Here is a 144179-nt window from a genome sequence, read left to right on the forward strand (position 1 = left end):
TCCACAAATTGTAAAGCGATAAATCACTGGAAAGTTAAATCTCAAAACACTCAACCACAACAGTTCATCAACGGAAAACCAAAATACCAATGGAGAGTTAAATCTCAGCAACCGTCATATTGATACCTACAGCTTAGGAAATCAGTGTGCCAAAGCATCCAGATGGTATAATCAGGTAAAGAGCACATAAATTACAAATTCTCCCATTTAGAAAACATCAACAAGAAACCCCGACCATGGAAACCCTTGAGTTAACTACTCAAGACCCAAATCTTGCACAGCATATACTGGTTTGAATTGCATTGACCTTCAAAGCATGATAGAGTCAAGCACTACTATGCAAAGACATAATTGTTCAACCCATGCACACAGTCATCCCGTCATCCCGGAGTACTCCATCTAGGAGGGGTGGAAGGAAACTTCATTAGATAAGGGCAATATTGAAAAGGGAGGAAAAAAGTTGGATGTTAACGTGTGGTTTTTTGCAAAATTACCTAATAATGCCCTTAAAAATCATCAACCAGGGAATTTCAGCTGATAAAATCTCCCCAATGAGTCTAGATAGTGCATAAGTACATCCAAAAATAGCCTTTTTTGCTTATTTTCATCAATTTTTTGTGATTTGGAGCTGAAAAATGGAGAAATCCACCAAAAAGTAATAAAATAGTATTTTTCAATGGATTTTCTTGATTATTTATTTTTCAATTTTCTTTTTTAGTGCATTTTATTATTTTATTTGATTTTTTCAATAAACAGGTCAAAAATTAATAATAAATAGCAAATGAGCTCAGATGGAGAAACTGAAGATATGATGATAATCAAAAGAACAAGATGGACAGTCACAAAAATTTTCAATCAAAACGAGAAACGAAAGCGGGAGGCCTAAATTAGGCCGTCAAGGCCTGTTTTTGCAAATTCTTGCAGAACGAGCTAACGGAGTCCGATTGAGGAAATTTTTGAGTCTAACGTAGATTTTATGACCTATTAGGACTAACAGGGGAATCTGAGAAAAATTGTTTCGGAAGTCCGAGTATAGATATCCAAGGTAACCCAAAATCACCTCATTTCCACTAGTCACTCATGGAGAAGAGAGCTCTCTACCTTCTTCCTCCGCGATTTTTGGAGTCCACAGTCGCCCATTTTCAGCGCCATTTCATATGCGATATGAGGGGTAAGTTCTGAACTCATCAAAGAATGTTTCTATACTACTAGGTCTAGGCTCAGGAAAAAACCCTAGAATCCCAGCTGTGTATGGATTCCTACGACACAAAAACGATCCTAGCGACCTATCAGCTCAACCAAAGTGGACAAGACTTGAATTGTAGCATGCCTTTAGATAATAGAACACTTCCATATCAGTAGATGACCATTTGGCATGGGTCGAGGGGGTCCCCAAGTAAATAATCTAGGTTTTTGCCACATGCGAGAATTGAATTTTGACTCCACGGGCAGCTTATAGACAAGGTCTATACACAATGTACCTAGATGGTTTCAAGGAAAAACTCAAGGCAAGCTCTCTAAGAGCAGGAAACATCTCAAAGACTACAAAGTGTCAGATTTGACATATGAAGTCGAACTGGCTCCGAATGAGCCCAAACTGGATGAGCAGCATCTTTTGATCCAAAACATCCCATATCTCACATAGAGGTTCTATAGCATGTCTAGAACTAGTTTGCAAGAAATATTATTCAAATTGATGAAAATGTGATTATTTACATTTTAGCCAGAATGAGTTTAAATTTCTACTCTGACCTTAGGGTACCAAAGTACATGATGTGACAAGCCCACCAGTCAAGTTTGATCAAGTTTGGATCTCAAAAACCCAAAATCCCTTCATATCTACTGTTTAAGAGACTAAATCTAGCACCATTTCCACTTTGTGCACTCAAATGAGCCCACACTTCACTCAGAGTATCTAAATCACATATTTTTCAAGCCTATGATGTCAAAAGTGTAAAAATATTAAAAAAATTCCTTGCTGTAAATATTCACGATTTTTTTCTTAGGTTGCAAATTTTGCCCGGATTGAATGGTTTTGATCTTTACATGTTTTTATGCATCTATGGATGCTCCAAAATTGATTTGCAGCAAAATGGACATCATTTGCCAACAATTTAGAAACATGGCATTTCAGAGTGGAATTCGTGGAATTTTCTAACTTTGAAACTGCATTCTCCTAGTAGGTGCAATGCAAGCTACTGAGAAAGCAAAGAAGAGGATGACCCAGAAAGAAAAGCTGCAACAATTGCCACCATATCAGTTGGAGCCGAGTTCAACAAAAACGGCCAAGGTAACCTACCTATTAGAGGAACAACTTGAAGAACACAACACCACAGTCTTCATCGGCAAATTCAAGAGTGAAGATGGAAATTAGGTAGAGTTGCAAATGCTACCTAGAGAAGTTTATGATGTAGCTGTGAAGCCAACAACAAAAGAAGCCAACAGAAGGTTAGGACTTCGAGAATTCTACAATCAAGAGCCATGTGGAGTAGACTTCCAGCGAGCTTTTGAGATATTGTCAATCATCAAAGAAGATAGATATGCCCAGATCACGGATCAGTAGGGATAGAAAGTTGAAGTGGTTATTAACAAAGACATAGTGGCTGAAGCACTAAAGCTACCAACTGAAGAAATGGCAATGAGGGCTAGAGATAGGAAGACAACTGGTACATTCACAAAGGATACAGCTGCCGCCACCTTCTCCGACCTTATTCTAAGCAAGTTGAGGATCCCGCCCGTATTTATCACCAATACTTCCACTTCCTCGCAAAGAGACCACCAAGATATACTACTCCAAATCATGTGGTTGAAACCACCTTCACGGAGATATTGAAGGAAGGACGAACAACTGACTGAAGTAACAAATGAACTTTTGAGCACTACTCAGTCAGTACAAAAGCTCCAAGTACAATAAAATGTAGCAAATGAATCTTTGCAATACTCAGAGCAAAGAATCAATGATCAAGTGGCATTCCTAAAGAAAATCAGGGAAAACCAGTTGTAGCTTCACTCAAGGGGACATATGAACTTTACAAGACCTTGGAAAAGAGGAACAAAGACTTGGAACTTGAGTTGAAACTCAAACGGGCACAAAGACGGGACCTCACCTTAATACGGGTACAAAGAGAAGAGTGGTTGCTGAAAGAGATAGATGATTTAAAGAGAGCCAACCAGCTGCCGAGAGAAGGGAATGTGGAAGCTCAGGAGGAGGCAGGTACCTTTGAACAGCCAAGTCTAGACATACCATCCGTCTCCTTTGCAGAAATGGAAACACAGCCAACAAAAAGGTAGACAGGGGGTTTCAAATTCCAAGCACCAATCATCGACGAGAAGAACAAGTGTCAATGGTCCAGCTCTCTAAAGCTGAAGAAGATGCACTTAAAGAGAAAATTGTTCATGAATTTGATGCTGAATGGAAAGCGGCAATGGGTAGGGAGTTGAGGGTTCTTCACTCTATCAATGTGACACAACTCACTCCCAACCAAATCAACTCTCAATGGCATCAACAGTCGATGCCCTACCCTTTGATAAAGGTGGAGCTATTGTAAGTAAACGAAATACTTTACAAGGATATGTAATAAGAGGGGTCGGATGCTATCCATACCAAATGGAGAAAGAATTGGCTCAACAAAAACTCAAGTTAGCTTATCTTGTTTACAAGGGCACCTACATCAATTTAAAGAAGAAAGTTCCGACTTGGCTCAACTAACCAAAATTGCTAGCTTCAAAGCAAGGACCAGCAACTGAGGAATACATAAAGAAAACCCTAACGGGCGCCATGAACTTCTTCAAGAGCCTGCTCGACCTCTCATGTGCAATGCTATATAAATCTGCAGAATGCTGCTCACATGCATCCAAGTTTTTCATGAGCCTGAGCAAGCAGGAGCCCCATGGATGACATTCTTAGAAGGTAACAAAGGCTTGTGCTATGCTTTGAGTGGACAACCTTCAGAAGAAGTCCTCTACGGCTTTTACACCAGATGTATGTTTTTGCCATCAAGCAATATGTTGGCATTTGAAGAAGCCTTTTACACAGGATTCTTCACATGGGTTTACAAATATTTTTGGGCCAGTGATCAGCAATTTGACAGCAAGGTTTGTTGGATATTCAGCCATAGAACTCAAAAATAAAGTCACTATTCAATTTTTACAAGTCCATGAGAAAGAACGACGTATCAGATATCAAAGAGCGCTACAAGCACTTAAAGACCGCCTCGCCAACTGTCAATCCGAAGACTATTTGAGTCCATGAAACTGTGTCAAGGGACGACACAGTCGAGGAGGGGGGGAATGTTAGTAGCAAGCTAACCCATGTAACATTTTTCGCGAGCTTTATTGTAAATACACTTATTCTTTTGATAAATAAAAAATATTGTAAGTCCTATTTGCCAAGTGGATATTGTTATCTATGTGCCGAGACTATAAGCTTCCAGATTGTATCAATTTATCCTTAGTTAGAGCTCCCAAAAGATTTATTTTTGACCAAAGAAACCTTGGCTAAGGTATAAAATCCAATTTTGTAAAGTTAATTTCAAGTTTTGGATAAGAAATACATAGCATGGGCTAACGGCGCTCACTTCTCTCCTTCTCATGCTTCTTACTCCCTTGTCGGTTGTCACATTGTAGTGTCGTCTGTTGTGTTGCAACCACAGGTAAGAGCTCTACGCATTGAAGTTTTTTTCTTCTTTTTTATCAAATTAGTACTAGTGGATAAGCTAGGGATATCTATAAGATGTCTAAGAAAGTAGAGATTTTCCACAAGATTGGCTTAAGCAATGACTTCATGCATTGGAATTGTTGAAAGAGACATCTTAAAGACCTTTTGTGTATGACTCAAAGAGAATTATCTAACCTTTGATAGTGCTTTTACCCCTTGAAGTAACAATTTTTGAATCTCTAGGACAAAATACTCTCTCAATGTTTGCCATATATCAGTAGATTCTTTAATTCCTATGGCTTATTTTACTAAAAATTTTCTTTTTATTTTTTTAATAAGATTGTGAGCCATCAAGAAATTTGACTTTTTTATTCGTTGCCCATCTTTTGTTCACTAGATGGGCCTTGTGTTTTTGGTTTGCTAAAAAAAATAGGCCTTAGAGACAAGATGACTCGCGTGTACTATCAGCACATCCTGAGGTGAATGATGATCAGCATACTATGTGCAAAGTGGAGAGAGAATGAATACAAGATCAATTCAATTCTAAGGTTTTACAAATCTCCAACAATATCTCTCTCTCTCTCTCTCTCTCTCTCTCTCTCACACACACACACACACACACACACACCGATGGAATTTGTAGTTATGGATTCCTTGTAGATTGCATAGCTCTATCATATAAATGAGACTTAGCTAATACTAAGTGCAACTTATCATCGTATCAATCATATGTATGGTAACTAGAGTGTACGATTGGTATTCATGCTATGCATTTGCAAAATATCAATGAACAGTAGGCCTATTGAAGTTTGTTGAAGAGTGGTTGGGATGAATAGAATTTGAGTTGATAAATTTCTAGTTGGTGCCTGACACCTGTCTTCTTCTTACAAAAGTGAAATTGCTTCGCATCACCCCATTGCCTCTTCTTTGTCTACAAAGTACCATTCCTCTTGGATCCAATCGACACAAAATTTTATTATTTTGATGACTTGTTCGATACTATGATTGTCGCTTCCCTCGTGGACTTGCATGCCACTTGTTGTTGTAGACCATTTCATAGTTTCTATCCTAGATAATCCAGCCACACTTTGAAGGATGAGATTGTTGCCAAGAAGGTTTTGTGTGTGTGTGTGTGTGTGTGACACACACACACACACACACAAAAGACAAAATTAAGCACAAGACCTTCACACACACACACACACAAGGTGAATGCTACATCATGCATCCTAAAGGGAAATGAAGATTTAAGTGCAGTCTCTCTCTTACAAAAAGCGTGTGATGCCTAACATATCTATGAGGAGATGAATGAAAAATGGGCAACCCAAGAATGTTGGCCATCTATTTATTTACCAAGCCCTTTCAATGTAAATGTGATTTCTTTTAACAATAGCTTTTAATAGTTCAGTAGACACTAAAGCATTGAACTAAAGGTTTTGATAGGTTAGGCTTCTGAAATTGGTTTGCAAGCAACACTTTAGCTTTCCTTACTTCACCAACCTTTTGAGATGCCTCCATTGTATGTAGCATGAAACTTCTTGATTTTGTGATATAAATTTTGTCAAATATCATAGAAGCATAGGGTTGATGTATATAAAGTCTTTGTTATTTTGACCTGCTTCATGAAACCCATGCTTGCAAAGAGAATTCCACCCATTTATCTCGAATCAAGTTGATACCTTTCCACACATATTGTGATCTATGGCATTTTTTATGAGAAATTTTATAGTAATGTTATACTTTATGCCATATGTATCACTCAAGTACGGTAGATTGCTTATCCCAATTCCCTCTTGAATAACAAGTCGAGTTCAAGAATCATTGCATGGATCTTTGAAATCTCTTGGGATAGTTTCTATGATGTAAAACCGCTCTTCTTCTGCTTCTTCTTCTTCTTCTTCTTTTCCTTGCTCGGTACTTATGAAGTAGCTTGCTGAGATTTGAGAATACCATTATCGACAAGGCAAGGTCAATTGAGTGTATATATTTTGACCATAACCAAAAAACAAACACCTTTCGCACCACTTTTTTACAAACCAATGACACCTTCCAACTATTTTGCCTTATGGTTCTTGCTTCTATTAGCTAAAACACTAAAACCGCTCCTTCAAAGACACGTTTCACTACATGAGGACTCATCTACCCTACCCTCTCCCCTCTTACTTCATAGCACTTCTTTAGAAGGCCATTGTGATCTTTCACTGTTTAATTCGTAAATAGGTCTCTTCATTGACCAACATCAATGACTTCCTTTTTCAACCTTTTGTTTTATAAAGATTTATAAATGGTTTTGGCCTCCTTAACCGGTCTTGGAGAACAAGGGATTAAGGAGTGTATTGATAGGAGTTTGATCCCATGATATGAACTTTTGATTCATTGAAATGTTCATTGATTTCTTAATTTGTGAAAGAATCCTTCCATTCAAGGACCTTATTATTATTTAAACTGCTTTATTATTTTGTATTCTTATTAAACTTATCTTTTCTTATGAAAGCATCAAAATATTCTTCTGTTTTTGTTTGTCAATACATCTCTTTATTATATTGTTTTTATTTTACTATTTTTTATATTATTTTGTTTTAAAACGCCCATGTGAGCCTTGGCATTTGCAATTATGTGTATAATAGGAAATACAATTTCATATCAAAACACAACAAAGTGACATGTGATTGTATACATGCATTAAGTTCTACTCTCCATAACTTTCATCCCCATTTAACGTAAGCAAGCCTTTGTGACTCTTTGCCTTGTTTCGTTTAAACTTTTGTTTTTAAAATACCACATGCATCACTACAAAGGTAGCAACCAAGAAAACAGCTCATGCTTTTATGTTTTCCAAAAATCTTGAAAGCAAGATCGTATTGTGAAGATTATATTAATATAAGGGTAGAGGATATAATCTATGGCACTTGTTATTTATCACAAGGATGGATAGTATGGTTTAGAAAAGATAGCTAAGTGTCACCAAAAAGAGTTTTTAAACCTAGTAAAAAGATTTTTATGGAAAAACAACACAAAATCCTCCAGGCCATGGCAATGGGCCAGTTGGGAGTCAGTTGCTCAGCCAGCGGATCAAGGAGGCCTCAAAATTCTCAACCTTGTGGCCCATTATACAGAAGCTCGTTATGCAAAATTTGTAGTCTCATTGGCTAAACATGATCAACTTAGGGCTATCATGATCAAAGATATGATAGAAGCAGTTAAACTTGGTTTGAAAGGTGGTAAGTCGAAAGGGGTAGAGGTTCATGACAAACTATTAGCCCCAATATGGTCTAGCCTAAGTCTCTGGGGGGCATCTCATGGGAATTGGTAAGGAAATGCAACAGAGCAACGGGAGTCTTAGAGTGGGGGGAAGAAACCAGATACTTCAAGAACTCCATTTTGCACTAGTCCCCCTGGCTCTCTAAAGTTGTAGATCCACCACAAAGTCCCTATTGGATAGAAACAACGAGGAAACTAAATAATAAGGGTCTGAACCAACTTGGGCACTTTTGGGATGGGAAAAAAATAATTAAGTGTTTTGATTGGGATTTTCCAACTACTTTAGGGGTGGTTGACTTGGGGATGCCACATGGAACCACTACTTAACCCACATGCAAGGATGGGCAATGCAAGCTCGTGGTATATATACAAAGCGTGGACATTGTTATATTCAACCAAGAGGAGGTAGAGAGAGGAGCTATGGAAGCTCTCCCCTCCCCCCCGCATGTGGGCGATACGTGAGCAACCTGACTATACTGATGGGTGAATTTTTGGCACAATGAGTGGCTCTTGGTCATGTGGCACCACTCGATGGCGATCCAATGGTGATGGTGGCATTTGTGTGGTCCATGTTCACACGGGGGGCTCAATTCCCTCCCCAGGCGCTACCATTGCTTGGAGAGTGGGGCTTCCCACATGGGGTGACATGCAAGGAAAGTCGGCGAAGGAATGGATTCTCATGCAAGTTATCTAAAGCAAGTGGACATTTGTTGGATGGGGAGTATATAAGGGGAGAGTTTTGGGAGAAGAAAGAGAGTGATTTTGGAGACAAGAGAGATGTTTGAGGAGCATTGTACCCCATTTGTTTAGACAAATCAAGCATGTACTTTCCCCTCTTGCTGTCAATCCCCGATCCTCCTTCTGATTTCTACTATTCTCTCTTTCATTGTCAGTGCTAGCATGTATGCATTGCCCTCATGCCGTTCTTTGTGTGGTGCAAAGAGAGAGCGAGAGAAAAGTGTTGTGTGGTGGTGGTGTGTGCAATTGAAGTAGTGTGGGTGTTGTGCAAGTTTGGATTCTTTGAAGTGCATGTCAGCTTGTTGGTAGGTGGAGTAAATGGTATGTTGTGAAAAGTGTGTCATTATGAAGGTGGTTCTGAGAGGAGTGGCATGTTGTGAGTACCCTAGGTTATATAGAGGCATTTAGGTTGTGCTTACGGGTGTGTTCTTATTCTCCCTCTCTATCTTTTGGTGTCCCCCACAAAGTAGAGACTGATTGCTCATTGGTTTGATCAATAAAGGTGGTTATTCCACAAAAAGCAATGGCAGCAGAACCTATGGGCCAATTTTCATTGGCAAGGAGGATCCAGAGGAGTGGATGGCCAATTTTGAGCTATACATGTTGTCATTGCATATGCCAAATGAAGATAGCTAGATGCGGACAATTCCGTAGCTGATGCGAGGAAAAGTGAAGGTATGGTTTTATGCTTTGGAAGAAGATCCAAGATTGAAATGGCCAGCCCATCGGGCTCTCTTCATGTAGGATTTTTGTAAAGTGGTGTGACTTGCTGATTTAGATGCAAAATTGAATGCTTTAAGGGAGGATGTGAATGAAGAATTTGGTGTTTTTCTTAATCATTTTGAAGATTATTGGGCAGATTTTTAAGTTGGATACAAATTTTTTTGGAGATATGGTAGACTCTCTTTGGTCCAAATGAAGGTATGCAAGCTCCAGTTTTCCGTCTAGATGTTGAAGAAGTAAAAGGTGCATGCTGGGTGAGGATCTATCCCAACAAGAAAAGGATGGCTATGTGGAGTTGTGTGCCTCATATCCCAATCTATTTGCCATTGAGTATAAAGATTTGTGAGGTGCTAAAGGGGTGGAGCATCGGAATTTACTCAAAGAGGGATACAAGCCAAGGGCACATAAGCTCCAGAGAATGGGGGAGATTCAAAGAGGGCTTTATGGTAGGAGATCAACAAGCTACTTGAAGGAGGTATTATTTTTTTATGAAGGAGTTTGAGTGGGTCTCCTCTAATGTCATTACACCAATAAAGAATGGAAAGTGGAGAATATGTGTAGATTATAATCCGTTGAATATTGCTACAAAGTGGAACCATACCTGCCGTCTCAGGATGAGATTTTGAACCAGGTAACAGGGCATGAGCGGTATTCCAGTATGAATGATTTTTTAGGGTATTTCTAGATTGGCATTGCTTTGGAGGATCAATTGAAGACTACTTTGATTTTGCCATGGGGGGTGCTTTGCCTACTGTAGGATGCCTTTTAATTTTGTGAATGCTTATGTGACATTTCAAGATTGGATGAATAAGGTGTTTGGGTCATACTTGGGTAAGTTCATCAAATAATTTATGGACCATATAAGATGTTACAGCTCCATGTTCGAGCATCTGTTGAAGTTAAAGCTATATCTTCAAAGGTTGGATGAAGAGGATGGGCAATTGAATCCCAACAAGTGCAAATCGGCTCAACCATGGGATCATTTATTGGGCCATGTGGTCTCGTAGAATGGGATAGAAGCTAATCCTAAAAATGTAAACCATTTGGTTTTGATGGAACCCCCCACTAGTGCGAGAGGTTTGGCTTCATTTGTGCACAAGCTCAAGTATTTTTCTGGATGCTTTTGCGGTACGTGTACCCTCTCCAAAGTCACGTCAGCAGGTTTATGGTTTCTAGTGGACTAAAGATGCACAGGTAGCCTTAGACAAGGTGAAGGAGATCCTTTGCCAATTGCCAATGGTTTTCCCTCCTAACAATGGGGATGACTTTTATATCGCCATGATGGTGGGTACGGTTGCCATTGGTGCGGTATTGATATAGAAAGTGGGTAAATACTATAAGCCAATCTACTTTGATAGCCGAGTTATTAGTCCACGAGAAAGTTCATACACGTAGGGTGAGCTGTGGGTGATGACCTTGGTTTTTTCTTGTTGCAAGTTCAAAGTGTATTTGATCATTTGAAAGCTTTATGTGCTCACCTCTAATAATTTGTTGCCTAAAGTGGTACTTTATCTTAAGCTAGGGAGGTGTATCAAAAAATGGATGCTTGAGCTGCAAGAGTTTGAATTTGAGTTTAAGATTGACCATACAAGAAGGTCACATTTGGTGGACATTCTAGTTAATAAGGAAGTAGATTTGCCAGTGTATTCAAGAGTGGTGAAAGCAGGGGTTGAAGAAGAACTTGATTTAAAAGAGGCTTTCTCTTTCTGGTTCAAGGAAGCTTACAAAAGGGTCGTGCAGAAGGCAGAAGGAGGTTTAATCATACTGGATCCACAAGGTAAAGTGATTTTTTCTACGTCTTATGATTTGGAAGGTGTTCACACAAACAATGAGACAGAGTATTTGATGCTCCATCTAGGATTGAAGCAATGTGTGGAGTTTGGCCTCTCCAAGCTGGTGGTTAAGGGTGATGCACTCTCAACCATCAAGGAGCTCTTGGGGCAATGGGAGGTAAATGGGATTCTCTCAAGAACTGATTTTTTTCCATAAAGAAGCTATTGAATTTTTTTGAAGCAGTGCACTTTAAGCATGCTAGAAGGGAGAAAAATCAAGAGGCCAATCAGTTATAGAAATCGTGTGCAAACTCAAGTAATAGGTTTATATGTGTAATGTATTAAGGCAGTTGGAGTTGATGGCATGTCAATCCTAGCTCCAAGAAAGAAGATATTGAAGGAGGAATTCGGTAGTGTGAAGGGGGAAGGTGATTGCAGATGGGTTTTCCCCTTTTTGGGACCTTTTATTCACGACCGACGGGTTATTGAAGTGCTGGGAGAGATTTGTGATTTGAGGTCCACAATGTGAGTTTCTACCCATGCTTTACAAGAAGGTCATTAGATTCCAGGATTGGGAGAAACCAAGAAAAAAAAGAATTTGAAGTATTTTGATGGAGATTTTCCAACTACTTGAGGGGTGGTCAACCTGAGGTTGTCATGTGGCATCACCACTAAACGCACATGCGAGGATGGGCAATGCGATCACGTGGTATATGCAAAGCGTGGACACTGTTATATTCAACCAAGAAGAGGAAGAAAAAGGAGCTATGGAAGCTCTCCCCTCTCCTGCGTGCAGGTGCTGTGTGAGCGGCCAGATGGCACTACTAGTTGAATTTTTGGCACGATGGGTGGCTCTTGACCATGCGGAACCACTCAGTGGCAATTCTCAATGGTGATGGTGGCACCCTTGTGGGCTTCATTCACATGGGGGGCTCAATGCCCTCCCCCTTTTTTTCTATTGAGGATAAGGTTCCCTTCCAACCAATAGCAACAGGTGCTATTGTTGCTTAGAGAGTGGGACTTCCCGTGTGGGGTAACATGCAAGGAAAGTTAGCTAAGGACTAGATTCTCATGGAAGTAAGCTAAAACGAGCGGACACTTGTTTGATGGGGAGTAAAAGTTGCTAAAAAAATGAAAATAGACCCCTATAAGGGCCTCCCTTTTGCTATTTGGAGGGGAGAGTTTTGGGAGAAGAAAGAGAGTGATTTTGGATAATAGGAAAGAGCTCTAAGGAGCATTGTAGTCCATTTTTTTTGAAAAATTAAGTGCGTACTTTCCTCGTTTTCTATCAATCCTTGATCCCCCTTTTACTCTATGCTATTTTCTCTTCTATTTTGTCGATGCCTACGTATGTGCATTGTTCCTGGGCCGTTTTTTGTGTGGTACAAAGAGAGAGTGAGAGAGAAGTGTTGTGTGATGGTGGTGTGTGCAATTGAAGCAGTGTGGGTGTTGTCTAGGTTTAGATTCTCCAAATTGCATGTCGGCTTGTTGGTAGGCAGAGTAAACGGTACATTGTGCAAAGTATGTCATTCTGAAGGTGGTTCTGAGAGGAGTGGGATGTTGTGAATATCCTAAGCTATAGAGAGAATTTTGGATTGTTCTACTAGGTGTGTTCCCATTCTCTCTCTCCAATGCTCTCTCAACTACTTCTATCTAGTGTTGTGGATTGTTCAAATGCATTGCAAATTCACTAGGAATCTTCTTAGAGTTTTTTTGGCTCGTCCAACATACATAGATATTGAGGCGGTCATGGGCAAGCGACAAGAGAAGCGTCCTCTAGACACCTCTCAAGGCTCTCTTGCTACTTATAGGATTTGAGGGCCTCACACACATCCCAAACACAACAACACACCCAAATACCACACACAAAATCTGGAAAATATGGGGGCACCACCTAGTTTTTGTATCACAAAAACTAGGACGTGAGCAAAGGTGGAGAGAGAGAGAGAGAGAGAGAGAGAGAGAGAGAGAGAGAGAGAGATACTACATTTTTATCCACCGCCATGAAAAATCCTCAAGCATGCATACTCAAGCCTTCAAGAAGATTGATAAGTGACATGAGCACCTCAATTAAAACAAAACCACAACACACATAGACTAAACAAAATTGACACTACAACGGTTAGAATTTCCGGTCCCATTTGTCATCAACACAAAACACACACTCAAATCTAGCCACCCTATGTGTTGTCTTAGGGCCAAGGGAGTCCTCTCCACCTTGCAACCCTTTTACAACGGCTTACTCGAGGCTAGAGCTACACACATGAAACGTCACCCAAACAACCAACAAACATAGGACACTTGGAAAAACTTACAATTGCATAGATTCCATGATGTTTAGCTAACACAAAATGAAAGAACACCATCAAGACATGGACCCAAAACCACCTCTTCTTTGATGAGACCACCAAAATGAGAATGTTAATAAGAGTTAGAGTTAGAGTTAGAAGTAGTGTTAGTATGGATTTAAACAATGGACAACATAATGAGAAATTTATAAATGGTGAAATTGGTGAGATGAGAAAGTAGCTGAATTTGAGAGAGAGAGAGAGAGAGAGAGAGAGAGTTTGCTTGTTCATATGCGTGTGAAAAGGTTCCAAAGCCGGGTCCACAAATAATGTTTTCCGAGCCCTTAGAGAGGCAGTTAGTGGTGGTTACTCATTGCACTATTATATGCTTATAGTATTCATAGGGGAATAATAATCATAGTGTTTCCCGAGCCCTTAGAGAGGCAGTTAGTGGTGTCTACCCATTGCACTATTAGATGCTTATAAATTTTATAGGGGAATAATAATCGTAGTGACAAATCATACATATTTTATTGCACGCCCCACTTTAAAAGTTAGTGGTGGACTAGTAGACGATTATAATATTCATAGGGGCATAATATTCATATTGACAAATCATGCATATATTATTGCACGCTCCAATTTAGCAGTTAGCATATGCTGCGTGGGACCCCTCATGTCACTAACACATGCCACTCTTCCATCACTATCAATGCTTTTTGAGAGCATGCTGCTTTAGCCTATATAAATGTTACAAGGCAAGCAGCATATGCTGCACAAGTGAATCGGAGGTGCTAATCAAGATAGATTTTTTCATTTTCCCTGTACTTATACAATGCCTATAGGATATGCAACTACTGGTAATGAGGTAGTTGCAAAAATCCATGAAGAGCTTCACAAACTCCCCCCCAACACACCCCTTGAAGAAAAGAAGACGTTTACACAGAGAGAGCGTGACACAAACAAGGCGATCCGAATGTTCAACCACCTTAATCTCGCTCGCAACACCGGAGACAAGGAACTCAATGATGGCTTTGAGACAATGCGAGAAGTTCTGGGCAAGTGGGAAACATGGGGGTACATAGACAGCTCTCGAAGGGCCACTTTACAAGCGGAGATTGACCATTTGCTTGTCTACAAACGCACAATCAACCTGGTCGACATCTCTGGCTCTAATGTGGTAGAAGATTGAGGCAAGATTTAAATAATTATGCACTAAATATATATAGTTAAATAAATATGCACTAGCACATGATAAATTGTACCAGTGTGATGCAAGTTGTACTGTGTGTGTGTGTGTGTGTGTGTGCAAGTTTGATTCCCTACCTAATCATGTAAACAACTTATTTTAACTATATGATGGTGTTCCACTCTTCAGTCCCTTGGCGAAAATAATTCATATGTCTCTGTCTGACTTATTATTATTGAAGTAGCTGTGATACTGTTAATCGGCCTAGTCTACTAACATAGCTTCAAGATCTGTCATAATTTAGGGTATTGTTGATATCTTGTAGCTAAACTGAAACGCTGTTTGAAAGCCAAACGTAAAGAAAATCTATGTGAGTTTTTTATATAATGCAAGAAAAAGATGAGCATGTCTTTAGTATTTACCCTACTTTTAGTAGAATGTTGTTTCCTGTCCATGTAGACGTTGTTGCAAACAAGGATGAATGCCTAATAAGCCAATTTGAAACTAGGAATGTAAAAAATATTGATGGTTGTACTTGTTTGAGCAGAGACCTCAAAGTAATGATATACGCATAGACTTTTGCATATGAAATAGTAATTAAGAACACTTTACTGAGTTGAAGAACTGCATACGTACATAAACACACACATATAAATAACTATATATATTGTATAAACAAGTACTTAGAAACACTTTACCGAGTTGAAGAACTGCTTACGTACATAAACACACACATATTTTAAAAAAAATATTATATATATATATATATAATATATAAATATTATATATAAAACTATATATATTCTAAGACCGACAGTGTAAAGAAATACTGACAAGCAATCAAAATTTTGACAGCATAACAACGTGAAAAATAAAAAAAAGCCATTCCATACTTGCTTCCGTGAAAGCTTGCCTAACTTTCGTTAAGCTTTCCCATTCTATACTTGCTTCCGTGAAGCTTGCCTAGCTTTTGTGTATACATGAAACCATGATTATGTTTCTAAACATGAACAAAAAGCATGATTATATTCACAAGCAATCAAAATTTCGGCAGCATAATGGTGCAAAAATTCAAACAAAAAAAATTCCCATTCCATACTTGCTTCCATGAAGCTTGAGTAACTTTTCTGTATACATGAACAAAAAGCATGATTATATTGACAAGCAATCAAAATTTCGGCAGCATAACGACATGAAAATTCAAACTAAAAAAATCCCCATACTTGCTTCCGTGCAGCAGCGAATGCTCACGGGAAGAAGAAATTACATACGCAAAAAAGCATGTGTTGGTATATTACTTTGGTAAATCCAAAGCTCTCAACTAACTTCTGTCTAGCATAATAAAGGACGATCAACACAAACAACATGTCTTCAGTAATACCAAAAAAGTGGCACCCAAACACCATGGTCACAGGTCATTCCATAAAAATCACAAACTAGAAAAACCGACAGATAATACCAATGTTGATGTCAATCAAGGGCAATGTGATCCGGGCTCATATTGTTGCCAATCAGTCTCCTCATCGCTATCTGCATCAACCGCTGAAATAACACGTACACATGGAGCCTTGAAGCGTGAAAGATGTTGATGGAAGACCTCTGGATCACTATCTATGCAGAGACAGTGTCTAGACAACTCAACGTAAACATTGCCCAAGCCACCGCATCCAGAAAACATATCAACAATGTAGGTGTGCTCCGCAGTAAATGTCCGCACAAGCCAGCTAAAAAAATCAAAAAATATGCGCATTTTTACTTTATGTAACATAGTCCAATAACGCATAGCAGGAAGCATATATTCTTCCCAAAAGAAGTCAAGGCTACGATCAGCGGCACCTCTAAGAGCATGTCCTCCAATGTACTCTCCGTCAGCGCGCTCCACCAGTATTCCGGACTCGGCATCGAAAGAGTTGTTGTCCCCGCTCTCTCCATCTCGTCGATCGTAGATATGACGTTGACCCTTATGATAAAACAATCCTAGGAATAGTGTTTCGACCTACAAATTACAATTAGAATGTGATCTAATTGAAGAAAACTATGAGCATGCTTTTCAATCAACAAATAAATTACTTACTCTCTCAATCTCAATGGTCTTTCGCACATAACCATCGGGGATCAAAATAAGGATGGTGTGCATCATTTTGAATCCCATCTCGATGGCATGGCTAGACACAATGCCAAAGTGATTAGTGGAGCTTAAGGTGATGTACCACCCATTGTCTGCCACATACTTTGAAGCTATTACGGCCACTTTCTTACTTAATTTTTGAGAGAATTGATTCCATGGAGGGACTGCATAATACGCATTGTTAATTTAATTAAAAATCCAAAACTATGAGAGACTGTCCATTGGGGTTTTGAAGGATGCATACCTCGTTCTCCGAAAAATTTTCAGCTTTAAAGTTTGTTGGAAAATCCGCAAACAAAAGAGAGGCCACTTCATTGCTCTTTTCCCCATCAACATGGGCTGAATGAATAAAATCCAAGATCTTGCATACGATCAAATACATGTATTTCAAACATTCACAACACACACCAGACATAGTTAGTCTTTCTTTTCACATGTGTTTACCATTTCTCAAAAGAGGTGGACTGGTTGATGGTGACGTTTGAGAGCATGTGTTGAATAGATTAAGCAACCGGTCTCCCCCTCATCTCCCAACATCTAGGGTCTATTCCGCTCTTTTTACTTGAGTGGTTTTACACACTATGGACTCATCTTCATTGTCTCCTAAGTACGAGGGTAGTGTTTTTAGAGTCATTGGTTAAGACATTCTTGATGCTTCAGAGCCACAATCCCCATATAAGGATTGTATATCATTATCCATATCAGGAGGTAAATTGTCTAACCAAACTTCTTCTATAGGAGCTGATTTCAAAGTTATGTTCCAATCATTAATCTCTCTCACTTTTTACCATAAATGTCCTGGCGAGTCTTCCTCGACGAACGAAATTCCATCTAAAGCATCTTCACTGTCAGGCACTATAAGTTTTGGCTCTTTAGTTTCAAGGTGGGGTTCTACTACCACTTTGGATTTCTCTCCACAAGCTTCTCGGGTTTTGCCATACTCTCAAGCTTGGGTTTTTGATTTTCCAGCATTTCTTAAGTAATTCTTACCAAATTTTGATAAGCTTCAAGCTTAGCTGCTTCCATATGTGGAGAAGGATAGTTTTTCCATTTGTTTTCCATGTTTTGGCCTGCTTTAAGCCCATCTTGGAAAGCTTCCAAGGCTGCATTGATTGGCTCAAAAACTTTGTCTCTCAAAATTGATCCTCTAGATTTTATTGTGGTTTCCTTGATTTCACTTTCTTTTTCTTTCATTTTTCCCCGGAATAGTTTCTCGGTTGTTTCCTCATTTTCATCCTTTTGTTTCTGTTTTCTCATCTCATACCTTTGAGTTCTTCTTTTCTTCGTCTTTTGAGAGGAATTTTTAGTATTCTCTGATTCATCAGAGGAGTTATGTTTCTTTTTCTTAGCTTGGACTCTAGTAATCACCTTGATTGGAACAATATGTTCACTTTTCAAAGAACTACTTGGTATCACTTGGACTACATTCATCGCTGTTTAACGGATCTTTTGGACAATCTTCAGGGAAGTGTCCACCCTTTTTTCAACATTGTGTACAAAAAGCTTCAACTGGCTTCATGTTCTTGTCAGGTTTTGGGTATTCGTTTTTCCAATGATCATTTGCACCACAATTATGGCAGTTTCCAGTCCTTATCTTACTTATGGGTCTTTCCATTGGAGGGTTAACACCTTGATTAGCTACAAAGTACATCGGTGTAAGCTTTGGTGTAGCATAAGCCACGCATTCTTCCATTGAAGGTGGATGTGAATTATACCACTCTCCTTCTACCATTACTGTAGATGGACTAGGCTCCACATAAAGTGTAACAGATACTAGTGCTTGTTCATCCATGACTCCTTCTGAATGCATGTATTTTATAGGCAATGTATTATGTCTGGGATATGGAGGTTTTTGACCCAACACTGGTTGTGATATTTCCATACCCATCGGTGGTCCTTGTGTTGGGGCCATATTAGGGTGATATCTGTAGATGGGTTGTCCTTGTGGCCTCATAGGCACATATTGAACTTTTCCATTGTACTTTGGTCGGTAATAGCACTCATTGGGCTCATGGTTGGTCCACTTATCCTCAATAGCACAACATGTTGTGGCCTAATCAGTTGTCCCTGTTGAGGTATCCCTTACCCTGGTCCTCTCATAAATTCTTTCTGCATATTATTTATAATTTCTTTCATCCTTTTAATCATGTCTTCTATGGTTGTAAGTGGTGCTGTAGCAGCCGTTCCCACTTGTGTTGGTTTTGAGGATGATGTTTTCTCACTCTGAGTATCCTTAGGGAAATATTATTCATTGAAAATATCACAATTGTCTCCCAAGTAAATAGCATTTGATACACACTCTTCTAGGGTCATATGCTTCTTGCCATAGTATAACATGAAGTTTTTTGTTGAGCAATCCTTCTAGAAACAATGACACTAATCTTTTTTCTGCAAATATTTCTAATTTTGGGCATCTTGCAATGTATTGCTTCATCTTAGTTGCACAATCCCTAATAAACTCACCTTGTTTCTATTTGAAGCTATATATTTGAGCTACCGTATTATGTTTGATCCCAGTTTTGGAACATGCAACTACAAATCCTTGAGCTAATGTATTTAAATCCATAATTGACCTTGGTGGAATGTTTTGGAACCATGTCAAATCTTTTCCTTCTAATGTCATTCCAAATCCCTCAAATTGAGGGTGGAAATCAAATATGCGTTCTGCTCTTAGCACTTGCTTGAAGCTAGCTAAGTGGTCATACGGATCCCCAGATCCATTGTATTTTTTGACCCAATTTTGAAAATCAAATGGTCTCACACGTTTGTTTGGCTCAGCCACAATTCTTATGGCAATTGGTCCTGTCTCGAGTCGTTCAAAGCAATCTGTTGGAAATAGTGACTCGTGTAGCCCTAGAATGGTTTTAATGTCACGCGGTTTTCTACGTAATAAGGTAGGTTTGGGTTTTTTAACATAACTCCAAAAAGATCTCTCATGGAGTTCTTCTCTTGGTATAGAATCAGGTCCTTGCCCCAATATCCAGTCTCTTATAGAGTATCCATGGTATCTGGTCTTTTCTACCTCCTCAAGACTCATCATAACAAAGCTATTGTTATAACAATCCCTAAATACATAAGATGGTAGATCTATTGAACTTGTCTTTGATTTTGAAGATATAGATGATCTTCATGGGTGTTAACTGAGTTTTAACCAAGTTAGTTGTTTTCTCTCAAAGACTGTACAATTTTTGCTAACTATTGTGATTGGTCTGTGTATATCACTTCAATCTGAGCTAAGTGAGTTAGCAAATAAGATTTCCAATTTCTACCCTTGCAAAGAGCTAAAGGACTAATCTGCAACCTACAAACTGAGTTAACATGTACCAATATGGATCCAATGGAACCCAAACTTGACTAGTGGCCTTGTATTATGTTGTTCTAACCTTGTACAAGCTCGAAAGTCCAAAAGTAAATAATATGATTATTTACTTTTCTCACTTTTTAGGCTTGTTTTGCCATATAGACACCTTGTTATTATCTCTGGACAAGTTTCACTGAATTTGAACAAGATTTGCCCAAGTTATCAAAATTGTTTAGTGTCCGCAAACTTAGTTTTCCAAAATCTGGTTTAAGTCTCACTTTTGTGATCCAAATTTCACCAAATTTGACATGTCGAGTCTACTTGATATGCTTGACCTTGTTGAATACTAAGTTGTGCAAAAATTCTTAATTCTGAAGCGGATATAAATAATCACGATTATTTACTTCTCGGAATTTTTAGCAACTTTTTTTACCAAAATGTTGTTACAAACAGGTAAAGAAACTAAACTTAAGCTCCCTAGCCAAGTTTCACCAAAGTTGACTAAGATTTACCAAGTCAAACTCAATTTCTCAACAATCAGTATAAATTTTACTTTTTATCTAGTTTTTGGTATGTTTTGTGATCCAAATTCCATGAGCCTTCACAAAAGATGTTTGTAATCATGCAAAGAGTCTCTAGTATCAATCTTGGTTAATTTTGAGCTAAAAGTAAATAATCGTGATTACTTACTTTTGGCATAAAATGAACACTTTTTGCAAATTTTTCAATGGTCAGTCTTTTTGCAACATGTTTGAAGCCTCTGAGTCAAGTTAAAACTTAATTTGGCCTAAATTCTCAAGAAAATGTAAACAGTTTGAGTTTTTGCAAACTCTTGAAAATTTATCTCAAATGTATCCTTAAGCTTACCCATTGGTTCATACAACTTTTACGAGCATAATCTCCAGTCGGTTTCAATGGTTGATAGTCTTTAGGTGTTGTTTCAAGCCGTAGACCTGAAATTCTACAACGTCACATAAACAACTCACAGATGATTCTTTTGGAGTGAGCAATGATTTGAGATCCCACCTCGGATTCTACTTACCCTACTCCTAGGTTCTACTGCAATTGGGTTGTGGAAGGTTGTTACAAACACTTGTTTTCTTATTTTTGATGGTTTTTTGAGCATTGATCTTAAGACTTGTCTTGTCCATCAATCATTCTCAAAATCCTAACCTAATTCTACAATCGTACAAGGTACTTAGCAAGTACAACCTACTCCCAGGCTACCTATACACAACAAAAGACGATACTCTTAAGCTATGCGGTTTTAAAGAGAAAGTTTTCCTCTAGGTGATCCTATAGGAAGATAAAGGACAACTACACTAGACGCTCTTGTTTTTCCTAGTTTAGGTCTATTCATCCCCGACAGAGGCGCCAAATGTGGATGGGTTTTCTAACCTCACTCTTATCTTATTGCAGACCTAGCGAGAACCACGAACATAATTGTCAATCCATGGGATGAGGCTGACTCGACTAGTGAATAGAGGCTACAAGAGGGTGTCAATCTCTTGGAAAATAACAGACAACTCACATCTAACACAAGCTACACTCAAATGACCTAAGTCATCAAAAGCTAGTCACTAATTGACAAACAAAACATGGTCGTTACAGCATCAAACGACATCTGAATGTTACGAAACTTTTAGGACAAGTATATAAGACCTAAGAGGACATGCTTATGGTCTCAAAACTCACTTTTGATGAAGTGCAAAAAAACACGATTATTAGTAGCAATGAGATTTTGACCTACTCGTTTCTGACCTCGAATGCATCTAAATGCTTAGCATTGATGCCCCAATACCCCGCCTATGCTTACTTTGTGATTTCATAGCTTAAATTCCTACTTATGGTAAACCGTAACTTTTGGAGTGACTTAGCAATGATGCCCCAATACCCCGCCTATGCTTACTTTGTGATTTCATAGCTTAAATTCCTACTTATGGTAAACCGTAACTTTTGGCGACGACGCCAAAAGTTACGGTTTACCATGATATGTTTACGTCAATGCGTAGAGCTCTTACATGTGGTTGCAATGCAACAAACAACATTGCAATGTGACAACCGAAAATGGAGTAGGAAGCATGAGAAGGAGAGAAGTGAACACCATTAGCTCACGCTGTGTATTTCTTATCCAAAACTTGAAATTAACTTTACAAAATTGGCTTTTATGCCTTAGACAAGGTTTCTTTGGTCAAAAAATAATCTTTTGGGAGCTCTAACTAAGGATAAATTGATACAATCTGTAAGCTTATAGCTCCGACTCATAGATTACAATATCCACTTGGCAAATAGGAGTTACAATATTCTCGATTTATCAAGAGAATAAGTGTTTTTACAATAAAGCTCCCGAAAAATGTTACATGGGTTAGCTTGCTGCTAACATGGACAACAATGATTTGTGAGCTCATGTTATTAGTTGTACTTGATATCCTTGCATGACTAAGATTGTATGTTGTATCCAAGGAAAACCCATCTGCTGCCAATGTTAGATTACATGACTTAATTTTGCTAATACTAACACCATTCTTGATGAAGAAACTAAGGAGAGAAGGAATGGGGAGAGCATTCTCCATCTATTATGCGTCAATTCATGGAACTTTATGGAAGGAAGATGAGAAATGACCCTTTGATGAGGAAAAGGAGAAGAAGCACGTTGCAAGGAGCCCCAAAGTTTCCCTTGTCCCCCTCTATGAACCCTACCGGTAGCCTATTTGACAAGTGCTTGATGCAGATGAAATAGAAGTCATAAAACAAGGATTCTCTTTCAACAGAGCCATTATGGAAAAGATAACTCCATCGAAATATATGCACATAGACCCCTTCATACATGACCGGCTTTGAGAAGTCATGCTTCAAGATACACATCAAAAGATATAAGATTTTCGCAATTTTGACTTATTGGCGCCTATAGATGAAGGCTTTCTGCTTACTTTGTTGAATGACAAGGAAAAAGCGACAACAAAGATTGGGTTAAACCAAATTTTAATGACCTACTCATGTAACATTTTGGAGCCTTTTTTTATAGGATGCCCTTTTACTATGTCCATGTTTGAGACACAAAGGTATTCACAAGACTTAGGGTGCATGCTTGGGGTTAAAGGTGTAATTTCTCTTATTGGATGAGATCAATGTTTTACTAAGCAACTATGGAGTACTCATAGGCCCTTCATCCAGTGTGGATGTGACTTCATGGGTGAATCCTTCAAGGATGGGAATGTCTTATGGTTTGACCATGCATTATGGCTTTTGATACATAAAGTTCAAACCTTTTTCCCTATGACTCCTTGAAGAAGTCAACTCTTAAATTTTAGAAATGGGTTTCTACCAAAGGGAAAAAGGCTATTAAAGCCCTCCTAATCCATGTGATGGATAGGGAAGACTAGAAGTGTATGTCAAGCATCCAGTCTCGCATGCATTTCTCGTTCACCAACCACTTTCAAACTCACCAAGTGGTGACCTATAACTTTTTTTGGCATAAGTTGTACTACCTATAGGCTAGGAAGGAAGAGGAGGGAAAAGAGCTCGGATGGACATAGAGTTTTACCAAACACCGAGCGAAGTTTTCCGAGCAACCTATAGTCCGAGCGAGTCTCTTAATAGGTGAGCCTCCTATATATTACCATTATGCTTTTACGCTTCCATCAGTGTATGTAAACATTTTGTTGGTAAGGTCACACAAGGCCTCCCTCTAAGTCCCAGCCTCTTGCAACATTTGTAGTTCATGATGGCTTACCTTTGGAAGATTGTGAGCTACAAATAGTTGTACACAACAAAAATTTGAGATGTAGTGTATTTCTAACAAGCTAAACTTGAGAAATCCAAAGGCTAGATTTGGGCTTTTGATTAAGAAAACATTAAAATTTTACAAGTGTTAGTGTAAAAGTCTTCAAATTTAACCTTAAATTGGGAGGATTTCAAACAATATTTTTAAAAGCTAGTGGTGTACTCTATTTTCAATGGCCTCAATTGAGAAATATTGGTTGGGAGCTTGCCCTTGACAAAAGTGTTAAAAATTACGAGTTTTAGTGTAAAAACGAGAAAATGCTTCAAATTTTGACTTAAAACTCGGAGCTTTTCAAGTGTGCCTTTTCTATATCAATGGGGAACGTGCTTTCTTTTGACCCTAGTTGATTTTTCTTTTGGGAAAATTATAGAACTGCCACGATATTTTTAATGAAAACTATATTTAGGAGCATGCATCACCACGCTCTGCTAGAGTGAGAGCACATGATAGAGAGAGAGAGGGAGAGGGAGGGAGAAAGAGTGTGTGTGTGTGTGTGTGATAATTTCAACATGACTAGAGAAAAGCTGGGTTCAGTTTATCCAAAGCCTCCTCAATCGTGCTTTGGGGGGGGGGGGGTCTCAAAAATAAGGGAGAAGGTTAGTGAAACCTTCTCAAATTTTTGCCCAAAAGGCTTTAAGCGTGTTCACTTCAGTTGCAACAGGAAAAGAATAAGCTCTATTGACCTTGAGCACCATTTTATATAAGGAGTGCAGGACTCAGTGAGACTCCATATTCATTTTTTCAAAGTGATTGTCCAATGCCAAGAGGCTGGAAAAATTAGAATGCGTTAGAATCGTTCAATGTAGATAACGTACACTCTGTGTGTGCATGTGTGTTTTCTCATGTGCCTCGAGAGGTGTTCAAAAGATGCAGTGACAACAAATCTGCACACACTAGCAACTTACGGTAGAACGTGAGGCGATGTCCCCCTCACAAAAAAAACAACTCTTCCAAGTTCCATCCTCTAGTTTGAATAAAATTTCTTGTGTCAACTTGTGTGGCTTTACTTCTATTGGTTTTCGTCCTTAAACCTTAATTATTCTTTTATGCTAAGCGTATTGAGTTACTACCGTCCTTGCGTGAACAGGAGCTCAAATCTTTATTCAAATAGGTTCTTTTATTCTTTTATGCTAAGAGTATTAAGTTACTACGGCCCTTGTACTCTGAACAGGAGGGTGGAATGTAGTGTTCAAGAAAAGTGTGCCTTAGCTTAGCCTTATAATAGAGAAGGAGAAAATCCACTTGAAAAGTTTAAGAAAATAGAGTTAAGTTGCAAAACATGTAGGTCAAATTTCCTCAATGAATTTACTCAAACAATGGTGGAATACAAGGATAAGGAACCTCGTCTAAAATTGGCTCTCCTTGCACTCAATGTTGGCGGCCTCCACATGCGTTGCCAACTTCCTAGCACACCCGTGTTGCAACTCATCTTCCCCAACGGTTTGTATTCGACAGCATTTTTGTCGTGACCCATGGCTGCCATCTAAATTGCCTTCAAGATGCCGGCGAGTGGAGAGAGAGAGAGAGAGAGAGAGAGAGAGAGAGAGGCTCTCGTGGCGGTTTGTATTCGGCAACATTTTTGCCGCGACACATGACTGCCATCTAAATTGCACCATCTAAAGTACCTTCAAGGGTGCACGTCGGTGCGCAGTGGTAGAGAGAGAGAGAAAGAACAGAGGAGGCGGCATTGGGGAAGCAGAAGCAGAAGAAATGGAGCAAGGAAAAGTGGAAGGAGAAGTTCCATAATATTATGGTTTTGTTTGATGAGGTTACTTATGATAAGCTTCTTTCTGAGGTTCCAAAGTACAACCTTATTACCCCATCCATCCTATCAGATCGATCAAGGATGAATGGGTCACTTTCTTGCAAAGCTATTATGGACTTGATGGCCATAGGCACCATATTTAGGCTTGTAGCTGCTCATCAGTGTTCATGAAAAGACATTTTTCCAAACATACAAAATTCCTTTCCTTGAATTTGCCAAGAGGAAATTCTAACAAATTAGGTTATCTTTTTGGGTTTTTGCACTATTTTCTCTATTTTGGTGCGAAATTTCTCCCTTTCCTCTTGCTCTCAACCAACATATTTAAAATTGAAACGGCACGATATTAAGCTGAGACAAAGGTTACTGGCAGCGTAAGAAACTATCCCAAGAGACCTTTAATATCTATTACTGGCGGCGTAAGAAACTATCCCAAGAGACCTTAAATATCTATCAACGTAAGAAACTATCCCAAGAGGTTATGAGATGAGGAGAGTTGAACTCAAGACCTGTCATTCAAGAGGGAAATGGCATAACCAATCTACCACACTTGTCATTCAAGAGGGCAATGGCATAACCAATCTACCACACTTGGGTGATTGAAAAGCTATACCATTTTACTCTTTCTATTATCGCACACACCCCCAGAAACTATCCCAAGAGACCGTAAAGATCCCGACAATCCTTGAATGTGTGTGTGTGTGTGTGAGAGAGAGAGAGAGAGAGAGAGAGAGAGAGAAATTCTGCGATATTGCAGGGAGCGACAAGTGAGAATAGAGAGATAGGTTTGTGCTTGAAGCGACCATGGCAGGCGGGGGCATGGGAATGTAGAAGAACAAGTTCATCAAGCAATTATGGGCTACCAATTGAGAGAATCTGGAGCTGTATTATAAATTCGATCGTCGCAACGCTGCCCTCCTATTCTGGTTCCCATCGTCGTCTATAAGAGCATTGTTGTAGAACAGCACAAACATGACTTGGACTACAACAGGAAACCCACAAAATTCAAAAGGCCACCTTTTTGAGCCTTGGAACACTTCTGGAAGGCCAAGGGAAGGTTGCCATAAGTTTATTTTTGAGTGCTACAACATTAGGTGAATGCTTTCAGTGCTATAACTGGAAAGCACACTACTACTACTACTCGTAAGTCTTTAAAAAAAAAATTAACCAAGGAGATTCCCTTCTCTAGGAATCATCTTGGTCTCCTTCACGAATCACCCCACTGCGCCTCGACACCTTCTGCGTCCCCCTCCTCAATAGGCCTTCTGCACCCTACCCTCGCTCCGAAATCGCTCCCTCTCGACACCGTTCTCTGACTGGCAATCTCAGCATGGATTGTGTCACCCTGTGAGCATCTTCGTAAAGCCACATGCCTTCAAGGCATCTGCAGAAATCCTATGTTGACTCTCGTAGCCTTTCGTTTAGTGCAAATCTTGTTGTTGCTCTCTTCGTTGCAGCTGGGCAAGGTCTCTCTCTCTCTCTCTCCGTGTCCAGAGTTTGGGCATCAATATAGGTCGATCTGCTACTGGAATCATCGTTGCCACCTCTATGCTTTTGTCCTCACGACACCACATTTGGCCAAAGCACACCAAGGTTGAAAACAGCCCTGCCTTGCCTCTTACTAATCCACAACCACCATGACACTAATTTTATCCTGCATGCTCTCACTCATGCAATGTTTGGCGCAGAGAGAGAGAGAGAGAGAGAGAGAGAGAGAGAGAGAGAGAGAGAGAGAGAGAGAGAGAGAGAGAGAGAGAGAGAGAGAGAGAGAGAGAGAGAGAGAGAGAGAGAGAGAGAGAGAACTCCCAGATAGACAGCTAGTTGTGTTCAGAGTGGAGATAGAAAGAGACCTGCTTTGCAGACTACTATTTATTCATACTATACCATATACTACTTAAATCAATGAAATCTTCGTTGATTCCAGTTTTTAACATTTTCTAAAGCAGTTTCTCTCAAAAAAAAAAGAACAAGCCTTGAACTGTCGTAACGTGCGCGCACCGGCGCGCGGTGCTAGAGAGAGAGAGAGAGAGAGAGAGAGAGAGAGAGAGAGAGAGAGAGAGAGAGAGAGAGAGAGAGAGAGAGAGAGAGAGAGAGAGAGAGAGAGAGAGAGAGAGAGAGAGAGAGAGACGACGTCTTGGCATCTTGCTGACAGCGGCTTGCGCCTCTAAACCTGCTACTACAGCTAGTCCAAAGGACTCTTCAACCGGCTCAAGGCTCCCGTTTTAGCACTTAAGCCTGATCAGTGTGCAGTTCATCCGTGAGCTGAATGATATCCGGCTGCCAGCTGCAAGCAAGTCGACAAGGTGCGGGCTTTTAAATTGGACTCATATTGGTGGTCGACATTGTGGCAACATACCGGCCGCAAATATTATACGGGTTCTGTGCTAACATTGGATGAATAATGGCTTCCATGTATTGTTCTTGAGGAAGCCGATTAACGTGATTATGTATTGGAACATGTATGTTTGCACGAGCAGTACTGGCGCGATATGTGTACGGTTGGTCGTCATTCTGATGCATGCAGCCATTCACGTAGCCGATCATGGGAAGACAGGGGCATGGTGGCTCGTGGGGTAAGCTGGGCCAGGTTGCGCTTTTCTGCCAAACGTAGCTTGCGAACGGCTCATTTGCGCAGAAGTCTCTTGATCTCGACTACGATGTTGATGACACAACAATGCCACCTTCCCTATCCCTCCTCAACCTAATGAGGGAAACCCACAATCCAAGAAGGCTTCACCCGCTGATGATGATCCTGCTTATTGAGCCTAGTGCAATAATTCAATGTTGTTCTTCATTCAAGGGGGGTCCACAATTCTTTGGCTGGCCCAAAACTTTTGAATTTTGTGGCCTTTGTTGCCGCAACCAGCTACTGTCATCAGACAGATCAAGACCTCCACCTCTTTGTTGGTGTTGGAAATTGGAATCATGTGTAACTTTGTACTTTGATTGTTTAGGAACTTTTTGTCTTACTTATATAAGTATTGGTGCGATTTGTTGATTGAGAGAGAGAGAGAGAGAGAGAGAGAGAGAGAGAGAGAGAGAGAGAGAGAGTCTCCAACATGACACTGAAAAAAGCGCAATAGTAGGCCCGTGACTTGCCAAGATGTATGCCGCATGCGGATCCACCAAGAAGATTTTAAAAGATTTACACTATCATCCAGATTATTCATTCCCATAGTGATTGTAATAACACAATCTCAACACAATGAGCTTTGAAGGTAAGAGGTGTTATGGTTTTGGAATGATATCTGGCTTCATGAAGAATCTGTCCTAGCTTCACGAAGGGAGTGCAAGTGGTTAATCCTAAGGGGAACATGGAAAAGAATAAACAATCCAAAGGGGCACAATTGGCACAAAGGGTGAAGAATCCTTAGGGCCATAGGTTGTATGAGAGGGAAGAATCCAGAGTGATACAAATTAAGCCCACAACTATATCTCCTAGTAGATGGTGTCTCTTGCAGGTAGTGTTAGCAGATGGGAAAGCACTATGTGCATGTCTACATCACAACAAATAAGGGGGGTGCCCCACAATCACTGTGATGGTCCCTTCTCTTTGCAACCAGCCTACATATGAGCTACTCCTACAAATATGACGAAGGCATCAAATGAAAGCTTGATGCAAGACAAAGATTGTTTACCTACTCTACACGCATGGTCAAGTTGTGTATCTCGAGCCTGCCCTTGATCAACCTCCAAATTGGAGAAAAGTTCAAGCTAAAAGTAGACACCTATGAGTTAGAATTACAACATTCTAGCTAGATTTTGAGCATGATTTGAAGAATAATAAAATTAGGAAATTCTTCAAATTTTGACATAGCAGTTGATTAGTTTTTAGTATGCCCTTGTTTTCTTCAATTACAAAAGTGTGTTTTTGGCAAGCCCTGGCTGGGACACCATCTAAAAACACTATTATTGGTATGTGCCCATGCAATTTTATTTGAGAGGGTCGTGTTCAAGAAAGTCGCTTATTCTCTTTCGCCTAAACCATTGAGCTTCCTCCTTATAAACATGCAAACAAGAAGTACAAGTAAAAAATTACAAATTTGTAGGATTTTTGAACTATTTTTTATATATTTTATCAATTTTTATGCCCTTTCCAAATGTTTGTAGTCCGATAATCTTGACATGATGCTGCCATACTTCACAATGTGGAGATAATAGAGGGAGGAATGATGGCTTCTTATGCCAAAATTACTCACCCTATTAGTAGAGGCAACAAGCTTGCACCCACACCAAACCTAGTTGGGTCAATCCAGTAGAATGTTATGATGTTGAAAAAAAAAAACCAAGAGAATGAGGAGCTCTTTTTTATAAGAGATTTTGTCAAAACTGTTTTGTTTTTGTTAGCGTAGATCTACCCTTGTGTTCTAATACTATTTTTTTCCTTTTTAGCTATTTTCCATGGGCCCTACATTTGTAACTACAACTAAAATAAAAAAAGTTATTCTTTTTTATGGGAGCGTTCTACCAATGCTCTAAGAAAGGGGTTTCTAGCTTCACACAATTCAAATTGGTCTAAAATTGAGAAAGAGGTTTCTAGAATGGACACAGTTAAAGTGTTTGTAGAACTCATGCTTGTGAAAAATTGCTAGTATCTTTATAATTGTTTATTATAGTCCTTATGCTATTATAGCCCATAGCAAAGATTACTATTTTACAACCATCACTAGCTCATTAGACTTGCATATTAGAGGGTTTGCAACTCATGGACAATCGTCGTCCGCAAGTTGCATTCATTGTAATAGCACTATATCTTTCTATTGACATGTCACAAAATTTAAATTTTGGGCATTGCCAGCTTAGTGTCTACATATTAGTGATTGTATATATATAAGCTACAACAGAACATTGAAATCACGTGAAAAATAACACCTCTACCCGCTCCCTTGGTTTGTGTGCTAAAAATTAAGAGATCTTCTTGCTATTTTGTTATTGTAGCTTACTCTTTTGCTCGGTTTAGAGATTGCTCGGAAAATCTTGCTCGGAGTTAGGGATCCTTCATGGACGCACACACCCGAGGGAGAGGAGGGAGATCTACAAATCAGAACCCGATGTATTCGACTGAACCCCCAACCCCTTTATGGACTCCAATTGTTTCTCCATCAGAGTCATCGGGCAACTATTCTATATGTAGTCAACCAAAAATCGTCGATCCCTAGCAAAACTCCCCCATCAACAAGGTTGCATCCATACGTACGTATGGATTCTATCCGTACCGTACATCCGTACAGTACGGTTCAGTACGTATGTATAGGTTCCATACACGGTTTTTTGTTATTGTTGTGGGTTGGGTATTTTTGGACTGCTCTATTTAAGCCGATTAGGCCTCTCTTTTTGAAAAATGCCTTGCTACAGCTGAGAGCGATTGGTTTTAGCAGAGATACAGGTACAGTGCAGCGTGTGCTCCTCTCTTGCAGGTGCCAGCTTTGAGTGCAGTGTGCGGTTTGTAGTACTTACTACTTATTAGAGTCAGCACTTCAGACTTCAATCTTGGATTATGATGATTCATTATGTATTTATTTTGATGCTCTTAGTTTTATGTGACCATGACAACAGACATCTAACACTATTCGGTTAGCTAAGCTCAGCTTTGTGTTTTCATTGTTCGGTTAGAGTCGTGGACTCTAGTTTTTGGCATTTGCAATGGTCTATTGTTGATTTGCTAGTCTTTATTAAAAGTCTTGGTGAATGCATATATAAATGTATGAAGTACTCTCAGTTTTAGTCTTTGTGAAAAAAAGTACGAATTGTTACATATTTTAAAACTCAATCCGTTCTATACTACGTACCTTACGAACCGAATTTGTACCGAACACTACGTACCTAACTACCTTGCCCATCAACCTCCACCATGCATACCACTCCTTCAAATCTACCTACTCCTAGAAGCAGGTCTACTTACACTCGAGGATGTGCCCAATCGGCGAAAAATCTTTTGTAATTCTAATTGCAGGAGCTCGTTATCAAAGATAAAGTTGGGAGAAGGACGTTGGCCCAACACCCGCCTATGGCTAGCCCCCTCATACATCACATAAGATACCTTAATTCTTTTTTGGACATCAGCTCTGTAAGGAGTTTCATTAGTCTTTTTGCGGATGGACTGGGAGGAAAATATGCATGTAACCTTGACGATATATGTTTGGGTAGACTTTTTTAGGGTCTATTATAGAAAAAGTATGCAATGCCAAATCTATTTTTTGTTTTGAGTCACATCATGTGTGCCTACGTAGATCAGGGATGGTGGGCTTCTTTGAAGAAATCCAACATGTACTCACATATGATCTTGTTCCTTTTGAACCATATATTCAAGATGTCTTTCATAAAGAGTTAAACCATATACCTACTCAATCCTTATGTATTCACACAACATGTGAAGAATTATGGAACCTAACTCTCATCTTAATAAAAGACAAGGTGATTTTTATAAATTACCTTATGGATCAGGTCAAAAAGCTTTTTTGGATTTTTTCCTACATAAACATGCCAAGACACAAGTTTATTAAGAACATCCCAAACATAGATCAAGATGTGGACAAATTGAAGAAAAACCTTTTTCGTTATCTGCTTGGATAAAGCAGATAATCATGTTCTGGTATGCAAGGCTTACATGTTGGTACAAGCCAAACAAAGGCTAGCAAAACTAGACTTTGTTCCACATGGGGAATCCCAAGTAAAGGCCTTAGAAAGAGTATACTCCATTTGTGAGCTATTTCACATTGTAAGCACATCACCAATCGCTACATAATGGCCATTTATAACACTCACAAAAAAGCCTTTAGATGGATAATTAATGGGGAAGATTGTTGTTTTGTAGATTTGTCCTTGTTACTAGCCTGCACACTAAAAACATGCATTCCTCATATTGAAAAGAAGGCTTTTTTTCTAAACAAAAAAGATTTGCTATGCCACAACATTAGAATCCAATCCTGGTGGATTGTGGACTCCCTATATGATGTAGTCATCAACCTTCCTAAGAAAGCCTCCTTTGTTTTTTCAGTAGATGTAAGCAAAAAAATTCCCCACGAAAGGACTCATAGGGGTAAAAACCAGAATATCCATGCTCAGCTCATATGCCTATGACCATTCACATAAGAAGTATATTTCCTTCAAAAGACTCCCAACTACTTATGTACCTGGTAATTGGTCCGATTTAGACTATGAGAATGGTATCTCCATTACTAAAAAACAAGCTATTTTTATCAATTTATGGCTTGTGGACAACGTGATTTTTCAATGTAATGGTAATACTTGTAGACAAGCTAATGACATACCACCGGGGTTGGCTTGCGCAATCTATATCTACACTCCTTGGAATATGAATACATCTCAGCTAGATTACAAGATCCAAAAACTAAGCATAAGCTAGCACTACTACAAACTGCCTTTAGGTATTTTGATGATATACTCTGGGTCAACAACCATGACAACTCTTCCTTTCTTGGACATTATCCGATTTATCCCCCTTGTCTAACAATTTATCATAGTGCGATATATTTTAAGGATGGAATAGAAAATAAGACAACATTCCTTAGCATGCAACTTGAAGTCGAAGATGGTAGCATCAAAGAAGCAAGCATGACAAAGACGAAATTGTTTCAACTCAAATATTCAAGTACATTCAGAGAGGTAGCAATCGACCATCAAGATAGGCTCATAAAGTGATATTGTCACCGATAAAACCTATCCTTTTTTCCTACTCTTCATACCAAAATGCAATCCAAGTCATCAAAAGGATGGTACAAGAGTTATGCATCAATGGCTTTGAAAGACTTGGACTTTGGAGGTTGGTGAAAGGATATCTACTTAAGAAACTTTTGTAAGCTTTGGTTTAAAACCAAAAAAGGCATATAATCATGGGTAAAGATGGAACCGGGTTAAGCTGGATGAGCTGATAGTGCCACATGAGTGATATACTCGGGCACTACTTGCATGGCGCGCGAACATCCTCTTTTTTACCCCCATCACTCCATTCTCCCCTAACAGAAGCACCATCTCAAATGAAGCTTGCAAAGCTATGGGCCACCACTCTTATGCTAGTTAAAAGCATGTGCATGGAATCCTATGCGTCTATAACATGTGGACTGTTTCGATGACACTTGGAGTCCATAAATTAAAGGCTAATCAAAGTTGTTTGATTTATGATGGATGCAGGTATTAGGCACAATGCTTGCATAGAAGGGCTTTTGGTTAAATTAGAAGGGGATTAAATCCATACTTCAATCAGGAAGATATAATTGTACCACAAGGCTTTTAAAATTCGAACATTGCTATTTTCCGCATCCTTTTTTTTAGTCTTATTGATGTGGTTATTTATGTTTATTGATTACACACACTACAAGTCTACTGTACGGTCTCGACCTTTCTAGCAGCCATGGATAAACTCAAAGCTTAAGGAGAAAGTATTGGTCTTATCAATAGGTAAAAACACTATCTCAAAAGCAATAAAAAATGGCATTTTTGGAATCTTAAGCACAACAAACTTTGGACTAGGAATTTTAAGAATTAAAATCAGACAAAAACTGACCCCGCTAGTTCCATCGGAAGGTTCGATGTAAATTAAATTGTTAAGAAAAATTGGATGGTTGTAGTAATCATTTAAGCGTAGACTTGATGGTTGCAGTAATCATTTAAGCATAGACTTGATGGTTACAGTAATCATTTAACCATAGACATTTACTAAGGCCTCCCAGATATTTATGAAATTAGCAAAAAATAACAAAAAAATTAGCAGGGTTGATGTTTTTAATCAGGCAAGCTGTGGGAGGAGGTTGCAGGTGCTACTAGGGACAGGGATAGCAATAGATGGTGCCTTCTTGAGCTTGGGGGCTGCTTTGAGCTGCAAGCAGCTGGCTGTTCTAGTCAAGGAAGGTCCAGAAGGCCCATAAAAAGTGTAAATAAGGCCCTAGGCCTCTCATTCTGACTTAGACTCGGAGTCCTGGCCATTTCTCTCTCACATAGAGAGAACTCTACTAAAAAATCACTAGAAAGAAGAAACTCTAACTGATTATCCACGATTATTAGCCTAATCCCTTTTTAATTAGCAAAATTATGCTAATTTACCTTTATTTTCTTAATTAATTTTATTTATTAAGAAGATTAAACTTTATACAATCTAGATTACTCTCTTAATTATTAATATTTTATTGATAACTTAGATTAAGATTAGGAATATGAATCTAATTAATTATTAAGCCATATTAGGCCTGACATTAATCTTTGTGGTCTTAAATTAAGGGTAATTATACTAATTAAACTTAGATTAATATAAGATAATTATCAAAACTCGATTAGACTATCAAGAAGCTAGAAAAATTATCTCTTAATTTTTTGGTTAGTTTTTGTAATTAATCAGGCAAAAATTAGCTGTTTTATATCAAAGAATTGATGGGAAACTTACTTAATTAGCTAAAAAATTCTTAAGTTAATTATCACACTTAGAAAATACTATTAGAAACTTTCTAACGCGCGATAAATTACTCATTAACAAATAATTAATCTAAGTACTTAATTAAACTGAAATTATCTATTTTTAGCCATAAATTAAAGGGAGAAATTAGTAAATCATGTTAGATAATTAGGTGCTATTTATCAAAGCTAGTTTACATGATAAAGAAGCTGCTATAATTATTTGAAGGTTAGGAAATTAATATAACTATCCATCTAAGTCAAATTAGACTGATTCTAGCTGAAATTAAAGATAAAAATTAATAAATCATGCTAGATAATTAAGTGCTATTTATAAAAGTTAGTTTACATGATAAAAAAGCCATGATAATTATCTTAAGGTTAGGAAATCAATATAACTATTTATCCAGGTCAAATTAGACGAATTTTAGCTGAAAACTAAAGGGAGAAATTAGTAAATCATGCTAGATAGTTAGGTGCTATTTATTTGAGTTAGTTTATATGATAAAAAATCCTTGATATTTATCTTAAGTTTAATAAATTAATATAGCTATTTATCTAAGTCAAATTAGACTAATTCTAGTTGAATATTAAATGAGAAATTAATAGATCATGTTAGATAATTAGGTGCTATTTATCAAAGTTAGTTTACATGATAAAAAAATCATGATAATTATTTTAAGGTTAAAAAATTAATATAATTATTTATCTAAGTCAAATTAAACTAATTCTATCTGAAAATTAAAGGGAAAAAATTAGTAAGTCATGTTAGATAATTAGGTGCTATTTATCAAAGTTAGTTTACATGATAAAGAAGCTATGATAATTATGTTAAAGTTAGAAAATTAATATAGATATTTATCTAATTCAAATTAGACCAATTCTAGCTGAAAAAGAAAGGAAAAAATTAGATAATTATGTTGGAAAATTATCAAGATAATTACCATAGGTCAAAGTATCATTATCGACTTGTGATAATTATACCATAATTAATCAATCAGTTAGGAAATTATAATAGATCAAAAGTCCTATTTGCAAAATTAAAAATTAATTAAATAAATAGGTTTTGCGGTCAAAAGTTTCTAAGAAAATTACAGTAAGTCTAAACCAGTAATATAAAGTTGAAGAAATGAAATTTCTAAGAGAAAATAAATAGAATAAATATTAAGCTCAAGATACTTATATTCTAAGCTTAAAATTTGATGGAGAAATTAGAGAAAAAGGAAGGGTGTTTTTTGTTCACCCATGTATAGGTGTGCTTGAGACAAGTGGAGTACGTGTTAGGATTTTTCAAGATATATTATAAGTGACCGTACATTGTCGTAAGTCTAAAGATGTAAAAGATTGTTTTCAATGCTGATTTCAATGACTTGTCTTAATGGATAACTATGATGAGAAGTTAAAAAGGAATCCATTATTTTAAGTGTTAAAACACATATGGTAGTAATTAAGAAACAAAAGGATCATGTGTGAGTGCGGGGTGATAAGTGGGGATTGGCTAAGGTTGTCAATCATGGATGGGTGGACCTGATTAGTCAGGTAACTATCCATTTCCGTGCACTAAAAGCATTTAGTAAACTTCTCCAATTGGAAGAGGAGTTCACCAGTGGCTGTGCCCTCACATCGGTTAGAAGGAAAAAAGTGTTGGTTGAGAATATCTTAGCCCAAATTGTTGAAGTTATAAGGCTGAAACAGTCTTACATTTTTAAATATTGTCCCGTTTTTGTTGTGAAACAGGGATAGGTCTTTCTTCTAGGGCTATAGATTCAAGCCATTAATAATGGTAAAGGTGTATTCCCTGGATTTTTCTTGTTTAGAGACTCTGATTTTTATTAGACTTAGAGACCTGTCAAGGACCCCATCCCAATCTTGGTCTTGATGGGTTGTGCAAGCATGAACTTCATCGCATGCGCAATATGAACTTAGTGGAAACGATCGAGAAAAGACCTGCAAATTAGAAAGGTGAGTGGCGTGCTGAAAAGATCGAGCGTCCTATCAAGAAATTCCACACCCTGGGCTTTTCGTTTTGTGCAATTCTCAGCTTGCTTCTCCCCTTCACCGCGGAGCATCATTGCAACTGGATGCAACTACATTTTTAAAAATTGCTCATGGAAACCAAAAATATTTGGAAAGCGAACTTGAGGCTCATGTGAAGTGGCTCTATAGAAATTGTCCTGGACAAGGAGTCCAAGACAATACGTGACAACAGGGAACTGTAGCAGATAGATGTTCCACCACGACCGATTGCCATCACCCTCATTGCAGCTAGCCATGGCTGCCTCGGTCGATCCGAGAAGCGGTTTCTGCAGCTCTAATGGTGTGTATTACAGTAAGCGCGAGCCTGTAAACCTTCCTTCCGACCCGTCCCTGACGCTGCCTCGCTTTATTTTTCAGCACCCCGACTTTGATGCCTCCGCCATTGCCTACATTGATGCCCAGACCGGTCACTCAATTAGCTATGGCGAGCTTAGGAAGCAAGTACAATTTGCTTCAGCAGGACTTCGCAAGTTCGGTGTCAAGCCAGGTGATGTCGTTCTCATTCTTTGCCATAACTGCATCGAGTTTGGAATCATCTTGCTTGCTGTCATGTCCATGGGAGCTATTGTCACCACCACAAACCCTCTCAATCACTCCACCGAAATTGCCAAGCAAGCTGCAGATTCGCGTGCTGTTTTCGTTGCTTCGTTGCGTTCTCTTCTTGACAAGGTCGCTGGCCTCAAGCTTCCATTGATCCTAATGGAGTATGCAGATGTAAAAACCCTACAATCACAGACAATGCAATTTCCCTGTTGTATTGGTTTCAGGGAGCTGCTGGCTTCAAATTCAGAGATAGCCTTGCCTCATGTCGGTAGTCAGGATGACATAGCTGCCCTGCTCTATTCATCAGGAACAACTGGGGTCAGTAAAGGGGTTATACTTACTCACAGAAACTTCATAGCTCAGGTGTATCTGCTTCATTTCTCACCAGTAGGGTTGCCATGGAATGCGCGCATCTATCTGTGCCTCATACCCATGTTCCATGTGTATGGCATGGCATTTTTTGCAACAGGGCTTCTTGCCAAAGGATCTACTGTGGTTCTACAACAGAAATTTGACTTTGTCAAAACCTTAGAAGCCATCCAAAAGTACCGGGTTACACATATGCCGGCGGTCCCGCCAATAGTTATAGCACTTGCAAAGCTTTCCATAGTAGACAAGTTTGATTTGTCCTCTCTTGTTACTATCGGATCTGGAGCAGCGCCTCTAAGCAGGGAAGTGATTGACTCCTTCCTTTCTCGATTTCCTTGGATCAACCTCGTCCAGGTAAATAGCTTGTAGAAGTTTGAGACTTTTCGAGTTAGGATGTTGCTTTTGCACAATAGCATGGGTTCATACAAACATGGTGGTGGATTTTTAGCTTTGGATATCCGTGAATGGAAATTTGGTTTGTGGTTTGGTATGCAAACTTCCAGGCTGGCAGATTAATTTGTGAGACTATTTACTTGCATTTACAATTGATGTTTGGCATGTGTATTTGGTTTCAGCTACATTCAATTCCTAGTTTGTTGGCTATCAATCTTGTATCTTCTCTTTGCCATAGTTTTTTGGTGCTGAAATGTGCTGTATTGCTAGAAAGTAGGGGCAAGAGTCTTTTGATTGCAAATGTTTGTCCTTTTTGGCTTGCCAAAGGAAGGACTATGTGGTGGGGGTTTTTGTGAGTGTATTCGCCTCTCTTATAATTCGTAAGCTTAGAGTTTTCTGACCGTATGAAGGTATATATATCTATACACACACACACACACACACACACACACACACACACACACACACACACACACACACACACACACACACACCAAATCCTTAAGCTCTGGTCTGTGGGAGCTCATGACTGACTAGCTGCTACAATCGACTACATAAAAAAAGGGGGCCATCTGTATTCACTAGTTGCTGTCTTGAGCTTCACCTTTTGGTTTCTTCAAATTTGCACGGAAAAGAACTGCTTTACTTGGGTCCTTTCCTTGCATGTGCCAAGGACCATACAACTGTAGCAGTTAATTCAGGGAGCAAAAACTCAGTAAAAAACTATGAAGAATGATTCTGGTGCTTAGCCTTGAAGGCTTTCGATAGATGGGGCCTCTCTGACCATTGACCAGGCTCCAAAAGGTCGTCGCCTCAAGAGGTGGATCCCACCACTTTTGTCTTCATAGCCACACACACATGATTAAGGCTTTGATTAGGGGGCTAATCACTTCCAAAGTGAGCACTTGAAGACTCAAAACGAAGCTAAAAAGTAGGGAGATCCACACACAGTCGAATGCAAGTCGTTGGGTTTTTTGATTTATGAGAAAAATCAAGTTAAGATACATGCAAAAATATGCAAATGCATGAGCAATTATGATTAGCAATTACAATGGCTAAGAGAGAGAGGACCAATGCAACCTAGCATAGAAAGAATGCCCAGGATCTCAATAGATTAGATGCATGTTCTTCACTTGTTTGGATTGGCGGCATGACTCCAAGTTAATTTCCGTAAATTTAAGCTGCTTCCTTTGAATGAGTATGATTGGCATAAGCTGTTGTGGCTAGGGGAGATTGTTCCTCCACACGTCATAGTTTGTCATTTGGGTTATCCCCTGGCTTGGAATGCGTCAGCTTCACAGAAATCGGATTGGGTGCTCCAACGCTTGTACTCCAAGTTAAATTATTGGAAATTGTCCACTTGGCCTCTGCATGTGCGACTTAGGATTGTCCAGTGCATTCTTAAAGCTTATGTGCAGTTTTACTTAGCTTTGTTATCATGGTCTCGGTCATGCTTGCATCATAGTTACATGGGACGGCGGGTCGGGTCGGGAATGGGGTCGGGAACGGGGTCGGGACGGCAAAAGTCAGGAAACGGGGACGGGGGTCAGAACGGCAAAAAAAAAAGAGAGTTTTTTTGGCATTTTTTGACCTACACACATGCCACACACATAGAGCATCACTTTGACCATAAATTTACACTAAATAGACCAAAGAACACGAGTCATATAGGTTGAAATGTGCTAATAAAATATCGATGATTGATGGATACAAAATGAGAAGTGCATGCCACAAGGGCTCAAGAGTCAAAAAGCCTAAAGGACTTAAGACAAGCCTGAGGCCTCAAGGATAACAAAAAGTACAAAGGGCTATGTAGTAGGTAGAGTCGTAGACTCAAGAGTTTAAACTCGAGAGTCGAGTGATCAATGATCATCAAACTCAAGAAGTGCTCGCCTGCTGAATCTCCACATCGTCGTCGTAGTCGAGGTCGTCAGCGACGTATGAGGGCTCGGGAGGCTCGCATTGAGGCTCGAAATCCTCCTCTAGCTCCTCCAAAAGAGTATCGGCCATAGATGGATTCTCTTGTGCCATCTCCCACTCAGTGAAAGGATCTGCCTTGTGTGTGACGCTCTTGGCAAGCATGCGCAAGTTAGCGCTCACAAACACCAAATCATTGGCCCTCTGAACCCCAAGGCGATTCCTCTTGTTAGAGGCAATGTGGCTGTACACACTCCATAGTTGCTCCAAGCAACTAGTGGTACATGCTTGGCTAAGGACACGAACAACCAAGCGCTGCAAATGTGGGCCATCTCCTCCATAGTCCTCCCACCACAAAACCGAGTCAATCTTGTTGCGATCAAGCTCTGCATCTACACATCCATAGGAGCCCTTCTTTTGCCTGTAGTTGAGTAGCTCGTCTCTAATCTTGCGCCTAATGTCACTGCTAGGCTCAAGGCGCTCCAATGCAAGCCACCATCCTTTGCTCACCTCCTTGTCGGTCTCTTGACTCCTTCCTTGAAACTCAGGGTCAAGCACATAAGTTGCCGCATGAAGTGGAGAGTAGTATCCATTCCACCTCGACTCACACAAGCCATGAATCTCCGCATGCTGAACAGGGTCAGGCACAAGCTTCTCAAGTGCCTCTATCATCCGATCCATGGCTTCGTAGACTTTGCCAATGCATGGCTGCAAGCCATCCACCACTCGAAGTAGGTGTAGAATAGGCTTGACCATGGCGTCAAGAGTCTTCACCTCCTCCCACCAAGCAGCGTCGTCGGCCCATTCTCGGCATTTCAATCCTACTGCTGATGTAGACTCTGGCATGGCCTGGAACTCATCACTGAGAAAGAGGCCCCTTAAGGCTCCACCACATGTAGACAAGCGGCCTAGCATAAGCCAATTAAATGCAAATCTTGTCTCTGAATATTTGAGCAAGGACAAGTGGCTCCTCTTTGAGAATTCATGGCGCACTTTTTGATGGTTGAGCACAAAGGAGACAATTTGAGAGGCGTCACCAATGGTGGGTGAAATCCATGACAAGTTCCCTATGTCCTTGAGGAGGTTATTGAGGCAATGCGCCATGCAAAATGTGACATGGATGCTGGGATACATGCCCTCAATGATAGCTCCGGCTGCCCTATTTGACGCCTCTCCATCTGCAACCATACAAAGGACATTCTCCGGGCCGGTGATCTCTATGGTGCTTGTTGACTCCGCAGCAAGCATCTCGGCGGCCTTGCCACTATCGGATGCATCATGTGACTCCACAAAGTACATCTCCCCCCGAGAGTAGGCCACCACCCCGTGGATGGACCGCTTGCGGGTGTCGCTCCGTCCATCTACAAGAAGAGAGACGCCATTGGTCTCCCACAAATCCTTTGTTGCTTGGGCCGCTTGCTCCACGGCAAGCTTCTCTTTGTCAAGGAGGGTGGTGCGAAGCCTCTCCGATGAAGGTGGCACATAAGAGGAGCCATATTCCCCTATTTTCGTAACCATGGTTCGAAAGTATGGAGACCTATCCACACAAAATAGAGCATGTTGTGTTAGTATGGAGAGTCGAGAGTCGAGAAGTTATAACCCATTATGAATACAAAATGGAAGATTGCAATGTGCATATGCCAAGGGAAACTCACCGCGAAGCATGGAAGGCAATGTGGTCGTGGAAGAAGAATCGGGCAACCGACCTATCCACCTCTTCCTTCAATTTAGGATTCCAATTTTCGTTGAGAGTGGCTTGGCGATGCGGAACGGAAGAGGACGGTGTAGATCCATGGCTCTTAAAGGTTCGAGAGATGTCGTCAAGGTTGGCTTCCCTTTGCTGAGTGCTCTCTCGGTGTCGCCGTGGCGGAGGGATCAACGGCAACAAAACGGCCCCTCTTGGCCGCTTTTGCAACCTCATACACCGTGAGCTTCTCAAGAAGATCCAACCTCTTCTCGGGAGCTACATGAGGGCAAAACTTCACCTCGTGACCGGGTTCATGAAGAAGATGGGCTCGCACTTTGTTTGAACCACCCGATCTCTTGTATGGACATAGCTTGCACGTCCATGGTCTTGCACCGCCACCTTTGCCACGCGAGCTAAAGGCGACTTCATCCCACCACGACCACGTTTGCACGGCGGGCCTCCTTCGAGAAGAAGCGGCTTGATAAGTGGAGTTGGCTTGAGATGACATGATGGTGGAGAGACTCGAGAGAGTAGAGCTTAGAAGTTAGAAGAGTTAGAGGAGAGCTTGTGTGGAGAGAGAGTAAAGGAGAGCTTCAAAGTGGGTAGAAGAGGGAGAGGAGAGCTTCAAAGTTCACACTTCAAAGTGGGTAGAAGAGGGAGAGACTTGAGAGTGGAGACTAGAGTGTAGAGTAGTCAATGGTCATGCTTCAAGCTTGAGCAATGAGCATTGAGTAGAGAGGAAAGCATTGATGATTGAGACTTGAGTAGCTTGAGCCTTGAGCTTGAGGGAAATGGAATGAGCATTGAGACTATGAGTATTAAGAGGCCCAAGGGAGCCTTTTATAGCCTCCCAAGGGCCAAGGCTCCAAAAATATGGCAGTTGGGGCTGCACAGATCCGTTAAAAACGGGCAAATTTTTGAATGGACCCCGTCCGACTCCGGCCGACCCCGTCCGTCCCCCCTGCGACTCGCCCGTCCGGCCCGATTTCCGTCCGTCCCTCGGCGATCCCTTCCGTTCCCGGCCCGGTTACGGCCATCCCCCGGCGCTAGGGCCCGTCCCCCCCGTCCCCTGTAACTATGGCTTGCATTCCCTTGTGTCTACTATTTTGGAGCATTTCTGGCGCACCTGAGCTAGCAGAAAGGGTCTCCGGCTCTTATCTATGGACAAGTTGTGTTCTCCTAAGCGCCTTGGCGGGCTGAATATTTTGGATTTCCGTAGTCATGTTCTAGCTCGGAAAGCTACCCTATTGCCGGTCTTGGTAGCACAACGACAACCTTGGTCGCTTATGGTATCACATTTGTGTGCGTATATTGTCACTCCTTCCTTTGGTCATTGGTAGCCATCCTATTGGGAGGTCATTTTGGCAAGCTTGAAGGGCACATTCCTGGATGTCCCTTTACTTTCTTCTCTCATTGTTGATTGGAAGGTTGTCACATTGCATTTGGAATGGAATGGCCGGCAATCTTCTCTTGGCAATTTCCTCTGATTGGAGAGCCTGCATTGGAGCAAGGCTTTCTTTTTTACTTTGGTCCAGCGCTCTCCTCGTCAAGCATATTTTTTTCTCTCAAAAAGGGATATGCCAGGTGCATCAAGTAGTAGATGACACCGGCCATGCTCTTTCGTTCTCTGCTGCGAGGTCTCTTTTTGGATTAGGACCTCATTATTCTCCTCTTTGGCAAGAAATTTGCGCATGCTTGCTGATCTCTCACTATTCCTCCTCTGAATGAAGACTCCCGCTGTTTGGACTGGAATCTTGCCGATGTCAGCTCGGAATGCATTTCAGCCGGTAGTGTCTACGCTCTCCTGCAATCTGATGCGTGGATGTGCGTCATGGTAATCAGTTGTGGTCACTCTCCAAGTCATCCCTGTGGTGGAGGTGCATATTGTCTGCCATTTGGTAGAGTCATCTCCCTTTGAAAGAACGTATTTTCTTGTGGCGCTGTTTGGTGGGAGCTTTACCTGTGGGTAGCACATTGCATACACGGCGTATTGCGCCTTCTTGTTGTTTCAGATGTTGTGCAATGGAGGAGACTGTGCCACGCTTATTGTTGGATTTTCGTTGCTCCAAATCCTTCATTCGATAGGTGTCCGTTGCTCTTCGGCTCCGTTTCCCTTCCGCCACTTTTCAGAGACGGTTTTGGCTTTTTGGGACGCTTCAATCTCTGCAGTCTCAGTTTGCAGTCTTCTTTGCTTGGGTCAGATTTTGGGTTTTGTGGGCCATCTGGCAGCATCGCAACTTCTTGATGTTTCAAGGCATTGCCTTGTTTCCCTATTTTAAACTGTCGCTTGGCCAAGCGCTGCATTTTGCTTATGAGGCTGGGGATATTACTCTTGATGCATACGGATTTACTTTGTGTGTGTGTGTGTGTGTGTCTCTCTCTATATATATATATGTATCTGTGTGTGTGTGTGTCTATAGATATTAAAAGTGATACATTATTTCAGAGCGCCTCTACCCTCAGCGTGATTCAGCCTTGCGCAGGAGCCTCTGCAGCTTGTGCGGGCTCTGCCCTGTGACTGTAAGTGTGTGTGGGCGAGGCAGTCAAAATTTGTGGCGCTGACCTGCTCTTCGCGCTCCCAGAGTTCGTTATGTGTGCTGCCTATCCCTTGCGCGCTGCTGTCCCTGCGTGCGCTGACATGCTCAGTGCTCTGCAGCTTCTGCGTGCTGTCCACCTCTGTGCACCCTCTCTGCCCTGGTTCAGTTTTCGCCCCGATCCTGTGTGTGTGTGTGTTGTATGCAAGCAACAGGGTTTGTGTACAAAAAAAGTGTGTGTGTGTGTGTGTGCAAGCAGCAGGGTTTGTGTTCAGTCAGCCTATGTGTGTGTGTGTGTGTGTGAATAACAGTCAAAATTCAAAAACACCAAAAAAGAGTGTGTGTGTGTGTGTGAGAGCTTCACATGGATTCGACTGAGCAGTGTATATACAAGCGCCGGAAAGCCATGGAAACTTCGGGTATGGATGCTTTAAGCCTTATCAAAGAATGTTTGCATGAGGACTTCGAGGATGCACATCAAGCTCGGGAAGGATTTGCTCCCGTCATGGAAGGGCACATTCCTTTACAGGAGCTTATGGATCCTGTTGCTCAATATGCACTTAACGTGGTGATTCTTTTTTCCCCGGGTAGAATGTCTACGGCTCAGGATGTAGGCCAATGGGTTGATTTCCTACTCAAACAGCAAGCAGTCCCAGGGGTTTACTTTGGCGCGCGAGGTTTCTATGAAGTCTTGCTCGCCGACATGGATGCTCGGGATGCTTTGCTTGAAATATCTTCTCTTTTCTTCAATATGCAGATGACCCATGTACTGGCTCTCACCAAGGACTATCAGAGCCTCATTCGTCACAAGTGTCCCGTCTGGGTAGGTGGTCGACTTTCCTCGCACTTGGCGTCACTTTCTTCCCTTGTTGGTTGCTCAGCGGGGCAAAGTCATTTGCCCTCCTAAGCTGGAGACAAACACAAGTCGTTTTTGTATTCTGTGGGACACGGATATCCCAACACCAGCAGGTATTTCAATCAATTGTGGGGATGCAATGGTTGAAAAGCGTCCATTTAAACTTAAATGGGGCAAATTTGCAAATTCTTGCTTCTGTTGTGGCAAATTTGGTCATATGCAGTCTGAATGTCCGGAACCAAACCTGCAACCACCTCCTTCCACTGTCCCTACCCCTCAACTTCACTCACCTCTGAAATCTTCTACTGAGGTTCAAACCAAAGGTGCTTCAACCTCCTTCCCGACAACTGGGGTGAATAAAGACAAAGGGAAACAATTACAACTGTTTGCACTTTTTGCTTCTCCAAATATTAAAGACAAAGGAAAAGAACATGTTTCAACCTCTCAAACGTGGATAGTGTCCAAGAAACCCGCTAAAGCCGCTACAGCTCGTATTCCGGCATCTTCTCGTAATTATGTGCCCCCTTTGAAGAATGTTGCTCAGAAAAAACTCCCTTGTAATGACAATACTTCTTTGGTTGAAGCTTGGGACAAGGTTATTCGCTCTTACAAGGAAGTTGTTACAGGAGAAGCCTCTTCATTGCAAGGTGCCTTTATTTTCAATCATCCTGGTCCAGCTCTTGACCCACCTCCTCAGGTACCTACAACTAGGGAGGATGTGTCGATGGGCACTGGTACTTGAGTTTTCCCCCTTTTTCCCGTTTCCTCGTCCACTGTATATTCCATATAGAATGCTTACTTCTTTGAATTGCATCTCCTATAATGTGCGTGGGTTATGCAATCACGACAAGTGGCTTACTTGGCACTATGTACATACATGTAAAGCGGACATTGTGGTTCTTCAAGAGCATAACCAACATCAATTTGTAGGACTGACTTCTTACTTTGCGAGCTACTGGATAGCTTATGCAGGATCAACTGGAGTGTTTATACTTGTTTGACATGAACTCTTCCGGACCTTGGTCTTCAATGGCCCAGTTGGGGATGGATGGTCATCCAATGTATTGTTAATGGGGAAGTCTTTGATTTGGAGGATTATATGCATACACAGCTTATGCAGGATCAACTGGAGTGTTTATACTTGTTCGACATGAACTCTTCCGGACCTTGGTCTTCAATGGCCCAACTGGGGATGGATGGTCATCCAATGTATTGTTAATGGGGAAGTCTTTGATTTGAAGGATTATATGCATACACAGCTTCTGCAGATAGGGCACGATTGTAGAGTGCCATCTCCTCTTATTGTTGGCGTTCCAAATTCCAATGCATTTCTCTATGGGCAAACCTTGCGGATAATACTATTGGGCATTCTCACATGCTTCATATGGAACGGCAATCATGGAATCAGTTTATGTTGAATGTAATGGGCTTGATTTGTGGCCCTTTTTGCATGCAGCTGATCGAGGATTCACTTTTCAGTATAATGCTTAATCTATGTATTGCGCTCGGCTGGATCACTGGTATCTTTTTCACATGCAACAGTATGATGACTTTGTATGTGAGATGAGGATTGATTATGCTATGTGTCTCTCGGATCATTTTCCCGTATGCTTGAAACTTCGTTTTGGCTCTTTTGATGTCAATGACTGTCTACCCAAGAAGAGACTTTTGCATGTCAATAATGCTTATCTCAAGCATGAGCTTTTTCACGCTATGATTGTGGATATCATCCGGCCTTCGATCTCTCAGATGTATGTTGATATGGACATAGCCTGGTTCCGCTTTGTATGCGTGTTCAATGTGTTATCCAGGATTATGGCAGGGATTATTTGTCACAATTAAGGGAACATGTTAATCAGGCCAAAGATGCCTGTAGCAGATTAATACACTTGGCTAATCATTCTTCTCTTACTGACACTCAAATGACTGAGTTGCTTTCTGCTCGCACTATGTTACGGCACAATGATGAGAGGAAATTGGCCAAATGGCAGACTCCAGCTCGTCAACAGGCTTTTGCAGATAAAGGATGTGCTTCTAAACAATTCTTTCAGCATTTGCATCACTCTAGGCAGTCTCAAGCTATACGGAGAGTTAAATTACCGTTAGGGGAGTGGACTTCCACTTTACGGGAGCTAGCACTAGCCCTACACTCTCATTATGGCAAGATTTTTGAGGCCCCTTCTTCTCCACGAGAGAAGCTCGCCAAGCACGTCACATGTTTCTATCGCATGTTACTCCCATTCTTTCGATGTAGCAGGCTCAAGACTTGGAAGCTGTTTTCACTGAGTCGGAATTGTATGCCAGCTTGCTTGATTTGGGCTGGTGGTTGGCTCCTAGTTGGGATGGTCTCTCTGTAGAATTTTTCTTGTCCTTCTGGGATTATTTGAAGTTGTCTCTGTTGTTCATGATGAATACAGCTCGAGAACAACAGGAATTTCCCTCCTCTTGGAAAGAAGGTTTTCTCAAGTTGATACCTAAGCATGCATTGTGTGAAGAATTCTCTCATTGGCGGCCTATTACACTCATGCCTGTGGTATATAAATTAATGGCAAAAATGCTTGTTAATCGACTCAAGTGCTATCTGCATGAAGGCTTGCATCAATCTCAATACGGCTTCATTCCACGACGTCATATTACTGATAACCTCGCGAATGTCATCATTGGTACGGAGTGTCACGTGCACATCTAACCCTATGTGTATGTGCACAAGCTACTTCATGACAAGGGTTCAGTTCAGCTCAGTCAGTCTAGAATAGGAAGTGATCTGGCACTTTTGTGAGTCTGTTCGCAGACCGTGCATGCCCAGTCACTTAGTGTAGATGCATATCCTTTGGTTGCACACAGCATGATCATAAGTATTCCCATCAGAATCCATCAAGATCCTTCAGGGGAATTTTCGAGTGCATTTAGCCTATTTTACCTATTTTTGACATTTTTCACTTATTATTTTTAAGTGACTTTTGTTGGAAAGTAGGTAGGGCAAATTGAGTAAGTTTGTATATAAGCAAACCTAGACTAGCACTAAATGGCAGAAGAGGCAGCAAGAGCCAAGCTCAACAGGCAACTTCTCAAGCAAGACCCTTGGTGGACTTTCCTCCAAGCAAAGACATCATCTCTTAGCTTCCATTCCCTGGTGTTTTGCATCAAGCACTCATCGCCCTCATCAGCCTAGCGTTTTACTTCAAGCAAGAAGTACTCGCCAGCAGCAACAGCCCCTAGAATCTAGCGTTTCCCAATCTGCAGCCCTAGCGTTTTTTTTTTTTGAGAGTACAAGAACTTTGAAACACACGCACACACCCTATGTACAACGGCCTCACAGGTAGGGAGAGAGGCATCCCATCACACACACACACACACACACACCCGCATATGGGAACAGTCCTTATGGACTTAGAACTTGTCTTTAGGTTGCCAAGGGGGTATTGAACCCAAGACCTTAGACACATAGGCTATGACTCTACCAACTGAGCTAGCACCCGTTGACTAGCCCTAGCGTTTTTGGAGATTCCTAGCGTTTGCAGATTTGCAGCCCTTACAGATTTGAGCCTTGGCGATTTTCAGCCCTAAAGAAGTGCAGTTTTCAGCCCTAAGACCTGCAGAATTTCAGCAACAAAGATCAGCAGAATCAGCCCCAAAACCAGCGTTTTTGGATTGTAGCAGATTTCAGCCCATAGCGTTTTTGGACAGCAGATAAAAGATTACAGATTTCAGCCCTTAGGTCGGTGTCGCCATCCCCGTCGTCATCACCGACATAGCCTAGAATTGCATCAGTCACATGCATCATCATTGTACCAGTTTGTGCAATCAATAGTAGACCACTCTCGCCGATGAGAGTGGGGCCTTCGGAGGAGGGTTTTACAACGTCTGTGGTGTCGTATCTCTCTTCTCTCTCTATCTCTCAGTCTCATACATGTGCACGCACAGTGTCCATTTACTTTGTTATGACCAGTGCACTCTCTCATTAAGAACGGAAGGCTTTACCTTCCATAAGAACAAAAGAAACCTTGAGCACAGTTCGGAGCACTCATCTTGAGCAAAGTTTAAACATTCATTCTGCTGCACCTAACAGTCATCATTGGTATGGAGTATGCAAAATATACTCGACAGGATGTCTTGGTTATGCAGGTTGACAATGATAAGGCATTTGATACTGTTCTTTGGGATTATATTGTCGATACCATGCAACACTTGGGATTTGTGCCTAGGCTATCCTGTGTCGTGCTTTTCTTGTATGCACACATCACTTCTGCAGGCTTGTTGGATGGATCTCTCATAGAATCTTGGCCTTTGGGACAGTCGGTAAGGCAGGGATGCCCTCTTAGCGCTTTGCTTTATGCGATTGCTACTCACCCCTTGTTTATGTATTTGGATTCCTTGACTTCCGCTGGTAGATTACATGGCCTGACATTACCTTCTGGACGGTAGTTTGTTGGTCAGGCCTATGCAGATGACTCCTTGTTTATGCCTCGCAATCACTATGATGATGTACAACAAATTATGCATAATCTTCACTTGTTTGGATTGGTAGCAGGCCTCAAGGTTAATTTTTGTAAATCCAAGCTATTGCCTCTAAAAGAGTATGACTGGCATAAGACATTGTGGCCTGGAGAGATTGTTTCTCTGCAAGTTCTGGTTCGCCATTTGGGTTATCCGTTGGGTTGGAATGTATCGGCTATGCAGAAACTGGATTGGGTGCTTCAACATCTGTATTAAAGTTAAATTATTGGAAACTGTCCACGTGGCCACTTCATGTGCGTCTCAGGATTGTCCAATGCATCCTTGTGGCTTATGTGCAGTTTTACTTGCCTTTGCTATCCTGGCCTCGGTTGCGCTTGCAGTCCCTCATGTCGAGTATTTTAGAGCATTTGTGGCGGACCTCGTCTAGCACGAAGGGAGTCGGCTTCTATCTATGGACAAGCTGTGTTCTCCCAAGTGGCTTGGAGGGTTAAATATTTTGGACTTGCAACGTCATGTTCTGGCTCGGAAAGCTATGTTGTTATCAGTTTTGGTGGAGTAGTAGCAACCCTAAGCTCTCATATGGTCACACATTTGTGTACGCACATTGTCACCCCATCTTTTGGTCATTGGAAACCGACTTATTGGGATGTTTTTGGGAAGCTTGAAGGACACATTCCTGGATGTCCCTTTACTTCTTCTCTCATTGTTGATTGGAAGTTTGTCACTTCGCATTTGGCTTGGCATGGTGGATAAACCTCTGTGGATAACTCCCTTCATTTGGAGAGTCTGCATTGGAGCAGGGCCTTCGCTTCGACTTTGGTTCAACGGTCTCCTCGCCAAGTGTATTTTTTTTCCCAAAAAGGCATCTGTCAGGTGCATCAGGTAGTTGATGACTCGGGTTATGTTCTTTCGTTCGCTGATGCGGTGTCCTGCTTTCGGTTGGGTCCTCACTATTCTCCTCTCTGGCGGGAAATTCAAAGGATGCTTGCTGATCACTCGCCTATTCCTCCTTTGGATGTGGACTCCCGCTTCTCCGATTGGAATCTGGCTACTACCAGATTGGACTGCATTTCAGTTGGCAATGTCTATGCCATCCTTCATTCTGATGTATGGATTGTGCATCATGGTAATCAGCTGTGGTCGCTTGCCGAGTCATCCTTGTGGTGGCAACTCACATTGTCTCGCATTGGGCAGAGTCGTCTACCTTTGAAGGAACGTGTTTTCTTGTGGCGTTGCTTGGTGGGAGCTCTACCTGTTGGCAGTGTGCTACATGCACGGCATATTGCGCCTTTCCGCTTCCTAGGATGACTTGAATCTGAGGAGACCGTGCCACACTTACTGTGGCACTCCAGAGCCTTCACTTGACAAGTGTTGACTGCTCTTCGACTGCGTTTTCCTTCCGGATCTTTTCACAGACGCTTTTGGCTTTTTGGGTGCTCTCAGTCACCACAATCTCAGTTTGCGGTGTTCTTTACTTGGGTCAAATTTTGGACTCTGTGAGCCATCTGGCATCATAGGAACTCCTTAATGTTCCAAGGCACTTATGTTGACCCCTTTCCCTATTTCAAATTATCTCTTGGTCAGGCGTTGCATTTCGCTTATGTGACGCTGGAGACATCACTCTTGATACCTACAGGATTTACTTTGACTGTTTCTAGCCTTCGAAGCCTCATAGTGCTCCGCTTTTTGTATCCCTTTCTTTCTGTGGGTTTTCCTCGCTTTGAGGTTTCCCACCTGTAAATTCTATCAAACAAGATTTACAAAAAAGTGTCTATAGATCACACATATGTGTGTGTGTGTGTGTGTGTGTGTGTGTGTGTATCTATAGATACATACATATATATGATGATATGATGATGACTTTTGGATGTGAGTTGATTTCTATTTACTCAAAAGAATGATTAGATAAAGTTGACTCTATATGATTTGATTGCTTTGTCTTGTTTGTACAAAAGGAACATGATGGGATTCCCTTCAAGATTTAAATTTATTATCTTAGTTTAAAACAATCATGAGTTTGAGTTGATTAGGTATACGTCAATTACATTTCATTGAAAAGGAGTTGTAAGGATAATTTTTTAAAGATCTTATTATATAAGCTACTTTTGCAAAGAAATTTTCAATTCATTCTCCCCTTTTGTCATGAGCTCTTTCTTCTTTATGTGTGTGTGTGTGTTTTAGAGAGAAGAAGAAGAGAATTTTAACGTTGTAGGAAACTATCCCGAGAGAGAGAGAGAGAGAGAGAGAGAGAGAAATGAAATGTTATATTAACGTCTTCAAAAGGCCAAAGTGACCTATGAGACCAGAAAGTTACAATGCGGCGTATCTGATACAAAGTCAGATTAACAAAATAAATTAAACTAGGATAACAAAATATAAATACTGCGGGATCCTAAACTAAGCAGTACAATGTGAAGACAATATGGGAGGGGAGTAGAGATCCATCTTCATCTGCACTCTGGACGACGAAAGAGTATGGCTTGAATCCTTTGCCATAGCCTCCTTCGAAATTGTGTAGCTCCTCTCCTCCCTCGGGGTCGTCTAGATCTCCCTAGCTCCAATGCTCGGTCTATGAGAATGCCAGTAGTGCAGGTAGACCTCTCCACCGTCGCTGGTTGCTCTTCTGTCTATTCTTCTGGGTGTACAATATCTAGTGTAAAGAAATCTGTGATCTGTCTCTGGGGATGTCTCTCTTCAACTCTTCTCAATAAGGTTTCTCTATGCTTGTGTAACTCAAGTAGATAAAGCCCAAGACATCTTTGATCCTCATAACTCATGACCCTAGATAGAGGCCCAAAACCTGCTCTGAATAGACAGTGAAAACGACCTCGTATCTCATAGTACACTGTGCAATGACATATGTAATGCACTTCTGTCTCTGGCTCTAGATGGCATAAGCGGCATATTCTGTTATCTGCTGGTGTCCCTTTGAATCTGCCATTCTCAATCTCGAGCTGATGTGAGGACGTGCGTATCTGGCCAATGGCACAACGCAAACCATGCGAAAGATGCGTGTCCATATAGCTAGGTCGAATCACAAACCCATCCCCCGTGAGGTGGAGAAGATGCTCTCTATAGAAAGCCATCTTTGTGCCAACTCTTGTAACGGCTCTATCCATGTCCTCCTCGTGTCCAGCTGGATCAAATCCCGACGGATGAGTTATTAATCTCTACCCGTGTTAGAGACCTCAAGGGTGCTTGAAGAGAGTATTGAAAAGGAGGCAACCTGTCCATGGTGAAACCATGTGTTTGAAACCATGATGTCATCTGAGCATACCAGCATGATGTATCCGCGTTAAGAGCTAATTGTCTGGAGGACTCTAGAGCCACTCTGGCATATCTGTCTCTGGTAGTATCCCACAGACTGTGTACAAAGGAGACTGATCTGGTGAGCGCCTCAATCTTCATAGGGGGGGCAACTAATTCCGCTCGAATGATATCATGCGGTACAGAAACCTTGGCTCTAATCAGCCGAGAGATCATAGATACCAGGGGCTTCTCCATACGCCTCCACCCATCCTGGCCTATAGAAGGTCCCTAAACCTGCACCCCATATAACATAGTAGAGGCAACCAAAGTATCAAAGAGCCATAACTTTGTCCTAGGTTCGTGGAACTGAACCTGTGAACACATCCTCTCCATTCCTCCCAGAGCCACACCGGCTCTAGTTAGTCTAGTCTCTGCTGCTCTTCTCAAAGAAAATCTCGGCCCAGTGAAGACTTACCCCAGGTAAGTGTATGCATCTGTATACTCCACAATCTCCTGACCATATTTGAAAGTAGGTACTGATCTCCTGACCCATTGCGGTGTGGTGTTAAACACCATAACCTTTGTTTTACCTAGGTTTAAGTCCACTATCCTCTGCAAAACTGCGTAGTGCATCCAAATGTCGTTGCATACCTTCTGGTGAGTTAGATATCAGTACAATATCATCAGCATAAAGCAACAATGGGATCCACGTCCTTGCCAGCTGGGCACCCCTGTCACCCTTTCTATCAATGTAATCAGACACCTCATCAACATACATACCAAATAGAGTAGGAGACAATGGGCAACCCTGTTTTACTCCAATAGTAGAGTGAACTAAATCAGATACCCCTTTTGGAGTGTGTATATGTCCCACCACTGATCTGTACAAAGCCATTATCCCCCAAATTACCTCTATGGGCACCCCCATCTCTTGCAGTCTGCGCATCAATCGAGCCCTTGGTACCATGTCAAATGCTTTGCGAAAATCCACAAAGCTACAATAGATCCGTCTCCCATGTGCTCTGCCCTCCTCAATGATGGCCCTGAGTGTCAGAATATTATCAAGAGTGGAGAAACCCCTCCTGAAGCCAGCCTGACCCTTTGCTCGTACACCCTCGCCCTCTGCCCAGCTACTCAAGTGTTGCTCCGGAATAGATGCATACAATCGTGCCAATGTGTGTCCAACCATAATAGTGCGGTAATTCCCAGGCTCTGTAGGGTCACCAACCTTGAAGATGGGCACAATATTAGACAACCTCCAGGTCTCAGGTAATCTTTCACACATGGCACGATTGAACAACACTGCGAGAACCTCCATCAACATATCCTTCGCATGTGTAAAGTGCTCCGCTACTAGACCGTCATGATCATATGCCTTCCCGGTCCTCATCCTGTCGATGGCCCTTCGTACCATCTCAGGTGTAAAGAAAGTGCTCATAGATGGGCAAGGCTTGGTAGGGTCTGGAAGGGGTTCCTGTCTCGGAACCGTATATAATGATGTCGCATATTGGCCCCACACATCAGGTGAAGTAATCACTGGGGGAGGAGAGTGCTCATGGAAGAGTCGCCATGCCTCTCCTGAGTCCCTACTCAAGAACATCTGATATAAGTCTCGCTCCATCTGAGCTGGGTAAGCTCGCTTCTTCTGTCGCACAAGGTGTCGGAAAGCAATCCGAGACTGTCTGCAAGTGATGACTCCTAATAGAAGATCCCTCTGAAGCTGGGCGCTCATCTCTCTGCATTCTTCATCATACCAACTATTCTGGGGCATGCTCCCAGAATGTCGTCTCTTACCTTGCTGAGTGTGTGGGTATGCCACTGAAGCAGCCCCATGGAGTGTCTCAGTCAGTATATTGGTGCACTCCTCCACTGAGAGGCCTGTACCATTTGTGCCAGCTGTGCCTTCCAATAGACGGTCCCAGATCTCCTCTGTATAAACGAAATCAGTCTCTGGTGTAAATGTATAGCGGGTGTGTGGCCTGCCTCCTGGTGACTGGGTTGTACTATACTGAAATTTAACGGACAATGTCAATAGAGCATGATCTACTGCTATGCCCACTTGCATGGCTCCCACTGTGAAATCCTGAATGCAGGGGACAAAGCTTGGTTGTGTCATAACATAATCCACTGTACTGGCCCCATGTCTGTGTGGAAAGCATGTGAAAGCGGCTGCTTCCGGAAATCGCTGTAAGCCATTAAGTATGGCTAATCCATGTGTAGTCGTCATTTCCATGAGGTATCTTCCATACTCCGTCTGCTCTCTATCATCTGAGCATTTGTCTAGTCCCAGCTCACCCACATCCATCTCTCTGAGCATCTCATCTGAAGTGTCGTAGAAGACCGTCTTCGAGTTGCCCGTTCGCGAGAGAGAGAGAGAGAGAGAGAGAGAGAGAGAGAGAGAGAGAGAGAGAGAGAGAGAGAGAGAGAGAGAGATATTAACGTCCTGTTGAGGCCAAAGCTGACCTATAGGACAGATCACAATACATCTTTGGTTACATTGTCTTCCATCATAGCAAAATGAAAATAAAATAAAACTACCTCAGTAGCTCAGAGCTCCATGGTCATGAGCTTACCATTACAACATGTATTACCCATGCTTTCTACATGTAAAGAAAAGAAAGATGTGCAATCAGGTTTCTTTAGTCTCCTGTTCTTGAGGTGATGATTTGTTGACAAAGTCTCTAATGATGGCTCTTCCTCCTCTATAGACTGCCCACTTCCCCTTTTTCCTTGCTTCTCTTACTTTTTCTAGTTCTGCCGATCTGTTCTTTAGTTGGGTAGGTGTCAGCTCATCTGATATCCAAACGGATGTACCTTTTAATGACCTTGTCTGCTTCATGACTGCTATCTTTTCTTTCATATCATAGTAGAAAACCTTTGCCTGTTTCCCTTTGACTTCCACATGCATTGGCTCTCCCAAATCGATGAAGGGGACCACCTGAGACAATCGTTTAGTCAGTGTATCTGTCTCTACAGTATATTCAGATTCATCTTGTTCATCTTCATGCCTTTGCGTGTCCCACCCATCGGGAAGACCTCCAATTTGAATATGTCTTTCTATGCTCTGTACTCTCTCTTTTTCTTTAATAACAGACAAAACTTCATCAGAAAAGCTTTGTGGAGTTACCTTAGCTGTAGATTGGTCTTCTTCAACCTTTGGTGGGAATTCTTCCATTGCTGTTTGCTTTGTTGTCAATTCTTGTACTTTTGTTTGAAGGTCTACTATGTGTGTGTGTGTGTGTGTGTGTGAGAGAGAGAGAGAGAGAGAGAGAGAGAGAGAGAGAGTGAGCAAGTTTTTTGTAGTTTATTTGTATATCATGTTTTATATTTTAATTTCCTCTCTATCGTTTTGTAGAGAATTGACTTGTTTTGATCCAGTTGTCTGGCTCTTTTGCTTTATGATGCAGCTTTTATATTATTCAATGGTCTGCATACTGAGTTTAGTCTTCTTTCTACCTGCTATTTCTGTTTCTTGAGCTTTTCAGGTACTTTTCAAAATTTGAATGCTTTTTCCTGAGGTTGGTTGCTATGAAAAACAGGGTTATGGCCTAACAGAGACTACAGCTGTGGGCTCAGGTCTGGCAACAGAAGAGGAAGCAAAGCATTTTGGCTCAGCTGGCTTGCTTGCTGCCAACACTGAATTAAAGATTGTTGATATTGACTCACTACAGCCTTTGCCTCCAAATCAAAACGGGGAGTTATGGATCCGTGGACCGACAGTAATGAGAGGTGCATATAGGATTCACTGGTTTCTGAAGAGTTGAACATTTACATATTACAGCACGGTTCTGCGACTGTTGGCATTTGGCTCGAAAATGGCCAGGTGCTACTGCCATATGTAAACTTATTTTGTGCACAATAAAAGCACATAAAAATTAGGTTGTTGAATGCACTCATTCTACCAAAACTGGAATATCTATTTTCAATCTCCAGATTTTATGGAGTGGAAGATGCCTATTTTGTTATCTTACCTAAAAGTTAAACTGATGATGTTCGTATCCAACAATGCAGGCTATTTTGGCAGGCCATCAGAAACTGCAGCTACAATTGATGAGGATGGTTGGTTGCATACTGGGGATTTAGGTTATGTTGATGCAGAAGGATACATATATATTGTAGATCGCTTGAAGGAACTCATCAAATACAAAGGTTTGCAGGTATGTTTCAGACTTTTTAATTTATAATGCGAACTGAGCGAAAATAAAAAAAAGCTCCCTCCCCTCCAAAATTCTTCTCTCTCTCTCTCTCTCTCTCTCTCTCTCTCTATATATATATATATATATATAGACACCTGTGCACTGAGGAGCCGTGGCTACCCCTAGAGCAGCTTACTACTGTACTGACACACTCTCTACATGATGCAGCAGCACACCCAGCCTGAGCAGAGATGACGCTCTGGGAGCATGCCCCAGAAGAATTGGTATGATGAAGAGTGCCGCGAGATGACCTAGAGCAGCTTACTACTGTACTGACACAGACTCTACATGGTGCAGCAGCGGAGGCATACCCACACACCCAGCCTGAGCAGAGATGACGCTCTGGGAGCATGCCCAGAAGAGTTGGTATGATGAGGAGTGCCCCGAGATGAGAGCCAGACTTCAGAGGGAGGTGCTTTTGGGGGACCTCACTCACAGACAGTCTCAGACTGCCTTCCGACGCCTAGTGTGACAAAGGAAGAGGGCTTTTTTGGCCCGGCTAGAGTAGGATCTATATCAGCTATTCTTGAGTCAGGACTTAGGTGAGGCATGGCGACTCTTTCACGAGAATTCCCCCCCTCCTGCCATTACTCAGGCTTCGGGCCAGTATGCATCATCTCTGTACACAGTTCCTGGACAGCCACCTCTTCCCGATCCTCTCGAGCCATGCCCACACACGTGTGCTTTTTTCACCGCTGAGATGGTGAAGAAGGCCATTGATAGGATGAGAACTGGGAGAGCATATGATCATGATGGCAGCTGGCTTAGTGGCGGAGCATTTTATACATGCCAGGGACTTGCTCGCAGAGCTTCTAGCAGTGATGTTCAACCGTGCCATGTGTGAGGGCCTGCTTGATACTTGGAGTCTATTTGCTATTGTACCCATCTTCAAGTCAGGAGACCCAATGGAGCTTGGGAATTATCGCACTATCATGATTGGACACACATTGGCATAGCTGTACGCATCCATTCCCGATCAGCATCTGAGTAGATGGGCAGAGAGGGAGGGCATACGCGCAACCGGGCAAGCGGAGTTCAGGAGAGATTTCTCTACTCTTGACCACATTCTGACACTAAGAGCCATTATTGAGGAGGGCAGATCACATGGGAGACGGATCTATTGTAGTTTTGTGGATTTCCGCAAAGCTTTTGACACAGTGCCCATAGCTAGATTGATGCGCAGACTACAGGAGATGGGAGTACCCACAGAGGTGGTTTGGGGAATCATGGCATTATATAGATCAGTAGTGGGGCATGTACGCACTCCAGAAGGGCTATCTACATTGGTTCACTCCACTATCGGGGTGAAGCAGGGCTGCCCGCTCTCCCCTACTCTATTTGTTATGTATGTGGATGGGGTTTCTGACCATATTGAGAGACATGGTGATAGAGGGGCACAGCATGGATTCCACTATTGCTATATGCTGATGATATTGTGTTGATCTTTGACTCTCCAGAGGGGATGCAGCGTCACTTGGACGCATTGCATAGGTTTGCCCACGACAGTGGTTTGTCTGTCAACCTTCGTAAAACCAAGGTTATGGCGTTTAACACCACCCCACAGTGGATCAGGAAAGCAACACCCACATTCACCTATGGCTATGAGACAGTGGAGTATACAAATGCTCACATCTACCTGGGGGTGGTCTTTAGTGGACCAGCATTGTCATTGCGGGGAGCAGTAGAGACAAGACTGACTAGAGCCTATGCAGCATTGGGGGGATTGGAGAGGATGTGTTCACGGATCTAGTTTCAGGAGCCTCGGACGAAGCTCTGGCTTTTTGACACCTTGGTGGCCTCCGCATTGCTCTATGGAGTTCAGATATGGGGCCCCTCTTTGGACCATCATGGGAGGTCGGGTCGCACTGATGGATGGAGCGACATGGAGAAGCCGTTGGTCTCTATGATCTCGCGACTCATCAGAGCCAAGGCTTTAGTACCACATGATATTATTCGAGCAGAGCTAGCTGCCCCCCCACTAGTGGTTGAGGTGCTCACCAGATGTGTCTCCTTATACACCGCTTATGGGACCTCCCCAGAGATAGATATGCCCGCCTATCACTTGAGTCCTCTTGACAGTTAGTTATGCAGGGAGATACAACATGCTGGTATGGGGAGATGACATCATGGTTTCAGGGACATGGGTTCAGCATGGATAGATTGCCCCTTTCCAATACTCATTGGATGCACCTTCTCTGACTCTTACACAGTCTGAGATCACCAGGCTCATCCGCTTGGACCTGACTCAGCTTGACACCAGGAGGATCTGGATACAGCCGGCACAGGAACTGAGTATGAAGATAGCTTTCTATACTATATAGAGAGCATCTTCTCCAACTCACCGAGGATGGTTTTGTGACGAGGCCCAGATACATGGACACCCACTTATCTCATGGGATACGATGCGCTATTGGCCAGATACGCACATCTTCACACCAGCTTCGGATTGAGACTGGTAGGTACAGCGGAGTACCAACCGAGGCCAGGACATGTCCCCTATGTCACATGGAGCCAGAGACAGAGTTTCACTATACATCCGCTACCCATCTTACTATGAGATACGAGGCTGCTTTCACTGCCTGTTCAGGGAGGGCTTTGGACCACTTTCTAAGTCAGAGGATATGAGGATCAGAGATGTCTGGGACTGTTTTTTCTCGAGCTGCGGAGAACAGTGAGAGCTTGATGAGAGGAGAGACTAGCCGGTCTCGGAGACGGATCACAGACTTCTTTAGAGCGGACATTGGGCAGCAGGAGGAGCAATTACCACAGGAGAGCTCACATTCTCCGTATACCAAAGGCATGCTGATCGATCGAGTGACCGAGCTTGGGAGATCCAGATGGCAAGACGCCCACGACGGCGGAGGACTACACAATATTGTCGGAGACTGCAACAGAGGATTCGGGTCACTTTGGCCCGACATGCACACCTCCCAGTCAGACTACTCACCATGGAGGAGATTGATGAGATCCGCCAACACCCGATGATGGATCTCCCGTGATTCAACGCTTTTGTGGATTGTTCACCCTGCTCATCTTGTCCCACACACATACCCACATTGTGTCATACTAGCCCTCATTCACTACTTCGACCCCTCCCCTGCTCGTTCGACATGCACACCTCCCAGTCAGACTACTCACCATGGAGGAGATTGATGAGACCGGCCAACGCCCGGTGATGGATCTCAAGTGATTCAACTCTTTTGAGGACTGTTCACCCTGCTCATCTTGTACCACACACATACCCACATTGTGTCATATTAGCCCTCATTCACTACTTCGACCCCTCCCTTGCTCATATCATACGCAATTCCCTTTTTAGTACCTTTTCTTTTCTTTTTATTTTCGGTACTCAGACATCGTATCAGATTCACCCATTGTAACTTTTTGGTCTCATAGGTCATTTTGGCCTTTTGAAGACGTTAATATAACATTTCATTTCTTTGTCCCTCCCATCTCTCTATCTATTGCTTTCATCTCTCTCTCTCTCTCTCTCTCTCTATATATATATATATATATATATATATATATATATATATATATATATATATATATATATATATATATATATATTTCATCTCTCTCTCTCTCTCTCTCTCTATATATATATATATATATATATATATATATATATATATATATATATATATATATATATATATATATATATATATATATATATATATAGAGAGAGAGAGAGAGAGAGAGAGAGAGAGAGAGAGAGAGAGGAGAGCCCTGCCGCGAACCCTAGCAGCGCGAACCTGCCCTGCCCTGCCCAGCCCTACTCTGCGTGCGACCCTCCCCTGCCGCGAACCTACACCTGCGCGCGACCTTGCACCTGCCGTGACCTGCGTTTATTTGCCCTGCTCTGCCGCGTCCTGCCGCTTATTTGCACCTGCTGTGACCTGCGCTTATTTGCTCTGCCTGCGCGACCCTGCATCTGACTGCCCGACCCTGCATCTGCATACCCTAACTGTCGCCAGCAGTCTGCTGTTGCCTGCGTGAAACCCTAACAGCGCGAAACCCTCACTGTCCGCAACCCTAGCAACCCGAACCCTAACTGCCCAAACCCTAATTGTTCGAAACCTAACTGTGCGAAACCCTAACTATCCTCTGCGCGCATCGATCTACTGCCTGTTCTCTCTCTCTCTCTCTCTCTCTCTCTCTCTCTCTCTCTCTCTCTCTCTCTCTCTCGTAAGTCCCAGCTTCACTTCGAGTCTTGCTTCTACCGTTTGCCAGTCTCGCCCATTCTTCATGGCGGCTTCTACCGTTTGCCGATCTCGAGTGCTACACACGGCGCTCCATCACCACTTGCCTGTCGCGTGGACTGCACTGGCGACCTGTTGACACGCATTGACTCTAAAGTACAACACTTGGCTCAGCATGCCTTGGTTGGCCGAATGATTGGACAGTCTCCTCCTCGATCTTCTATACGAGATTGGTGTCAGATTGCATTGGGCACTACACAGGGGCGGATCTCAGAGCTTACATTCCTTGGCAGGGGCATCTTCATGGTACGTCTTTCAGATCCCGCCACTGCCTTAGCTCTCCTGGCTCGCTCCCCGATACTCTCTGATCACAGGATGATTTACTTGACGAGGTGGTATCCCGAGTTTTCCACTGAGGAGTTTGAGAGTCGACACCTTATTCCCAGATTCCCTCTGACGCTCTCTTTCCCGGATATGCCTCTCCGTTTTATTGATGAACATCTCCTTCAGATGATTGCTGCTCATTTTGGCACGGTAGTTCCAGGATCCTGCATCTTCTCATCTGGCCCACCTCGCATTCAGGTTTTGGTGTTTGGGGATTCTTCATTACCAGATACAGTTACTGTGGCTGTGCGGGATCGCGACTACTCTCTCCGAATGGTAGTCACTGGCCGCCCAGGACAGTGCTTACGCTGTCACGAGCTGGGACACTTGGCGCGAGATTGCCCCACCCTGCCACGCCATCGGCGGCTGTTGTGCTTAGCCACGTGGTCAGCGTTAGCAGCCGGTTCCTCCTTCTACTAGTAAAGCACCTCAGCAGCCTACAGGCGTTCCTCGAGCTCCGACTCTGCCTGTTCCTCCCTCTGCTTCAGCTCCCACTGAGGCAGCATGGCAGACAATGGGTCGTAATCATTCCTTCCGTCCTCGTCAGCAACCAACAACACAGCCAAACCCCAGTGTTACCTCTCCTGCTCCCTCTCAAGTTTCCACCACCCCCTTGCCCCCTGCATCTCCTCGCCATTCTTCTTCTTCGCCACAGGATCACTTACCTCTGCTACCTGCTCCTCCTTCACCTGCAGTTCCCCCACCCGCTCCTTCCCCTCTTCCCGAGGTCCCTGTTCCCATGCAGATGGATCATTCACCGCTACTACCTCTCCCTCCTCCTCCTCTTCCTCTTGCCCTTACTCTCCCTCCTCCACCTTCTGGTCCTCCCCCTCCCTTAGCATCTCATACTTACGTTCCACACAGTTTTCTCAGCTCTTGCCCTCTTTCCTGGGACACTCATCGGGCTGAGATGTGCGGTGACTCAGAAGGACCATTGCGGGTACAGCTCTACCTTATGCATCACAAGACAGGTTGTGTTCCTTCTTTAATTGGCAGTCGCTCTTAGCCTACACATTCCTTTTTCCTTCCATTCCACGTTGCTCAGGAATGGTCCGAGGATCAGGTTCTACATTTTGTGCACGCCCAGACTATGGCTCAGCTTCATATATGGTTGTCTACTTCCGCTCCCGATGTTTTGTCTCCTCACTACCCTTCATGTATTGGTGCTATGGAGTGGAGTGATGTTAATGCTTGCTATTCATTGCCTATGGTCATTCATGTATCCTCAGATGTGGTGCTTCCTATGTCTATGCGCATTTGGGGTGTCAAGGCTGCAGCATCGGTAATGCAATGTAAACAAGCTGAGGTTCGCAGTTGGTGCAATGAGACACCATATTTTAGAGAGGGCTTGCGGGTTGCTTTCCTACCGCCTGAAGCTCACCCCTTGGATGGTCCAGCTGCCTCCAAGAAGATGCGCAGTTAGTCAGATACTATACATACTCTTTCATGCAGTCTATGGATTTACATGTACTTTCTTGGAATGCTAATGGTTTACAGACTTCTCGGGTAAAAGGTTCCCGTAAGTTTTTACTTCGCAGAGATTTACACACTCATGTAGTGGGCACTGTGGATATACTACTAGTACAGGAGCATAAGATTGCCACTCCTTTTGGCAATCTCATGCCATCGGGCGCCCACACTTTTTGGGAGCCTGCTCTGGGCCTTCATGGTTAGAGTTGCGGTGTATGCATCTCAGTGGGGCCACGTTACTTGGCCTCAGTTCAGCAGCATGGCACACTTGTCGCTGGCAGAGCAGTTTATGTTTCTATTCCGATTCGGGAATCTATCATTGGTTTTTTGTCAGTCTATGCACCCACTACCCCTCGGGAAAGGGCTACTTTTTGGTCCTCCTTGGCTGCTGTTCTACCTGCTGTAGACTCTTGGGTTGTTGGAGGTGACTTCAACAACGTTGAGAGCGACTCTGATTGGTGAGCCACCACACCTCCTGTTCTATCATCCATTTCTCTCGATGAAGAGCCAGCTTGGGATCGATTTCTTCTAGCTATTTAAGGTGTTGACGCCTGGCACATACCCTCTTTTGGTCATCACCCTTCTACACTTCACTACTCTTGGGGGTTTCAGCGACAGCAGGGGAGATTATTAGAGCGACTTGATCGTTTTTACATTGGCCCTTGGGCACCGGCTCTAGGCGGATTTACTACTATTTGGAGAGGGACCAGAGTCTCAGATCATTTTCCCACATCATTGTTTATCTCCTTCACTAGATCCTCTGCACAGAGACGAGGCTGCCGCATCCCTGACAGTGTTCTCACCACTCAAGTATTGCAGTAGCAGATTCGTGACTTATGGTCCACGGATGCTTCTTATTGTGGACCCCTTGGAGAGTTTCTTGCTCATTGCATTTCTCAGTCTAGTATTTACTGCTGTGATCAGACTGCTATTATTCATCGTCAGTTGAGAGTACGCGAGTCTGATCTTCACATCCCTCTTGGTTCCACTCAGCGCTTGCTTGAGGAGTGGCCTCAGGATGCTTATCTCGCTGCTAGACAGACAAAGCTCACAGAAGAGATTCGTCGCGTACAGGAGGCTAGGTCTGAGTTCACGCATCATGCTTCAGTGTCTCATTGGATAGCTAAAGCTGATAGAATGAATAAAGACTTCTTCGCGGCGCATAAAGAACGCCCTCCTGGCACCACTCTGCGGACTTTGTGCGATGCTCAGGGGATACTACATATGCATCCTGATGTTATTCTTGATATGTGTGCAGATTATTTTGAGCCAGTGTTCACTGCTGATGTATGCACTCCTGAGGTTTTACTTGCTCGTGAGCAGATCTGGCAGCACACTCGACATCGTTGTACAGACACTATGGCAGAGATCTTGTTGGCACCCTTCACACTTACAGAGCTCCATGCTGGTATAGAGAGTCTTGATCCATCCTCCTGTCCAGGAGAGGATGGCCTCACTAGAGCCTTCTTTTTGACATATTGGGATGTATTGCATATACCACTGCTTCGCGGTTGTCAGGATATCTTTACATCAGGATATATGCATCCGGCTCTTTGTTCAGGTCTCATATCTCTTATTCCGAAGGGGGGTGACACCACTCAGCTCCCACAGTGGAGACCTATTACCCTACTCCCTTCGGTCTATAAGATATTCGCGTTACTGATCAGCCATCGCTTGCGGCCGTTCTTACCAGATATTATTCATACTTCTCAGACAGGCTTTGTCATGGATCGATGCATCCTGGATAATATCTTCACTTTTTATGAGGCAGTAGAGTGGGCTAGATCATCTTCTGAACCTCTCGCTTTTTTCATCCTTGACTTCGAGAAAGCGTACGATCGTGTTGACTGGGACTTTCTCGAAGGATCTTTAGCCAGGATGGGTTTCCCTTTGAGATGGATTTCAGGCATTTCCGCTCTCTTCAGAACTGCCAACAGTGCTATTACTATTGGTGGCCGTGTCAGTCGCAGTTTTGAGCTTTCTCGATCTGTCCGTCAGGGCTGTCCTTTAGCAGCATATCTGTATATGTTTGTGGGAGAGACTATGTCTGACTTTCTTCGTGTTCAGTCATGCATTTCGTGGCTTGACCATGCCAGTACCTACAGCTCCAGACCTTATCGATCAAGAGTTTGCTGATGACACTATGCTCATGTTGCGCTATTTGCTACCCGCTCTTGACGCCATGCGGGAGGCCCTACAGGTTTTTTGCATTGCGAGTGGTGCACGCATTAACTGGCATAAATCCTATGGGTTATTGGTTGGCAGCGATGACATACCTACTTGGGGGGTAGCTGATGGTTTCACATGGCTGCAGCTGTCACCAGCGTGTGACTACTATCTATCCTTTTTGTTGATTATCTATTTACTTTCACTTTTTGGAAACACCCCTCGGGAAATCTAACTGCCCTGCATTGCATAGCTAGTGTGGAACTGTCCAGAGGGAGTCCAGGCCTGAGGGCAAGAGAGCACTAAGGGTGGACAAGGACCATGGTTAGCCAAAGTGGGGTCATTGACTAGCCAAAGTGGAATCCTTTGCTACAGAGGCTACATTTCAGTTTTGGGTGTGGCTGCAGTGTACAAAGGGGGTCAGATGACCTAGAAAGATACAATGGCAGCATCTCCTAAAATTTAGGGAACTGCTATTTTGGGATCTGAAAATGTGTTTGCGTCATTACCTCCGGAATGACAAGGAGAACATTTTTTTACTCTGCCGTGAAGTCAACTGGGCAACCGGTTGGGAGATTTTTAGGCAGCAACCCCGAAACGAGAAAATGCTTGTAAATGCGCCAAGTGGCACATTCTGGTGCACTTTCCTCATGCAACAAGAAGTGGCGCTGAATTTGAAGCTGGGAGGGGCTCATTTGCAGATTTTTGTCACAGGTTAAGAGCTATGGAGTGCTTGCTTTTCCTCCTATGTACAGTGCGGTGCCAGGAGTGATGCCCTGCACGCTACGCACTGCCCTCTCTCTCCCCTCTGGAAGTATGTTATGCCCCTCTAGTGGGCTTTTCATTTGACCAATGTACAATTGTGTGGATTCATGCGCGATTGCCGAGGCAAGAGCCTCTTGCACAGGTACTGGATTAGCTTGCGGCTAATCCCCCCGCAGGTACAGGTAAATTCGGAGAGGTTTCACGCCAGAAATCTCGTCCGATTCAAAGGGCAAGTAGCCCTACAGGTGCGGGAGCTCGAGGACTTGCTACGGATGGGACCGGCACGCGAAACGGAGCCCGAAACAGTCAATTACAGCCTGCTGTGTATTTTTGCAGGTTTAGGGTTTTGGCCCTAAACGGACCCTAATACCTCCAGGAGGTTCGGGGACGCGAGGGGACCGCTGTACAGGTGATCTGGCGCATTTTCGGGGCTGAAAACAGAGAATTCAGCGTGCTGCAGATTCTCGCCAGGTTTTGCAAAGTGCTCGTATGCGTCGGGAAAGTCAGTCAATGCGTGGGAATACTGATTGTGAAGGGTCCTAGTACAGTTATGCTGCCGAAATCGGGTCGGAACAGTCGAAATTCAGCCAGGTTTGTGCGGGGCAGCTTGTAGGGATCCACAACGTTTATTCCCTCTTTTGAAGAATAAAGAAATACCGAAAGGGGCGCCTAAGTTAGGGGCCAATCTGGTGTCGGTCTACTCATACAGGTGCAATCTAGCAGGCTGTATCCCTTTCTCCCTTGTTGTGTCTTGAAAGTACAGGTAGAATAGACGACTAATAATGGGTGAAAGCTAAATCAAGGTTTGAAGTAAAGTCTACCGCCCTTTTTGGATTGAACAGGACGGTTTCATGGTTCCATCCCCGGGATTAAATCACGTTTTCCCATAGAAGTGAGCCTTGGTCAGGTTGGGTTTGAAGACACAGGGGATCATAGACTAGACACAGGGAATTGCAATTATGGTTGACAGACCAGATGATGTGACTGAAGTGGTTTCCTCTTCACAGGGTCAACAGACACATGAAGTGGGTGAGTCTTCAAGACCACCACAGACGGATGATGATATATTCAGGACCCAGTTGGCTACTGTTGTGGCTATGTTCACACAAGTAATGCAGAATCCGAGGTTTTTAGCCTTTCTGCAACCTCCTCTTCCGTCTCACCAAGTTGGGTCACTGGATCGTATTTAGAAGCATGTTAAGGCTCAAGCACAGGTGATTCATACTGTACAGTCAATGGAAACACCTGTACACTTGACGGAGAACATGCAGTCTCCACAACCTGTGCCTAAGGTGCAAGAACAGGTGGCTGAGATGCCAGTCTTTCCAGCTGTACCAGTTCAGCGAGCCACTTTTCAGTAGCCTATAGCTGGTTCTAATGGGCAGGGAAGCAACCTACAGGCTATGTAACAGGTCTTCCCACCACCTTCAATACACCCTGGCTATTTGGAGGTGGATCGGTATTCCAGAGCATGGCTGGTCATGCACCTGGAAATCAGTTTTACACGCCAGAAACAGTGTTCGGGGGTGCTCAAACGATGATGCCTAACCCCATGTGTGGTGTCACGGGCATGCTACCAGGGTTTCAAAGCACTCAGGGCCAATTTGGGATGCCACATGCAAATTTTGGTATGGCTGGAATTACAAATCAGCAGCTAAATATGGCATTTCCAGGTCAACTTAATTGCGGTTAGGGAACACAAATGAACCCTAACAGTGTTCCCATGTTTCAGTCACTTCCATATGACAATTTAACGCCGCTGGAGAAGCCAACTCCGTACAAAGAAGGTGGCAAAGGTGTGACATTCACGACCTTTACAGGGTTTGATGACAGGAAGAAGGCTCTCTCATTCCTTCAGCAATTTGACAAGGCCTATGCAGGGGGAAACTTTACAGAGGCTTCAAAGGTCCGCAAGGCAGCCACTTTCTTGACAGGGAATGTGGGACAATGGTGGACAACTTTATTGCTTCAAGGGCAAGCTCCGTCCACATGGATTTACTTCAAGCAGATTTTTGCAGCAGCATGGTTATTTGATGACTTTGAAGCAGATGTCATGACAGAATGGCACCAGCTTAATGCTGCTACTTGCAAGAATCTGGATGACTACAATCGGAAGTTTTGGAAAGCTCTACTTCCAGTAACTTCCTATAGGTTTGTGCCATTGACAGAACAGATTGAAAAATACTGTTGTGGCCTACTCAAAGGATTGAGAAAGTACTGTACGAAGACCAAAGTCACTACCTTGACGCAACTCATCGAGGTAGCAAACACTGGCAATGGTTTGCTCAAGGGAGAAGATTGTGAATTTAACACTGGCGTCAAGGAAGGATCAGGCAAGAAAAATTCAGCCAAGAAGCACGTTCCCAATGAGGCTCCTAAAGGGACTCAGGAGTCAGCCAACGCAGGGAAAGACAAAGCTACGGCTGAATCAGAAAAAGGACCACCAAAGAAATGGAAAAGACGTTTTCCTCGCAAGTCAGAAGAGCAAAAGAAGGTCCTGAGGACAGAGAACAAATGCTTTATATGTGAGCAGCCTGGCCACATTGCTTACAACTGTCCTACAAAGAAAAGGCCAGCTGATTCTGAAGACAAGGAGGACAGGAAAGGAAAGAAGCCCATGGCTGGTCTAGTGCCAGATATGGTGGGCGACAAGCCAAATTCAGATGCAAGTGAGCTTTGCAGAGCATGGGGAAAGGTCAGGGATCAAACAGTGCTTATCTTCTTTGATCCAGGTGCCAAAGCCAACTTCATTTCCCCAGAATTGGCTTCAAAGTTGGGAATCAGACCTGAAGAGATGGGGTATACAGCAGAGGCAGGTTTGGCATGTCCTGGCCATACAGAGGCTGTGACACCCATCATTGGAAAGTTGCGTCTACATATCCAGTCCTATGTAGATGCTGAAGAATTTTACATCATGCCACTGGACGGATGTGATGTGTTGTTAGGTATTCCTTGGTTGTTTCGTGTACAGGGAATCATGGATGCCTACAACAAAAAGATCACTGTACAGAGCAGGGGAAAGACTCACATTCTGGATGTAAAGCTTAAAGGGGAGTCTATTCCCACTGTATCAGCTTCTGCTATTACTTCTGTAATGAAAAAGCATCTTTCTGCGTACTTAGTTTTTGCACGTGAAGTGTCAGATTGTGATGAATCAAATTTATCTGTGCTAGATAAAGAAAGGTTAATGTTTTTACAACAGTATAGTGACTGTTTTTCCGATTCATTACCGTCTCAATTACCGCCAGAGAGACCCGAGGACCATGCGATAGATTTGGTGCCAGGTAGTAGCCCACCAAATAAGCCTCCATACAGGGTTAATGCGGCTCAGCAGAAAGAGATAATGGGCCAAGTACAGGAGCTGTTAGAAAAGGGGCTGATTCAGCCCATTCATCCCCATTCTGTTCTCCAGTGTTGTTGGTGCAGAAAAAGGATGGCTCATGGCGTATGTGTATCGACTACCGTGCACTGAACAAGAATACCATCAAGAATAGGTTCCCTATACCTAGAATTGATGACATTCTGGACAAATTAGAAGGAGAAGCTATGTTTAGCAGGATAGATCTAAAGAGTGGGTACCATCAGATCCGCATTAGATCAGAGGATGTACACAAGACTGCTTTTAGAACAACGTTTGGCCTTTTTTTAGTGATGCCCTTTGGTCTCACAAATGCTCCTGCTACGTTCAATAGGGTGATGGACAGAATTTTCCGTCCACACCAGCAGTTTGTTGGTACATTCTTTGATGACATGATAGTCTACTCAAAGAATGAAGAGGAGCATAGGCATCACTTGGCCATTGTGTTCAAAGAGCTACGCAGTCATAGGTTACTCATCAATGCAAAGAAAAGTGAGTTTTTTCTGGAAGAGATTCACTTTCTGGGACACATTGTCTCAAAGGATGGCGTCAGAATGGATCCTGCAAAAGTTGAAGCGATCAAGTCATGGCCAGATTTGAAGACCGTGCACGATGTCCGAAGTTTCTTGGGACTATGCTCCTATTACAGAAGGCTTATCCGAAATTTCGCTGAGATTGCTTCACCTTTACATGCTCTTCAAAAGAAGGCAGTCACCTTTAGATGGACATAGAAAGAGATTTCAGCTTTTAATCTCTTAAAGGAAGAGATGACTTCAGATCCAGTCATTGTGTTGCCAGATCTTAGGAAGTCATTTGTGGTCCAGTGTGATGCCTGTGGTAGTAGCATTGGTGCAGTGCTAATGCAAGATGGTAGGGTAGTAGCCTATGAGAGCAGAATTTTGCAAGGGCCAGAGATGACCATGCAGGTCTATGAGAAAGAGTTACTGGCTGTGATTCATGCGCTCTTAAGTTGGAAACACTACCTGCTAGGTGCAGATTTCGTTGTCTAAACGGACCATCAGACCTTGCGATACTTCTTGAAACAGACAAAGTTATCTGAGAAGCATATGCGATGGGCAAATATCTTGTCCATGTTCCATTTTCAGATTGTGCATGTGGAAGGCAAGAAAAACGTTGTGGCTGATGCCTTGTCAAGGAAGCCACAAATTTCAGTTGTGTCAATTCCTTATCATCATGAACTTGATGATATGAGGGAACAGTATGCAAATGATGAAGATTTTGCAAGGGTCTTCGAGCAACTAATGGATGGACAACGTCATGAACACTATCTTCTCAAAGATGGGTTCATGATGATGCATGGCAGATTGTGTGTCACAAAGCCATTGCGACGCAAAGTTATAGAAGAGAGTCATGTCCCACCGTATGCAAGGCATCGTGGTATCGATGCTACAGTTAAAGCGGTCGAGACATTCTTCTTTGGCTTACATTGAGAAGGGATGTGGATGCCTTTGTGCGAGAATGCCTAATTTTCCAGAAGGTCAAGTTTGACAGGCAAAAGGCACCAGGGTTATTGCAACCACTACCTATTCCAGATAAACCATGGGAAAGTATTGCTATGGATTTTATCTTTGATCTTCCGAGAACGCAGACAGGAAACGATGGTATTTGGACCATTATTTGCAGATTCAGCAAACAGGCTCATTTTATTCCTGTCAGGAAGAAGATAAAGCCAGATCAGATGGCACGCTTGTTTATGAGCAATATTTTCAAGTATCATGGCATGCCACAGTCGATTGTTAGCGACCGTGATCCACGCATGACAAGTTTGTTTTGGAGAGGCTTGTTTGAGAATATGGGCATCACGCTCAAATTCTCTTTGTCATTTCATCCTCAAGCAGATGGGCAGTCAGAAGAGGCAAATTCTACTGTCCTAGATCTGCTGAAGTGCTATGTGTCAGAGTATAAAGGAAAGTGGGAGTAGTATTTGCCATTGGTGGAGTATGCATACAATAATACAATGCATTCATCAACTGGCAAGGCACCGTTTGAGATAGTTGAAGGTGGCAAGAAAGTTCCTCCCATACTGCATACAAAGGACAAGATATTTGAAGCAGATAAGTATGTTCAGGACATGGATGAAATGTACAAGAAGGTCAAAGTGGCCTTGGAAAAGACTCAGGCAAAGCAAAAGAAAGCAGCTGATCGTCACCGACGTGAAGTGGTATATTCACTTGGTGATTGGGTGCTTTTACGCTTTGAAAAGGCAAGGTTAAAGAAGATGAAGGGCAAGGAAAGACTGTTTCCAAAGCTCAACATGCGTTACTATGGGCCTTTTCAAGTGTGCGACATAATCAGTGATGTTGCATATAGGCTGAAATTGCCTGAGAGTTGGAAGATTAACAATGCGTTTCATGTGAGTCTTCTCAGACCCTATGTGGGTGATGTGCCAGAAGATATGCCAGCTGAAGATCAGCCGGAAGTCGAGGAACTTGACGAGATCTTGGTCCCGGAACATATTTTGGCACATAAAGAAAGAAAAGTGAAAGGAAAGGTTGCTAGGCGTTACTTGGTAAAGTTCAGAAACTATCCACCAATGGATGCTAAGTGGATGGAAGAAGGTGAACTTACAGAGTCACCAACTGTGTTATCACTTTACCTTGAAGCCTTCGATTTGCAACCTACCTTGACCCCTTGAGTTTCAAAGCTACATGGATTGTCAGTGTGACAATGGCTTCTGAAAGAAATGATGTACATGGTATTTAAAGTGAGCTCAAATGAAATACCTGTTACATGAATGTTAGAGCTGTACAGATTGTCAGTTTGGCAATTGCTCTTATGGAATGTCCAAAAGTTTGGTTAGTGCTATAGAAGTGAGTATTTCTTGTCAGTTTGTCAAGGATACAGTAATTGCTTCTATTAAAGGGTACATGTGTAACTGCATTCTTAAACTGTCGGTTTGGGTATGCTCGAAAGTGTTACTGGGCCCAACGTGTACTATAAGACAGTGGCAAAATGCGTAGCTACCATTTTGTCATTGGAAAGTTAGTGACTCAAAGCAATGGCAGAGTGCGAAGCTACCACTATGTCATTGGGACAGGGTTCACACGTAGGCAATACATGTGTCGACGAGGTGTTGAATACACCGGGGTTGACAATGAGCATGTATGTGTCGTACATGTGTCGACAGGTGTTGAATACATCAGTGTTGATTGTGAGCATGTACGACATAGATGCAAACGAGGACGTTTGAGATTTCAAGAGGGGGGTATGTCAAAAGCGTGTGACTACTATCTATCCTTTTTGTTGATTATCTATTTACTTTCACTTTTTGGAAACACCCCTCGGGAAATCTAACTGCCCTGCATTGCATAGCTAGTGTGGAACTGTCCAGAGGGAGTCCAGGCCTGAGCGCAAGAGAGCACTAAGGGTGGACAAGGACCATGGTTAGCCAAAGTGGAGTCATTGACTAGCCAAAGTGGAATCCTTTGCTACAGAGGCTACATTTCAGTTTTGGGTGTGGCTGCAGTGTACAAAGGGGGTCAGATGACCTAGAAACATACAATGGCAGCATCTCCTAAAATTTAGGGAACTGCTATTTTGGGATCTGAAAATGTGTTTGCGTCATTACCTCCGGAATGACAAGGAGAACATTTTCTTACTCTGCCGTGAAGTCAACTGGGCAACCGGTTGGGAGATTTTTAGGCGGCAACCCCGAAACGGGAAAATGCTTGTAAATGCGCCAAGTGGCACATTCTGGTGCACTTTCCTCATGCAACAAGAAGTGGCGCTGAATTTGAAGCTGGGAGGGGCTCATTTGCAGATTTTTGTCACAGGTTAAGAGCTATGGAGTGCTTGCTTTTCCTCCTATGTACAGTGCGGTGCTAGGAGTGATGCCCTGCACGCTACGCACTGCCCTCTCTCTCCCCTATGGAAGTATGTTATGCCCCTCTAGTGGGCTTTTCATTTGACCAATGTACAATTGTGTGGATTCATGCGCGATTGCCGAGGCAAGAGCCTCTTGCACAGGTACTGGATTAGCTAGCGGCTAATCCCCCCGCAGGTACAGGTGAATTCGGAGAGGTTTCACGCCAGAAATCTCGTCCGATTCAAAGGGCAAGTAGCCCTACAGGTGCGGGAGCTCGAGGACTTGCTACGGATGGGACCGGCACGCGAAACGGAGCCCGAAACAGTCAATTACAGCCTGCTGTGTATTTTTGCAGGTTTAGGGTTTTGGCCCAAAACGGACCCTAATACCCCCAGGAGGTTCGGGGACGCGAGGGGACCGCTGTACAGGTGATCTGGCGCATTTTCGGGGCTGAAAACAGAGAATTCAGCGTGCTGCAGATTCTCGCCAGGTTTTGCAAAGTGCTCGTATGCGTCGGGAAAGTTAGTCAATGCGTGGGAATACTGATTGTGAAGGGTCCTAGTACAGTTATGTTGCCGAAATCGGGTCGGAACAGTCGAAATTCAGCCAGGTTTGTGCGGGGCAGCTTGTAGGGATCCACAACGTTTATTCCCTCTTTTGAAGAATAAAGAAATACCGAAAGGGGCGCCTAAGTTAGGGGCCAATCTGGTGTCGGTCTACTCATACAGGTGCAATCTAGCAGGCTGTATCCCTTTCTCCCTTGTTGTGTCTTGAAAGTACAGGTAGAATAGACGACTAATAATGGGTGAAAGCTAAATCAAGGTTTGAAGTAAAGTCTACCGCCCTTTTTGGATTGAACAGGCCGGTCATATATCTGGGCTTTCAAGTTGGATTTGATGTTTCCTCACAGTAGCAGTTTGCACCCGTACTACAGTCTACTCGCAGGAAGCTATGCCATTGGTCTTCACGTCATCTGTCGTTGGTTGGCCGTGCATTGGTCGCCAACCAGGTCATTCTGGCTACAGTATGGTATACGGCCTCTTGTTGGATGTTACATTCCGGTGTGATAGCTCAGCTCCGCCGACTAGTGAGGAACTTTTTATGGAGTGGCACAGATGGGACTATTGATACTCGTGCTCGAGTTCGCTGGTCCACGATCATTCGTCCTAGGGGTCAGAGGGAGGCCTTGGCATTATTGATCGAGAGTTACAGAGCGCACTTCTTACCAAGCTTATTGTTCGGGGTCTTTTTTCCGGCCAAGAACCTTGGAAGATGCTTCTTCAGGCTGCTCTTTGCACAGTGACTCCACGACTCGGCACTAGAGACGGTAATACTTGGCATTCAGGGTATCGTTTTCTCTTTACGGATGCCCCCTTGTCCACTTCCACCCTCTCACCCTTTCTCCGATCGCTCCTTCAGATTTGGGTTTCCATGCGACGGGCTATTGTACGCTCACCTCCCTCATGTCGTGAGGAGATTGAGCGCCAGCCTCTCATTTGGAATGCTACAGTTCTTGATTCTTCAGTTAATGCACCTCGTCAGCTTGGAGAGAGGACTCACATTGATTGGGCTGCTTGGGACACTGGCCTTGCTGCCTCTATGCAGTTGTTTCATGAGACACATATGTTGGATGCCGATTTTGTGGCAGAACATTATGACATTGGTCGCGGGGTGACAGACAGACAGACTGCTTGAGATTGATTCTGCCGTTCCTTCACAGTGGGATGCAGTCATGCGAGGCACGGTTTAGATGCCCCCTCATTGTGGCTGGGAAGGCCTCTTTGATCAGAGCACTCTCTTATTAGTTCGTTTGGACACCATGCTGTTCACAGTTGATACTGACAACTCTCAGGGGATTCATGCTAGATTGACATATGCTGCCACTTCTCCACTACTTATCTCCCCCGGCGCTCGATGGGAGGCCATACGAGTAGTTGGCTCACGTGGGAAGCGTCGTTGTGTTGACCCCCGTTTTGCTTCCGCTGATGCTGCACTTTAGAGGCTTTGGGTGTGGGAGGGTCGTGCCCTATCTCAGCTTTATTGGGACTCAGGAGAGTGGCATTGGCCTCACTCAGACCCTACAGGTGCACCTGTATCCTTCTTTGAGTACACTGTCAGGATTGGAAGGTTAGCATTGATGAGACAGCCAACCACAGCAGCCCACCCGTATGCGTTTCTGGTTACATTCAGGCCTCTCCCATGCCTATCTGCAGCAGTTTTGGTCCGCCATATGGGATTTACATGTGGCTCGTTGTATTTCCTTTTTCATGTGGATGATTGCTCATGCGGGACTACCAGTTGGGACTTGGCTAGGTACTATGGGTCATGATCCGTTATGTACTCGCTGTCCTTTGCAACAACTTGAGTCACCTGCCCACTGTCTTTGGTCATGCTCAGCTTCCCATGTAGTGTGGCTTGCAGTTTGCTTTCTACTCAGCAAAATAGGTGTTCGGCATGGATTTCTCACTTGGGGATCTGTCTCATGGTTGATGCCGATGCCCGGCCCGCATCTTTTCTTCGAGGGCTCAGCCACATATCCAGCCTTCATGCTTACCTCGACTGGTTATCGGCGAGGGACTTTGGCTATGCTACCACAGATTGCTTGGCAAGGGGATACTCAGACAACGCAGTTTTTTCAGTCATCACTAGTATTACACTATGGAATATTTGGAGAGCTCGTTGTCTTCACATTCTCAGTGCGGCTCCACAGCTCCTTCAGTATATCCTCACTGCCATTTGGCTGGACATCATTCACACCCTGATTTGGCAGTGGGATTCTTCCTCAGGTACATCTCGAGCAGCCGAGGCTCGTCGATTTGCCTTCCTTCGGCGTTGGGCAAGATCCCCACTCTTCTTCACACTGACAGGTGGTCAGATTACTTGGCATTATGCCCCTCCTCAGTGGTTTCTCCTCCACTCCTCACACCGACCACCATGAGATTGTTCTAGTCGAGTAGTCACTATAGTGGCGCTCCTCCTTACATTCAGCTTGTACACCCCACGTGATAGGCTATTTTGGCATCCGCTGGGATTATTTTGTACTCAGTAATATACATCCCTGACTTTTTCCAAAAAAAAAAAGAGAGAGAAGAAAGAAAGAAAGAAAGAAAGATTTTTAATGTCTATGTCAGGCCGAAATCGGCCTATGAGACAAATCAAATGTACATGGTGAGTATGTCATCCGTCTATCGGAAAGACAAATGAAACAAAATTGATACAAAACTGAACTGAATGTAGGTAGTGGAGTATCTGAGGAGGGATGGATGGAGCTCTATCTCTAGGGGTATATGCATGTCTATATGCTCAAGGTAGTACAATCATGAGAATGCATCAAGCTATCTAGCTCCATCCTGTACTAATGGGGGGATGTAAGATGTGGTACATGGGCGGGTCTGGTGCCAAGGCTACCCGGATGAAAGCTGTCGGGTCAGCCCTCATCTGAGCCACTCGCTCCTCAGTGGCACGGCGCTCCCGGGCTCGGATCTCCTCGATCTGTCGGTGGTGGGAGCTCGCGTCCCTGTAGCCTGTGACTCGTGGTCGTCGTCTAGCTCGGCTCACCTCCACCTGTGGGAGTGTCACTCCCCTCTGAGTGTCTGGTGAGGGAGGGGCGGCAATCCTCTGAAAGAAGTCTGTGAGCTGCGATTGTCTCCCCTCTGTCTGTGTAGCTGTGTGTGGCTGTAGTAGTGTGTCCCGATGGCTCTGTATCTCTAGTAAGAAACGTCCGAGCTGTCTCTGATCTCGAGAGTCCATGATCTCTCGGAGAGTGGGCTGTCCTCTGAATAAGGCCTCATACGTGTCTCTGATATCACTGTATGCTCTGCATCTACATACAAAGTGCTCCTCACTCTCCACCTCCTCTGTGCATGCTCTGCAGACTCGCTCCTCCCTGGGAACACCAGTATGTCTCCCGATCTCAATCTCTAACCTGTGTGAAGCCACTCTCAGCTGACCAATCGCCACCCGTGAGCTATGTGGCATGTATGTGTCCATGTAGCGTGGTCTCTGTATGAACCCCCCAGACAATATGGTGAGAAACTGGTCTCTGTAATCTGACATCCTCGTCCCCAAGCCAGGTGACTCCCAGACTCTCCTAGTGTATAGCTGCCACAGATCCTGTCTCAATACCAAGTTCCTCTCACTGCGAGAGAGGTGAACATATGGTGAGTGGGGGTCGTACTGGAATGGTGGTAGGCTCTCCATGTCAAGACCGTGTCCCTCAAACCATGCTCTGACCTGTGAGTACCATGCTCTCTCATGCCCACTCTCTGATAGCTGTATAGCGAGAGAGAGAGAGCGTAGCCCCTCTCTCTCTCAATTCCTTTCACTCTCTCTACCTCTATCCCCTCCCTTTTTTTATATACCTCTCTCTCCCTTTGTCCTTCTCTCTCTATCTCTCGCTCTCTTCAACTTCTCTCTCTCCCTTCTCTCTCCATCTCTCTCTCTCTCTCTCTCTCTCTCTCTCTCTCTCTCTCTCTCTCTCTCTCTCTCTCTCTCTCTCTCAGCACCTCGGCACTTGCGACCTGCATACGTCGGTCTGTGTCAGGGCTACTCCGACCTCAAGAAGGCGGGTTTAAGGTGCAGCGGAATGAATGTTGAACTTTGCTCAAGATGAGTGCTCCATAATGTGCTCAAGGTTCCTTTTTGTCCTTATGAAAGGGAGAGCCTTCCGTTTTTTTTTTTTCCCGAGAAAAAGATCCTTCTATTAGTTAATGAAAATTGCCCATAGGGCTACATCCACCTCTGCAAGAGAGGGCTACAACAAACATGATGGGGAGACTCTCCCAATGAAAAAACAGCATATATACAATGGGGCTAAATCAAGAGATGGGAGGAGGGAAGAGCCACACAGGTGGACAGTAGTGCCATCTGAGCACCCCTTGGACCATGGTGTAGAAAGGCCCAGGGCGCCAGAGTCGAAGGAAAGCCTCGCGGCGCTCCTGCATGCGGTCGGAGCTGTCCTGTAGTCCCTCAAGCTGTCCTCTGAGAGTATGGATCAGCTCTAGCCAAAAGTCACGAACAATCTCTGCTGGTGGCACAGGGCGAGCCTCAAAGATGCGGAAACAACGGGCCCGCCAGATGAACCAGAGAGCTAGGCCGCTGATGAGCTTCCAACACTCCTCTCTCTCACTGCACCACTCCTGTGGAGTAAGGTCTGCAGCAGGCTGGAGTGTAGGTCGCCCCCCCTGTATCACTATCATCCTGCTGGTGGAAGATAGCTCAAACTGAAGTGCCAGGCTTGTGAGGGTGGACCAAGCCGCTGCCCCCCAAGTGTACTGTCGAGCCGTGGAGAGGGCTGGCATCAGCCGAAGAACTCGTAGCCACACCTGCTGGGCCGAGGGGCAGTCCCAAAGACAGTGTCGCTGACTCTCCACCAACTGGTCACAGGCTGTACATGCGGCCGAGAGACCACTATGCACAAGCCAGCTCCCTACTGCTGTGGCTCTGTGTGCAACCAACCACTGGAACAAAGTGACGCGCCTCGGTTGTCTGGAGTCCCATAGCCTCTGCCAAAAAGCTGCCAAGAACTCAACTGTGAGGCCCTCCTCCTGCCAATGACGTGCTGCAGCGGGGCGGGCCTCTCTCTGTGCTGCAAGTATATGACGTCCAAGCCGAACAGTGTACTGAAAGAAAGGGACTCCTGGGCGGTCTGCAGAAGAGAAGGGGTCCCTCCAAAGCCACTCACCAGGATCCCACTGTACTCGTGCCAGTTGACAGCACTCCCAAGCCCATAGCCTCCAGTGTCCTGTCTCAAGAGCTGCTGGGTCAGGGTCTATGACGCAAGTCCTCCCACAGATGCCCACAACTCGGATCCTCTGGAAACAACACTCTGCTACCTGCGGGGCCTCTACTGCAGCTCGCTGTAATCGTCCCCCACCCTGAAGCTCGAAGAACAGGGCTGGGACAGTCTCTGAGCAAGCCCTGACTGAAATGAGAACCTCCAGTCGTGTGAAGGCTCCCATCCACTGGGGTGCTATTGGCTTGAGAGGCGTGAGCCACTCAGCTGGAACTGACTCTGAGATGTCCTGACACATGCTCTGAACCCCTCTCATGCCCTGTAGCTGGACAGCCTGCACCTCCTCTGACAAACTTGTGAACTCTAGCCAGTCACCTAGAGAGCGCGCTGGACCTGCTGCCATGGGACCCCAAGAAACATGAGGCCTACTCCCAACCAAGTGGCCTCTCTGAGTGCTAACCATGGGGTTCCAGACGAGGGGCTGCTGTAGGCGCTCCTCTGTGCACGTCGGCTGTCTCTGCTCTAGGCCACGCCGTAATAGCTCCCAAGAACGCAGCAAACTCACAGCGAATCGGTCCTCCAGTCTCCTGCTCAAACCAACTCGGCGCGACTCTGTAAAGATCCATCTGGTCGAAGGTTGCCAAGGGCCTCCTGACTGAGGCACCCTGGCACGAAGCCTCTGCAGCAAGAACTCCTTCCAGGGCTCCTCGCCTGGAAGAAGTCCTCTGACGACGAACTTCCCAAGAAGGGCTCTGCTCTGCTGTGCTGGATCAATGATCCCAAGCCCTCCCTGCGAACAAGGAAGTGTGATGACCGACCAAGCCACCTTGGCTCGGGCAATCTGAGTGTCGCGACCTGACCAAAGGAAGTTCCTGATCAGCCTCTCTACCTGGCTGATGCAAGAACTCGAGAAGATCCAGCAAGAAGTGATGTACCACATAGTCGCCAACAACACCTGGTTGGCAACTACTACTCTACCAGCCAACGAAAGTCGTGCTGAGATCCAATGTAACAGGTTTCTCCTGATGGACAGGAGAAGAGGAGCAATCTGCTGCTTGGGGGACAAGTCCAAACCAACCTGACAACCCAAGTATTGAACTGCAGTCCCTGGAGGAATCCACCTGAAACCCTCTCCTGGCATCCAATTTGGCAAAGGAGCACTACCAACCGAGAAAGCCACTGTCTTTCTCCAGTTGATCAGTGCGCCCGATGCACAGCAGAAGGTCTCCAAAGCCTGCCCACATCTGTGTAAATTGGCCTCCTGGCCCTCTAAGTACAAGGCTGAGTCGTCTGCAAACTCAGCGTCTAGAAGCTCATCTCCCCGTATAGGGAGTGCTAAGCCCCTCAAACCAACCTGCTGTGACACCAAAAATCTGCTCATCGCCTCCGCATAGAACAGAAAGAGAAAGGGGGCAAGAGGACAACCCTGTCTGACCGATCGTGTGAGCATGAAGCGCTCACCTCTACCTCCTGCCAAAAGCACCTGACTGTGAGCCTGTCTGTATAAAGCTGACACCCCTCTGATCCAAGCATCTGAGAAGCCCATCCTACGAAGCGTGCCCTCTAGAAAGTCCCAGTCAACTCTGTCGTATGCCTTCTCAAAATCGAGAAGAAGAATCACAAGGTCCTCCCCACGGAGACGTGCCAGGGCAAAAGCCTCCTAGAAAGTGAAGATGTTGTCAAGGATACTGCGTTCCTTAACAAAACCTGTCTGAGTCCCATGTATAAGGCTCTCCAAAAGTGGCTGAATCCTCAAACTCAGAGCCTTGGCAAGAATTTTGTAGGCTGAGTTGAGGATGGTGATGGGGCGCCACTGTCGAATCTCATCCAAGGAGCCACCCTCCTTCGGAATGAGGTAAATTAGGCCCTCACTCATGCTATCCGGCATCACTCCTGTGTGCAGAATGTAGTGAAAGGCACTACAAAGATTTGGGCAAGCAGGTCCCAGTACTCCAAGAAGAAGCTGGGAGTCAGCCCATCCTCACCTGGACAGCTACCACGAGGGAGGGCCCTAAGAGCCGTGTGCAGCTCCTCAAGCTGAAGAGGTATCTCTAGCCTCTGGCGCATCTCCTCAGTCACAAGACAAGGCATCTGCGCCCAAACCTGCTCCCTGCATGCATCCTGTCTCTCTGACTAGGGCTCAGCCGACAGTAGCTCACGGTAAAAGTCAGTAGCAACTGCACGCATATCCTCAGGCTCACAAACAACTGACCCATCGGGTCTCCTCAGCTGATTGACCTTGGCATGCGATTGCCGAGGTCCCACTGTCTCAAAAAAAGCACCTGTCACTCTGTCACCCACCTGAGTCCACTGAGATGCCTGTCGGTGAAAGGCAAACTCATGGCGCCTCTCCTCTGTGCAAGCAAGCTCCTGTCGAGCGTGCTGTAACTGCTCCTCCAACCATGGACTGTCTGGATGCTGCTCCTGCATCCTCTATAGTGAAGCAATGCGTCTGAGACGCTGCTCCTCCTCTCTCGCTGCAGCCCGTCGAGCCAAAGACTCCTGTAGAAAAAAGTGGCTAAGCTGAGCTAGGCCTAAGGCCACTCTGTCTGCAGGTAGAGCCTGGCTGTCCATGCCCTCTGTCCAGAGAGCCTCTACCCTCTCTCTGAGTGCTGAGTCCAACAAGACCCGCTCTGGGATGCGAAGCATCGTGCTCCCACTCCTCTGCCTGTCTGCCACTGTGAGGATCACTGGTGCATGGTCCGAGAAGGATGTCCCTGCCAGGACGCCCACTGATCCCCCCAAGTCACTAAAGTGGTCACTAGTGTAGAAGCGATCTATCCGCGATAGATTCACTCCTCCCACTCTGCGGTCCGATCTAGAGAAGGCAAGACTCTCTGGAGGCCTCACAAAGCCAGAATGCTGCCATGTATCCGAGACCCTCAAAGTCATACACAACCTCTCCCAAGCTGCTAACTCGACTCCATGTACAGTAGCATGGCTGCCTCCGATCCTGTCAGAGGGGTCCTCCAACATGTTGAAGTCCCCTCCTACACACCAATGGTCAACCTGTGGCAAAGACTCAACAATCTGTGACTAAAACTCTGCACGAGCACTCGCCACATTGGGCGCATGGATGTTCAGGAAGCCCACAAGGCCACCCTGAACCTGCAAAGTAATCCACTGAGCCCTGCCTGGCACAATAATCCCTCTGCCCAGAATGGCCTGCTGCAATGAGTCCGCAATAGTCATACATACCCCACCCTGGATGCCTCCAGGTCCAAAAGCAGCTGACCAAAAGGTATCATAACGTCCCCGCAAAATCTGACCACATCGCCGGATGCGGCTCTCAGACAAATGGTGCTCCTGAAGCATAAGGAGATCAATCTCTCCTCCCACAAGGCAACGCTGAAGCTCGTGACGCAATCGGCCCCGCTGTCGCTGAAATTGGGGCCCACCTAATCCCTGCACGTTCCACCAGACGATCCTCATGGGGAGCGAGAGAGAACAGATGCTGCCGCAGTAGCAAGACGGGCTATCTTCGGGCTATCTTCGAGGCAGGCTTGGATGGGGAGTAATCCGCATCCGAGCGTCCTCTAGATAGGCGAGCCTGTAGTGAGTGCCTGGCCCAAGCCCAAGCAGAGCGAGCCGTGTGCAAAGCAACCTCCTCTGTCCAGGAGTCCTCATGAATGTATACATAGCAAGGCAAACACTGCGTATCAGCAAAAAAGTACACCACAATGTGCCTACATCCTGCTGAGTCTGGGGGTGTCACCGCAAACTTGGCCAGTGGCCACAAAGTCTGCAGCAAATCTGTAACTCCAAGTTCTCCCATGTGGTGAGAGAACTCGAGAACCTGTGTATGCAACCATCCCACCACTGAGTCTAGGGACCACTTTGTCTCGGTCCGACCACAGAGGGGAAAGGAGAAACCAACTGCTGAGTCCAAGGCCTCTGTCCCCCTAGCGGCGAGGAACAGAGCGTGGACCCTGAAGCAGGCTGCCTCGTGGTCTGCTGCGGAATCGCCGAGAAAGCGAGTAAATCCGTAATCGAAGAAATCCCAGCGGCGTCGGAGGTCAATGCTCATCAGACCACGAGGGATAGCTGCAAGGGAAGATGTCTGAATCTGCAGAGGGGGCCGCAAGAAGGGCTGACCCTCTCTCGCTAGGCGACTCGTGGCAAAGGCACTGCCAAGAGATCTCCTAGCCGCCGGCGAGGGACCAGTCTCCTGAGTCGACTGTGGTACTGAAGCAGGAGGAGGGGGGGAAGGAGCTGGGGGGGGGGGGGGGGGGGGGGGGGGGGGGCGGAGGAGAAGAGAAGCGGGGTGGGGCGACAAAGACAGGGGGGCGAGGTGGGGAGTGGGTGGGAGCAGAGGGCGGGGGAGGGGATTAGGAGGAAGAGGGGAAATCTGAAGGTGGGGTGGCTGGCGAGGGTGAAGCGGAAGTGGAGGTTGGCGTAGGGGGCTCCTCCTGCTCAAGAGGACCAAAGCGGTTCCCCGTGGGAACCCACTGCTGTTGAGTAGGCACCTGAGGGCCACTCTGAGCGCCAGGCTGCCGCTGTGGCCCCTGGCGTCGACGGCCACGGGCCTGCTGCCATCCCTCCTCCGCTGGAGCCCCAGGCTCGGAGGGTGGCTCAGAATCTGTGCGCTGTGCCGCTGGCTGTGGTTGCGGCCCAGCCTTGGCAGGCTGGGGCTGAGGCTGAGGTGCAGGTCGTGGCCTCCTCCGTGGACAGGCCTTCGCTAAATGGCCCATCTGTCTGCAAATGAAGCACTGGTTCGGGAGACCCGAGTACTCCACACTCTGTCTAAACCAACCCCCACTCACCCGAGGCAGAAGGATGACCTTCGGGAGCGTGTGGGTATCTCTGACCAAAACTCGAACTGAAGGGATGCCAGCCGCCTTGGCAGCTACTGATGCTGCCGTACGAGGTGTCTCCAGGACAGTCCCGATGGCGGAGCCAATCCTGGAGAGAAGTGGAAGGTACTCCCTCCGTAAACCCGGAAAGCAGACTTAGATGGGGATGTCTGCCTCCTCTACTAGCACATCCGAAGTCGGGTCAAAACCATGTCGCCACTGTCGAAAGTGGGCGCGTGATGCTCGGATGGCCAGTGGACTCATAGCTATGACCTTGGAGGCTATCTCGGAAGTCTCGAACTCGATCTGGTAGTACCCCCATCCGAGGATCTGGACATCCAAAATCTTGCCCACCTCTGCGAGAAGGCGGGCCTGGAGAAGGTCTTGCAGCTCTCCTCTACTAGGACGGGTGCCGAGAACCTTGCAGATGACAGAAGTCGCCTGCAAGCGCTCTACCTCTGCGGCAAGGCTCGCTTGCTCTGTCGGCGAAAGAGCAAGTCGAATGGTGGGCTCAGCGGGGTCGGGCGAGGGGGCTTCAGGCGAGTCCCTCTGTGGCGGAGCTTGAGCCTCGATCTGTGTCTACTGTTGAGTCGAAGAAGCGGATGGTGAAGAAGAACTGCAACCGAGTACGCCGAACACTAGTCCGAAGAAAAAGTGATGCAGAGCCAGGTGCAGAAAACCTTCGGGGGCAATGCGGACAGAGGGGGGGGGGGGGGGGGGGGGAGGGGGGGATGGAGGGAAGGATACAGTGGCGAGCGAAGGAACAAAGGCTGCGAGGGGGGGGGGAGGGGGGCGGGATGGAGGGAAGGATACAGTGGCGAGCGAAGGAACAAAGGCTGCGAGGGGGGGGGGGGGGGGGGGGGGGAACAGCCAGGGAATGGGGGGGCAACGGGCGGGTTAAAGGGCAGCTGGGGGCAGCGGTGGCGGGCTGGGCTGGGCGAGGGAGACAGTGCGAGGGTGAGAGGGGGGGGCAGGGGAGGCACCGCGAGGGCGAGGGGGGGCAGCGCGGGGGGGGGGCTGGAGGCAGCGCGAGGGCGAGAGAGAGAGGGGGGTGAGGGGCAACGATGGCGCAGGGGGGGGGGGGGGGGGGGGGCGTGCAGCAGCAGCGAGCGTTCGAGAGCCTTCCCTTTTTAATGAGAGAGTGCAATGATCATAAACAAAGTGAATGGATACTGTGCGTGCAAGTGTATGAGACTGAGAGATAGAGAGAGAAGAGAATACGACACCAGAGACGTTGTAAAACCCTCCTCCGAAGGCCCCACTCTCGTTGGCGAGAGTGGTCTACTATTGATTGCACAAACTGGTACAAAGTGGATGCATGTGACTGATGCAAATCTAGGCTAGATCGACGGGAATGGCAAGACCGATCTAAGGGCTGAAATCTGAGGCTCTTTATCTGCTGTCCAAAAACGCAAATGGCTGAAATCTGCTGCTGCTGAAAACGCAAGAGAAAACGCCGGTTTGCTGGTCTTTTTTGCTGAAATTCTGCTGCTGTTTTGAGGCTGAAAATGCTATGGAAAGAAGCGGTACTGTCTGCTGAAAACGCCAGCAAAAGGGGGGAATTGTGATGATGATGCTAGGGACTAAAAACGCTAGGGGCTGTGGGTCTTTTGGCGAGGATGCCTGCTGAAAATGCTAGATGATGAAGTCTTTTGGCGATGAGGCTTGCTGATGAAAAACACTAGGGTTGAGAGAGGCTTGCTTGGAGGGAGAATGCCAGGGGTGAAATCGCCAAGGGTTGGCCTTGCTGAGAAGTGTCTCCAGAGGGCGTGTTGCATGCAAATGCCTGATGCTCTCCTTCTTCTTCTGCCAATTAGTGCTAACCTAGGTTTGCTTATATACAAACTTACTCAATTTGCCCTACCTACTTGCTAACAAAAGTCACTTAAATTAATAAGTGAAAAATGTGAAAAATAGGTTAAATGCACTGGAAAATTCCCCTGAAGAATTATGATGGGAATGCTTATGATCATGTTGTGTGCAACGAGAGGATATGCATCTACACTAAGTGCCTGGGCATGCACGGTCTGCGAAAAGACTCACAAAAGTGCCAGATCACTTCTAAATCTAGACTGACTGGACCGACTGAACCCTTGTCGTGATGTAGCTTGTCCACGAACACATAGAGTTGGATGTGTCACGTGACATCCCCTCCTTTTCAAAGTGAGGTACTGGTACCGAACTGTATGGCGTTGAGGGAGATCGCCAATAGCATCCACAATCCTGGAAGGGACTCTTCGTCGGCCCACTCGGATGTGTGGGTCGTGCGGTACTTGAACTTCATAAAGGTCTGCAACGCTTTCTTCTTTGGGCCGCGCCGAAAGCGACACAGTCTTCTGTGGCTCCTTCGATGCTTCAACTATGTCTAGAGTCATGCTTCTTTCTTCTTCAAGAATCTCCATGGCTGAAAATTCCTGAAACCATTTCCAACACAAAAACATGAACATACCCATTCCATGTAAAGTGAGTGGAAAAAATCTTGTCTTCTCAAAAGACTGTGCATGCAATGTCGATGAACAAATAGACGGAGTGCCAAACGATTCACCACACACGCAAACAAGGAGATCGAATCTTGTCATTCTTTTGATCTAAAGTAATCAACTGTGGCAATTCACAACGGAAATGCCCATGCTTGGTGCTCATACTTTCATGTGCTCTTTCTACAAATGTGTCATGCCAAGGAAGAGACATGGACTGTGACTTCCTTGAATGCATACTTTTCAGCTTTTCATGAACAATCCGCATACATTCGTGCTCATTCATGAGTGAAACGTGCTTGTCATGCCTGGGAAAAGGATCACATAAAGACGCTGACGAAAATACAGGAAACGATCATGAATGAAACACTCGAACAATGCGTGCGTACGAATCATTCGAACACATAATACTTCCTGTGGGGGTTCTTGAGACCTAGGCTTGAGGGCCAAGATCGGTTCTTCCTGGGGGGGTTCTTTGGACCTCGACTCGAGAGCCAAGATCGATTCTGCGTGATTGATCAAATCTTCAATGAGGTTAGCTTCGCTAGAAAAAGCATCAACTAAACCATCATCCTTGTGAACAATCATGTCTTGATCATACAAATCATCATGCTTGTGAGAAATCACATCTTGATCATGCAAATCATCATGCTTGTCATTGTCATTCAAATCATCATGCGTATCATCTTGCAACTCCTGTGTTTCATGTTTTGGAGAAGAAGAGACTGAGAGAGTCTCCTTCTCCTGAATCCGTTCAATCTTCACCTGCACATTTGCAATGAGGGATGGAGAATGAACAATTTGCTCCACGAATGACAATGGGAGAGTCACTTTTGGCATTGAAAGTGAATGTATTTTCCGCCCAATCAATGAGAGGGTTATGCTCACGGAGCCATCGAATGCCCAAAGTCATATCACATCCTTAGAGAGGAGAGACTACAAATTTTCTACGGAAAGCAGCTTGTTGAATTGTAAACAACACATCAAGGCACTCCTTCGTGATGAGAGAGTCCATACCGGGAGCGAAGCGAGAAACCTCAAGAGGAGATTTTGGACTAACCTCTAGGCGGGCTTTCTCAACAAGAGAGGGACTAATCACATCATGCATACTACCTGGGTCAAACAATATGACAAAAAGTTGCCCATTATATGACCATGACATTTAACGAGAGACTCATCAATGGGAGGGTCATGAGAAACTTGGGGCACACTCGTGTTGTCATTGATTGCATTGACAGAGGAAGTGGGTTCTTTGGGTTCTTTAGATTCATTAGAGTCAAGCTTAGGACATGTTCTTCTGATGTGACCCTTAATGTGACAATGAAAACAACGACCTTCCTTAGAATAAGTGCTTTGCTCTTCCGACGTGATGTATCCTCCTAAAATTCCTTGTGCTACCTTTTTATCTGGAGTGAGCTTAGGTTTAGCAATTGTGTTAGCCTTACCCTTATGTTCATTGGAAGAATTCTTTTCTGAGAGACTATTGGAAGATTGGTTAGAAGAGTTACCGTTCTTACCATTCTGAGGGTTCTGAGAAGTCTGCGAAGTACTCGTGGAAGTCTTGTTCTCCTTAGGCTTTCCCTTGTTGTGCTTCATCTCCTGTGCGAGAGCAATCGGTGCCGCCTTGTTGAGATCGATTGGATCGAAGACTTCTACATCAAACTTGATATATTCGTCTAACCCAAAAAGGAATGCCTCTTTGCGCTCATCATCCGACTTGCGTAATTGGGTACCTAGCTGCAACACACGATTAGAGAAAGACATAACCGGCATTCCATTTTGCTTGAGAGCGCGCCAATCGTCCTTCAATCGTGCGAGGTACTAAGGTGGCATAAACCGCGCCTTGAGCTTGTCTTGGAAATCAGCCCAATTGAAGGAAAGGGGCGTGAATTCGTCGGCTTCCTCTAGGTGCGCGGCTAACTGTGCCTCTTGCCTTGCGTGGTACCAATTGATGGCATCACTGGCAAGGTACATAGCTGCCGTCAAAACCTTGCTATTCCTTGTCTTCTTAGTTGTCGCAAAATAAGCATTAAATTGATGCAACCAAGAATGAATAACCGTAGCATCCATCTTACCATCATACTTACTGTAAGTCAACTTCTCTGTGACTGTGTTGTTGGAGTCCGCATCCCGGCTTGCGCCACTTGAGGACCGACCAACATCTTTGGCTGATTCGGACTTCGAAGCAAGAACTTGTCGAACCAATTCTTGAGTGCGGAGGTCTCTTTGAGCCTCCCGATCGGCCTCCAAGGCCGCTCGTCTTGCTTCAGCTTCCTCCTTTCTTTGTGCTTTTCTTTCTTTTCGTTCGTCGCGCTCACGTTCCAAGGCAATGTGAGTCGCTTCTTGTTGTATGGAATTTCTTTCGTTGCGTTCTTCACGCTCGCGTTCCAAGGCAACGCGAGTCGCTTCTTGTTGTATTGCATTTCTTTCGTTCCGTTCTACGTGTGCGTGATTCGCTCCTTGTTGTGTTAGAGCAACGCGAGTCGTTTCGCGATTCGCTTCTTGTTGTTGGGCCATCATGTCCAACATCAACTTGACCATCGTCTCCATGGAAGTGGGTACAACTTATGGCGTAGATGGAGAAGGGGGAGGGTCGGAAAAACCTCCTGGTGGAAAAAATTCTTCGTCGCCTCTTTCATGCTGATCACTTGTATGCGAAGTATCCATTCCGCTTCGGGTGATGACCATGCACTATGATCTTTGGTTCTTAAGTTCACGAGGAACTTGGGTTCTTGAGGGTCTTGGGTTCTTGGGTTCTTGAGGGTCTTGAGGTTCTTGAGGTTTTCTTTCGCTTGCAATCTGTGTTTGAGAAGGATCTTCTCTTCACCCGAGTTCTGCTCTTTTTCGCGGGGGCACCCCTTGGCGGCCTTGCGCTCACACCAAGGTTGCTTTTCCCGACCTCACGTCGATTGGCCGCCCGCTAAGTGCACGGTCCGCTCTCATTGAGTGAAAAGAGGCACAAGGGGAGGCTAGACAAGCCTTTCTTGGGTTTCCTGTCATCTTCAAAAACACGATTAGGAATGGACATGCCCAAGCGAACTTGTGTTCATGCGACCTCAACAAGCAACAATAAAATTATGTGGTTCTTTCCTTGAGTGATACAGAACACTGCCAAAGCTCTCATACCAATGTAAGGTGCAGCGGAATGAATGTTGAACTTTGCTCAAGATGAGTGCTCCATAATGTGCTCAAGGTTCCTTTTCGTCCTTATGGAAGGGAGAGCCTTCCGTTCTTAATGAGAGAGTGCAATGATCATAAACAAAGTGAATGGACACTGTGCGTGCAAGTGTATGAGACTGAGAGATAGAGAGAGAAGAGAATACGACACCAGAGACGTTGTAAAACCCTCCTCCGAAGGCCCCACTCTCGTTGGCGAGAGTGGTCTACTATTGATTGCACAAACTGGTACAAAGTGGATGCATGTGACTGATGCAAATCTAGGCTAGATCGACGGGAATGGCAAGACCGATCTAAGGGCTGAAATCTGAGGCTCTTTATCTGCTGTCCAAAAACGCAAATGGCTGAAATCTGCTGCTGCTGAAAACGCAAGAAAAAACGCTGGTTTGCTGGTCTTTATTGCTGAAATTCTGCTGCTGTTTTGAGGCTGAAAATGCTATGGAAAGAAGCGGTACTGTCTGCTGAAAACGCCAGCAAAAGCGGGGAATTGTGGCGATGATGCTAGGGACAGAAAACGCTAGGGGCTGTGGGTCTTCTGGCGAGGATGCTTGCTGAAAATGCTAGATGATGAAGTCTTTTGGCGATGAGGCTTGCTGATGAAAAACGCTAGGGTCGAGAGGGACTTGCTTGGAGGGAAAACGCCAGGGGTGAAATCGCCAAGGGTTGGCCTTGCTGAGAAGTGTCTCCAAAGGGCCTGTTGCACGTAAATGCGTGATGCTCTCCTTCTTCTTCTGCCAATTAGTGCTAGCCTAGGTTTGCTTATATACAAACTTACTCAATTTGCCCTACCTACTTTCCAACAAAAGTCACTTAAATTAATAAGTCAAAAATGTGAAAAATAGGGAAAATAGGTTAAATGCACTGGAAAATTCCCCTGAAGGATTCTAATGGATTCTGATGGGAATGCTTATGATCATGCTGTGTGCAACCAGAGGATATGCATTTACACTAAGTGCTTGGGCATGGACGGTCTGCGAACAGACTCACAAAAGTGCCAGATCACTTCTAAATCTAGACTGACTAGACTGACTGAACCCTTGTCGTGTTGTAGCTTGTCCACGGACACATAGGGTTGGATGTGTCACGTGACAGTCGGTCTTTGTCAGGGCTACTCCGACCTCAAGAAGCCCACCTTTGCATTCATGGTTACCCAAGCCTCGTCCCGAGTTAAGCTCAGCCTTGTCGGAGTCGTGGCAACACATCTCTCTCTCTCTCTCTTTCTCTATACATATATATATGTCTCTCTCTCTCTCTGTCTGTCTCTCTCTCTCTGATTTCTAGGCTGATTAGAGCCAAGGCCTCAGTCCCACATGACGTCATACGAGCGGAGCTGGCTGCCCCACCTATGGAGGTTGAGGCACTCAACAGATCAGTATCATTTGTACACAGCTTATGGGACACCACCAGGGACAGGTATGCCAGGCTTGCTCTTGAGTCATCCAGACAGCTGGCATTACAGGGAGGTACATCATGTTGGTATGCACAGATGAGCTCATGGTTTCAGAGGCATGGTTTCAGCATGGACAGGCTGCCCCCTTTCCAATATTCTCTTGATGCACCATCCTTGGCTCTTACACGGATGGAGACTACTAGACTCATTCGGCAAGATCTTATCCAACTTGATAGCAAGAGGACATGGATAGAGCCATCATGGGAGTTGGGTACGAAGAGGGTTTTCTATAGAGAGCATCTTCTTCAACTCACGACAAACGGATTTGTCACACGGCCGAGTTACATGGACACACATCTATCTCATGGGTTACGATGTGCTATAGGCCAGATTCGCACATCTTCACACCAGCTTGGGATTGAGACAGGTAGATTCAGAGGCATACCAGCAGATAGTAGGATATGTCAGTTATGCCATGCAGAGCTAGAGACGGAGTTTCACTACATATGTCGCTGCACAGTCTACTATGAGATACGGGGACGCTTTCATTGTCTATTCAGAGATGGTTTTGACTCATTAGATAGAGTCATAAGATATCAGGATCAAAGATGTCTCGGATTATTCCTACTTGAGATTCAAAGACATAGAGACGCTCTATTGAATGGGCAAAGACAGAGACAGTCCCAGAGACGCATCTCAGATTTCTTCAGTCTGAGTACCACAGAGGCAGAGGGGACACCACCACCACAAAGCTCGGTTCCCATCCATACACACACCAGCGGTACTTTCATTGATCGAGCTATAGATTTAGGGAGATCGAGACGACCGCGACTGAGGAGGGGAGCCACGCAGCACCGGCGGAGATTGCGGCAGAGGATCCACAAGATTCTAGCACGACACCCAGAGTATCGATCAGGATAGGCTTCATGCTACTGCTATATTGTATCATGGTGACACTTATCCCCACTTTGTACCCTTATGGCATGATACCATTGCTCAGCCTACCAACCACCCATAGGAGTCGGTAGCACTCCTATCAGTTCTTTGTTTGTAGTTTTCTTTGTTTGTACCGAGACTTGGTACTAGACTCATCATTGTAATCAGTTGGTCTCATAGGTCATTTTGGCCTTTTGTAGACGTTAATATATCATTTCATTTCATTTCATTTCTCTCTCTCTCTCTCTCTCTCTATATATATATATCTATTTTTTTGTTTTAGCAAAAAACGTCAATTCATCTTTCATTGCCACTGTGACATGCACTACTCATGAGAATACAAGCAATATTTTTGCTTGTGTTCGTGTGAACAAATAGTTCAATGTGAGCTGGATCAACAACGCTGCAGATAGAGAGCACTTTGAGATCATGATTTAGAGGCAGACAACATTACAGAGAATGCAAAATTCAGAGAATCTATCTGGGGCACAGCCCTTCTTAGATGTGGCTTGCATTCACGTTCTGAGGAATTTGAGGTGCATCACTTGCAATCAAAGAACGCCTGCCATCGCTGCCACTGACGAAAGACCCTCTTTCCTCATCTGCGAGCTCTGGAAGTCTGGGGAGCAGACTGCATGATGTGCTACCCTGATGAGGTTCGTCCATGGAAAATTCTACAGGCTAAACCCATCGAGACTGATTCTGGATTGACTTGCACTAGTTAGACGATCTTTGATCTGGTACATACCACTTTTGGATGAATTTGACCAGCAAAATAAACTTTCTTCCCAAATGGCTTATTTAATGCATTCTAACCCTGGCATGGAAAAAGCTAAAACTTCACCGAACTTCAAACAGCTCAAAGATGCAAACAAAGTGTAAAACGGAACTGTTCTTTCCAATGAGAGCTATCTTTTATGCAAACAGACTTCCTAGCTTGTGTTACAGTGCTTGAAATCTTTAAAAACCAAAGTATGTGTGTACCTGAATAGATTCAACCTAAAACACATTTGAAATGCGTTATCAGAGTAGTGTTGTTGAACATCCACCTGTCATATCCTATCAAAACGCTTGCTATGCCCTGTATGCTCTTCCTTGCCATGGCCGACCAAAACATAACAATTCAAATGAACTGTAGTTTACCATATTAGATTGGACGAAGCCACAATAGGGGTACATAATACGGTTGTGGATGGAAGCTGATTATGAAAGCTGATGGGCAACCTGGCAATGAGGACCACCTTTTGGATGCAACATTATATAGCAGCATGGTGGCGCTGCCAGGAAGGACAAGGTAGATAGTCTTGTCCCCGTCGGTTGTTACACAAAAATCAGTGCCGTCAGAGCCTGCAATGGCATCCTCCAAAAGATCTTGAGGTACCACAGAGACAGGCCATCCCCACTTACCGGAATCACCAAAAGCTGAAGCATCAAGCTCCCACATGGCCACCAGCCTATGGCTAACCCAAGGAAATCGACTAGACATGGTGACATCTGCCTTCATCCTTGCCACAACAGACACTGTATCATTGCAATATACAAGTGCAGGAAGACGTGAAAAGGGCTGCTGTTGCTGGTCCATGCTGCTGGGGCCATATGTCCGCACTTTGGAAATGGATCCACTCTCCATGTCATGCAAGGCTACATGTTTTGCATCTCTGGTGAGATAATGCAACAGACCAGATGGAGCGACACTACAGTCCTGTCGACAAGAGCCATTCAACACCCCAAAAGAATCCAACTGGGTCCATTGGTCCGATGAAGAGTCATGCATCCAGAGGTATGAATTTGCCACAAAAACTTTGTAGCAACCCCACGCGTGGTCAGCCCACATGGTGCAAGCTACAGTTCTGCGAAAACTCTTCCCTATCGATCTCTTCACTAAAGCTGAAACAGAAAAGGCCAGCTGCTGCTGCTCGAAGGCAAAAATTGGGTACTAAGGGGATTGGGTTTGAGGACCAATGATCTCTGTCAAAGATTGCCAAGCAGGAAGAGTGGTTTGAAGAAGATGTCTGAATGACCAAGCCAGGGCGATCAAAATCCGGATTCTGCATGACACAAGGAAGATGAAGTGGGGACGAAAGAGTTTGGTGCCACAACCGGCACACTGCGCGTGGGTGAAAGACATCCGTGAGTGGGAGGTGAGGCAGCACCATAGCGAAAAGGATCAGATCATGGGGAAGAGATACATCATCGGGTGGAATCTGCCCCAACTGGGCAGGAGGAGGTGGCTGCGTGTTTGGGTAGCCATTGAAACAGGTGCGCCTCTGGGTCTTGGCAGCCTCGATGAGATGGGGACCCAACACCCAGTTCTGGCTGGGTCCGAAGGTAGGGTTGTGCGCCAAATCCCGCAGAGCTGGCAAGAAGGGTTTCAGCTCAGGACCAGAGTTAATGCAGGAGGCCATGAGCGGGCTAGGGCAGAAGAGGAGGTCTCCCAAGGGGATGGGCTTGCCTCAGTATTGCAACCAGAGTTGTTGCAGGGCGGATGGATGCAGGAATCGTTTGGCCTTGACCTTAATCTCTGTGGAGAAGGTCCAGGTGATGCTCAAATCAGAACTAAACTATATGAGGGATGACATCAGGAAGGAAATGCATGCGAACGCTGAGAGCTACAGGAACTCCATGTATGGAGACATGATGAGAGAACTAAGGAGAGAGATCCGGGGGATACAGAATGAGGAAATTCAGATCGTGAAAACGAAATTACGAAACCTAATCAAGGCCGAAGTAAATGTAACAGAATGCGTTATGCAAAAGAAACTCGATGAGGCAGTAGCAAGTTTTGAAGCATGGAAAACAAATATGGAAAAGCACATGGGGGAAAAAGATGCACTAATCGAGGAGCTAAAAGGAGAACTTGCGGCTTGCAAATCCGCAACTAAGGAGAAGGGAGACGACCAACCTTCGGTGCTGAAGGAGCTCGAGAACATGAAGGATCAGATGAAAGCTCTACGGGAAGGAGAGGAACAGAAATCAAAAACGGCATCTTCATGGGCGGAACGTCTTGTTAAGACACAAGAAAAGGTTGATGAAGCAGAAAGAGGAGCTGAAACCACTATTACAGATTATCAGGAAAGATGAACAAGCAAGGTATATGTGGGTGAGAATGAGAGCCGAGACAGGTAGATTGCTATATATCGCTATATGCTACTTCCCTCCAAGTACATCAGTCTACTCCTCACCTAGAGAACAGTCCCCTTTCTCCATATTGAATAATGACATATGGGAGGTCTCTAGAGATGGAGACATCGTTCTCTTAGGAGACTTCAATGCCAGAACGGCCAACTCTCAAGCAGTATTCTATGATACTTCTGAGGAAATGCTCAGAGAAGTGGGTTTATCACAGGAGGGGCTTACTAGAAACTCACAGGATAAAGAACACATTGAATACGGGAGACATCTCATGGAAATGGAAACTACACATGGTTTGGCCATACTTAATGGTCTAGAGAATTTCCCTTTATCTGGGGGATTCACATGCTTCCCGCACAGGCATGGGGCCAGTACAGTGGATTATGTCATGACTTCACCAAGCTTTATTTCTAGTATCGAGGACTTTAAGGTGGGACCCAGACCGGTTGGGATTGCAGTGGATCATGCTCTCTTGACCTTATCAATCTCCTTCCAATACAATGCCTCTCAAGTACAAAGGAAGAAGACACACACAAGATATACTTTCACGCCAGAGACTGATTCAGTCTATGTGGAAAAGATCTATAATAGGATGTGGGCAGCCGAGCCAGTATATACTGTAGAGGAGATTACTTCTCAGCTAACAGAGATACTACATGGAGCAGCACAAGAGGCATACCCACATACTCAGCCTGATCAGAAGAGAGGATCTGGGAACATGCCTCAAAACAGTTGGTACGACGAGGAATGCAGAGAGACGAGAACCCAGGTCCAGAAAGAGCTTACACTTGGGATCATCACATATAAGCAGTCTCGGATTGCTCTTCGGCGTATAGTACGTCGCAAGAAAAGGGCATTTTTAGCCAAACTGGAGAAGGATTTATATCAGCACTTCTTGAGTCAGGACTCACATGAGGCCTGGCGTTTATTTCACAAGCACTCATCGCCTCCGACAATTACCTCTCCTGAGATTTGGGGTCAATATGTAACATCATTATATACGGTATCTGGACAGCCTCCATTACCAGATCCGCTAGAGCCATGCCCTACTACTAGTACTTTTTTTACTACGGAAATGGTGGAAAAAGCCATTGATAAGATGAAGACAAGAAGAGTATATGATCATGAGGGTTTAGTAGCAGAACATCTGATCCATGCAAGGGATCTACTTTCAGAAGTCCTTGCTCGTCTGTTTAATCGGGTATGTGTGAAGGATTACCTGAATCTTGGAAATTATCTACTATCGTACCTATTTTCAAGTCAGGGGATCCTATGATACCCGGGAACTACCGTACCATTATGGTGGGTCACACATTGACTCGACTGTACGCATCCATTCTGGAACAAAAATTGAGTAGATGGGCAGAGAATGAGGGCATAAGGGCAACAAGACAAGCTGGATTCAGGAGGGGTTATTCCACTTTAGATCATATTCTTATGCTCAGAGCCATTATTGAGGAAGGAAGAGCAAGCGGGAGAAGGATGTATTGTTGCTTTGTGGATTTTCGGAAAGCTTTTGACACAGTACCAAGGGCCAGATTGATGCGCAGAATGCAAGAGTTAGGGGTCCCCAAAGAGATTATCTGGGGGATCATGGCCTTATACGGGTCAGTAAACTGGTTATGTACATACTCCAGAAGGGGATTCCGACATTGTTCATTCCATTGTTGGAGTAAAGCAGGGATGCCCATTGTCCCCTACTTTATTTGGTATGTATATAGATGAGGTATCAGACTACATTGATAGAGAGGGTGACAGAGGTGCTCAACTTGCCGGGTCATGGATCCCTTTGTTGTTATATGCAGATGATATTGTATTGATAGCAGAATCACCAGATGGAATGCAGAGGCAGTTAGATGCATTACATAAATCGCGGAGGACAGCGGACTGTCGGTAAATTTGGGTAAAACCAAAGTTATGGTGTTTAACACTACTCCGCAGTGGGTTAGGAGATCGGCACCTACATTTGCATATGGCCAGGATACAGTAGAGTACACAGATGCATACACATACCTTGGTGTGGTATTTACAGGACCGAAATTTACTCTTAAGAAAGCAGCGGATGCTAGATTGTCCAGAGCCTTTGCGGCCTTGGGAGGGTTGGAGAGGATGTGTTCACAAGTGCAGTTTCAAGAACCACGAACAAAACTCTGACTCTTTGATACTGTGGTGGCTTCGGCTATGCTTTATTGGGTCCAGATTTGGGGACCATCTGTGGATCAGGATAATTGTAAGTCAATGGAGAGACCTTTGGTATCTATGATTTCCCGAATGATTAGAGCCAAGGCCTCCGTACCACACGCGATTACTCGAGCGGAACTAGCTACCCCTCCGATAGAAATTGAAGCTCTTACCAGATCAGTGTCCTTTATACATGGTTTATGGGATACAAATAATTGCCGATATACTAGATTGGCCCTCGAATCCTCTCGACAATTAGCAATGAAAGGAGATACATCATGCTGGTATGCGCAACTGTCCTCGTGGTTTTAGAGACACGGGTTCAGTATGGAAAGATTACCTCCCTTCCAATACTCTCTTGAGGCTCCATCACTGGCAATCACACGAACGGAGATTAATAAAATCATCCGCCAGGATCTTATACAGTTAGACACGAAGAGGACATGGGTAGACCCTACACAAGAATTGGGCACGCAGATGGCCGACTACAAAGAAAACTTCCTACAGCTATCTGAAGATGGTTTTGTGATTCGCCCGAGCTACATGGATACCCACCTGTCTCATGGTTTGAGATGTGCTATTGGTCAGATTCGAACATCCTCACACCAGCTGGAAATTGAATTTGGCAGATTGAGGGGAATCCCACCTGAGAGCAGAATTTGCAAGTTATGCGGAATGGAGCCGGAGACAGAATTACACTACATATGCCATTGCACCGTATACTATGAGATACGTGGGCGTTTCCATTGCCTATTCAAAGAAGGCTTTGGACCTCTAGATAGAGTCATGCAATACCAAGATCAAAGGTGCTTAGGCCTGTACCTACTGGAACTACATCGGCACAGGGATAATCTAATGAGAAGACAAAGAGCACTACAGCCTCAGAGGCAGATCACAGATTTCTTCGGATCGATAGAAGCAGGAATGGAAGGAGAAGCAAGAGGCCAGCAGCGAGCACAAAGGAGTACCCACATTCATACCAAAGGCACCCTCATTGACAGGGCGATTGAGCTTAGGAAATCGAGACGACCACGACCGAGATCGAGAAGCACACTTCACCGGAGGAGACTACAACAAAGGATTAGAAGCATTCTAGCCAGACACCCAGAATGCTCCTAAGAAGTCTATCTAATACTTTGTATTTAGTTTTTCGCATTTATTTTCACACTTTCACACTTTTCAGACATTGTAACAGATTCACCACTTTTGTATCAGTTTGGTCTCATAGGTCACCCTGGCCTTTTTGAAGACGTTAATATAACATTTCATTTCATTTCTCTCTCAAGCTGAAGGAGAAGTGGGCACTAGTATATATACACACATATATATGTGTGTATATATATACATATATATGATGTGTATGTATATACATATATATGTATATGTATATATATACACACACACACACACACACACACACACATATATATATATATATATATATATATATATATATATATATACACATATATACACACACACACACACACAGTGTGTGTGTCTACACACACACACACACACACACAAGTCAGCGGGAATGCCCTGCTCCAATGAATGCTTTCCAACCTCAAAGAGTTATTTTCATGTTCGGTGCGACCAGCCCATGTCAAATGTAAGGTGACCTTTTTCCAATCCGATATCAAAGCAGAGATGAGAGGACAGCTAGGAATATGTCCATCAAGTTTCCCAAACACAAACTCCCAAAGAGATTTTATGGCCAAATGAGGAGGTAACCACATGCTCACATAAGAAAGCAACCATCACCGTCCATGGTTGTTGCTGCTCAACGAGCGTGGGCAAAAGCGATGCTTTTCGAGCAAGAGCATGCCTGCGCAAATCCAAGATGTTAAGGCCACCAAAGCGCTTTGGACTGCAAATCTTGCCCATGGACATCAAGCGCAAACCACATTTGTTAGCCTTTGTATGCCATAAATGCGACAATATAGACGACTAAAGAGATGTAAGTCGGTGTTGCGGCCAAGGCAACAAGGGCAAATAAAACTGAACATATGCCATCATGATGCTCTGTACAATGCGGAGCTTGACATGTACTGGCCAAGTAGACAATTTCCAATATTGGAGTTTGATATTGAGACGATGCATAACCCATTCAATCTGCTGAGTGCCAGTAACATGCCAGCCAATAGGATATCCCAAATGTCGGGTAATTTCATGCGGAGGCACAATCTTTCCAGGCCACAAAAGCTGATGCCAAGCTTGTGCGTGAAGAGGCAAGAGATTAGACTTGTAGAAGTTAACTTTAAGACCAGTAGCAAGAGCAAACAAGTCCAGCTCATGCATAATTTCGCGCATGTCCTCTAGAGTATTCTTGGGCGTGAACAAGGAGTCATGTGCATAGGCCTGCCCAATGAAATCCTGGCCTGAAGGCAAATGTAATCCATGAAGGCGGCCTCGGGAGATCAAGTGATCCAAGTGTAAAAGCAGAGGGTGGGTAGCAATGGAAAATAACAAGGTACTAAGCGGGCAGCCTTGTCGAACTGAGCATCCAAGAGACCAAGAATCTGTCACTTCGCCTGCAAGGATCCCTGAGGTCGTATTACGAGCGTATAAAAAATACACAATGTGCGCTAATTTTGGGCCAAATCCGAGACACTGCGCAATATAATCCCAGTGGACAGTGTCAAAAGCCTTATATATGTCAACGTGCATCACAAGCACATCCTGTTGTGTATACTTAGCAAATTCCATACCCACAAGGATATTAGCCAAATTGTCCCTTATTTGGCGATGAGGGATAAATCCGTACTGCGCCTGATGAAGACCTGTAAAAAGATAATCTTTGATGCGAAGTACTATCATTTTGGCCAAAATCTTATAAATGATGGGCATAAGTGTAATAGGCCGCTAGTGGGAAAAATGCTCGCAGAGTTTACGTATAGGTAGCAATACAAGAAGACCCTCTTTCCAAGATTTTGGCAGATGCTGAGTGTCCCATGCTGCATTCATCATGAGAAGGAGAGGCTCCTTGAGAGAATCCCAGAACGAGATGAAGAATTCAACTGTGAGACCATCCCAGCCAGGTGAACGCCATCTACCAAGAGCAAGCAAGGCCAAGTGTAACTCATCTAGCGTGAATGGTGCTCTCAAGACAATTAGCAGCCTTTGGTGAAAGGATTGGCTGCACTCGAGATAACAATAATTGTTGCGCTCGGTGAGCCTCAGTAGAGGCGGAGGGAGCAGCAGCAAACACAGAATTGTAGTGAGAAACCATAGCATTAGCAAGCTCATGTTTCGTAGAAGTCCAAGAGCCTGAGAGGAGCATAACCCGCTTAATACTTTGGGTTTGTCTAGTATGATGCAGGTGTTTGAAGAATTGTTTAGAGGCACACCCTTTATCCATGAGAGCCCGTTTGTGAGTGCGAGTTTGCCATTTATCAATTTTGCGCTGATCATTCTGACCTAGGCACAGATGAGCCTTACAAAGAGCGGCCTCTTGTGAAGCCGACAAGGGTCTTGAGTCAGCCAACTCTTGAAGACTTTGGCAAACCAACTTTGCCTCATGAACATCCCCGTGCAGTTGGCGTATGTACTGCTTATCATAATCCCGGGTAACGCATTGGATACGTATGACAAAACGATACCATGCAGTATCCGGGTCATAATGCATCTGTTCACAGAGTGGAGGAATGACCTCATTAACCATATCTCGAAAGCGGTCATGAGAAAGATAAGCATTATTCATATGCAGTAGACACTTCCGAGGAAGAGGCTGATCATACGCTGGTGGGCCGAATTGCAAGGTCAAAATAATTGGAGCATGATCAGATAACATCTATGTATGATCAATTCTCATCTCACAGACAAAGTCATCATACTGTTGCGAATTCATTAAATACCAGCGGTCCAATCGTGCGCGGTAAGAAGTGCGCGCATTATGCTGAAAAGTGAAGCCCGAAACATCATGATGTAAACATGTCCACATATCTTCCATGTACATAGAAGCACTAAGATTATCCCAAGCTTGCCTCTCAGCTCGTAGCATATGAGAATGACCAGTAGTATTGTCAGAAATATTCGATGCATTATTGAAATCTCCACAAAGCAATGCATTCGAAGTCCACGAGTAAGAGTTAATATCTTGCCACAAGACAGCCCTATGCCCAGATGCCGTATGCGCTAAACGCCACCCACCTCATACACTTGATCATGCAACATACATTGTATCACCATCCATTGACCACCCGGATCATTGTAAGCAAGAACTGGCTGTAGTTCATGACGAACTAGCGTCAGAACACCCGAAAAACCAACCAAGTCAGCATAAGCTATCCAATAACCCGCAAAATAAGAGCATTGTCCGGCAAAATCGTGCTGATTATGTTCCTGTAAAACCACTACATCTGCCTTACATGTATGTATAAAGTGCCAGGTTAGCCTCCACTTGATGGGGTTGCATACGCCTCGCACATTATATGAGATGCATACTATACTGCTATTCATCACACCATATATGTACAAAGGGCAAAGAAAGTATCAGCTAGGTTGACATGCCCATGGACACGACTTCATTCATTCTGTGCAAAGGGGAAGTTAATGGCTTACTTGGCCCAGGATGCGGGTCCGGAGCCAGAAGCTTCACCTGTAACCACATCCTTATAGGAGCGAACTACTTCATCCCATGCTGCTGCCAAAGATTTATTGTCATTACAAGGGAGTTTGCATTGATCCACAATCTTGGCTACAGTACATAATTACGTGAAGAAGCCGGAGTTCGAAGCTTAAAAGTTTTCTACGGACCATCCATGCATCTGTGTTTATAGCTTTCCCTTTATCTTTCTCTTTTTGATATAGTGGCGATAGTCGTAGATTGCTTCCCCTTCCCTTTATCTGCTGATGAAGGTGATGTAGAAACCGCCGTTCCAAGAGATTTATGCATAGGCAGTAACTTTGCAAGCGGGATGGATTGCGAGGTTGAAACTGCTGAAGGAGGAGGTTGTAAATTCGGCTGAGGGCATTCGGACTGCATATGTCCGAACTTACCACAACGAAAGCATGAATTGGCAAATTCACCCCATTTCAGTTTAAAAGGTCGTTTGCCCACCAAGGGATCCCCTGGATTTACATAAATACCAGTAGGCGTGGGAATATCTGTATTCCATAAGATGCAAAAACGATTCGTATTTGCATCTAATTTCGGGGGACAAATGACCTTTCCAGCTGCGAGGCTAACAACGGGAGAAAATGGCGCTACGTTCGAGGAAAATCCTCCACCTCAACCCACACCAGGCATTTATGACGAATCAAACTCTGATAACCTCTGGTGAGGGCCCAAGGCAAAACATGAGTCATCTGGGTATTAAAAAACAAAGGGGACATTTCAAGAAGTGTATCTCTGGCTCAGAGTCCATCAACAAAGCTTCGTAGAATCCTCGCGCTCCAAAGTAAACACCTTTGACTGCTTCACGTTTGAGAAGAAAATCCACCCACTGTCCCACATTTTGAGCAGTAGACATCTTGCCGGGACAAAAAAGGATTAGTGCATTAAGAGCATATTGTGCGACAGGATCCATCAGCTCCTGCACGGGAATAAGCACTTCTTTATCAGGAGTCTGAGCATCCCAAGCTTTGCGAGCATAGTCAAAATCCTCACTCAAAACATTCTATGATGATGGACATGGCATCCTCCATAGACGTCTCCATCTCTTGCCAACGCTTGTAAGTGTAGATGTCTGCTTTCATGAGGCTGATCAAAACTAGAGGATTGCTACCCGCATCCTGGAAACCCTAATGGGCTACAGTCCAATGGCAAAGCCGCTTACGTGCTCGAAGCTTTCTGCAAGGCATTGCCTCGCGAGAAGTGAGAAGCTTTCTGCAAGGCTTTGGGCTTGCTTCCCTTTGTGGATTGATCATGTCCTTAGGGCATGACACTTCCGTCTACAGTATGTGCCAGCTCTCGTTCAGTGCATCACTCTTAGGAGGGATTTGCTACCATATATGTGGTAGTGATTGTGTGAACACACTTAAGACCGCCGGGGCATTTTTTCCCTCACTAGGAGGTTTTTTCCCCCGTGCATTGTACGCCCATCATTCTAGGGCTAACTCATCTTTCTGTTGTGCACTAAGCAATATACTCCTTGTTGTGTGTCTTGAGCTTCTTCCTCTCTCCAGGCTGTGTGTGCATTCTTGCAACCCTAATTCCAACAAATGGGAGATTAGATCTAAGTACTACTTGGCTGAAAGTGGCTCATTTTTAAACTGGTTTGCAGATCTACGAGATTGATTTGATTTGGGCTTCTCTTAGCTACTTCTAGGCCTCTTGTGACGAGCTTTAGGTCTAGGGTTTCTGCGTCTCAATCAGACTCTCAATTGACTCTTGTCTAGCCTCTCTCTCTCTCTCTCTCTCTCTCTCTCTCTCTCTCTCTCTCTCTCTCTCTCTCTCTCTCTCTCTCTCTCTCTCTCTCTCTCTCTAGCACGGTGGACTGTTATGGCTCAGCCCAGATTTATACCATCTATCAAGGATTTTATAGTTGGGCGTGAGGCCTATTGAGATAGCAGTAGATCACGCCCTCCTCACATTTACAGTTTCATTCCAGTTTACTATAGCTCTATTGGCCTAGACATCTATGCATACTCCATACACTTTTACATTGGAGATTCACACTATCTATATGGATAGTATTTACGGACGCCTGGCCACAGAGGGGCCGGAATGCCCATTGGAGGAGCTTACCCAGATATTGACATAGACTTTACATGATGTAGGAGTAGAGGCATACCTGCACAACCAACCCAGACACAAATGATGTTCTGGGACCATGCCCCATAACAATTGGTATGATGAGGATTATAGAGAAACGAGAGCTACACTTCAGAGAGGTGCTTCCTGGGAGCCATTACTCATAGATAGTCACGGATAGTCTTCCGGCGCCTAGTGCGACGGAAGAAGAGGACTCATCTTGCTTCGTTAGAGGAGGAGTTGTACAAGCTATTATTGAGCAAGGACTCGGACGGGGCATGGAGATTTTTCATGAGCATTCCCCTCCACCGGCTATCACATCAACCGAGATTTGGGACGCATATGCAACATCTCTTTACACAGTTCCAAGACAGCAGTCTCTACCCGACTCTTCGGAGCCATGCCCATAGCAACTTTCTTTATAGCTGAGATGGTAAAGAAAGCCATTGACAAGATGAGGACTAGGAGAGCACATGATGATGATGATGGATTGATGGAGAAGCTTTTCATACATGCTTGCAAAGCTTCTTGCACTAATGTTCAAGCGAGCCATGTGTGAGGGTTTTCCAGATACTTGGAGTATGTCTAGTATAGAGATATGCTTGCAAAGCTTCTTGCACTAATGTTCAAGTGAGCCATGTGTGAGCTTTTCTGGATACTTGGAGTATGTCTAGTATTCTGCCTATCTTCAAGGCAGGAGACCCCATGATACCGGGGAATTACCGTACTATCATGATTGGCACACTCTAGCGAGGTTGTATGGATCCATTCTTGAGGAGTAGTTGAGTAGATGGGCAAAGGGAGTAGGCATTCGGGCATCAAGCTAGGCAAGTTTCAGGAGGAGGGGTGTCACCAGGAGGGGTATATTTCATGTTGCCTTCTTTAAATATGTACTACATATTTTTCTTTTAAAATTTTTTTTACTTGTTTTTCCCTAAACCCTTGAAAAGGGAGGTGGGCATTGCATTGCCTGTGTGAAACGGCTACGGCTGAACGGGTTTCTCACATCGGGAATCTAGGTTGGTCAGTCTCTGGGACTAGTCGGGCTAGTTAGCACTGAATTCTGATGAGTATAAAGGCCCGTGTGCGCCAAAATGGAATTTGGGCCACTCGAAAAGTCGCTTACAACTTTATAAGTTGGTGGGTACTAGGAAATTAAACCAAAGGTGCAAATTGGACACATGGCAGTAGAAGAGCAGCTTGCCAACCAACTCGCACACTCAAGACTCTCATCCCAAGAGGGGCACCCAAAAATGAGAGAGGAGGCTGATTTTTGTCATTGTGAACTATAGTGTGTGTGAATAGTGGGTGCAGGTGATCACAACTTTAATGGAAAGCTTGCTTTCTCCCTTGTCTCATGTAGTGCGACGATTTGCTCTCGCGCATCTCTCTCTTCCCTTTGCACATATGGTAATGCCCCACTAGTTGGGCTTCTCAGTTGACCATGTACAGTTCTGGGGGTTTTATGCGCGCTTGCCAAAGCAAAAGCCTCTTGAATATGTACCAGATTAGCTAATTGCTAATTCCCCACAAGTACGCACTGTTCCATCGCAAAGGATTGCAAAAACGGAGAATTTTTTGAGGTGAAAACTGGTCCAATTCAAAGGGGACTGTCCTATTGCGTGCGGGAGCTCTTGGGACATGCGTAGACGTGTTTGCTCTGCTCAAAACGATCCAAACAGAGAATTACAGCCTGCTGTGTTTTTCTACAGGTTCAGGATTTCTCACCTAAACTATAAATTAGCACCAAGGGAGCCTCGGGATGTGTATACACGGTTTTGGGCACCCGACAATGGCAAAAGAGAGAATTACAACACACTGAAACTGACCTGCACCTCACCAGAAAGCTTCCAATACGCAAAGGAAAGTGTCCTAGAGGTGTACTTTTGACCTATAGGGGTTTTGACACTGTTATGTTACCGAAATCAGGTTGGAAACCTGCAATTTCAGCCCTTGACAGGTTTGCCACAGGGTGTTGGTCTTCGTGTGCGCAGTGACGATCTAGTCGTTGGACGCAGTGACGATCTAGTCGTTGGACGCTTTTGTGTTCTTTTTTTCTCAATGCTCTGTGTAAAATTAACAGGTAATTGAATTAGTACTGCCCTCTACTCTGTAGAGGCCGGTTATATGGTTCCATCAATGGGATAGCCACTTTTTCTTCAAAAAGTGCAGTGTTAATTGTTGTGGGTGAAAGCAACATAGAGCTTGTCAATATGGGAGAGAAGAGAGACCAAGTACTTGAAGAGGGATCTTCCTCACATGGCACAAAGAGAGTTTCTTCAACTCTTCAAGAAGAGGACATGTTGTTCAAAGCTCAACTGCATAGCTGCATGGAAATGTTTCAGCAGTTGGCCAACAATCCAAGGATGCAGGAGTTCTTATAGGCTCCTACACAAGATTTACATGCTACGACACAGGGTTTTCAGGCTCCGACACGAGGCATGACTGAGCTGTTGCGAGATTTCCCATGCTCAGAGGTTTCATGATGCTCGAGGGAAAGCCCATGTGATTAAGCAATTGGCGGTGTCCATTGATCCCAAGCAATTTTCTTTACCTGGACAAGAACCGTTTATGAATGGTCAAGGGAGTAACAAACAGGCTATGCGTTAGACCCTTCCGTTACCTACTTTATACCTTGGTTATTTTGGATGTGGTTTAGTGTTTCAAGCTATGGTTGGACCTTCCATAGGTTATATGCCAAGAAATGTGTTTGCGACAGTGCAACCAAGCATGGTTAATCCTATGTATGGGACCATGGGTGTCCAACCAGGTTTTCAGGGTCCCTATGGTTAATTTTGAATGCCTGGAATACAATTTTGTATGGCTGGTTTTTCGCAGCCACAGGTAAAACAATTTCGCTTCAGGTAATACTGTCGAATCACTTTTGGTAGTTTGCAATAAAACCACTCAATCAAGTCTTTCAACAAGGAAAATGGCAAAAAGGTATCCCAAAACCTCTGACAACAGTCAACGAAAGTGTCTTCCTTTGTCATTCTCAGATGATGCCAAGCCGTGATAACATCTTTTTCATCTTCTTCCGTGAACCAACTTGAAGTGAAAATTCTCTTGAAGTTTATTCATTTCTTAGGTGTTTCTCTATGCAACAACAACATAGACCACCATGTTTAGGCGTTACCTTTCAGATAAGACGACACCCTTTGTATCTTGGAGGCTTTTGAGAAATGTCCTCCCGAAATGGAGTTGTCAAGTTGTTGTATGAATGCATGGGCTCAATGGGTGTCCTTGTAGCTTGAAAATGTATCAAACTTAATTGCTTGACCCCCATCCTTGAACTCCTTTGTCTTCTTTCTCTTTTTCTCATTGTCTGGACTATCAGAGAGGATGATGCTGCCTCCTTTGAACTGCTAGATTGCTGTTTGTGCTTTGTAGACTTTTTCTTGGATTTGCTTTTCTTGGTATTTCTTTGCTTCTTCCGATTTTCTCATCCTCGCTGGAACTAGTGGGAGAGGAATTGTCCGAGTTTTCTGAAGACAAAGAAGAATCTGGGTCATCCTCGAGACGAACACGCTTCTTGGATCTACTAGCCATCTCGAAAGTCGATTTCCGGCCCAAATAACGGGGGTAATCCGTTAATTTTCTTTTCTTCCGAGAGTGCTTTATGAGTTTCCTCAACTGGTTTGTCTTCTTTTCAAGAGCTTTGTCAAGCTATTCTTGCGAGTACAATTTCTGCTTTTTTGCACTTGGTTTTGCTTTCTGCTTTATTGCTGACTTCAGAGATGCATGAACGGCCTCTTGCCATTGTGAGCAAACCTCGTCAAGGAATGATTCTTCAAGTGATTCAAATACTTCAGGTTCTCAAGGACTTTATCAATCTTTTTACACACATTTCAATCGTAGTTGACGTCTTGGTCGAGATTCCTTGTTGAAAATTTACATGGTCTCCTGAATCATCGGAAGGAGCCTTGTTTCTGTTTGAATCTCCATTGGTTTCTTCTATTCCCCTGTTGGGATTTGGGTTTTCTTCATCTCTCTGTAGACGAGTAATCGGAGGGATGTAGTCTATGTCAGATTCACTGCTAGAACCCACGTGTGCTGTAGAAAGGATTGGATACTCTGTAGAAGAAAAATCGTCTCAGCTCTGATACCACTATTACAGGCTTGGATACTCCAAGCGAGAAATCAATAGCAGCAATCCACAAAAACTGCAAATAACTGAATTTAGAGAGAGAGAGAGAGAGAGAGAGAGAGAGAGAGAGAGAGAGAGAGAGAGAGAGAGAGAGAGAGAGAGTTCTGTCCTTAGATGCACTGGCCCCAAAGACTTGCACCCCTTATGGTATTTCTTTATTATTGCTTCACAAAGGTACAACTGCCCAGGGTCTAGCTGATTGAGACTTTGCATCTAGATGCTCTGAGAAGACTGGTCCTCAAGGCCCTTATAAAGAGTACAATGGATGGTCCAAAAGCTCCTCCAAAAGAATTGACCCTAAAAGCATTTGCTCCCAAAAGAATGCACAGAAACTGCAAGTCTCAGCCAACGCAAAACACAAAAATGTGTATAGTAGTGCAATTTTTGATCTGCCATACAGTGCCACGCCAACAACAAATTTGTAAATCTTCATTTTTCTAGGGTTAGGGCCCCATGGCCAACCATTTAAGTTGGTCTAGGTTAGAGTTTTCAAAAGCTAACCCTTTGGTCTTCTTGGCCAATCCTTTAAGTTGGGCATTTATGTCACAAACTTGTGAAGGTTTGCTGTAAAAGGTGTTGATGGAGTGTCACAAGCCTCCTCTTGTTTGGGATGGGGGCATAGAGGTGACACTCAAGGGACCTCTTCAATGAGGAACAACTAAAGAATGGCGGGGTGCTTTTGGTGATGGGGTCTATGGGATGAAGTCTACCATCTGTATCCTAAGTTCTTTACTCCGATCTCATCACTTGAGTGGCGGAAGGAGGAGTTTCAGAAATCCTATTTCTTTTTCGAAGGGAGGAATATTCATCTTCCAACTGAACATCGAGATGATAGATACCTCTCCTAGTAGTATTCATGGTTGCAATACCTAGATCAAAGCCTGGATATGGGAAGAAGATGATGGGGTTGGATATGGTGAAACGAAAGGTGCCTCATAGAATTGAGCAGCAGGAAATTTGAAATTTGGGCCAAAAGAGAAAACCAGTGCTTTTGGAGGGAGAATTTTTCTCGTATATGAGCTCAAGACAACAAGTTGTTTTGTGGCGTGAGATATCTTCTTATCCACGGCTTTCCAATGCACTACTTTGTGGTGATTTTAACAATGCGCCGGCTTCATCTGATAACACCACAAGACATTCGCACATGCTAAGCATAGAATTGCAGGCCTAGAAAAATCTCGTTGCATGTACACGGATGTTGGACTTGTGGACCCTCTTGCATCCTAATGTTTCGGGGTATACATTTCAACACAATGCTTTTTCTGCATATCGTGCAAGATCAAATCGATGATATGTCCTCGGTATGCAACAATTTGATGAGTTTGTATGTGAAATGAGCGTAGACCATTCTTTACTTTTATTTTTATCATGCTCCTATTGTGATGCTGCTGCACTTATGATCAGCCTCTTTCTAAGAAACGTCTGTCGCACATCAACAATGCATATCTTTTTGCACGAAGCATTTCTATGATGTTATTCCCCCTTTGGTTGCCCTCTTCATCCTGATGTTGCCTGAATTCGCTTTGTTGTGCGTGTGCAGAGTGTAATTCAGGACTATGGAAAGCATTACATTTTTCAATTGTGTGGTGATGTTGAGGACACCAAGCATGTGTATCAACAGCTCTAACTCTTAGCTGACACACGTTTGTTGCCGAAAAGTGAATCCACGACCTTTTGTTGGCTCGGGTTTGTCCGCAGCATAATGATATAATGATAAACGAAAATTGGATAAATGGTAGACTTGTGCTCAACATCGAGCATTTGTGGACAAGGGATGTGCCTCAAAGCAGTTTTTTAAGCACTTGTATCATTCAAGGGCCTCTCAAACTATTAAGCGGGTTATGTTCCGACCAGGAGCTTGGACAGTCTCAAAGCGTGAGCTTGTAGATGCCACGGTGTCTCATTTTAAGACTGTTTTTGCCACTCCCCCCGCGGCATTCGTTGAAGTTATTGTGCACACCAACTTTTGTTATCTACAGTGCATTAACTTGTCTTGCCTCAGGATGCTTTGGCCATGGAGGTGGATATTACAGAGAATGAATTGCACTCAACATTGCTTGCTCTTGGAAGATGTCGTTTCCCTGGTTGGGATGGGCTCACTGTGGAACTTTTTATCTCTTTCCTGGGAGCCTCTGAAAGAACCTTTACTTTATATGACGAACACCGCGTGGGCAAAACAGGATTTGCCAATGTCTTATAAAGACGGTTTGTTGAAGTTGCTGCCTAAACAAGCGCTTTGTGAACAGCTCTCGCATTGGTCTCTTATGTTGGTTATATATAAAATCTTGGCTAAAATCATTGTGAATTGTATCAAGGAACCTTTTATGGTTGGTATCCATTCCGCGTAGTATGGCTTCATTCCTCGTCGCCACATTTTGGGATAATCTGGCTAATGTATTAATTGGAATGGAATATGCCCAGTATACCCAAGAGGATGTTCTCGCAATGCAGGTAGGCATTGAAAGGCTTTCGATATGGTTCAATGGGATTTCATTGCCGCTACAATGCGGGCCCTTTTTTTTGGTCCAAAGATGGTCAATGTCGTATACTTGTATGCTCGCAATACATCTTCAGGCCTCCTTGATGAAGAACTGACAGAACCTTGGTCTCTTGGATGCTCTGTCAGACAGGGTTGCCCGCTTAGCGCCTTGTTGTATGCCATTGCTACTCGGGTGAAAGCATGTTAACGTGACACGCTTTTTGTGCTAGTTAGCATTTTCAAATTAGCATATCTTAAATATTTGGGCGTTTGGTAAATTTTTTACAAATAATATCAAAATTTGTCATAGGTTGTAAGTTTGGATTCCTTGTTTCAAGAGCTTTCTATTGATATATCATACGTCATATATTTTGGAGACGTAGCTCATGTTATTGTACTAGTTAGTATATGTCAAAATTGTGCTAGTTAGCATTGTCCGAGACAACAAATTCAGTGACATGTTAACATGCTTCTATCCACTCACCCTTTGTTATTGTATTTGGATCACTTGACTTCGCTCTCGCAGGCATTGGATACATTTGGCTTGGCAGCAGGCCTTAAGGTTAATTTTTAGAAATCTGAACTCTTGCTCTTGCTGTTTGTGACTGGCATCATCTTTTGTGGCCTGGCGAGATTCTCGATCCGCATGTGGTGGTCAGTCAATTAGGATATCCTATCGGCTGGCAGATAACTAATACACAACAAATCGATTGGGTCATGCAACGATTGAATGTCAAATTGCACTATTGGAAGCTGTCAACATGGCCACTACATGTTCGACTTTGTATTGTGCAAAGTATCATGATGGCATATGTTCAATTTTACTTGCCGTTGTAGCACTGGCCTCGCTCCCGCCTCTCATTGCTTATGTCTAGTATTGTATCTCACTTGTGGCGCACCAGTTCTCATAAGAAAGGCCTCTGTTTACCAGTTCTCATAAGAAAGGCCTCCGTTTGTTAGCAATGGAGAAACTTTGCACTCCATCACTTGCCTCTTAAGAAGCGTTTTTTTTTCTCTGGCGTTGTTTGCTGGGAGTTCTTCCAGTTGGAACTTTCCTTGCGGCGCGTCGCATTAGCTCCTCTCATTGCGTCCGTTGCTCCGCTGTTGATGCGATTGTCAGACATCTGCTTTGGGAGTGTCGTTGCTCCAAGGCTTTCCTTCGCCACGTTTATGCTTGTATGCACCTTCGATTTCCCTCAGCAGTTTTCCACAAATGATTCTGGCCTTTTGGCATTCTTCCGACTTCCCTCCAACACTTTGCCATCTTCTTCGCATGGGTCAGATTTTGGTCGCTATGGTATTTGTGGCACCGTCGCAATCTCCGCATGTTTCATCGGCATGATGCAGATCCTTGTCCATCGTTCAAGATTTCGTTGAGGCAATCCTTACATTTTGCCTCTGACATTGGGGACATATCCCTGGAAATCTTGCAACTCTTCTATGTTCACTTTTAGCGCTTTCGCATCGCAGAACACTTTTGTGTTCTTCCCTTTGTATCTGATTTTTTTGGTGGGTTTTCCTCGCTTTGAGGTTTCCCACAGGTAAATTAATCAAAACAGATTTACTAAGAGAGAGAGAGAGAGAGAGAGAGAGAGAGAGAGAGAGATGCCTTTCAGGTTGCCCCTGCAGAACTAGAGGCAGTTCTTTTGTCCCATCCAAGTATCATCGATGCTGCAGTTATCCCGTATGTTTCCAAATAATTCTCAGTTACACTACTGCAATTGATTATGTTTTCTTGTGGATTTGATGATTCTGAACAATTATCAATGCAATCATGTTAAAGTCTGTGTTTGCTTGTAGGTTCCCCGATAACAAAGCAGGGCAAATCCCAATGGCCTTTGTTGTCAAAGACCCTCATCATGCACTCAAAGAAGCTGAGGTTTTGAAGTTTGTGGCAGAACAGGTTAGCTGAAAGCGCCTTTTTCTTTTCAAGATCCCAAGGGGGATCTAGAGTAGTCTTGGATCTTCATATCGGCAATAAGGGAAAAAACATAAAAGGTTTAATGAGTGTGAAATTTGTATCAAATGGCTTTGCAGGTAGCTCCATACAAGAAAGTCCGTAGAGTCGTTTTTGTTGGAAGTATTCCAAAGTCTGCATCAGGAAAGATTCTGAGGCGAGAGCTTGCATCAGCTGCAATGTCCAAACTGTAAAGCATTTTCATGATATGTGCAATCTAATTAGGTTTGAATCCTCGACGGGCGTGCTAGATTAGTAACATGCATGGCTCGAAATCACCTGAAGCTGGATAAAACAGTGAAGCAAGCAATATTATAATGACCTTATTAAAATACACATTATCCTTTTTTTTACAGTTATAGTCTCTTATGTATCAATGATGGCTAAATCACAAAAGAAGCCATCCTTATATAAGTATTATTGTGTTATATGGTCGTATCATTACTGATAAACTTGCAATAAGCAAAGCAAGAATGGAACTTCAGCTTGCTGATGGGCATGTTGACCAATTGTCAGGACTGCTAAAAAGTTTCGAATAATTACAATGTTGTAAGGAGTCTTGTAATTGCATAGTTGTTGAGAGAGCCTCCTATGACACTCCATAGGGTTTTTATACTGACTATGATGGCTTAAGTTGTTGTGACGCTATAACCGCTTGTACTCAAACTTTAACACTACCAAAAGAAAGTACTGAATGAGATGTGGCCATCCTGACATGACATCTTGTAAGAACCAACGTCAGATTGGCCATGTAGCATTTTTATTTCTTGTATATCTTGTCTCAAGAAGCATTTATTGAGGAGTCCTTTTGCAGTTGAACTATCTTGAGTATACACTTATGGTGTTGCTTAATATTCAAGGGGACTTTCCATTGTGTGGTTATGCCATTGTGTGCTAGTGGAGGGACAAGTTTGAGGGTCAGGGTTTTACAGGTTCAGGGCAGCGTTTCCCACAAGCCAGCTTCGAGCACCATGGGGGGTTTTGCCAAATACCTTACAAGGGAGTCTAGAACTCTAGATTCCCAAATCCTAGGGTTGTGTGTGCACACTCTTTCTAGTACTTTCTATGGGATGTTTGACACTTGTGTGGAAAGCTGATTTGATTGCTGGAGTTGTCTTTTGCTGCCCCAACCCTTGCTGCCTTGGAGTATGAGAGTATGATGGACTGAAATAGAGTGCAAATAATTTCAACTAATCACAATGGTACAATCGAGTAACATTGAATGCAAATGAACTGAGTTTACCCAATCACATGCAATTGTAGGAAATGGAGGGACAAGTGAATGCAATTGAGGCTCGATGACCACACTTGGATGTAAATATTACAGTCAAAAAGCAATTGGAGCACAAATGAGTACACAAGTCCAACTTGATTGCACTGAAAGTTTACCCAATCACATGCAATTGTAGGAAATGAAGGGACAAGTGAGTGCAATTGAGGCTCGATGACCACACTTGGATGTAAATATTACAATCAAAGTGCAATTGGAGCACTAATGAGTACACAAGTCCAACTTGATTGCACTTTTGATGTAAGTAAGTGCAACTCGAACAAAAGGCACTTAATGGTTGGTCAAAAGGCTTGGTACAATTGAATTATAAATGAACCCAATCAAATGCAATTGGAATAAATTGCATGCAATAGATTCTCAGGTTACTCTCACTTGCACTCATGGAGGTTATATTGCACGCATATAAATTCATAGTGGAGTTGGGTACAATTTAAAGGTATCGAGTACAAGTGAACTCACTTGGATGTAGTTGAGTTCGATTGAAGAACAATAAGTGGTCCATGTTGAATTGCATTGCTTGGTCCAACTTGATGTAATTGAGTACGAGTGAACCTAATGTGTGCAATTTGTTGGGATTATGATATTTGACATTAGCCTCTCAAACTTTAATTGGGCATTACCTCTTGTACAATTAGTAGTATGATCATCGTGTGAGCAGGTGCTTATCAAACATGGCACGATGAGTTGCACAGTAGTTTAAAAGCTTTTCCTAGTCATTCTAGTCTCCCCCATTTTGTGGAGTCACTGTTTGCTTTGATCCTTGGGAAATGTGCTTATGTGAGCCTTGAGAGGTGCACCTAACCATAGGCGGCTACTGTTTAAGTAGCCACTCATTGTACACACTTCTAGTGTTGATTGTTTATATCTATTATCAAGTAATGTTGTTGGTTTTCTACTGTGCATTGTAGATTGCTCTCTTTAATTACTCATTATGAATGTGATTATACCTCCTAATTATGTTATAGGTTCTAGGTACAAATTTTCTATTTTAGGCACTCTCTTGCTAATCGTGATCACCCATTTAAAATTGTCTTTGTATTGCATGCTAGAGCTATACTAATCTCTTTTGGAAGCTTGTTAATGATGGGATATGTACCCCTTTGAGGGTGTGCCACTGCCTACATTATAAAGCCGATAAAGGAAAGTTGGCATTAGCATTAGGAGTTTTATTTTGATTGTTTTGCATTAGTGTTTTCTCCTCTACTCCAACTCTCCATAGAGTCCTCAAACTCTTTAACCGGGCACCATTAGTTTCGTAATTACCCTCACTATAACCCGGTGTGTGTGCGTTTGTGTGAGAGCTTTGTGGAAGCTGTTTCTTATTGCTTAATTTGGAAGCCCAAACATGCAAAAACACGTGGTTTTTTTTTAATTATTATTTATTTATTTTTGGGGGGGGGGGGTTGGTGAGTTCAAGCCCATTCTTAGAGTGCACCTCATGGGTGGATGTGGAACAATGGCTTAAATCCGATTAATTGCAAGTTTGGTGGGTCCATATGCTTTACGTGCCAATATTTGCTTTGCTGCCTGGACACAAGGCATGAGTCAATTAAGGCTTTTTGGATCCACAAGCGGGATATCTTGCACACGTAGTGAAAGTGTGCCTTCCAGCCGCAAACATCAAACCCCTTCTTGGGAAGCAATCGTGCCCCTCTCCACACCCAAGGCCCCATACTTTCGACCTCATCTCTCGAGCTTTTTTGCACGATTATAAGAGAACCTACCTAGCAAGACCTCTTCCCTCGAGGCTTTTCCTTGAAACCTTATAGCAGCCAAGTATCCATAAAGCAACAAAGATCCTAAAGCTCCATACAAAGGTGTGCTATCCAAGCTTCAAAAGAGCAACACTAGCATTCAAAGGAGTCTTTCACGTTTCAACAAAGGCTTCCGACTTTGGGCATCAAAAGGAGTTCAAAGGTATCTTTCGAGCTTCAAGCTCTCTTCATACAAGTCAAGCAAGGAGGAAACCCCCCCCCCACACAACCCCCCCCCCCCCCCCCCCGCGTCTCTCTCTCTCTCTCTCTCTCTCTCTCTCTCTCTCTCTCTCTCTCTCTTTTTCCCTTTTTTTTTATATAAAAGATTTCTTGCTCCATAGCATAGCTCTAGCATAGTAATCCTTGTAATGCATGCACCTCACCTATAAAGAGGCTAGACACTGGCATTATCACATTGCTAATTGCTAAGATCCCTCTACTTGTATTATGGGAATCAAGAAATTCAATGGCGAGGGTTTTTGTGCCTAGGAGACCAAGGTGCAAGATTACCTTATGCACAAACCGTTATGGTCTATTGTTAAACCACGAGGATCTGAAGCATCCACAGCGGAAGACACACTCGTCAAAGCTCAAATCGCCCCAAACGCAATTCAAAGACGAGAAAAAATTCAACGACATTGTCACAATGCTAAAACAAAGGGACCCGACACCTTCTTTGCAACACGTTATCAATGCATTAATTGGATAAGAGAGAAAAAAAAAGGACGTCAGTCAATGGAGGAGCTTTCATTGAATCATCATTTAGGATTGCTTCTTGATCAATGAGGACGAACAACAAGAAGTGTTACAAGTGCAGCAACAGTCACAACGTTTTTCTAAAGATTGCTGCAAGAATAAGTTTTGTAGCAATTGCAACGACGATGAAGACGATGATGAAGATCAAGAGGAGGGTCCATGTTTGTGCCATCCCTGATTATAGAAACTTCATTGATGTTCTATAGATATGGATGTGCCTTGTTTGTTTGAGGGGAGGATTCTTTAGTATATGTGACATTATATCAATTGAGATGTACTTTTAAATCAGTGCGACTAAAGTCAATGTGACTACCTTCAATATGCGTGGCTACTTCAATCTATATGACTACTAGTCTATGTGGCATTGAGTTTCGATCCAGCTTGCTTCAATACAATGCGAAGTCCAAGGGGTATTGCTAGTATTATGGCCTATGGGCTAGACTTCTCAAACTCTATGGGCATTACCTCTTGTACAAATCAATGGTCCAATCATCTTGTAAGATTATGAAGGTACATGGTCTAGCACACATGGCATGGTGAGTTGCACAAGAGTCCAAAAGCTATTCTCAGTCATCCCATTCTCCCCCATTTTGTGGAACCACTCTTCCCTTTGGGATTTATCCCTTGCTTATGTGATCTTTGAGAGGTGCACCTAGCCATATGCTTCTACTATTTAAGGAGGAGTCCCAAAGTCTGAACAAATTTACACGAACAATCCAAAAAATCGAGCAAGACAAGGAAAAATAATACATAGGAAATCACAAAGCACTTAGAGTATTTTCACTACTTGTGAGCACTATAACGAGAGGGTGAAAGTATGTGATTCTATATAGTTCAAACATGGCTGGCTCACTGTCCTTGCCCAAGTGTGACACCCCCTTAATTGATGGCTTCTTCTCATGGAAAGAAACTCTAGCTTAATTTCCTTTAAGGATTATCCATTGCATGTTACTCACATTCGTAGGGCATCTGCATGGATGGAATTCTTCATAAGCCCCAACATTGTGGATGTGGTGGTGGAAGACCTTGCGGATAGCTGCCACCTTAGCCATGGCCAAAGGGATGATGATGCAAAGGCTATTGCTAAGCAATGAGAGGCTGTCGACGATGACAATGGGCATTGTAACGTGCCTGGTTGAGCCCAGTGATGACTTGGATAAACGATAGCCAAGGACGAGCAAATTTAGCAAGATTTTGATAAGAACTTAGGAGAGAGAGAGAGAGAGAGAGAGAGAGAGAGAGAGAGAGAGAGAGAGAGAGAGAGAGAGAGAGAACCTAGCTTTGGACCTTTGAAGCTGTTGGATGCAAATAGGTAGGCCAGACTGAAAGCTATTTTGAGTGGGACCAATGATGGATAGATGGACCTGGCCAAAATCTGGTGCGTTCGTCTTTTCCCCTCGAGCAAGTCATATTGTGAGCTTCATACCCCTTTTAGGTCTTTTTATGAAACTAGAGACACTCTACTAATGGGCTAGTCCTTTTAACCTTGAACCAATTGACTCTGTGTGTGTGTGTGTGTGTGCTTGTGTGTGTGTGTGTGTGTGTATGTGTGTGTGTGTGGACGAATGAGCAAAGAATAGTTGAAACAATAGGAAAGCGGGAAGGGAGGGTAATACAAGAGCCAACATGAAGGCAAGGTGGCGGTTGAGGAGAGGGGATGGGAGGCGGTCATGATGAGAGAGAGAAAGTAGGGTGGTTTTCCTAGTTGGGGTACTTGTATTTGGGGTAGTTGGGATTGAAGGAGGGAAACTTGAACTTGGGCAGCTTGAGCTTAGGAAGCTTGAACTTGGAGGATGAATTTTGGGATTTTGAACTTGGGGAAGGAGGGGTGCTTGTAGTAGGGGCGAGGCTTGTAGGAGGGACTTGTAGATAGAGGGTTTGTATAAAGGTGGATTATCATGCCAAGGGAATACCTAGGGGGGGTCACGAACCCGGGCCAAGAGGTCAGTTGCTAGTGTGGACTGGGGATTCAAAGGCCAAGGGCTATATATGGGAGGTTGGGCGGTGAATCCGTACAAGGCAGTTCCCTAGGCCTCTCATTGGTATCAAAGCATGGTTCTATTTTGGGGGAAGAAGGCGTGGAGCCACCCACTTGCTTTACATGTTGCATGAGGCAAGGAGGCAAGGCGTGTAGCTCTCTACCAAGGCGAGTAAGCTCTCTACACAAAGCGAGGAGCCGAAGCTATAGTGTGGGCAACAACCCTAAGGGGGGGAGGAAGAAGGTGTTCGACCAAAGAAAAACACCGCAAGGCTGGGCTTGACAGGTGTGCGTCACCGAGCTGAGACTTTCTCAACACAGGCGTGTCACCATGCCAGCACTGTAGAAGGCGGGAGATCGTCCTCTCTCTCACAGAGGCGAAGCCTGCTCACTATGCCGCCATAACAAACTTAAGGCTTACACACCAAGGGCCACCCAAGTGATCTTTTTTGACCTTTTGAAGCAAGCAAGGGTGCATGCCCACCCCGGCACACACCCCGTTTACATAAAGTTGCCGTCGGAGCTCGGCAAGGTGCCGATTGGCGGCCAAAGTTTGCCGTAATTTAAAGCAAACAGTAAATTTTGCGTAGCCTGCAACATTTTACTTATTGATTGAGGTCGAATTTCCAAGATCATTATTTGAAGTTCTACAAAAGGTGTCGATTACAATCAGTTCGACATCGAACTCGGCATCGGATTAGTTAACAACTAATCAAGAAGTGCAGCTTTGGGAATTTGTTTTGGTCACATACGGTGTGGTTATTCCCGAAAAAAATATCCCAATTGGTAAGGTCTGCATCGTTGGCGAGCGACCAAAGGCAACTAGGAGATTTCAAAGATTCAACAATACCTGCACGGCTTGGTTTTGCAAAATTCGTACATCTTCGACTTCCAATTGCGGGGCCTAATTAGCACGGCTAATTATCGATGTCTGCAGTGCATTCTACGATTATGAACTTTCTTTGGAATCAAGGTATTCTTCTTCGTTTTTCCTATCACTGCACATCTACCATGGATTTGGATATCATCATGAATTTTGATTTCGAACACAATACACCCAATCCTCCCAATGATGGCTCGCAGCCAAATACTCTCATGGAGGGTACCCACGAAGCTACGGGAGGAGATGTGTCACAGGAACAGAATAATAGAGATAGACAGCAAAAGATAGAGAAAGAGATCATTGTATTGATAGAGTTTTGATACAACAGAGGAGCAATAAGATATATGGACGCACTCTATTGTACGGAGCTCAAACCTCCCGACCACCCCCGAGCTTCAGTCCGCTTGCATGCACCGTCTCACTCGCACTCGCACTCGCACTCACACTCGCACTTGTAGAAGAAGAGATCTGTGTATGGTCCCAAAACGCACCACCCATCTTTCTTTTCTGATTTTTCCTCGAAAAGCATGCGACCTCTCAAATTAGCCGCTTTTCTATTTTTGGCGTTCGGTCGACTCGACTTGCGCACCAAGTATACCTGCGAGAATAAGATAAGAACGTGATCGCGAAGCAATCCATAAAGGTTAGATTTTTGAGCTTTCTTCAACTGAGCATAACTCCCAAACGGAGCCAAAACAGCCCAAGTCCGTCTCACACAATCTTGTTGCCCTTGTTGCGCTCTTCGACGGCTATGTGATGGAAAATTTCCATTGCCTGCTTTGATTTGCTGAAAATCAACCTGCAAAACAGCATTTTCTACAAAAACGATGCAAAAACAAAAAATCCCACTTTTTTCTTAATCTTTGGCCCTCAACGAGCATCAAAACATCAAAATCTCTAAAGACTCAAAGAACCAAAGTTGCTCCTTATAACACAGGCTTCAATCGCTTCATACATCACTTTTCCAAAATCCCACGTTAACACCTTCAAAAATGCCCCAGAAAGTGCCTTCCGGATCAAAAAATTTTATTGGACGGAAAACAATCCACACATCCTTCTACACAGTGGACCAACTTTAAAACGACCAAAACTTCCTAGAAAAACAAAATTTATTGCTAAAACACTTCAAAATCAAGTCCTGTTACAAGATGACGCTTACGAACTGCTTGATATTCAAGAATTTTGAGCACTTCAAGCACGTATGTCGGTGATGGAAACAAATTTTGCATCACTAAATGAAAATGTTAGTAAGTTATCCACTTTAGTGGTACATTTTATGCACCAACAGGCCAAGTGTCCTATTGACACACACATGCATGAGCACGTAGCTAATCAAGGGCAGGGTCCTCCTTGTCAGGGACAAGGTCCCCCTCCGGATTCTTTGCATTCTCTCAATGTGAGGAGGTGGACGAGTTGTTGAAAAATACAAAGCCACCAACTTTTAAGGGAGAGGACCGAGAGCGCAATAAGGATGCATTGAATATCTTTCTCAGCAAGTGGGACATAATTCACGCCTTATGACATACTCCGAATGCAATCAGGGTGCTGCAGACACGTCTGACTCTGGAAGGCAAGGCCAATAAATGGTGGATGTGTCTCAAGGAGAAGAATATCATACCACATAGTTGGACAACCTTTGAGGCTATGTTTAGAAAAGAGTTCCTGCCCACAAATGAGGCGGATAGAAATTGGACTGCTTGGGACACGTGTTCCATGCACCAACACCCATCATTGCTTGAATATATCTCGCACTATTGGGATGTTATCCTCAAGTTGGAAGGGTTAGACACCTTTCAATAAGTACGTGGGTTTATCCTTGGTCTGACGCCAGAGCTTAAGAAACATGTCAAAACTCAGGACCCTAAAACACTTGAGGAGGCCATAGTGAAAGCTTACATTCACGATGATCCAGATGAGAAGAAATTACATAGTACTCACATGCATGCTAATACACATGGTAATACACGCACATAACATGGGCACAATAAAAGGAAATTTATAGTAGCCAACTCTGAAGCAGCTAAAAAACCCAAGGGGTCCCGAGGGCCTCTCTCTCTTAAGGAATTTGAGAAGGCTAAAAAAGAGAAGTTATGTTTTCAATGATTGGGAAGCGGCCATGGCAAAAAGGATTGTCCCAAGGGGAAATCTACTGCTCAAGGCAAGGAGAAAGTAGTGCACACGGTGCAGTTGTTGCCTCTTGAGTCTTCCTCACATTTCTCCACAAGGTGAAGGTAACACACACCAAGGTGGTGCATGAATGCTGTATCACAGCTTCCGTGTGGCGATAGACGTTTGGTCCACATGAGTTAGTGTGTATGCACGGATCTCTTCAAGGACACAAGGTGCGTATCTTGGTAGATGACGGTGCTACTCACAATTTCATTAACTACGGATTAGTGAAAAGACTCAAATTGCCCCAAACTTGAGTTCCCACCGCTACAAGGTAGCAATGATGAACGGCTATGATGCCGAAGTATGGGATACTCAAGTGAGAGTTGTACCGTTGGAAATTCAAGGCTATTCCACATCGTTGGATTTCCAGGTTATGAATATGGAGTAGGCAAATGTGGTACTTGGTAGAGAGTGGTTGTATAGCCTAGGACCATCATTGAAGTGTAGCCACGAGTACAACACTCTGATGTTTGAATCCCATGGCGCACGTGTGTTGGTGCTAAGAGAGAAGGATGTGCCTTCCTCACCACTGATATGTACAACATGTCAACAGAGCTTATGAAGCTCACTTCTGATAACGAAATAGAAGTAGTTTTCTTGTGTTACTCATTGTGTCATTTTCTTTCAAATGTTGAATCTGTTGAACATTCCTCAATGTCGCATGCTTCTCTCTCTTCTTTTTCAGCAACGGCTACTACTCTCTCTTCTCAACAAGCAAAGATTGCTAGTCAATTAAAAGATTCATTAATGGAATTTCAAGATGTTTTTCCTAATGATTTACCATTAAGATTACCACCGACATGATCTATGAAACATGGCATAGATGTGGTTGTAGGTAGTAAACCAGTCAGTAAACCACCCTACAGAATGAGTCATTCTGAGGCTTCTGAAGTGGAACGTCAGCTTGCTGACTATCTTAGCAGAGTGTTTATTCAAGCGAGTTCTTCACCACGGGATTCTCCTATCCTGTTGGTGAAGAAAGAGGATGGCAGTATGCACATGTGCGTAGACTACCGTGGGTTAAATGCGATCACTGTTAAGAATAAGTACCCATTACCACGAGTGGATGAGCTATTCGGTATGCTCACCCATGCTTGTATTTTTACAAAGATTGACTTGCGGTCGGGCTATCACCAAGTACGTATTTGACTTGCTGATATACCCAAAAGCGCATTCCGAAAAAGGTTTGGACATTATGAGTTTTTGGTTTTGCCTTTTGGGTTAACCAATGCCCCCATAACTTTCATGACACTCATGGATAGTGTCTTGAGACCGTACTTGGGCAAGTTTGTTATCGTTTTTCTCGATGAAATTCTTGTATACAGTGCTTATGAGGAAGAACACTTGCAACATCTGAGGCAGGTGTTTGAATTACTAAGAGAAAACAACTTATATGCCAAAGAATCAAAGTGTGATTTTCTCAAGGAGGAAATTCTAGGGCATGTTATCTCAGCTAATGGACTGCACATGGATCAATCCAAAGTGGATGCCATTCGAAGGTGGCCTTCTCCTAAAAATCTGGAAGAGTCACAAATTTTCTTGGGATTTGCAAGTTTTTATCCACGATTCGTTAAAAACTATGCTCATATTGATGTACCAATGAGGGACCAGCTGAAGGGCAAAGGGAAAACCTTCGGTGGGGTTTTGCTCAACAACAAAGTTTTGATACGCTCAAATATGCACTAGCTACAGCTCCTATTCTAGCTATTGTGGATCCTTTGAAGCCATTAGTTTTGGAAACGGATGCCAGTAACCGTGCTATTGGAGCAGTCCTTCTACAGGAGGGGAGGCCAATTGCATTTGAAAGCAAGAAGCTTGATTCAACACAGCAGAATTATTTTGCTTATAAACGTGAACTCTACGCGATAGTGTTTACCTTAAAGACATGGAGACATTATTTGTATGGAGCTCAGTTTGAGATTGTGTTTGACCATGAAAGCATAAAATGGTTTACACAAAAAACCGACTTGAAGGTTAGAAGGCCAGGTAGGCTGAGATTCTTTAGGAGTATGCCACAAAGCTCCGATATCATAAAGGACGATACAATGTGGTGTTGATTCTCTTAGTCCTATGCCTGAGATCAATTCTCTTTTATTCATGGAACTGCGAAGTGAGTTCTTGGATTCTCTGAATGGTAAATATGAGCATGATGAGGCATACTTCAAAGTGTGGAGCCATCTGAAAATGAAGGGTCCTTCTCACTCCAATGCTGGTAGTGTTTTGCTAACCTCCACACACAGTTCTCCTCTATCGAGTGATGAACTACAGTACCTACTCCACAAGGGGAGAGTTTGTGTACTGACGGACACGGACATTGGGTGCCAAATTCTTTATGAATGTCATGACATTCCAAGTGTAGGACACCCAAATATTAAAAAGACTTATGCTCTTGTAAGACGACAATTTTACTGGCCAGGTTTACATGGATTTGTTCAAGACTATGTCTTGCATTGCCAGAAATGCCAAGTTAACAAAGCAGAGCGCGTGAAGGCAGGAGGACTCTTACATCCTTTAAGGATTCCCAATGGTAAATGGGAAAGTATCTCTATGGATTTTATTGTGGGTTTACCAACCATTGTACTCGGTATGGGTGGTCGTAGACCCGACTGACTAAATTATACAAGTTTATTCCAACCAAGTCGACAATTAAGACTCCATAATTAGCTAAGTTATTTGTGGACAATCTGTACAAGTTGTATGGATTGCCAAGTAACATTGTCGGTGATCGTGATCCCAAGTTTAACAGTCATTTTTGTAGGGATGTGTTTAAACGATTGGGTACAGAACTCAACCTTAGTACAACAGATCATCCGTTTCTCATCCTGAAACGGATGATCAAACTGAATGAGTTAACCAAGTGCTAGAGGATATCCTACAAGCATACATTAGCAAAAAACAAATAGACTGGGAAGAGTATCTACCTCTTCTCAAGTTTCTTACAACAGTGCTAAGCATGTCACAACTGGATTTAGTCCTTTCATGCTCATGTATGGTTTTCAACCTAGGTCACCCATTACGATGGGGTTGGCAACCAAAAAACTCCAGTAGGTTAAGGATTTTATCGAAGACCATATAAATATGCTGAAACTCACTCGTCAAAATGTTCGACAAGCGCAGGATCGGTATAAGAAGTACGCTGATCAGAAACGTCGGCAAGTTACATTTGAGGAAGGGGAAGAGGTGTTTTTGCGTGTGCCAGAGCATTCAAAAAGTCTGAAGACTAGGCCAACACCTAAATTATCTCCAAGATATTGTGGGCCTTTCAAGAAACTCAAGCGAGTTGGAGATCGTGCTTACAAACTCTTGGAGATTTGATATTTCATGTAAGCTGTTTACGTAAACGTTTGCATGGGGACGACAACATCATTGAACAAAAAAATCTGGTTGATTTCGTTGAACCTCCAACCCCACCGCATAAACCAGAGAAAATTCTCGACTATCATGATTACGTACGTGTCATCATGTACGTCGTCAAGCTTTAATCAAGTGGAAAGATCAACCTGAAGAAGGTGCCACTTGGGAAAACATTAATGTTCTTAAGAAGAAGTTTCCCACTTTTGTTTTCAAGGACAAAAAAACTTCTCCAAGGGGGGAATAATGTCATGCCAAGGGCATACCCGGGGGGTCAAGGACCTGGGCCAAGAGGCCGGCTACCAGTGTGGACTAGGGCAGCCAAGGGCTATATATGGGAGGTTGGGCGGTGAATCCATACAAGGGAGTTCCTTGGGCCTCTCATGGCTTTTGCACCAAGGTTTTGTACGCTGGGGGCTTCTCCATCCGTGGCTTCTCCATCAACGCCTTCTCTACCATCAATGGATTCTCCATAGGCGGCTTGTACACATGGACTTTCCTACATACAAAATTCCCTCCAAGATATATTCAAAGAGGGAAAAAAACGGTATTTTTTTCAATTTAACTCTATTTTTTGAAAGGTTCGAAGTGGATTTTCTTCTTCTCCCCCTCTATTCAACTGACTCATTTGGTTTTTGAACCAACTCAAGGCTAAGCTGAGGCACACTTTCCCAAAGAACACAACTTGGCTGCCTTGTACACTGACAACTTGGTCACGGGGCTTGATCCACCACCGAAGTAGTTTGCATACGGGTTGTTGCAGCCATGACAGTAGATCTTGCATGGTTTGGGAAGGCATATTTTCTATTGCAGCTCTTTTGCACTTCTTCTTCTTCTCTCTCTCTCTCTCTCTCTCTCTCTCTCTCTCTCTCTCTCTCTCTCTCTCTCTCTCTCTCTCTCTCTCAATCCAAAAACTCTTAAAAACAGTCCGCGGACTATTTTTGAGGAGTTTTGTAGTGCTCAAGTTATAACAAATTTAATACACTAAAACTGTGCACTGCTTGCCTTGACCTCTCCCTCAGAATCAATGGGGAGCCTGCCATGCCTGCTACACCTTGCTCCTTCACCTCCCGCTTGCGTCTGTCCCCAAAACCCCTTCTTGCCCCCATGGTTGGGTTGCACCACACACACACACACACACACACACACACACACACACACACACACACACACACACACACACACACACATACATAGATACATACATATATATATATATATATATATATATATATATATATATATATATATATATATATATATATATATATATATATATAGAGAGAGAGAGAGAGAGAGAGAGAGAGAGTGCCGCGGCTTTTGGTCAGTTTTGTTCAAACTCAAATCTGCGCTAGTTTTTAGAAAAATCACTTACAATGTTCCCTTCATGGAAGATTCAAATAGACATCACCAACGTCGATAAAAGTCAAGGACCTTATTGTGTGCAAGGGTGCGCTATACATACTATGTGCTTCACCTATATCTTGCACGAGCTACATATTGCATGGAGCAACAAGATTGAGACGATCTCTCTCTCTTTCTCTCTTTGTGCCCATGCGCACTACCTTACATTGCATGTCGCCATTTTCTCTTGTGAGCAACATATGGATAACGTTGTGCCAAGAAAAAATCATTTTTGCTGCTTGCTCATGCGGTATGCAGAGCCTTTTGAGTCCCTGTACATATATGAGGATGGTCGCATCAGGCAGAGGAGACTCGGAGGAGTGTCATATGGAAGATGTGCAATGTTTTCCAATATTATGATCATCTTGGCTACACAAAAAATTAAGAAGAGCGAGTGGTGGTCAATGGCGTGCCTACACTAGGGCTAGCAGGAGTTACATGCTCCATTTAGAGTGACCCACTATCAACTCATATGGGAGGGTTTAAACAATGAATCATTCAATTAGAACAATTAAACTTGTAAGGCATATAATGTGTTACAACCATGGGTCCACACCCTCATCACGGACATAGGAGAGGATATCTTGCCTAAGACAAGAGCGTTCAATTTCTTCAAGTGTCCTCCTATGCCACTATGCAATCTCATTCCACGTTCCAAAGTTCGAGGGTTAAGGTTTAATGTGAGTGATCTAAAGTTAGCATTTGCAATAGAAGGATAAATCAAAGACCTAGGACACAGACCATTGGGTGGAAACCCCCTCGATCACTTGTGAACATTCCACTTTATCATGGATATTTATGTATAGATACATTTCTGCACGTGTCATCTTTTATGTTTGTCTTTTGACATATGTTTAGGTTTTATGATCCTTGTACATTTATTACCATGGTATGAAAGCATTAGCAAGATATTGGTGTGGTTTATGCTCACTTTATCTCGCATTTTGGTTTTAACGGACCTTATATATTTACTACCGTGGTACTCGAGCCATAGTATAAAAGCACTCAGCAGTATTTTGGTGTGGTTTTGTGCTAATTGTTGCTTTCCTATTAACCCCTGCCCCCCCTCTCTCTCTCTCTCATTCATATGGGTCTCGTTCGGTTTTTCCATTCGCTTGGTAAAGTTTACTCGATATATGGTAAGACTCCTATTTAAGTAGCCACTCATTGTACACAATTTTAGCATCGATATTCATTTATATTATCAAGTATTGTTATTGGTTTTCTACTTTGTGCATTGTGCAATTTCTCTCTTTAATTATCCATTATGAATGCTATGCTAGTAGGTAGACAAAACGACTTTTTCAAAACCCATTAATTAATTAGTTTGGGGGGGTGGGGCGGGGAGGGGGGTAATTTTTTTTTTATGGTTCAAAGGGGCTCAAGGACCAGTGTAGGCATATAGCCTAGTGGTTAAGGTTGAATTTCATACTATATATGTGATGTGTTCAAATCCTACTCATTAAGATTGATTTTAAATGGTGACGTGCATGGACATGCTAATTAGAGATGCTAAAGCATCTCCATTATACTCAATTGCAATAGATTGTACCTCAATTACATCAAGCTAGTTAGGCTTGAGTCCCCAATTGACAAAACAAGCTAGTTAGGCTTGAGTCCCCAATTGACAAAACACTGGATATTATCAAAATCATTTAAGTGAAAATTGAATCCCATTGGAATGTATTTTTTTTATAAAGGCCAATATTACTACATGTTGTTGAATTTCCCTTTAACTATACTTAATTTAGCTCAACGTTATTTGAACTAAATTACACCAAATTTGTACTCATATGCAGTGTTTGGGAAAAATCATTTTCACAAACATACACCCTCCAAGATAAATTTGAACCGGAATTTTTACAATACTAGTCAATATTTTTGCAAAATTACACTATTTTTAATGTATTTTAAGCGAAATTTTCTCCTTCTTGCCCTCCCTTCAACCGGCCATTTTGATTTTGCAACCGGCTGAAGGCACACTTTTCCCGTACACTGCTCATATGAATTTAGTTGTACTAAATTATCATTGGTTTACCCATAATTAAACTCAACATGACTCAATCAAAGGCGACGAGCATGCACTTTAGTAGTGATGTTCAAAGAATCACAATGTACTTGGTTGTGGTCAAGTGGACCAAGTGACATGAAATCATAGCTCAATTGTATCCAATTAAATTATATTCACTTGAACTTAGTTCAATTGGACTCGATTGCACCCAATTACAATGCACTCAATTGGGTGCTATTCAATACAACTGAATTCACTTGCATCAAATAAAACTACAATTGAGTGAAAGTGAGCCCACCTGGAATCATTTGCACTTAATTGGATTTATGTTCCCTCCAACTAAGACCGATGAAATGCAAATAAGCCTTTTTCAATACAACTGAATTCACTTGCATCAAATAAAACTAATATTAAGTGAGATTGAGCCCACTTGGAATCATTTGCACTTAATTGGATTTATGTTCCCTCCGGGTCTTTTTATTGCTAGAATCTCAGATTGTCTTGATATCACAGGCTTAGCATTACAACCAATGTCTTTAGATCATACGTCTAAATATGACAGGCTTAGCGTTACAACCGGTGGCTTTTTGGATCATACATCGTGAAATGCATTTTCAAAGCCCTATCTATGAAAGAGCAACATAAGAGATAAAACTATTATCATATCTTTTATATATAAGACAAGATTCTAGAAGTGTACATGCAATAATTAATGCATCACATCAAGGGTGGTTAATAGGTGATTAAGGATAGCATATCACTTGAAGAGAGCCTTGTTAAGTATGGAAGCTTGATTTACCCCTTGTAATTTTTGTGGCAAAAACGTACATTTGTAAGGCCCCCATTATGAGGAGAAGCCACCGTGCGTGAAGGAAAATCACTCGTCGGAAACCAAAATTTTCACGGCCAAAATTCAGGGGCAACTTTAGGAGCCTCGTCAAAATATTCCCTTTCGCCGGAATATTATGCTCGGACAGCGACGGTCGGAAAGTGGTCGGAAAACGACCGGTCGGTTGGCCGATGGTCGGAAGTCAATGGCCGGTGGCCGAATTCAAAAGCGGTTTTGTCTACACAAGGGCGGCCACACATGGGCGGATTGGAGGGTCCGATTTGGATTTATTCACACAAAGGCAGCTACACATAGCTGCCTCTCATGAGAGAGGGCAATCCTTTTGGCTTATAAAAGGAGGCCATTTCTACACACATTTCATAGTGTGAAGTTGATGCAACAAGGTGAGTGTGAGGTGGTGAGAGTGAAGCAAGGCCGGAGCTGCATTAAGGGTATGATCCCTTTGTAAACTACTTCTTGTTTTGAAGTACTAAAGCCATTGAGTGGCTGCTTTCCCGTGGACATAGCCCACATTGGGTGAACCACTTATATCGTGTGTACTCTCTCTCTCTCTCTCTCTACTCTATAATCTCTTGTGTGGGAAATCTATCTCTCTCCATTAAGTAATCTACTCAAATATCTATTTAGCTACGTTATATTTTCTAACAAGCCTCCCAGACCTACACAAAACTAGTCCAAACCACTAAGATAATCCTAGTTCCAAAACACTCGGTAAAATCATAACCCTAGCATACTTTAGCATGGCAACAATCACAGTAGCAATATGGAGGATAATTTCATAAGCATACTCAGACTTGACATACCTTCCAAAATTTCTTGTTACAACAAAACACCCTAATACTTCTAAATGGTAACATTTTAGCCTTTTTGGCTATTGTTCATTTATAAATAAATAAATAAATATATACATACATACATACATACATACATACATACATATATATATATATATATATATATATAGAGAGAGAGAGAGAGAGAGAGAGAGATAGTTCTATTATCATCCTCGGAGGTCAAATATGACCTATGGGACCAAATGAACATATCATGTGGTGTGAGTGGAGGTCATAATTGACTCTCGATGCTCAAAAAAATGGCTGAAATGAGCATCGCAATAGAGAGTCCACATCGTGGTTGGGAGAGGAAGGTATGTAGGGAGAGTTGGCTGAATATATGGGGAAAAGAGGACCTAATGTGGTCAAAACCTGAGCACTCAAGTAGTGTGTGGTACTCACTCTCTCGCACTTGACGAGGGCATAAGGTGCAAAGTCGATGAGACTCCTCGCCAGTGCCCCAACGTCCTGTCTCACAGCATAGAGAGTGGGAGCTAAGACAAATGGAGGCAATGGCACAGATCGCACTCAACGGGATGGGCTCAAGGATGTAGCAATGGGTTCGGTTACCTCGTTCGGAGAAGAAGAAATTTGTAGTTTGGGGCAACGTGTGTGGTGTAATGGCTGAGGAAAAAACCTTTGAATTTCTCCCAAGCTATGATACATTGGCGTTGTAAGAAGGCCTCATTAACTTGGGAGTCGATTGACGCATCCTTGACCAAGTGACATGCATCCCATCTTCCAAACCATTTCTTGATGTCAAGCATCCACCCCAAACTTAGTATTTTGCTCTTGGATGTCTGTTGGACCTTTTGACTTGCTTCATATGCGATTCTAGGAAGTCGATGCAAAGGGCTACGTTGTGTCTTAAGCATGTACTCCATAACCCTTTGCATGCCCAAGACCTTAATGGGAAGAGATCCGGACTCAAGAAGTAAGAGCATGTAGGGTGTTTGTGTCTTGACTTGGAGAAAGTTGGTGAGAAAACGCTTTTGAACATTCTCAAACTCTTCCAAGTAGACTTCCCGATGCTTCCACCCCACACCTCCACTCCATAAAGAAGCACCGGTGTCACCAATGTGTCAAAGAGGTACTTTTTGAGTGCCCAACACGTGATCTCTCCAGCATTGCACATGTTCTCAAATGCATAATAAGCCCTCTTTCCAGCTTCCAAGCGACGCATTGCACAATCCTTCCATTTATGATTGGATGGAACCTCAAGGCCAAGGTACTTGAAGTGATCTACCACTTCAAGTTGCTCATTGTTGTATACAATGCATGTATTTTTGTCATTGAGGGCCTTTGCAAGCATAACCTTGGTTTTGGATCCATTCACGATCAGCCCGCTATGTAGGCAAAAGCGTTCCAAGACACTCATAAGCTTTTGTGCATCTTCTAAGGTACGCGCCAAGAGCACTACATCATCGGCATAAAGAAAAAGCATGATCACTGCATTTCCAATCTTAACTGCTCTGTGTGTGTGTGTGTGTGTGTGTGTGTGTGTGTGTGTGTGTGTGTGTGTGTGTGTGTGTGTGTGTGTGTGTGTGTGTGTGTTTGAGAGAGAGAGAGAGAGAGAGAGAGAGATAGATTTTATTATCGTCGTCGGAGGTCAAATATGACCTATGGGACCAAAGTTACATGTGATGTAGTATGTGTATGGCTGATGAGTGACTCTCGATGCTCCAAAATTGTAGTGATGAGAGTCGCAATGGAGAGCCCACACTTTGGCTGGGAGAGGAAAGTGTGTAGGTCTAAGTTATGGCTGAAAATGTGAGAGAAGCAAGTTCGGATGTGATCAAAAGCTGAGCACTCTAGTAGTGTGTGGTACTCAGACTCTCGAACTTGCAGTGAGCATAATGTGCACAATCGATTTGACTCTTCTCCATTGCCCCAACGCCCTATCTCGCATCGAAGGAAATGGGAGCTAAGCCGAATTGCTGCGATAGTGCGTATCGCGGACAAGGGAATAGGCTCAAGCATGTAAGTGTGAGTATGGTTTCTTCTCTCAGCGAAGAACATGGTTTTGTAGTTGGGGGCAATATAGGTGGTGTAATGTATGAAGCGTGACCCACCGGATTTCTCCCAAGCCGTAATACATTGGCGTTGTAGAAAAGCTTCATTCACTTGAGAGTCAATTGAAGCATCATGTAGCAAGTGTAATGCATCCCATCTCCCAAACCACTTCTTTATGTCTTGCATCCATCCCGTGCTCAAGATCTTGCTTTTATGCGTCTTTTGAACTTTTTTGCTTGCTTCCCATGCAATTGTAGGAAGTCGATGTGAGGGGTTTTGACGCATCTTTATCCTGTACTCCACAACCCTTTCTATGCCCATAACCTCAATTGGAAGAGATCCCGACTCAAGAAGTAGGAGCATATATGGTGTTTGTGTCTTAACTTGGAGAAAGTTTGTAAGAAAACGCTTTTGGACATTCTCAAACTCTTTCCAAGTAGATCCCACCCCACACTTCAACTCCATAAAGAAGAACCGGTGTCACCAATGCATCAAAAAGATACTTCTTGAGAACCCAACACTTGATGTTTCCCGCATTACACATGTTCTCAAATGCATAATATGCTCTCTTTCCCGCTTCCAAACGACGCATAGCACATTCATGCCACTTGTGATTGGATGGAACCTCAAGGCCAAGGTACTTAAAGCTCTCAACAACTTCAAGTGTCTCGTTGTTGTACACAATGCATGGCTTCTCCTTATGGTTGGTTTTCACAAGCATAACCTTTGTTTTGGATTCATTTACAATTAGCCCACTATGCAAGCAAAAGTTCTCAAGGACAACCATAAGCTTTTGTGCATCTTCTAAAGTGTGTGCTAGAAGCACTACATCATCCGCATACAACAAAAGCATGATTACCGCATTGCAAATAGTGACCTCTTCAATGCCTTCTTCTTGCATAAAGTCAAGTACCATTTGTTCCAATTGATCGATGCATAGACCAAAGAGAGTTGGTGACAATGGACATCCTTGTTTAACCCCAATAGTGCTTACAAAAATTTCTAAAATTTCTCTTCCCATGCGCAATTGACAAATCACCTTCTCATAGATTCGAGAAACCGCAAGCATAAACTCACTTGACACTTGGAGTTCTTCCATCCTTCTCCACAAATTGTTACGTGGAATCATATCAAAGGCTTTCTTAAAGTCCACAAAACAACAATACAATCGCTTGCCTTTCAACCGACTTTCCTCCATGAGAACACGAAGAGTGACAAGATGATCAATGGTGCTATGGCATCGACGAAAACCCGCTTGTCCCTTTGCACGCTTGTCATTCTCTTCAGCCCAATCACTCAATTTCATCTCCATTATGCACCCAAACAACTTTTCCATAAGAGACCCAATCATTATAGTCCGGTAGTTGCTTACATTCTTTACATCCCCTCCTTTATGCAAAGGCTTAACCCAATTAGTACTCCAATCATAAGGCATACCATGTTGAAGTGCAAGGTTGAACATATCACACATCCACTCATGGGTAAAATCTCCCGTCCATTTGATCATCTCCGGCTTGATACCTTGAAGATATCCCGCTTTGCGAGTGGCCAACTTTTCAAGCCCACCGCATACATCCTCAATAGTAAAAAAAGACGGCATACATGGGAGTGAACCATAAAATGGCATTTTTTCAGTATTTTCTTGCTCATATAATTGCCTACAATGTGTGTACATATCCACTAGACTCAAGTTACCAAAATTCTCAACCCGCTTGCCTCTCAAGTTTCTCCAAAATCTTCCACATGCATGTGCCTTTTCTTGGACTTGAAATTCTTGGTGCTTTACTTCCCATCTTCTTCTCTTCTTTTGAATCAATGCCTTGTATGTACGCAAATGACTTTGATAGTTGTCTTTGTCCATAGTTGCATCAAGCTTTATCAAGGACTTTCGAGCATCTTGACATTCTTTATCAAACCACCTTTTGCGTGATCTATCTTTGTTGATACCATGGAGATGCTTTATGGCAAAGCATTCTTCCGCACAAGAACAAATAGCTTTCTTGAAAGCTTCCCATTTAGTTTCCAATGGTGCATCACATTGAAGCTTTGTCATCCATAATTTTTGCTCAACCATTTCAATGTACGTTGGTGCCCGTTTGAAATCCATACATAGTGATAACTTCTCTTTCCTTTGGCTGAGATTATCATGCTTAGTTGCTTCTCCACATGAAAGGTCAATACATAAGGTGCGATGGACGGATTCCGGGGTCCATTGACCAAACATAAAACTCTTTATGCGATACATGATGGCTTCAGAGAGTAGCATATAGTCAATCACACTATCCCCATTATGTCTTCTACATGTAAATCAATTGGTTCCACTCCACAAAGATACACCATTGGCAATGAGCATACCCGTGCTATTACACATGTGTAAAAGTAACTTTCCATAGTGATCCGGCTCTTTCTCATCCATTGAAGTACGATCATACAAGTGAACTTCCTCCAACTCCCTTGAAATGTATGGCATATCAAATTGTTGAGTATCATGTTGCAATGTTTTTGTGCGAGCATTCATATCCCCAAATACAATAACATCACCTTCACCTTTGCAATAAGCAATGTCCTCTTCCAAATCAGAAAATGGTTGATCTCTATCCATGCAAGCATAAAAGGGAGAATCATGATGAGGAATGTAGCAACCGGCTACAAAAATGGGTGCTCTTTTTGGTGTCATAATTTTCAGTCATACATAACGTTTGTACTTGTCATCTTTCACAATTGATACAAAATCTTCCAATCCTTTCTTAACCATACATGCTAACCCTCCTTGTCCTCTTCGTTGCTTGAGATTCTTTGACCACATCAATGAATGTACATTGTAATCCTCCAAGCCGTTAATCCTTTGTGTATCATGCTCCCAAGTTTCAACAAGAAGTACAACATCGGCTTTGCTTGTTAGTTAATCAATGCCAACCCCCGCATTCCATGGGTATCCATTACAATTCCAAAAGCATATTTTCAATTGTAACTCGGTCTCATAGGTCACGCATCCCTATTTTCTTGAGAGACTTGCCTCCTCCTTGGGCACATTTTCTTCATGAGAGATCTCCTTGTTTTTATTATTCTTTTCCTCATATGCCTTGCGACGCATATTTTGTTGCTTAATAGTGCGATCTTCACATACAAAACATTTTGTATCCCTCAAATAGATCCAACTATTATCAAGGATAATCTTTCGCTTGGTCTCATCCGGCATGGTGCATACAGTTGGCCGTTCTCCCGAGCGAGGAGCTCCTTGCTTCCCCACTCTATGTGCTCCATAGACCATAACTCCGGACATGCCAAAGTGGGTTTTGAAGAAATCTTCAATAACAATGGCAAGAGAAGGAGGTGTCTCTAACTTCTCTTCGGGAATTCCACGAATAACAATGTTCTTGGAACGTCGCTCCTGTTCCTTCAACTCCTCCACATCCACATTCTCAACATTCTTTGTTTGAACCATAGCTTGCATGAGTGAGGAATTAGAAACCACATTGCTACCACATACATCAGCCCAAGACTTGTTTGTGCATACATTTTTCATGTCGCATACATCCCGGCTCATAGTGTCAAATTTCTCCTCTTTCAATACATGGTCATGCTCTACTTTGCTCATCCGCTCCTTCAAAGCATTCAAGTCCACAAGAGAGCGTTTACATTCCTTGACTTCCTCTTCAACTTGCATCAAACGTGTTGTTTGCATCTCAAGTGTCCTCTTGAGATTCTCATTCTCAACCACAAGTACCCTTAGTGTGCCATTCTCCATTGCAAGTGCTCGTAAGTCTTCGCCTTGTTTGTTTACGGTCTCTTGCAATGATACCAAGTACGCCATGATCATGGTTTCCGATGTCGTTGGTTGGGTGGTTGTGTTTCTATCTCTATACTTAGGAGATTTTGGATCATTTTCCACAATGGTTGTGGACCTTGTTGAAGAAGAAGAACCCTTGCGAGTGCCGGAAGACATTGTATGTAAAATAGGAGATGAGAATCAATTTTGTTAAACCTGTTCACTTCGGAAATGCTGCTACAAAAATGCCTTCCATAACTCTGAAAATTTCTGTCTTTACATTAATCGTAGAGGACTTCGTGCTCTTCGATTGAGGCTATAGATCACCCAAATCGGAGTTCGGATGAAGAAGTTATGATCAAAAGAGTGGACTGCTGTCTACTAGGTCAAAAGAGAGAGAGAGAGAGAGAGAGAGAGAGAGAGAGAGAGAGAGAGAGAGAGAGAGCACTTGAGCTCTTGCAAGCACACATGCATGTACACACCCACACACAATCAAGAGAGCACACAATGGAGTTGGTGATTGAAAGATAATTCTTTTTATCTACTCCACAAAATAATAAGATGGTGTACAAAACATATGTAGAAACTACTGTAACAACATAATAGAGAGACTATGTACATCGATCAATGTGAAAGAGCTAGTGAACGAGGTGTCAAGATAAGAGATATCACTCTCAGTAGGTAGACCACGTTAGTGATTTCCTTTAGCTAAGAACCATCTCTCAGGTCTCAAACTCCAAGCGTCGTTCATAATTGACACTGCTTTTGAATTGTTAGTGATTCTCAATGTGCTTTGTCTGCATATGGAACATTGGATTCCCGTATCATGATGTGCCACATACACAATGCAAAATGAAAGCTTTATCGCACTTATGTGCCTTTTTATGTACAAGAGCGGATGCTACAATGTACATAGTGTGAATGCAGACGTTGTTTAGCAATATGTGTGTGTATAAAAATATAAAGGAGAGGGGGTGTTTATATAGGAAATGGTGGGTGGAATTCTCTTCTCAATTCCTATTGGACCCCAATTCTCTTCTCAATTCCTCTTGGACCCCAAATTCTCTTCTCAAATGCTATTGGATCCCAAATTCTCTTCTCAAATGCTATTGGACCCCAATTCTCTTCTTAATTCTTATTGGACCCCAGTTTTCTTCTTAGTTCTTATCCCTTAACTTTATCTTTCAATTAAGTTAGTCCCTTTTTCTCCTGGTTCTTGATCTAGATCAGTTCCCACGCGGCTTTTTGACAAAGAAGTATAAAATAATCTTAATCTTAAAGGAAAAATATAGGGATGACGTAATTTCTTATCTGAAATATCCTTGTCTTTTCATTCTGGAGTAAAGTATCGTTGTCCGTATAACTTCTTTGTCGGTCTTACTTTTTCTAAATTATTTTCTAGGCCGAAAATTTTCTGAATGGCTCTAGGGTTTAGGGAGGGACCTTACACTTATGTGCCTTTTTATGGATGCTACAATGTACATAGTGTGAATGTAGACGTTGTTTTGCCCATATATTTTTTGGGATTTATGGCCCTAGAGGTGGTCCTATTCGAGCGTGCAATCTGCTCATCTGTACTCACATACCTAAGGTCATTCTTGCCTAGCCAATACCACCCTATCTCATGCTGGTAGTGCATCTCAATGTGTTTTTTCCACTTGTGGAACATTAGGTTCCCTTTCATGCACGTGCAAAAATATAAATAAAAATTCTTACCTCACTTTATGTGCCTTTCTATGTATGAGAACAAATGCTAGAATGTACATAGAGCATGAACAAAAACATTGTCATGAACACATCTAATCGGGGTGTCATGGCCCTAGATAATGTTTTGTTGGTGTTTTATCACTCTTAATAATGCTCTTTCTAATTTACCACTGTAAATATTTCAAGTGCATGATTGTTGCACACTCGCCACCTAGAGCGTTTGATTTGGGCAATCTGCACCCAAAACAATAGATGGTGTGTGCAATCATCAAAGATGTGTCCAAAGTCGACAAACAAGTAGAGAAATAATTTTTGGCACAACAAATTTTAGCTCTAGATAATTTTCCACAAATTTAGGTATTTCCCCAGCTACTTCTAACCTTTTTATCGTCAATTTTTTAAGTCGCCTCAAACCGATGTAGTTAGTGCAACCTCAATAATGATTATGCAATGCAACTAGTTTGAATAAAGTGCAAACATCCATGTCATATTAATAAATATTATTTATCAAAAATTTTCATTGTGCCATGATGTTTTTGTCTTTATTAAATATATCAAATCTCTCTTTGTATATTCTCTCAAAGTCTACGAGGTTTTGAAAAAAATAACCAAGAATTATATGCCAAAATTCTAGTATAGTTGTAGTTCGTTTGAACGGATAATAGACACTCACGCACACACCATAGAAAAAACTTCTAGGAAAAACTAGTATGTTACCGGTGCATTGTGTAATGGAAAAAAGCATGGCCTCCATTCTTACAGTGAAATAATCCCCTCCTATGTGAAAATTGTTAAATGGTTTTATTTTGTTCTTGCTAGGTAATACTAATCATACAATCAAAGATCCCTCATTGTATACAATCTTCTTCCTACACATTGACAAATTTCTCTATTTGATGATAGTAACACCATGACATGGCAAGGAAGTAGAAATTACAAATCATTGGATGTACCCCTGTGCAACATGCAGGCACCATTGATAAGACTAATTTACCCTTCATCGTTTTGCATGTGTGTTTTTCATCCATCAAAGATCCCTTATTGTGTACAATCTCTTTCCTATACATCAACAACTTTCTCTATTTCATGATAGTTTATACCATGATGGCAAGGAAGAAGGAGTTACAAATCATTGGATGCATCCTTGTGGAAAATAGGGGCACAATTGATAAGACTATCTCACCCTTCTTCGTTGTGTGTGTGTGTGTGTGTGTGTGTGTGTGTGTGTGTGTGTGTGTGTGTGTGTGTGTGTGTGTGTGTGTGTGTGTGTGTGTGTGTGTGTGTGTGTGTGTGTGTTTGTTTCATCCATTTATCCAAATTCTAGTATGTGCCATTGATATTGGCTTCAATAATGGTAAAGAAATTAGCATTGACATCTTTACTATTCTCTCCTAATTGAAGCCTAATTGATTACATTTCTACCTTTCTTGTTAGCAGGATTGTTCTTGGGGTTTCTTTAACCTACTTAGATCTTGTTGGAGTAAAGCGTGAATCACCGTAATTGTCAATACATTGGACATAGCTAAGAAAAATAGGGCATGGAGGCTATAAGAGGTTTCCAATCATTGGAAAAACCCACTCACAACTCACTTCTATCAAGAGTTAATCTTTAATGACTGTCAATTACTGAAAGCTAGTCTCATAGCCGTAAGACCTATGTGCATTTCAATATGCTAAAGTGCTTCAAACGAAACCAAACTTGCTAGGTAGGTACATAGTCCCTAATAGAACCTCTCTATGGTCTCAACCTCCTACTTATGCTTGAATGTTTTTTTTATTAGTAGGCCTAAATATAGCAAGTCGATCTTAATATTTGATCACTCGAAATCTCCACTAGGGGAGCTCTAACCTTTTCTATGCTTGGAAATCAAAATAGATTTATAAATCAATTACAACAACAAAAATAGCAAGAGAACAGCCATGCCCAACACTTGGAAATTTCTCAAGAAAGATGCATTGATATGAAAGGCTTTGACCTGTGAGCACAATGCCAGTTACAATATTGCAAAATGAAGGAGATAAGAGCAAATGAAGCAAGAAGGTATACAAAATACTCAAGTTGAGAATGGTCTCTTATATACCTCAGGCAAAAAAAATTGGAGTCAAAATACCTATTGATCTGGAAATCTAAGTGCTGGTGACAAATTATATAGAAGCTCATGGCCCCAATCTAATCAATTACAATCTCATTTGCATCTATAAAATTAATCAAATTACAACAATAGTCAAGACAAAATTGTGCTACTTGCTAAATTTTCTTCACCAAATGATACAAATTACAAAGTGACCATAATTGCTCAACATTTAATGGTAGGTTAGTTAAGTGACCATAATTGCCAAAATTTAATGGTAGGTTAGTTAAGCAGTATTCATTCCCTCCTAGCCCATGTATTCCCGTGACATGGCTATCTGTAAGCGGGTCTGTGAGCTTCTTGGCATTGGTGGGTCAGTTTCTTCAAAACTCTTTCCCAAATGGTGCATCGTGTTTCTCTTCTTTGTTTATCAACATCTTTGAAAGTGAGTTCCTTAGTTTGATGACAGAGTGCTACAAGGATAGAGCTAAAGATATGGGATTTAAGCTCAAAAAAACCTATATAGAATGCCTCCTCGAATGTCTACATGTAGTAGGACAACAAAAATGCAAGTTAGGCATGATGCTTCATAGAACATCAATAGATGTATGCTTGGCTAGATAGTAAGAGAGATCTTGAGGTCCTACAAATCTCATCCATGGTGAGTCAGTGCTTTAGTATTGAAATTCTCTATGTATGCTAAAAGTATATGGAAAATTTTCCACATCATAACACATGCCAAATCAAGGATTCCCTAACGAATTTTTGCCATACCATTGAGTGTTTCCTTCATGTATGCTTCAATGGCATGCTATGCTTGGGATTTGGCAAGAATATAGGAAGAGGACCTGCCGAAACTATCTTTCAAAGACGAAGAAAAATTGGGGTCATCCTTAAAACGAACATGAAATACATACATTCATGCTATGTATAATCCTTTTTTTTAAATTCCATGGATTCTCCCAAAACTTCATCTTGCACCTATTGCATTGCTTTCTTAACATTTATCTAGCTTGTAAGGTGTACCTTTCTCTTTCTTATCCATGGCTTTGAAGGTAGTTTTTCTTGTGGTTTGCTTTGTTGTTATGGTGGTCCCCAATGCATTGAACTCTATGAGGTCACTACATCTAGCTTCAAAGAAATCAACTCCTTTCAAGATTGATGGTTTGAAGGAAAACAATGTTGGCAATCCCCTAGCTAGTAGGTTCTATTTTTCAACAAGTTTGGCTTTCAATTTTGGCACTTCAACCTTTAGGGCATCCATCTTTGTCTACATTTTATCTTTCTGCTTGAGGTGAGTGGTGATAAGATCTTTCCTTTGAATTTGTTCAGAGCGCTACTACAAACTTATGCATATTTGGATTTTATGTCTTTATAAGTAACATCAATAGATGTAGTGGCTCCAAAATCCATGCTCTTTGATGTATTTGAGCATATCCAATTGTTTGTTTAGTCTCTTCTTTGTTTGTACAAGCTAAGATTTGGGTAGAGTGGCTTGTATATGTAGCTTTTTACCTTGTAATGTAGTTTGTTGCAAAGACTTTAAATACTTCACCTGCAGGTCCTACTCATCTCTACCAATCATCAACTTGTAATTCACACTTTGCATGTCTGCTATCTCTTGGTCCTGTATCCCCATGCTAGCTTTTCTCATTTGTACTTCATTGTTAGATGGTCCAATCCCTTTTGCAAATTCTCTACTATTGTGGTCTTTGGTTTGACCATGTTCCACAAATAATAACATATTCATCTAGTCGTTCCTCTTTGGAAGCACTTATCTTGGTGTCAAGGGTTGAACTTCTAGCTTGATTTCCTTCTACCTTGTAAGTTGTACCTTAATTTTCATGTTGCCTCTCATTGACTTGCACTGATTTATTTATCTCTGTCTACTCAAAAAGTTCAAGTAGCATATCTTCATGGTTTTGGTTACCTTAAGTCCAATACGTGCACCTACTTGAGATTTTACACAAGGTTTAACATTGATTCCATAGAGGCTAGTTCATAGATAAGAGATGTACCTTTGTGTACCACATTGGAATTAGCTCTTGAGCTAGTTGTACCATCATACACATAGACATAGCACATCAATTTTTATAGCCAAATAATTTTTCATTGTCCTCCTTTTGCTCCATAACCTAGGATCTAACAAGGTTATTGTTTGTTAAGGCAATATTTTCTTCTTTATGGGTGATTTTGGAGGTGACATAGGAGCTGATGAATTAGGCAAAGCTTTAGGCTTAAGTTTCTCCTCAATTGGTATAAATCTAAGTTGTCCAAAACCATTGTCAAGCTTTTGAGAGCTTTCTACTTGCACTACACCTTGTCCTAAGTTAGGATGGTGACATCATTACTATTAGCCACATTCGACTTTACTTTCAAAACACTTGGAAGTTAGTAGAGCGCATGTTAATTTCTCTCATTATCTGTGTACTTGTGAGTGAAATTCATCACGTGAAAATTATTGAATACAATAGGATCATTTGAAAATGTGTCCTTGTATAACAGCTGCCACTCTTGAGATAGAGAAGTTTGAAATATTTTCTCTTCTCAAATTTATATAGACACAAACATCATCAAACAATGAAATATGCTTCAATTGGAATTGGTTTACATGTGTTTAGGCATTTGTGGTCGAGTAGTATTTGAACCTAGCTTTGTGGCACTAGGATTTAGCTTCTGGGGCTTGGAGCTTGAATAATGGGAAGCATATGGGTAGGAGAGTTAAGCTCTAGCAGAAGAGGGGGTTTTCTTGGAGAATAGCTATGAGGGGTGCAAAGCATGGTTATGTGTGATCACAGGGGTGTGTCAAGTGGAAAAGCAGATATCAAAGTCAAGGGTAGGCAAAGTGCAGCGGATGTATATGCTTTAGGTGTTTTTCTTAGCCAATATGCCTTGCCAAGGTGCCTATCAAAGATGGTTACTCAAAGTTCTTGAAGTGCAAAAACGGAAGTACCAAAGGTGGAAGTGATGTGTTCTCTAAGTTGGTCTAGACAGCTCCTCAATCAAAGCTACGGAGCGCAAGATGTGGTGTTTGAGCCTAAAAGTGGTTCGTAGATCCTCGCCCAATCAGACAGGTGGTAGGTGGATGGTCAAAGGGAATGTGAATGCATTGGCCTAAAATTCTCAACTTACAATGCATGTCGGTCTTTTTCAATCGGCAACAATTAGAGTTCAAACAACCAAATTATGGGAAATTAAATTTTTGCTAGGGGCCAATTATGTGCCACATTGATCGCTTTGAAAGGAGTGCTAGCATGGATTTCATGGGTATTATGAAGCATGTGAAGCCCACTAGAAGCTACAATGCATCAATCAAAGCTTGGACTGCAAAAATGCAGCTAGTCGAAGTCGCAAGGAAACCATTGCAGAATGGTACCAAATGACGTTTGGCTTCCTTTGGGCTCCTTGTTTGAGGTCATGGGAAGAAACATGATTTGTTGGGATTGAGACCGGAAATATGGGCTATCAGTGGGATTTTACAAAATGTTTATCTGGCACACAGGCAGTAAATTTCAGCTGGCCCAAGGAGGGATAAAAAAGTTTTTTTGCATTAAACTTGGAGGGGAGTTTTTTGAGTTTTAAGGGGTGTAGTTGTTGAGATAATGCCACATGGAATTTCATATATCCCACATGGGGGATGCCGGCTCAAGAGTCTACACTATATATAATGAAGAGGGGAAGGTCACTAGATATGCAACAAACAAGGATTTGGATGCATGTTTGGAGGAGAAGAGAAGTGTTAAAAGAGGAAATTTTTGCCTCATATAAGGGACCCCCCTTTTGTCATTTTGGACAGTATTAGCTGCTCAACTAACAGGAACACCACCATCATTTTTCATCCCTACGTATTGTATCAAAATCTTATTCTTTGATTTGAAATCCCTTAAAAGTCCAGACATGTTGTATCACAATTGATTTCCAAGAGTGTAAAGGGCCAACGGCTTCCAAATTTGTAATTATCTGTAGTTCCTAGCCTTATTAATGAGCCAAATTAGCTAAGGATACTTTGCTTAAACCTTGGCTAAGTTATAAAAGCCATTTTTTGTAACTTTTCACCAAAGTTTTTGGATAATGAAAATGAACGTACGTTGTTGTACTATGTTGTGAGCTCTCTACTATTTCATCTCTTCGTGTCTCCCTCTTGTGGTGTTGCATTGCGATTTCAAGCATACGAATGCGCCTGTAGGTAAAAACTGTTCCTTTCTATGTAAGTTTCTCACGATGAAGTTGTGTTTTTAGTAGTGCCCATCTACGAGCTATTTTCATTCCTTACGCACCATACACACATCCAAATTGGTTTTGATCATAGAAGTAGATAGAGCACGTCTTAAGGAAGCTATAGAGTACTTTGGTGTCCAAAATTGACCTGCCCAAAATAGGTTGTTTATCTTCGATGCAATTTTGCTCAAGTGTCAAAAATGAGTTTTGAGCACATGGGAACGGTGAGGATACTCTGCACATTCTAGATAGCAAGTTTTGTTGCATTTGGAGCATCATAGCTATGAAAATTCATTGTATTAGGCTTGCGGTAAGAAGGTTAGCTTTTAATGTTTGACACACACTTGAGACCGATCTAGGTGAGAGCACACTAGACTTAGGTTTTTTGAGAGATTAGCTATCTCTTGTAGCCTCCATGCACTCGTCCGATTAGCCATGTCCCACGGATTGACATTTTATGTCGGTGGTTCTTGCTTTGCTAGCATCGATATGGTGAGGCTTGGTAGCCTACCGACATTTTCGCACCGTTTTTGGGGACGAGGCAACCTAAAATAAATAAAAACCCAAAGCATTCACTAAATTTCCATTATTACCTC

The 144179-nt window shown here is 43.4% G+C and overlaps 2 protein-coding genes across 2 annotated transcripts; one reads left to right on the plus strand and one right to left on the minus strand.

Moving 5' to 3' along the window:
- Positions 1-37201: 37201 nt before the first annotated feature.
- Positions 37202-113143, plus strand: LOC147446476 (beta-phenylalanine coenzyme A ligase-like). The gene is made up of 6 exons (XM_086525686.1): positions 37202-38311; positions 56591-56780; positions 57063-57208; positions 112181-112248; positions 112365-112467; positions 112602-113143. Exons 1-6 carry the CDS (start codon positions 37235-37237, stop codon positions 112713-112715), a joined length of 1698 nt encoding a protein of 565 aa, XP_086381812.1. The 5' UTR covers positions 37202-37234; the 3' UTR covers positions 112716-113143.
- Positions 55638-56578, minus strand: LOC147446477 (uncharacterized). Its single transcript, XM_086525687.1, has one exon. It carries the CDS (start codon positions 56224-56226, stop codon positions 55681-55683), a length of 546 nt encoding a protein of 181 aa, XP_086381813.1. The 5' UTR covers positions 56227-56578; the 3' UTR covers positions 55638-55680.
- Positions 113144-144179: the final 31036 nt, after the last annotated feature.

Source organism: Adiantum capillus-veneris, chromosome 12 (assembly GCF_014529385.1).
Source record: "Adiantum capillus-veneris isolate H3 chromosome 12, ASM1452938v2, whole genome shotgun sequence".
Lineage (NCBI taxonomy): Eukaryota > Viridiplantae > Streptophyta > Polypodiopsida > Polypodiales > Pteridaceae > Adiantum > Adiantum capillus-veneris.

Bases quoted from the DNA above. Each gene is read 5' to 3' on its own strand.
- LOC147446477 (XM_086525687.1), bottom strand. From the start codon at position 56,226: ATGGAAGAATTCCCACCAAAGGTTGAAGAAGACCAATCTACAGCTAAG.
- LOC147446476 (XM_086525686.1), top strand. From the start codon at position 37,235: ATGTTCCACCACGACCGATTGCCATCACCCTCATTGCAGCTAGCCATG. The intron at 38,312-56,590 runs GTAAATAGCTTG...TATGAAAAACAG, and splicing joins CTTGGATCAACCTCGTCCAG to GGTTATGGCCTAACAGAGAC. The intron at 57,209-112,180 runs GTATGTTTCAGA...GATGCCTTTCAG, and splicing joins TCAAATACAAAGGTTTGCAG to GTTGCCCCTGCAGAACTAGA.